The sequence below is a fragment of the Vulpes vulpes genome, chromosome 8 (genome assembly GCF_048418805.1).
Source record: "Vulpes vulpes isolate BD-2025 chromosome 8, VulVul3, whole genome shotgun sequence".
NCBI classification, from domain to species: domain Eukaryota; kingdom Metazoa; phylum Chordata; class Mammalia; order Carnivora; family Canidae; genus Vulpes; species Vulpes vulpes.
In genome coordinates, this window is record NC_132787.1 from 106317590 (window position 1) to 106461768 (window position 144179).

The 144179-nt window shown below is 45.1% G+C and overlaps 1 long non-coding RNA gene across 3 annotated transcripts; it reads left to right on the top strand.

Moving 5' to 3' along the window:
• The first annotated feature begins 19404 nt into the window (after positions 1-19404).
• Positions 19405-70759, top strand: LOC112927791 (uncharacterized). 3 transcript variants are annotated; one of them, XR_012003252.1, is made up of 6 exons: positions 19405-19533; positions 20011-20151; positions 68236-68471; positions 68560-68733; positions 69328-69485; positions 70703-70759. It is a non-coding gene; the product is annotated as an uncharacterized lncRNA (long non-coding RNA). The 3 variants fall into 3 exon arrangements; XR_003236630.2 differs by lacking the exons at positions 19405-19533; positions 20011-20151 and adding an exon at positions 67520-67578; XR_012003253.1 differs by lacking the exons at positions 19405-19533; positions 20011-20151 and adding an exon at positions 67784-68145.
• The last annotated feature ends 73420 nt before the right edge of the window (positions 70760-144179 follow it).

The following is a 144179-nucleotide window of genomic DNA, read 5'->3' on the forward strand; positions in this document are numbered from 1 at the left end:
TAGTACCTGTGCCTTATTTTTAGTGTTGTTACTTATTTGGGCTTCATTAAATAATTCTAGTTCCTGCATTAGAAGAGGCTATTTTTCCAGCTTACTACTGACCGGCTATTTTGCTTTATGTCCTCATTCAATCAATGCCAGCAGATGTCTGTTGCTACGTGTATTACCAAACATCAAGCGAGGAAAGATCAGTGGTTTTCAATCCATTTCATGCCACCCATCAGCTGGATTCACACGTAATTTCATCACCCAGGGTTATATTTTTCCCTTTGAGAATAAGTACAGGTCAGACAAGGAGCCCTTCTGATCAATGTCCTTGGAGCGTGGGGATTACCTCTGCCCTTTTGACTCTGAAATAATTTATCTTAGAAGGTTGACCAAGAAAAATTACTCTCCATTTTGGACCAACATAACTTTCCTATGGGCAGTGTACAGCAGTGTGAAAAAGCCACTCAGATTCCTTCCCTTCTTTTTCAATAAAATGGGCAGGAAGGGCATTTGTCTCCTTACCAGAGAGTGGCTTGTTGGTAACTGGTTGAAATACTTTTTACCCTTGAGGCAAGAGAAGGAAATAGCCGAGTACCTGGCATACAGTAACCCACATTTATGGTACTTTTTTGTGTGGGTGCCAGGCACCTTATAATTATCCTTATATTGTGATGTATTTAATTTAAGGATTTATTATTTAAGGATGGATTAATCCTTACAATGGGCTTTTAAAAAATATTTTGTAAATAAGGAAAGTGGTTTACCCGGGAATCAGAAGCCAGGGTGAACAAATCTAGAACGCTTGCTATTTGCTCTGTTTTAGCACCCTCAGGCTTTCAGTAGATTTTGCTCTCCTCTGACCATTTCGAAAGTTTAGGAGTTTACCCACCACACTGGACTTTCAAAAAGGACTGTGTCTAATGTAAATAAAGATTGCCAGCCTGCCCCATGGCACAATGCTCATCTCTGTGATGTACTACTACATGTTGGGGAACTTGCTTCACACGATGACATAATGGAAATATTCCACTTCCCTTCAACAAATGACCTTTTATTAGTTTGAAAGAGCAGCTTACATACCAGTGATTCAGTATCGAAAAGCAGAATTATTTGTTTTTGAGAAGGCTCACCACCCACCTGCATGTTCCCTTCCGCTAAACCCCCTCCCTCAGACTTCAAGACAGCAAGTTGCAGGGGAATAAAACATAAGGCCCTTGTTAATTGCAAATTAATAGTGCCAGGAATATATGCAGATGGCACCTGAAGTCAATTGCTGACAGCGTCATATTCTGGTTATGTTTTTCTTTCCTGCAACACAACTGTGCACTGAGCAAAGGCAGAGTGGTCTTAAAGTCTTAGATTCTTATTTAGTTTGGAGTTTCTGAAGGATGAAATCCATGTCCTTGGCTTACCACTCACTGTTCTTATCTTACAGATTCAGCGGGTTGTGCTTTCATTTACTTATGAATTTGAACCAGCTCCAGGCTTTGGTGGTTCAGAGGATACAGGTGTGACTCTGGACATTCTGTATATATTAAACTTTACTTGCTTAACTAGTAAATATTTTGCTGTGTTCATTTTTTCCCTTATCCTCAAGCAATCAATTGTGAACCTCTAGTGTTATAACACGTCCATAGGGAACATTTGTGCTTTAGTTGGCACTTAGATTAAATTAATCAAATAATCTTTTCTTTCTTTCAAGGCTGACATTTCAGTAAAAATTTTAAAGGTTGTGTGCCAACTGCCAAAGTCAATTAAGTAAAGGCAAAACCCAAAATTTGTAAGAGAGAATGATTATTGTCCCAAACTGGATGACTTGGGTGATATAAAGCATCCTCTTGACTTCCTGAACATTTTTAAACCCTGACTTTGAACTAATTACATATTTGAATAGTTAGAAAATAAAGCATGATCTAGGGTTTTGATAAAACCGTGAGCTTCATGTTTTAGGACAAGTGGCAGCGCCATGACTAGCCTCCTGGACCCCAGACCATCGTGAGCTTCTTAAATGTCCATCCATCTTCCCAGTCTTTGTGATGAATCCTTCTGGAGAAGAAGAACAGAAAGACTGAGGTCTTTCTGGCTATGAAATTTTAGAAACAATTGAAATATCTGATTATGGTAGCCCCCTCTTTTTGGGAAGCAGAAGTCCCTGCTCGGCCCCCCTAGGCTTGTGTTTCATGAACATGTGCCAGTCTAGGAGTGGTCACATGAGCTGAGGAGAGCTGTGACTCAGATCACAGCCAACCTGGGTGCCTTGGGACCCATGAGCCTACTGGACGGCCTGAGTTATGGCTAGAAGCAACAAAACTAGCTGAAGCAATTGGCAGTGGGCTTGAAATCTGAAGACTGCCAAAGCTTGGCTCCCACTTAGCAGCACTGAGTGAACCAATTCATGCCCACCTCTCAGTATGTTAAAAATGGAACCAGTAATGATCACCCATGGGTGTTCATTGCATGTTGCACTCCTGTAATTAAAAGTGCGACCCAAACTCTGAATAGTAGCAAGAATACAAGTTTCAATTCTGGGCTTTTCTCCAGCCGGGTGCCCCCTGAAATGTCCTTTCCACATGTCACCTCCTCCAAGTCCCCTTTCCAATGTGTCTTTCATTTTGCTGTGTGGGTGTATCCTACCCATCCCTCCAGGCTCTGGAGAGCTTACGCCCACCTCCTCAAGAACTGATGATAGTGGTGGGAATCTCACTCCCAGGCTTGGGTCCCTAGGAGGCATTTGTGGGCAGAGAGCCTTTTGGCCCACTTTGCCTTATACCATCTGGATAACTACCACCTGCACCATGACTGGACACAGAGCTCACCTCTGTGAAAGAGACACTGCTAGGAGGGGGCAGGCAGGGGACCTGGGAGTCAGAGTGGTGGATGTGGGAAAGGGAGTTGAAGCATGGCTGCCCCCACCTGATAAGGAAACCACCTGCTCTGTCTTCCTGTTCAGTGTTCAAAGAGCTTGCTCTTGGTTCCATGTTGCTCTTGAAGGATATTGATGAGGGAGGAGGCCTCCTGGGATTAACACCCATGAAAAGGAGGGAACAAGAGTGATATTGGGCAGAGGAAGAAGTTGAATTGAGACGTGGGGCCCGTGAAGGCTCCAGACGAGCCCTGGAGAGTAATGGACTCAAGCTGGACCTTCAGAGAAGTCTGGAGCTCCCACCACAGGCAGAATGGTGTTGATGAGATGCTGAATGCAGCCTGCCCTGGGAAGGAGGTGTGAATGTGGGTGAGGCATACTGTCAGCCAGCATCGCACAACTACAATGTAGTGTTTAGCCTCCACATCCCACCCCACTACTCAACTGTCTTCCACGAGTCTTACCAGGTAGAATTTGGTCAGCACTAACTAGACATTTACTATGTGGATAATCATGGCAACTGCTGAAGGCCTTTTTTTTTTTTTTTTTTTAATAAGTAGAAATGATAGCTTCTCACATCCCAGACCAGCGTGTGTTCGTGTGTGTGTGTGTGTGTGTGTGTGTGTGTAAAAAGTGATCGGGGAAGGGAGGAATCTTTGCACAAAGACAAGATGGGATATAAATGCTGAGAGGAGATATTTTTTTTCTACTGAAGGAAGGAAAGATCACATGTAGTTGTGGACAATCCGAAAAGGTTCCCAGATGTAATGTGTAGAACGGTTGAACCTTTCTGTTGCACACCTGAGCTAATATAACACTGCGTGTTAATCATCCATTTAAATTACTTATTCCATTTTTTAAAAAAGAAAAAACCTGGGAGCAAGTAGTCTCAGGCATCTGGAATTTCTATGTAGGGAGGGAAGGAATTAGACGAAAGGCCAAGTCAGGGGCATCCCAAAGAGAAGGGATGAGTCCTTGCGAAGGCACAGATATTGGAGCATAAGGAACATGTTTGAGGGGGCATGTGGTAGGCACGGGCATCAGGGTGAAGAGATGGCCAATAGCTTACTTTGGCCACATCATGAGGTAAGAAGGTAAAAGGGCAGGAGTAAGGCAGTTCATCATTTCCTACCCCCACCCAACTCACTCCCCATTGGCCCCCAATTCTAAATTGAATTATACTGAAAGACTGTTTTATGGGGTGCTCAGTACATACCTGATGACTTCACTCAGTCAGGGGTCTTTTAATACCCTTCTCTAAATCACACAAAAAGTCAACATGACTTGAAATAGCTGTTCTCTTGCTTCTTCGCAGCCCACGGAGGCTCTTCTTGACCCCACCCTCTCCAGTGAGTGGATAAGGATCAGAGCATCCTCTGCTGAGTTCTACAGCCGTTTTGTAAAGAGAATCTGAAGTAAAATGGCAGGTTCACACACATGGAGGAAGTGAATGTCTTCGGTTCCTTCCAAGCTCCGCAAGGCACGACTGCGCGTGAACCTGAGACCTCCAGTGCCCAGCTGTGCAATCCTGGACTAGTCCTTCCCCCTCAGGGTCTGGCTCCCTGGGCTGTAGCATTAAGGACAGTATCATCTCCTGCACAGCACTGCTGTGCAATTTAATGGAGAAAATGTGAGCTAATCTACCTACAGGGGGCTGCAGACATGCAAGTGTGAATTTGGAGCAGAAATGCCAGTCATGAAGATGCTTATGGTGATTTTCACGGGCTGTTGATTGTCTGAAACCTGGCAGGGGCTTGTCAGCAGGCCAGGCAGCAGTTGGTGAGATCCAGGTACTCAAGGCAGGGAACTCTGCAACCTCTACAGAGAGGTCCACCCCTGGGCGGTGCTGAGCTGCGATCCCAAACTCACCTCCATTCTCCTACCCTAACTTCTTCACCTTGCACTCTGGGCTTTCAGAGAAAAGAGATGCTAGGCCTTTGGGGCACAGATACAAAGCTAGAATCAGTATCAAGTACCCCCCCACACACACACTCAGACACACACAAACACAAGATTTAAGAAGGATTTAATAAGGGGGTTCCTACGTGCTCCTCCATCACTGTGCCTGGCGCAGAGGCCTCCATAAATATGTAGCCACTGAATGAGAGGGGGGGAAAGACTTTTTAGAGGAGATGGAGACTGTACGGTGCAGAGGGCTGGAGGGAAGTCACATGGGGCAGGACTAACTCCCTGGACTAGGGAGCTGCATGTGGGAGATGGATCAATGGAGAGAGCACATCTTACATTCAGCGGAAGCCAGGCAGGCCTCCATGAAGATGGGGAAGGAGTATTTTCTTGCAGAAGGCTGTTGGTTAGTCGCATGCTTCCTGGCCTAGAGTCAAGACAGCCCAGGAGAATCTGCTGTAGAGCCCTTGTCTGTGGTGTTTTCTGCTGGAGGTGGGGGTGCCCACAACATGGAGTGGGGAGGTAGCCCAGGATTGCCCTGGCATTATGTTCCATTTTCTCCAGTGGACTCTCCAACCCATGGGGGTCAGAGGCACCCAATGGCTGCGCCCTCTCTTTATGCTGTGGTTCTCTAAACAGATTCCATTTGATATTTTCACCTTTAGGGGGAGAGCAACTAGCCAATACCTCCCAGGGCTATTCTCTTCTCTGGAGGGCTTTGTGCCAAGAGGACTACCTGATTAGCCTGCTCCAGGTTTACAAAAGGCCTTTGTTGAGTGCTGGCAGGTCATTTAGCTGCTTTGTCTTCAGTTTCACCATCCACAAAGCCAAGCTGATCATACCTGCCTCCCAGGACTGGTGTGGGGTCAATGCGATCATTGATGTGGAAGTGCTGTCAGCCTGGTAGGGAAGCACAGCTTCATGGGCAACAAAAGGATTCTTTCTTTTGAAGATACTTTCCTGTTTGGCTCTTTTGAACGCTCTTTGAAAGGAATCTGTGCCCTTGAAAGGGCAACTCTAGGTGGCTTAGAGTGAACCTGAGAGTGGGGTCCTTTCAGGTGCTTGTGTGTCACTGAAGGCTTGAAGGTAGTCAAGGTAGGATGGGACCTCGTGAGAGGATCCTGTTGCAGAGATGAGCAGAGTAGGAGGAGGAGGAAGGTAAGATGCAGAGGGGAGGAGGAAGAGGAGAGGTAGGGGGAGGAAGAGGAGAGACAGAGGGAGGAGGAAGAGGAGATGCAGGGGGGAAGAGACCCGAAATAGGAGGCAAGTCTCTCATGGTTTGTTATCTTTCACTGTGGGCAACAGGAGCTCCAGTAAGGGTATCCTATTTCAGAGTAACTTTCTCAGTGATTCAGAAGAGCTCCTAGAACTAGCGTCGTGAATTCAAACAACTGACATATATGTTCATATGCCCAATAGCTATGGTTAAAAACACTTGAGAAGTGCTTTCAAATGTATGAAATTATTTTTATTATTTTCACACGTTGTTTCTCTCAACAGCCCTTTGGGGCTGGTATTTTGGGGTCCTTTTTAACATTCTTTTTTTAAAAAAAATTGAGACACCAGTAGGACGCTCAAGAGGTAGAACCCATCTACCCTGGTTCTTTGCCTTCATGTTGAGATTGCTGGGCCCTGGTCCAGGTCCACCAAGAGCTTATTTAGCAGGAGGGGGTGACTGGTGCAGATGAAAACATGACTGTTGAGCCACATAAATCTGAAGGAGGGACATGGGAGACAGGATCATGCATAATCAGGCACAGTACCAGCCCGACTGCCTGGCAGCCCGTGGAGCGCTTGCAGGGAGCCTTACACCTCCGAGCAACCCTGTACAATGGACACCTTGACTATCCCAATTTTCAGATTTGAAAGTGGAGGATGAAGAAGGGAGAGCATCTGGCTGATTAGAAAATGGCAACCAGATTGGATTTATTGCACAGGGGGTCGGCCTGCAGGCGGCCTACACTGGTTTTTCTCTGTCTATAGCCTTCAGGTCACAGAGTTACAGGTCTACAGGTCCAGTGGGCAGTGGTCCCGGGGTTAGAGAGGAGCCACGAGTGGGGTGGGGGTCCTTTTCCCTCCTTCCTGTTCCTGGGACATACCTGCATTCTGGAGTGTGGCGGTACTGGAAGGACTAGACTCTCCATCGCCCCCTCCCCTCCCCGCCAGCCCTGCCTGGCTTTCTCAGGGCAGGGTTTGGCCTTTGCCTTCCCTTCATGCATCAGGCTGGAGCCACATTCAGCATTGGGGTCTCTCCTCGGCATGCAGGCATGTGTGGCACCCAGACCTGGAAATCTACCGCACCCCTGGACGTAACCAGGGGAGCGAGCTGCCCAGAGCTGTCAGCACGGGGAATGCACAACCTTCAAACCCTCCCTGAATGGCATTCCTCTGCACCCAATGCCAGAAAATCCCTTTTGAGAGGAGAGCCCTGAACATAATACAATTGCACTCCAGAACGTCCTAGAATTTCCCCCAATCCGATACAGAATAATTATGCTGTTAAGGCTGCAATTCAGCTGCTGATAAGGCAGGCCCTTGTGCTGGCCAGGTAGTCTCTTTTTCTCACAAGTTATATAAAATTCAAACAATCCTTAGAGCACTAGCTGCATGGACTGCTTTAAGCCGGGCAAATGGAGTGATAAATCCTTAGTATGCATAAAGTTCAGTTTTGTCCTTTACTGCCTTTCAACAATCAAATTAAACTTGAAAGGGTTTTTTTCCTCACTGTGGAGGGGAAAAAGTGCCATTGAAAAAAAATCATCTCACTGGCAAATTAACAGATAAGGGTCTACCCTGCTGACACCATGCCAAGCGGAGGTAAAATTCAATCTCTCTATCACAGCGAAGTCATTTTTCCTAAATCGGGGAAATTAATGTAGGTCGGAAGAGAGGGACAGTTTCTCCCTCTCGATGTGTTTTTTTGACTTTGAGGTCTAAAACAAATTGAAACCGGCCCTTGTTTTTAACCGACAACCCAATTCTGCTTTAGATTTTACCACATTTATTAAATTTTTATGAGAATTTATAAAGTTGCCCAAGGAATAAAAGCTATGTTCATGATAGCAGAACAGAACTAGGGGGCTCTTTCTAAATAGCAGATTCAGCATTATTCATTGTTGCTTAGATAACAGTCCTATCTCTTCAGGGCCTCTGTTTGGGTTGAACTCCAGAACCAGCAAATTAATATAGTCATTATACAGCCAAAAGCTGTATCACTTACCAGTTCATTATTGTTCAAATCAAAATTCATACTTTCCCAGATCTCCCTGGGGTTACTAGATAGGAAAGGTCATCATTCTGCAAAATAATCTCTCCTGGTTTTTACTCCACTGTGTGAAGAGAAACAAGCCCAGTCACATTACATTAATTTTCATATTAATAGATTCATATTAATAGATCCTGTGCAGAGGCTCCATGTTTCTAGCCAACCCCCCTCTTCCCCAATTGCATGGGACCTGGTTGCTCATCCTTCCCCAAATCTCAATTCAGGGCCAGGTAAGTGACTCAGCTTCATTTTTTTGTCAACACACCAAGCTATGTCCTTATTTTCAGATTACTGCTTTCTCAAGCATGGATGTGATCTTGCAAACTTGGGTGCTGCTGGTAGAAGGACTCTCTGAGTCGGACACAGGTCCCAGCAATGCTGGCTGGGCCTCCACACGGTGCTCACGAGTGAAATGTAGACAGACAGAGATCAGGAACCTCTACTAGATGCGATATTCCAATTTTTTACAGATCGGCCCAATTTCATCCAAGCCCAGCTTCTCGTGCCGTGTAACCGATTTTACTCTTAATATTTAGCTTTAATGATTTTGATGAGCCAATATCTTATCTGAACAAATGATAGTTGCAAACTTGAGGTCAAAATTTGATTTTTTTTTTCTCTAGAATTGTGAACAGGGACAGGAGAGGGACGTCTTGATTTCCAAGTGGATTATCCTCTATCTGAATTGCTGAGCAACAGCCATTTTTTTTTTCCTTCTCGCTAGCATTTGCCACCTCCGTTTGTACCTGATGCCCAGAGGAAGTTTGGAGAAACATGAATGTGGAAGGATACAGAGTAGAATCATAAACAACACATGCTACAGATGGAACATTTTTCCCTAGAATTTTTCAGCAGCCTGAGAAACAATATGATCATTTCACTCCTGCTACCCAGTTAGAGGCAGTCCTGGAAGGTTCCAGAAAAGGTGCTGCTGGCTCCCTACGTAGAAACTGCAGCTGATTTGTGTTTTGGGGACAGAATCTTAACACCTTTCTGAAGCCGCCGTGTGGTTTTCTTAGCTGTGAACACATGATGCTCAGACACTTCATTTAATCAGGACTCGTTGTTCTAGGACACCACCTACATTTCCACATGTGACTTTACGGCATGCCTTATTTCCTTCTGATTGAATTGAATCATCAATGTGCTCCCAGAGACCTCTCAACATTGCCTTGGTTTCAGAACCCATGCAAAGAGCATTTGTTTCTTGTTCAGACAATCCGTGATTTCCTTCATTGCTTTTATAGTAAAACTTTGATCTCAAACACTGTGCATTATATGAGTTCTTTTTCTAGAAAAATAATGGTGTGAAGACCCTTTCCATAGACGTTACTCCAGGGCATGATATATTGTCATAGACCATGACAATGTCATCCCATGGGGACAAGTTACAATGACTTACATCAGTGTAATTTGAATCATTTTCAAATTTATTCAAATGGCAAAAATTCTTTTTAAGATGACACAAAATTCAACTCAACAACCCAAGTTGGTGCCAACGTGCAAGGCTCCACTTGATAGTTTTCTGTAAGTGAAAATATTTATAACTTCTCATAGCTTACTGCCCCAAGTTACAAGAAATGAGATCTTCCTTGGGGTTTCTCATCACTACGGTCTCTGATTTCTCAGATCAGAGAAGCTGCTGGCCTGTGCGGAGGAAAGATTGCGCGGAGGAGTTTATAGTGATGCCTGCTTCTGGTTCCCACATCAACTCTGGGGTGTTGGAGCATGGCCAAACACATTTTCCTGCTATATTTCTCGTTATAAAGAAGTATCCTATTCAGAGATCTGCTCTGATGGGCACTATTATTTTTATTTACATGTGGAATGAGAATCTACTAAAATGAAGGTCCAGCAAGATGCATATGGTATCGGTAAAAATGTAGATCTGGACTACATTCATTTTAAAATTGGACTGGATGTTTTCTTTATGGACTGGCCTGGAATGTGTTGTATTGAATCACTCATTTCTAAAAGTGTTTGTTCTCATTTTAGTGGAGATGGAAGCAGGGGTCCCATGCAGGGTCAGCAAACAGTGTGTGTTGTGGTGTTTCATGCACTTGGAACTGACAAAGAAGGGTTGGCAAGAGTGGACACAGGCCTTTTTTCCTTTGGTGCTGCCACTGTTCCAGCATCAGATCAGACCAACATATATTGTTTTTTCCTTTCCCTCTCTTGTCGAGAAATGGGAAGACGACATAGCGAATGGTTTTACGCAAACAGATTCATTACAGAAACCACTCACTAGTTGCATTAGCCTGGGACTTCGTTTCTTCAACCATCCAATGGGGGATAATATAATAATTAGGCCTCACAGGATTGCTGTAAAGCTAATTGATAGATGTAAAGAGTTTAGACCAGTGCCTGGCACACAGCACTCAATACATGCTAACTGCCATACTGCTACGACTACTAATCATCATTATTAACAATCATACCTAAACTACTTTCTGGAGGCTATAGGTCTTTTCAACAGAAAACTGCATAATTCATGACTCAAATGCATCTTGAGTCAGACCGCTTCTGTTCCTTCCTTACTGGCTCTGTAATTTGGAGCAACGTCCTTAAACTCTGTCAACTTCAGCTTCTTCACCCGTAAGTGAGGATGCTAACAGCTTCTGCCTCGTGGGGTTGTGGGAGCATTCAAGGAGTTAGCGTGTCATGTGCTATGGCAACATTGTCTTTCCCACTCGTTCTGTAGCTCCTGCGGCAATTCAGTCCGGAGGTAACATAGAGCATCTTTGTGGCAAGCACGTGGCCTCCCTCATTTCCTGCCAATTCTGACCATGAGCTGCACCTGTATGTTTACCTGAGATTTTGTAAATTGGACTGAAGCTAAGGTAGGATGAAAACTTGCCCATATTTCTTAGGCATTAATTAACTATATAGATGGTGACTTTTCCTATTAACAGCCATGTTCATCCTTCTGAATCTGAGAGTGAACACTGGCTTCTTTTGGTTTATCATCATGGGTAACTACCCCCCCCCCCATTCAACATAGTGATATGCTTCTTCTACTCTAAAGATGCCTAGGAGTTAAGAGTTGCAACCCACAGGAGCAAAGGAAGAGGTAAGAATAACTGATCCAAGGGTAGCTTGGGGGTGAAATTGATCCACATTGGCCATTTGCTCAATAGAGTGTTGCGTATGAGCAATGCTCCTTGGTGCTTTAGGTTGCCCTGATTAGACACTGCAAATGATGATTATTGGGGTCATTCATATGCCTCCTAATCTCTCTGTAAAGGCAAGAGACTTAGGAGAGACCTGAGATGGGTTGTAATGTGAGCTCTCATTGATATTTGTTGCATAGACATCTCATAATCTAATCAGAGTTTTTTCTTCTGAGGATTCATTTCAGAAGACATAGACCAACTTTTAAGATATATCTCAATCCCCGTTACAATAAGCTTGGTGCTTCTCACTTCTCTCTCCCCATGTCCTTTATTTAAAAATAGGTACATTGAAGCACTGGAATCTCTGACCAAGAAAGCAAATGGACTGGATTCTATTCCTGGCTCTGCCGCCCTTCTCTTACCGCCTGGCAGTTCACTTGACCTTTCTTCCCTTCCCATCCCCTAAGGAAGAAGCCTGCTGTGTACAGACCCCACGGGGGCGTTGGGAGGATTTCAGGAGTGAATACAACTATCTTGGGTTATAATATGATGCTGCCAACTACTTTGAGGCCCTGGGATGAAAGATGCTGTGTGAAAGAGCATTGTTATTGCATTTTGTTAAAAATATGGATCAAAGGCTGGCTGTACAGTAAGTGCTAAATGTTAATTATTGTTATAATATCATAACAAAGCAGATGCCAGAATGCTAGATCCCACGAGAAAACCTATTATAATAAGCCAGTGTGAAATGTACATATTACAAAGATATTTGGCAAGGAGGCAGATTTGGTTTTGAAATCTCAATGAACAATTAAGCAGAATAAAAAAAATAACTTTTAATGCTATGAAAAATATAAGTGTCTTGACAAGTCTTTAACATAAAAATAAAAAGCTGCCTTTTCCTCATAGAAAAGAGGCAGCATTATTGCTTTTTCCCCCTCTGAGCAGAAGATATATTTGTGGCATCCTTGAATGTAGAAAAAAAGCAATATTCTTCTTTACAATGACCCTTAAAATATCTCTTTACAACAGAGATGAATTGGGGGAAAATTCTCTAAGTTTATAATAGGGTAAATCAATTTTTTTTAAAACTTCAAATGAGTTCGTGTTCTACTGCTTGTTTGTCTTTCCTCCTCCAAATGCATTTTCTATTTGATGGCATTAGAGAATGGACTTTTGCAAGCATTCATAAATGCCAGCAGCTTCTCTTAGCTCAAGCTTTTCACATATTTTCAGATCTCGGAAGCAGAGTACATCATGTAATATCAGCTGGGAAAATGAGGAGGGAGGGGAGCAAAGGCACAGAAAGATGGATTTAGAGAGAGAGAGCCCTGTCCTAATAAAAAACCAAGGTCAAGAGAAAATACTTTCTATGCCCTTGTGCTTTTAAAGACTGGAGTATGTGTGAACTCACCTAGCATACTCAATCTTTTTTTTTTTTTTTTGGAACATTGTGAGAAATGAATAACCAACTCTCAGGGGGAAAGTAAAAGCACATACTTGTAAGGAGATTTTTTTTTTTATCTTTGGGGAAGAAAGAGAGCAAGCAGGAAGACCGCACATCCCAGAACAAACTTACAGGAGACTATGTACCCTCATCTTATAGTACTATGGCCAGATCATAATTACCTGGGCTCCAACTTTATTTACCCTGACACCCAACAACCTACCTGATATTAATTCATCCAACACTAACTTCATTTTTTTCCTTTTAACATTTTCCCTTGTGACTGTAACTTAAAGAAAATGCATCTATTATTAGAAATAAATAAGCACCATATTTGTTGGTTAAATATGCCATGTGTTCTGTGTAAAGAAAGGTAGGAAATCAAATCTAAAATGAACTTATTGGGGAGCCCAGGTGGCACAGTGGTTTAGCGCCGCCTTTGGCCCAGGGTGTGATCCCAGAGACCCGGGATCAAGTCCCACATTGGGCTCCCTGCATGCTTTCCTGCTTCTCCCTCTGCCTGTGTCTCTGCCTCTCTCTCTCTCTCTCTCTGTGTGTGTCTCTCATGAATAAATAAATAAAATCTTTAAAAAAAATAAAACAAAATGAACTTATTTGGGACTTGAGTTAAAACAATCTAGACTTTGTTATTGAAAAATAATTTAGGATGACTTGCAATAGAGCCCAAGGAAAGCCACTGTCCTGTGTTCATGTTCTTCAAAGGGAAAAAGCCCCTCTAACACATGCCTGACTTTGGAAGGAGGTGGCCACAGCCTGGGAAATGTGCACTCCAGCTGGGACCGCATGGCGTAGGAAGCATGGATGTCTTGTCTTTCTCAGGACACAGTTGTTGTTTCCCAGCCCCTATGATATCAAGATTTCATGAGCGTGCTTTGGCAGCTAAAAATAAATGGGGACTGGAGTGGCAACTTCTGGACGGTTGGGATTTTGGGGAAGTGAAGCAGGTAGGCAAGCAGAGCACAGTGAGACATGGGAGCAGATGAGAAGGTGGAGGGTAAGGCTGGGAGAGCTTCGTCTTCTAATCAGCCATTTCCCTCCATCCCCACTGAATCTCAGCCTCTTCTGGGCAGGTGATTCCCAAAATAAATGCTGAATAGCAGAGAGTGGAAGCCATTGGAGTACCTTTCTTTATCTCCACCATGGATAGCTCTCTCTCTTTGCCTGCTCATCAGCACTGGTTTAAAAGTTAGGGACTTTTTAAATGACGATTTGGGGCTTTGGTTGACTCTTAAGGTATTTCATTCATTTTACAACCAATAATGTCTGTGAATGAGCATTTACCATGAGCCAGGCAGAAAGGATGAAAAGTTAGATAAGACCAACGTTGCCTTTGACCTGCTGATAGCCTAGTCGAAAGTAGAACCATGCAAAATCTGTAAGTGCAGAAAGATTACAGAGGCCATGAGACAAGAGCATGGGCTGGGTTAATTCTACTAGAAGCCAGACCAACTATCAGACAGGAGTCAGACAGGAATGACCTTTGGTCTAGGTCTTATGAGTAGGTGAGTTCATCAGGTAGACAGGTGGGGGAAGAGTACCCAGGCAGAAGAAATAATGTGGGCAAAGAGGGTGCAGTGAGAAACCAGAAGGGCCCAGTGGGAGAATGGGAGCAGGTGGAGTGGATGGGACAAAGGTCAGGCTCTAATCAGCCCTTATGATGGATGTCATGGGCTGAATTATGTACCCTCCAAATTCACCTATTGAAGTCCTAACACCAATACCTCAAAATACACCTGTATTTGGAGATAGGGTCCTTACAGAAGTAATCAATATAAATGAGGTTATTAGGGTGAGCCCTGATCCAATAAGACTGGTGTCCTCATACAAACAGGAGATTAGAACACAGAAAAATGTGGAGAGAAGACTGTGTACAGAGACGCAGGGAGAGGATGGCCGTTCATAGGCAGGGAGAAGGCCTTGGCACAGAGCCCCCCTCTCTGCCCTAGGAGGAGTCAGCCTAGGTCTTGGACTTCTGGCCTCCTCCTGTGTAAGCCTCTCAGCTGTGGTACTTGGTTGGACAGCCTCAGGAAATGAAAGTGGGGCCCAGCAGATGGGATTTCACACACATTTATGAGTCTCCACCACCCTGTATCTGATTAAAATGTACTCTGGATTCACTAAGTCTGGGCTGGAGCTGAGGCCGTATTACTACCAATTGCTCCACAATGACCGTGCTGCCACAGATATACGGTTATAAAACCAAAATCCACATTAGATTGCCCAGCAAACTTTTAAAGTCTGGATGTAGGCCTTCACCAACACCTTGGAGACAGTCCTCCACCAAGACCAACAAGATGCTGTTAGAGTCCTCCAAGACCCATGAGGTAGGCAACAAGATGCTGGAGAGTCCTCCAAGACCCATGAATGAGACAGGCCTCCATGAAGAGCAAAGAGATGAAGGACTTGGCCAAAAGCCAGGTCCATTAAGAGTCTGTGGGGGGCCAGACTCAACTGTTCTCCTTTCAAGCCCTACAAGGAATTTAGTGCTGGAAGTTGGAAATTAGGTGACTTGGGGACTCAGGCAAAGGTGAACTCTGCAGGAGGGGTGGGCCACTTGGGGCCTGGCTGCAGAGGTGCAGAGGTGCAGGGCAGCAGGATTGTGGTCTCCGCAGCCTTCCCAATCTTCCTTTTTTGCTCTGGAATCAGCACCAACTAAGACACCTCCACAAGGGACCTGGCTTTAAGAACATAGATGCCAGGGAAGGGAGCAAGGGACAGAAAAACAGAATTGCAACCCAGGCCCACTGACACCTCAGAAGAGGACGGGAAGGGACAGCTTTGTGTGTTGTTGGTGAGGATGGTGCCTCACTGTGGGAAAACAGTATGGAAGGTCCTCAAAAACTAAAAAGTAGATACACCTTGTAACCCAGCAATCCCATTTCTGAGTGTGCACTCAAAGGAAAGGGAGACAGGATATCACTTATATGTGAAATCTAAGAGAAGTGGAAGTGGAGCTCACAGAAACGGTACAAGAGTGGTTGCCAGGGAAATAGGGGGAAGTGGGCAAAAGGGTACAATTTCCAACTGCGAGATGCATGGGGTCTAAGGGTCTGAGGTAAGTCTACAGCTGTGACTGTTGATGATACCATAGAAATTTACCGAACTTGAACGTTCTCACGCACAAAAGATGAATGTGTGAAGTCATGGAAGGATTGGGTAGATTGTGGGATTCATGTTACAAGGTGTGCACGTGTCCCATCACCGCAGTGTGCCCCTTAAATATCTTACCATTTTGTCAATTGTGCCTCAGTACAGCTGAACACACAGATGATAGGCGGTGCCCTTCCTCTGCTCCCTACCCCACACCGACAGCATCCAGTACCACAGTGAAGTCACAGACTCTCTCTGAGGGCTAGGGCAGAGGGACACCCCAAAGCCATCAGGGAGACATGAGGAAGGTCACTGAGGAAATCGAAGCCGTTAGTAGCTATGGCTACCACACACGTGAGACGTGGCCCAGCATCTGGCCAGATGGACATGAAGGTGACCCTGTTCTGTGAGACACCCAAGGCCCATGTTCTTCCCACAGCAAAAGTGCCCACAAGATACCACGCCAGGTTGTTTCAACAACCAAGTCCTTTTAAGTGATCCTAACAAAGATAGGATTGATAGAACTTGACCAAACCTCAAGAATTTCATCAACGGTGATACGTCTGCGGTCGGATGCGTGCTCACCTTATTCTGGAGCACTTGGCATCGTGTTTACTTCTCATATGTTGAAGTAATTTTCTTCCTCTCTTTTATTTTTTTAAGGTTTTAAATTTATTCTCTAGAGAAAGAGCATGTGTGTGCACAAGCCCCGGGGGAGGGTCAGAGGGAGAGAATCTCAAGCAGACTCCCCCCTGAGCAGGGAACCCTACACAGGGCTTGATCCTAGGACCCTGGGATCCTGACCTGAGCTGAAGGCAGACGCTTAACCCACTGAGCCACCCAGGTGCCCCCCTGTTATTGTCACTTTCATGAGGTTCGGAAAAGTGACATCATCAGGCGAGAAAGTCGCACGCAGGTGGCGGTTGCCAGAGCTGGACTGGAAACCGGATTTACTGTCAAGCTCGTGTTCTTACCTCCCTCTCTGCTGTTTTCTTTCTTTTTGCAGCAGCTTCGGCTCTCAGAGGTAGGCAGCCCTATTACTTGATAAAAATTACGGAAGCCAAATTGTGATCCACGGTTTCTTTCCAGCTCTGATGCTGAGGCCGAGCCAGCCCACCCCTGACTCACTGATAAGAGGGGTTGAGTCACCGACGGAAGCAGGTTTGGTCTCCCCATCGAGAAAGGAGGGGAGACCCTCATCTTAGAGGCAGGTCTCTCCAGCCCTCGTCGCAGGTTCACATTTTGTGACACTTCGTTGAGAGGAATGGATGGAGCACGTGGGTTTTCCCGGGAGGACTCTCTCTCTGCGTGGAGTTACTGGCCCCTTGTCCCCTGGGTCGGGGTCACCCCAAATCTGTGGGCAGAAGATGGTCGCTATGGCTTTAGTGAGCTTGTAGGATTTTTTTAAAGATGCTGTTGAGTGGAAACAACGTTGGCCGAGCTCTGTTTAACTACTCATCATTCAGGGTGAGCATGTTAGACCATATTTTAACAAAGAGCTCTCCTCAGTGGGGTTTTTTTTTTGTGTGTTTTGTCTTGCTTTTAAAAGATACTGAGATGGGAACTAGAGGATCGAGGTCTTCAGGGTTAGATTCTTTCGGGATAGCCCAGGGACAGTCCAGGGTAGCGTGGGGAGAATCTGGTGACCGTGGCTTTGACATCGATATTTGTGCGTGTAAAAGATACTCCTACATTTACGCAGTTGCTTACTTCCCTGGCTCTCTGTCTTCCCCACTGGACTCTCCGTTTCTTGGGGCCGGGACCACCAGGGTGGGTTGTCAGCCTCTGCGGGTCGTGGCTGTGTGGGCAGGCCAGGGGGCAGGGGGGCCAGCGGCCCATGGAGCCTTATCATCTCGAGTGGCTTTTCCTGGGCACGTCAGTGCATAGCTCTTCTGGGTTTTGAAATTTGAAAACCTTAGTCTCTGGATGAAGCTGTCTCTGGATGCCAGGTTGACTACTTCAGTAGCAAAGGAAGTTCAACTGTAAAGTTCAGTGTCCTAAAGACAGAGGAGTCATAGCTGTTTTCTTTATAATTCCAGCGTGCGGAACCCTACTGCAGAGTCGTTTTCAGGGTGTTTGTTTATAAACTAGAATCGTTTATAAAATAACCATTTCCTCCGGTCATAATAGCTTCACAGGAGGGAAAGCTTCAGGGGACGAGCTTCAGGGTAGACTCAGTAGCGTGTTCTCTTTACATTAAGCCCCGCTTAGTGGGGTAAGGCCTTTCTTTGCATTTCTGGCAAAATCCAGTGAAGTGCTTTCTTTAAAAAAAAAAAAAAAGATTTTATTTATTTATTCATGAGAGACACAGAGAGAGAGGCAGAGACACAGGCAGAGGGAGAAGCAGGCTCCCTGTGGGGAGCCCGATGTGGGACTCGATCCCGGGACCCCGGGGTCACGGCCTGGGCCGAAGGCAGCCGCTCCACCGCCGAGCCCCCCGGGCGCCCCAGGTGAGGTGCTCCCTGCAGGATGCCAGTGGGCAGCAGGGCTCAGGGGCCCAGCCCCGAGGGGGAGCTGCTCTCCTGTGGCCCCAGAGCCCCGTCTGGTCGGGAGGCAGCGCGGCGGGAACCCGAGCCGTCACCCCTGGGCCTGGCCGGGCCGGGCCGCTGCGCTGCAGGCGGGCACTGGGGCTGCCGGGGACGTGCCTCCCAGCACGGGGCTGTCGTCCTCTGGGAGCGGCGCTCGCTCCTCGGGGACACACGGCCCTCGGGAAGCGGCGACCTGACATCACGAGGGCAGCGCGTTGCCAAAAGCCAGCCCGGAGTCCGCACAGGGACACACTCAAGGGCACGCTAATTAGGACAATGAGACCGCGTGTGATTAATGGCCTTTGGCAGGAGTCTGCCCAGCACTGTGCTGCCTGCAACAGCACCAGGCGGGCCACGCAGTTCCAGGGTCACGGTTCCCTCAAAACCACCGGAAAAGGATGCCTGGGGGGCTCAGTGGTCGAGCGTCTGCCTTCGGCCCAGGGCATGACCCCGAGGTCCCTGGATAGAGTCCCACATCGGGCCCCCCGCAGGGAGCCTGCTTCTCCCTCTGCCTGTGTCTCTGCCTTTCTGTGTCTCTTGTGAATAAATAAATAAATTAATTAATTAATCCTAAAAAAAACCCAAAAAACCACAAAACTAAAAGCCACCCGAGCAAAGGTGCTGGTGAGCTTGGGAGCTCTCTGGGAATCGGCTGTGGCTTCAGAAAAGGAAGAAGTTTCAACTTTTCATTTCTAAAATGTTGGCTGATGACTCCTTTTTGCTTAGGGAAAATGTCATTGATAAATCCTGAAGCTAAATGTAGAAACTCTGGAGGGGAGAAAAAAAAAAAAAAAAAACTAACGGTGGGATGAGATGTGGTTTTCAGAGCTAGAGAAAACGTCCTGGAAAATTCTTGGTAACCGAAAACTAACTCGTGAAGCCGGGAACTTCCAAACCAAACACATCTCCTAATTCATTCCTCTGTTGAGTAATTCTTTGTGGACTGACTTGAGGGGAGGCATCCAATAAAATCTAATCGTTGGCGTGCAAATACGCTGGGGCTTTTATGGGTGACAATAAAATGTAGTTTATCTGGGAATCAGGTATTAGCTTCGTGGAAGAGATTTCTGTGTGTGTGTGTGTGTGTGTTTAAGATTTTTTTGGCAGTCCTAGGAAAGCTGCAGCATCCCACAAGGCACTGCCTGAAACGTTGGGATTCGAGCATGAAGTCGCAGCCTCTGCCTTCGTGCTTACGTTCTACGCCGGGATCCGAGACGGGATTCACCAATAAAACCCGGGTTTCCCTTAGGCAGCATTTACCGTGCGCGGCGTGGCCCGCGGCTGAGGGAAGGAGGTGCAGGGCCTGGGACTCGGTGAGTGGGGACAGGCAGAGGAGCAGGGGCAGCTGGCACCCAGGGGGTGGCCTGTCAGGGCTGACGCTCGGCCTGCGTGCTGCCAAGCGCAGTGTTTGAGGACAGGGTGAGGCTGGAGGGGGGGGAGGCTCCTGGGGCTGGGAAGACCTGAGGCCCTCTGTCTTCCAGAAGCCCCGCCACGTTCTCAGGGCACATTCTTGTGGGTGGCGGGTGGCGGGTGGCGTGGCCTGGATGCTGGGGGCCTTTAGGGCTCCTCCGTCCTGACCCCTGCTGGTCCTTGGGCGGGGGGGCGGGTTACGGCTGCAGGGGCAACTAGCTTTCTCCTCCAGCCCCTGGCTGCTCCTCTCTCCCCGGGGAAGAAGAAGAAGCACAGGCCAGTCCTTGGGTGATTTCTCCTACGTCTACATGCCGGGGTCCCCATCTCCCCCGCCGCTGTGCAGTGTGGCCCGCAGCAGACCTCGTCCTCTCACTTTGCAGGGGCTGCAGCCAGGGGCAGCGAGGCTCTACGCCCGGAGCTGGCCTGGCATGGGCACGGCCAGTCGACTGGAAAAGGTGCCAGCCGGCTCCTGGAGCAGGTGTCTTGGAGCAGGTGTGTCCTGGAGCAGGTGTCCTGAGCAGGTGTGTCCTAGAGCAGGTGTCCTGGAGCACAGGCACACGCACGCACACCCTGGTCTTGACTCTTGCCACGTGCTCTAGAGTCTTTCACGCTGACTCTCCTAGTTGAGAGAAGGGTGCTTACCTGCGTTACGAGCCTTGGAGCGGTTGGCAGGGGGGCAGGGTGGGAGCCCCGACGGGCGTGGGCTGGCTGAGAGGGCCTCATCTCGACTCCTGAGCACTCAGAGGTGAAGGGAAGTGATGGACCTGAGTCTAGAGCTGATGGGGGCCAGGGGAGAACCCTCTGAGGTGGGAAGGCTGATCCCCAACAAGGCTTTTCCGGGAGCATAGTTGAGGTAGCTGGGGTTGGTACCTGCGACGCCAGAGGACCTGGGAGATGCTTGGTCTTGGGGCGGGGGGTGGTCTGGGGTAAGAGCTGAGGCGGGGCAGGACAGGAGAGGACGGGGTGCTGGCGTGAGGCGACGAGCCACATCTGGTGTTCTGGTGGCCTGCTGTGTAGACAGTGCAGCCCCGTGTCTCTTAAGGACTGGCATAAGGAGAACATTCTGTTCCGTCTGCGTTCACAGCCCTCGCCGACTCTGGCTCGTGTGCCCCGGCTGCACACGGTCCTGCCCTTTCTCCTTAGGCGGGGGGTGGTAACCTTTCCAACTGCACACCGCAGCTGATCCCAAGAGTGAATGTTTGTGAGGGAAAACCAGCTTGTTATTTCAGCTTCAGTATTTATACCCACCCATAAAACTACACATGGAAACGACAAACAAATTTATTTGCCATTTTTGAAAATTTGGCCCTTAAAGGGCATTAACAAGAACATTGTGCCATTAGCACAGATTGTTTTTAAAACACTTGAAAAGATCCAAATTCTGCTGAATTTGGGGGCCAAGTAGATTGAAAATTGCATCTCGTATCCCAGAATCTCCACGCCGTTTAGCTGCGTGCGTGTTGGAGGAGAGAGTGGCTCCGACACGGCCTGTGTCGCACAGGGGGCTGCTCTCACCCTGTGCCCAGGAGGCTGCTCTGCAGACACCCAGGGGGGCCAGAGTGTCTGGTGGTCTGGGTCCCCCTGCAGGGGCCTGGGCCCGAGGGAGGGAGAGGTGGGCTGGTGCGGGCTTGAACCCTAGGGTGCCTTGCCAGGAGCCCTCACGGATCCGGGGCTCAGGAACAGACCCAGTGTCGCTCCATTCTTAGCATCCTTCAGGCCTAACTCACCACCCGTGGGAGGGGGTCACGCTCCTTCCCGTTCTGGGCTCTGCACAGACCTCAGCCCCAGCAACACCAAGCCTCCTGGGGTGCCCCCTGTCCCGCACGTCCTTGCACAGGAGGACGCTGAGCTCCGGTCTCTTGGGGCCCGTTGCGCCGACTGCCCCCAGCCCGGGTTAGGGACTCAGAATGCCCGTCCTGGGAGCTGCAGGCGTGGCGAGTGCACCCCGGGCTTCTGGAGCCCAGCCGTCGGAGGCCGTCCTGCAGCAGCTGCCGGGCTTCGGCCCTGCCGGGGCCTGTGTTCAGTCTTCCTTCTGCTCTGGGCCTGACCCTTGTCAGGTCCCCCGCTTCTCCTTAAAAATTGTGTGTAGGTTTATCCGAGCTTATTATGCGTGTTGCTAAGGATGTCACATCAAGGTTTGTTTCTAGAACTATCACGTCCATATCGCAGATGAGGGAACAGGCTCGGGAAGTTTGCAGGGCCCCTGTCAGCAGGTGCAGGGTCGTCACATCCGTGCCACGCAGTGCTTGAGCCGGTTGAGGCTTCTTGCAGGCTTCTGCAGCTCGTGAGCAAGAGACCCTTAAAGATCCAGCTGGTCCCTTGCCTCACCCAGGGTGGTGCCAAGACCAGGTTTGTGCCACCTTTGTGGCGTCCGTCTTGGCTGGGGCCAGGCAGCGCTGGGAGGGTCCCTGCTCTGGACTTCCGACAGGGTGTGTGGTTCACAGCTGTCCTGCGTCGCTGGTCCACTGGTCCACCTGTGTCTTCTCTGCGGGTCTGTGGCTTTGTCAGGGATAGAGCCGCAAATTATTTAGGTCCATCACCCAGGGCGAAGTAGGGGTACAGTGAATATTGTCGAATGGATGGGTGACTCCTTAGCTGGGGTGGAAGCAGGGAAGGAAAGAAGGAGAAGAGAGAGAAGCAAGTGAGTGGCGGCAGCAGACCCATGGGCGCCACTTCGGCACACGTGCCGGGGGCCTAGGCCGGGGGACGCCAGTGACTTTGAGAGTTCAGTCCTACTGAGATCGAATAACTTGCTGGAATCATCTCCTATTTTAATTAGGACATTGATATATTATATATGATATGTTATATATTAATATATAAAATATAATAATATTTTAATCTAGGGAATACGTGCTGGTGGGCCCACCGTGTCTCGGTAGATCCGGGGAGTCCAGGGTCAACGGGTGTGGACTCGCCAGCATCAAAGGTGATCTGTCAGGGGCGCCTGGAGGGTAGAGGAGCGCAGAGGAGGGACGGGTTTGTTCTGACCCTGCGCACCCCGAGTCTCCACTGAGAGCAGCCCTCAGGGTCAGCTTCAACAGCGGAGGGGATGTCACTGCTGGAAGGATGTGCGGAAAGCTGTCCGGTTGGGGAAGGAAGGTGGCGGTCAGCGTGTGTGAGGGTCATGGTACTTGGACAGGTACTTGGTACTTCGACTTTGCCCCTGGGGATACCCCAGGTTTTAGCACCCTGGGGTATTTATTCTTGCCGTTTTATGTAGAAGGAAAGAGAGTACTGGTGTGAAGCTCCGCTGCGGCTTGTCCAGTGGTCCTACTGTGGCCCCGGGTCACCGGGACCCCTTTAAGATGCAGTTCCTAAACACCCCAATGGCAATTGCAGTTCACTGGCCCAAGTGGAGACCAGGAATCTGCATTCTTACCAAACACCACAGGTGAGTCTGATGCAGCAGGTTCTTCCAATTCAATTTGTAAACCATTTCTCTGGGTCCCCGCGGGAAGGACACCTTGGCTGTTGGTTTAGGGAAGTGTGTGAAGGCGCCTTTCAGTTTTATCTGACGGGATCGTGGTTGTGGGGAGAGTAGTGCTGGGACGTTGAAACCCAGGGCCAGTATCTGTTTTCTCTAGAAGGAACCCAAGTCCTTCCTTGGGATCTAGGGGGGTGGTTCTGCTATGAAATGAGTAGGAGCTTTAGGGCCAATCCTAGAAATGGGAGCTGCCGCTGGGAACTGTGGGACAAGCACCGAGGAAGGTGCTGGCCCTGCAGCAAGGGGACAGCCTGAGACCCACGCGCTGGTGATGAGCTTTGGCAGCAGTCTGGTTGGATTTTATTTCTGGTTCTGTGCAGCAATTTCCCTCTTTTGTGCCCAGACCTTCAGTGAAAGTCTGTTGTTCACAACAGCCCTAGGGTAGGAGGAATGTTCTGGAAAATTAAAGACCTGGATCCTCAGCCCTTTAGAGCACAGTGGGAAGTCATGGCTGAGGTGGCGTGACGTTGCCTGGGGCTGCTGCAATAAGGCACCCCAAGCTGGGTGGCTTACAAGCATGGATATGTATTCTCTCCTGGTTCTGGGGGGTAAGAGTCTGAAATCAAGGTGTTGCGAGAGCCATGTTGAAGCCTGTAAGGAATCCCTCCTTGCCTCTTGCTGGCTTCTTCTGGTGGCCATCAGTCCTTGGGGCTCCTTGGCTTGCAGCTGTCACTCCAGACTGTCTCTGTGTCCGTGTCCAAATCTCCCTCCTCTTCTAAGGACACCTGTCATATTGGAAGAGGGCCTGTCCTAATGACCTCATTTTAATTTAAGTCATCTGCACAAACCCTGTTTCCCAATGAGGTCACAGTCCTAGGTCCCAGGGGTTAGGATATGAGTCTCTCTTCCCCGGGAGACACAGTTCAGCCCATAACAGATGGTCAGGTATGAGAGTGCATGCCCTTCTATCCCTCACCTTTTGAAGAATCTTTAGACATTTTGGAGGGGGATGGAATTATTGGAAGACTTAGCAGCAGCCTGTAAGCTGGAAGCTTCGGTGTTTTATCAGGATGTTCCAAGACAAGGTGGCCCCAGATGAACTTGGGCCCACTCTAGTTGCACATGTGTCGTGAGTGGTTACAGCTTAGCGCACTGTCTGTCCGAGGAATTACCTAACTTCGCTTGTGCTGCAGCCCAGCTCTGCGTCACCATCACAAGATTCGAGTCCGGCTTGTGTAGGGCCAAGTTCAGTTCTCCATGAAGACAGATACTTAATAAATGCTTCCAATGTTCAGACAATTAAATGGAATATCTGCGGGGCTCTTAGGTTCTCGGACAAACAGATTGCTGTGCAAAGTCAGAGCCTCATTATTTCACCAGGGGTTGGTTGGAAAAATAAGAAGAGACATGGTTACATAGTCCCCTTGGCTGGCAGTCGCAGTGCTTTGGACACGGGTCACATTCTGATGTCTGCTTGATCATAAACACCTGGTCCTGGAAGCATCCGCGGTTTATTTCATTTTTTTTTTTTTTTTAGAGACTCGGATGGCAAATTTAAAATTCAAATTCTTGTGAACAGCAGAGAGAATGTGGCTATAAAAGTGTTTCAGACCACAATGTTTTAAATGAAGGTTAATTTTCTGATAAAGTAGGAAATGAAGGAAAAATTATCTCCCTGCACGCAAGCATGGTTTAGAATACTATAGCTCAATTAGATGTTCTGATTGTGCAAACAATCAGCTTCATGTCTTGTTAAACTTCTCCTTTTCAAATTATGAAGCTTTTCTATACTAAGATTAGCGGGGGTATTAAGGATACAACAGATAAAAGATCCATCTGAGCTCAGAGGAAAATTATAACTTAAGAGGGTTCAAAACTAAATGAGGACTTCCTAAAATCCCACAGCGTAACCAACGTTATTAAAAAATCGTCCAGCATGGAAATTAGCTGTTAGACTCAGAGGAAAGAGAAGTTATTATTCTTTGCTTCTTTTTCCCCCCTCAGATATATCAAATGCTTTTTACCCAAAGGAATTCTGCTTCGTGCATACAGAAATATACATCAAGCTCGTTAAAGTATTATTTGCAAAATAGTTTTTGGGACACAGAATGTTTATTCCTCCTGGGCGGGGCTTGAAGAAAAGGAAGCTAAGACCATTAGGATTTCCTAACTTTTGCTGCAAATGAAATCGATACCCTAAGTTTTAAGAAGTACCTAATTTTTTCTGATTCATCCTCAAGTCTTTTCGTTCAACTCCAATTCGGGTTGTGTCCAGAACAAAGAGATGTGCAGTCACTGCGTACTGAGTCTCTCCTATTTTCAGTACTGATAGTGAAGTCACAGAATGTGTTAGCACACACTTTCTGGCACCTCGTGGGGTTGGTTCACCTAGTGAGCTAGTGATGCTTCATCTTCCTAAGACGTTGGTCACAGTCATGCCTGTCTCCTGTCTCCTTCCCACTTTTAAAAAAAGATTTTATTTATTTATTCATGACAGACACAGAGAGAGAGGCAGAGACACAGGCAGAGGGAGAAGCAGGCTCCCTGTGGGGACCCCGATGTGGGACTTGATCCCAGGACCCCGGGATCACGTCTTGAGCCGAAGAGGGCTCAACCGCTGAGCCACCCAGGGGTCCCCACCTTCCCACTCTTAATGTTGATTCTTCGCTGCCTGTGCTGGAAGCTGTGGCCATGACCCCTAACTGCTTCCCCTTTCCTCCCATCTCTCCCCTCTCCCATCCACCCTTCTCACAAGTGTGGAGCCTGTGTCCTGCCCAGCCTGATCACCAGCTGTGCAACATCACCATGCCTCCCTGTGTGTGGCTTCTCTTGAACTTTCTTTGGGTTATCTTCCCAGGCTTTGTGCCAGCTCGGAGGTCACATCTTCCAAGAAGCTTTCCCCAGCCCCAGGCTCCTGCTAATGGGTTAGGCATCCCCCTCTGAAGTGCTTTCCACAGTCATGTTGTCACCTGCTCCTTGTCTGTCTCCTGAATTTAGCTCTGAGGGCGATATCTGGGTCATATTCACCCTGATGTCTCTGGCACATAGCACGGTACCTGGCACTCACTGCGTACTCAACCAGCACTTACAATGCTCCTCATATAAGTCATCATTGAATACATTTGGGGGTTCCCAGAGGAGACCCAGACTCTTCTTTGAGGATGGCATGCACCCTCATGGGGAACCTAAGAAAATGTGATGCTAAAAGTCTAGGACCGAAGGGGTTGAGTAGAGGCTTGTCATAGTCTGGCTCCCATGTTGAGACAGGGTTGTGCCTGGGTGATTGGAAGAAGAAATCTGAGATGGAGCGGCGGCTTTGTTTGCAGATTGAAATGAATTCTTGCAAGTGACAGTGGATGAGGGATCCCATTTATCTCAGAAACAGGAGGCAAGAAGCACGGTCCTGGGTACCTTAGACATTAGCACATTCTTTGCTGAAATGGATTGAGTTACTTGCATTTTACATTGAATGACTTTGGGACGATGGTCAAGATGAGAACTTTGGAGTCAGACAGCCTGGGCGCAAATCTCACCACACTTATTAGCTGTGGGATCTAGGAAAAAGGCTAATCTCCATGCGTCTTGGTTTTCTCATGTGTGAAACGGGATTTTAAAAGGCACCATGAAGTGGTAGTGATGCTAAAATGAGATAATGGCTGTGAACACTTACCATAGTGTGTAGTGATAATAAAGGCTCGATAAACATCTTAGTTAAAACAGAGAAACTGAGGTTGGAAGGGTTTAAATCCTGATCACTTGGCTAGGGAGCAGTGACTTAGCTAGCTAATCACTTAGCTAGGGAGGATTTTGAGTCCAGATTTGTTTGTCTTACAAAAAATAGGACCATTCCTGCTCTACTGGACGGTTTCCTTAGAAACCCACTGTTATGTGTACCGTTGTTGACACTGGTGTTTGGAGCCTTTTGACCCTCCTGTACTTTGCTGCAATGAATTCAGAGATTTCCCCATCAAGAATGGACTGCCCATATGTTGTACTGTCAATTAACCAACACCGCAGGCATTTTCATGGAAATCCAAACTATATGTTGTTATTCCTAAATTTTTAGTTTTCAAAGGACATTCCTGGACCCGGCTGCAAAATCCCATAAATTAAATTGAAGTCAGTCACATTTATGATGGGGTTGTTAAAAAGCTGTAAGTGTTATGAATTTATGACTCTGTGCTCACATTCAGCTGTTCACTGCTTCTGCTTCTAGGTCTTTCTATCCTGTGTGGGATAAATTTATATTTGTGGGTGAGATCATTATAAATCTTTTATGCACCACGAGTGCAATTTTAAATGTTTGCAAGCGTGGAGAACTAGGCCCATGAGATATCTACTATATTCAATGGATTATGGCTCTTGTATAACTAGCAAGAAAAAAAAAATCTCTCAAACCTGTACCCAACATTGAACTCTGTAACCAGCACCTAAACCTCACTGAAGAAGGAATGCTTTATGGTGGAGCTAAACTTTGACTTTGTGGATAGTGTTTCAAAATTCTTTTTTTTTCTTTCACATTAAAAAACAAGCAAACAACTCCCCTTGATGACCACCCTTCCAGATGTCTCTTCCCGTGGCCATCCAGCTGAGCTTAGTGAGAAAAGAGTAGAAAAGTAAGAGTTTCTCCGCATCAGGATTTCATGACTCCTTTTGGAGTAGGGAGGCCAGCACAGAGCAGCTAGTGGTCCCTTCCTCATTACCGTTTGGAATCTTGATCTTGACCTTGCGTGTCACTGAAGTCAAAGTGTCTAAGAACATGCAGACATTTGGAGGAGGCTTTTTAAAAAAGTATTCTGAAAATGAAAAGATACGTTCTCTTTTTGCCAAGGGACAGCTGTCTCCTGTCTCACCCAGCCCCACTGGGTGACTTCATAAGCTCTGTGATGACAGGGCGAGGCCTCATGGCCATCCTGATGAGAAACTGGGAATTAAGCCCACTTGCATGATGTGACCAAATTAAAAGTGATAAGAGAATGTGATGGAGTATCATTAAAAGCAATTAATGAGATAGGATTTAATATGCACAAACATTTTGTGCTGACTTTGTGCTTTGGAGCATGAGGCTGTCAGTGGTGCTGTGTTTCCGTAGGAAACGATTTCAAAATTAATCCAAGCAACAAAATCGTCTGGAGGAACTTTAATAATAATAAAAAGAATTACACGTTCAGGCCCCTATCTAAGATATGAATCAGAATTCCCAAAGCCACAGCATATGTCTCTGTTTTTCATGAGCTCCGTGGATTGATTTCTGGGAACCAGAACACAGTTTGATGGTCCCCTTTCTCTATATCCTCTTGAAAATGGGTGTGAAGTACTTTGGGCCTCTTCATAGGAGGGAATTCTAAGTAAGTTGTGATTTCAGGGGCTCTCACTTCCCTTCTGTAGATGGAGAATTAAAGCCCAGAATGGTTTGCTGCTTGAGCAACAGCTTGCCCAGCTTATTGCAGACAGAATCAGGACTTGAGCTCATGCTTTTGGCTGCTCAGCCCGGGGATCTTTTACTAGACCTGTCACTCCCACTCTGACCTCTGAAGAACCCCGGGGTGCTACAGTGAACTTACACTGACCCTGCAGGATATGTAAATTTTTGAGTTTTCTAGGGAAATATAGCGGTGCTCTACAGTTGTCGGAGAGTGAGTGACCTACTAGCTGGAGATAGTTCAGTTTCGACACTCTGGGTCATGCTACATTCCTTTCAATAATGTATCTTTGCAAAACTGGGTTTCTGAAGGTTGCTGATATAAGAAGCAACTATTGTAGGAAAATCGATATGAAATAGGAATGTCTGCTCTGAATCCAAGGATTAAGAGGCTTCGATGAGCCCAACGGGTGCACACACCCAGTAGTAAATGACCATGTTAGGATGGAAAAAAAATGTTATTTTTTTTCTTCCATTTTGTGTCTTATTTTTAAAATGGCAACTAACTTCTAGGATACAAATGCTTGTAATCTAATTACTTTATAAGCAGACGTATTAGAGACCGCTGTTGGAGCAGGAATGCTGTGGAAACTAGTATTGAGACAATAAGGACACCATGAGCGAAGACAGTTTGGGAGCTAATCCCTACCGTCTTCTGCTCGTCACACACCACATTTTGACTTGTATAGTTAAAAGCTTTGGGTATCTGGGTTTCAAAAGACAAATTGATGTTTTTTTTTTTTTTTTCTTTTTCGTTTGGTGTCACTGGTCCTACCATTTCTTTTGGACTGCTTGCTTCCAAAAGAATATCGATGACAGTAGTTTTTATTTCAGCAACAAAGCTGCCCATTTCTGTTGAAAGGAGGTTATACTCAGAACTGTCTCATTGGAGGAATCGGGTCCTGAGGAGGAATGGACACAGGGCAGTTCCTCTGTCCAAAATATCAACCTGACTGCATGTTAGCGACTGTTACAACTCTGCCTCTTTGGGTTCTGTAGACTTCTAGAAACAACCACTGAGGTGCAGGTAGTTCTTAGCAGGCTTGTCTTGGAAACCTTGGTTGTGACCGAGGAGTCAGATTAGAGGAAGAGCATGTGGTTTGCCTGAACCTGGAGGTAAAAGGTGTCATTAGGGGAATTGCAGTGGGATCATGGATCCACCTGTTGCTTCTAGATCTGTCTGGTTCTGGGTAAAACAGGGGATGACAATCCCCGAAGGTCTAATGGAGAGCTCTGATTGTTTAGCTAATTGATATTTGCCAAGATAATCCATGTCACCCTTTGGTCATTTTGTCTAATTGGTAAAAACAACCCCTTCCATTTGCCTAGTGTTTTACCTTTCTAGAAGCTTCCTCCACCCCCGATCTCATTTGTTTCTTGCCACAACCCTCAGAGGTAGGGGTTCAGGATTACTGTTCCCATTTTTAACAAATGAGGAACCTGAGACCCAGTGACACCCGATGCCTTGGGCTGCTGAAGGAAAGAGAAAGAACAGGACTCAGGGCTTCTGGCTCTTAGTTCAGTGCTCTTTCCCTTGGCCACACCTTTATAGGTTTACAACCATTTCACAGAGGCCATTATGAACAGTAAAAGCCTGAGGCCATCAGTGTCCTCGCTCAGTGCTGCGGTGGTCATGAGGGGCCTTGGTCCGACCCCTACCCTCATCTTCCCTCTCGGTTTTGCTGTTTCTGCCTCAGGTGTGGCCGCTGCTGATGCCTTCTGCAGATCACCTGGTGTGCTCCTAGGCCCTCTGTGTCTTTATTCCTTGTTCCTCAAATACCATCTTGAAAGGTGCCCATCAGCCCCAAACCCAGCTCTCTGTACCTTTGTATGTCTCCATAATGAATGCACACCCTTCCCACGGGAGCTCCTTCCTTGAGGACTCGGAGGCACCTGCCACATACCGTCAGGCAGTCTGTGTGGGGACCCTGGGCTCCCCGAGTTCCGTGCCAGAGAGATGTGCAACCCAGGGAGGGGCCCACTGGTTCCATCACAGGGACACGAGTGCACAAAGGAAATGTTTTCAGGAGCTCAGCGAGCGAGAACAATGAAGCCAGTCCCGCAGGGAGGAAGCACACGGGGTACCTGCAGGTCTCACATGGAGTAAATCATTTGCAGGGGCTGTGGTTAAGGGTCAGTGTGAACGAGGCCCGCACCGCTGGGACACTCTGTACTTTTGATCTGGCCTTTCAAGCTTGGGTGATGCCAGGAAATTGGTTTTAATAGACTGAAGGCTACAGTATAGAAAATGAGAAGGGATTGTTATAAAAACAATGGAGATCAGGTCCCCACTCTCCCTCCCTCCCTCCCTCCCTCCTCCCCCCACACCTGTTCTTCCTCTGAAGTCCATGAATCTCTGCGCTGCGAGGGGCCCCAACACTGGTTGGCTGGGAAGCCCAGGGACATGCCGCCCATCTGATCTGCTTTTAGTCACAGACCTTTCTAGGACTCCACACACACTGAACATGTCAGAGAGCCATGACATGTGTCACTGAGTCATCTCCACCAGGCCAGTCATTTCAGCATAGGAAGCCGTGCACCTGTACTTTTTTTTTTTTTTTTTTGCGGTAAAAATTACTAATTTGGGGGAAGTGTTTAGCCAGCCTTGTCAGAGCTCGATTGATTAACCTCGTACTCATGGCCACACCCAAACCCTGAGCACTGTGGGGGTATAAGTAACACCAGCAGTGGCGCTGCCAGGCTTAGCTTTGCCTCTTTGTGATAGCACTGGAGAGTTTATGTCAAGAAAAGAGAGAGGGAAAAACCATCCCACGATCACTGCATCCCCCACCTGTCAGGTGGACATAAGAAGAGTTTCCTTCCTTCCTCTCATTCTTCGCCCTGTGGAACTGAGCGGCAGGGTGGCCTTTCCACATGACTTCTAGCGCTGGGACGGTGCCACAGCAGAAAGGCATCAAAAACAGCTGATTTTGCTGGAGAGAGAGAGAGAGAGACATATACTTGCTAGCTTCCTATTTCCATATGACTCTGTCACTGGGGACTGACATGTTTTCCGAACAAAAAGCCCCTCTTGTGATAGAAGTAGTGACGCGAGGTAATTCCACACCACCAGGGTGAGTGTACTGATGAATGCAGACACGGGTGGCTTGTTAACTCTGTAGGGGGCCTTGAGGTACGGCAGCTGTATTTGATCTCAGGTGATCCCGTGGCATAGAGGAAGTGAGTATCAGTGTCATCTCCCATCATGCAGATGGGCCCCACGAGTCTTACAAAGCAGCTCAAGGAGAGGTAGGTGTGGAGCGGCAGGGCAATAAATTAGTTGGCACAGAGGCTAAAGTAAGTGGCCAAGGTCTTCCAAGAGAACATGACACTGGGAGTACAGGTGGAGTTAGAAAGAAGAAAACCACTTACAATACGAGACGTTGATCCTTTGGCCTAGGGTCGTCACGAGGGGAGACATGCACTACAAGTTGGAGTGGGACACATTTTATCTTGGGGAGTTTAGTTTTAGGGAGCTAGTCAAAGTAGCCTGTGTCAGGTACCTCCTACGGTTATTTAAATCTTTAAATGAAGGCATTGCCTCGTTATTCTCTCAGCTTCGTGATTTACCCTTCCTTACAAAACCATTTGGCAGGTAGCTAACCGTAAGGACGTCACCAGTCTACTACCTACCAGTATTCCTTTCACGTGCGGGGCCAGATCTGCTTAGGATAGATGTGCGGGAAGATCTTCGTGGGTTGTCAGGGCTCCGTTACCATACGTGGAAAGCCAAATGGGCCTTCTCACCTCTATCGTGTTCTGGTGGCGAATATCAGACAGACTTGAGAAGCTACATTAAAAAATCGCCATCGTCGGTACTGGAAGTGATCGAAAAACACACGGGCACGGTCTTGGCCCTTGTCATAGAACCAATATGGGCACAACATTGATATGAAAAAAAATATCAGACTGTTGAACTCGTGCATTTTCCCCTTCCTGGGCATCAGTTTCTGCTTTTGCATCTGTGGGGGTAACTCTAGCTGCTGCCAGAGGTCAATCCCCTAGTGGCTTAATATGATAAAAGTGTCCCATTTGCATAGAGACCCACTGGGTATTCTTGTTGCTTGTCAGACTTTCTTATGCTCATTCAGTGATGGAGGGTTTTTCCATATTATAGTCCCGCCCTGTCTTTCTTGTCATTGAGTTGGTCAATGAGGAAGAGTTGAGGATTATGTGGGTTGGCACTTTGTTGAGTTTTTTTTGTTTTGTTTTGTTTTGTTGTTGTTGTTCTTGTTTTTGGATTGTTGGTCTGTTCTTTTTTTAAGATTTTTTTGTCCCTTTTTTTTTTTAACTGGAGTTCAATTTGCCAACATATAGCATAACACCCAGCGCTCATCCCATCAAGTGCCCCCCTCGGTGCCCGTCATCGAGTCACCCCCACCCCCCGCCCACCTCCCTTTCCACCACCTCTTGTTCGTTTCCCGGGGTTAGGAGTCTCTCATGTTCTGTCTCCCTTTCTGATATTTCCCACTCATTTTTTCTCCTTTCCCATTTATTTCCTTTCACTATTTTTTATATTCCACAAATGAATGAAACCATATAATGTTTTTTTTAAGGTTTTATTTAAATTCTAGGTGGTTAACATCCAGTGTAATATTAGTTCCAGGGATGCAGTGTGGTGGGGGAGCACTTTTTAGTAGGCATATATTATATCTGTTCATATTTCATTGGCCAGAACTCAATCACATGGCCATACTTAATTGCACATGAGGCTCATTAATGAAGTCTAGTTTTGTGCCAGGAAGAAGGAAAAAACAGATTTGGTGAACAACTAGCCAGTTCCTACTCCACCTTTAAAAATGAAGAACTGTACTAGGTGACCTCTTAAGTTCCCTTTTTGGTCTAAAATGAACCACTGGAAGAACCCAAGATTCCGGTGCTTAATGGACTAGTGCCCTTTGTGTGAACTGATCCCAAAGGTGAAGTATATTCTTAGTGATATGGAAGATGACCAGTACCTGAAGGGTGAAGTAAACATTTCCATCAGAACAGTTCAGTGAGTCCAAAAACAACAGTGACCAGTAAAATTTGTTTGTTTGTTTTTTTTTTTAAATTAAACCAACAACAACGAAAACAACCACCCAGGGGGTCATGATGGAGTAACTGGGACCATCAACGAGTAAAAAATTGGATCAAATATATGAAACAGTTCTTTGCAGACACTGGAGAATAGGCTGCACATAATGGAAACAAGTAAGGTGGACCAGTAGCTTTGGATTTCCACCTCGAGGCACTTTCTAGACCAAGTGTGGGGAGAACGGTGCTCTCCAAACAGCAGTGGTGTTGACAGAGGCCGGGGCTCAGGGGGTGGAGGTGTTAGAACTCGTGGTCCAGAATACTAGACGGGCAGAAACTCTGCAGAGAAAGAGTGCCAGAGATCTGCACTGTTTTAGTCTGGGTTTTCTTGCTAATTATAAAACTGCACATACAGAATATGAAATTCCATGATTCCTGGCAAGCAGGGCTGAGAAGACATAAGATGAATAAGTCCTAGAGCTGGGGCACCTGGCTGGCTCAGTTGGTAGGGCATGGTGGCTCTTGACTGTGGGGTTTGGCGTTCAAGCCCCATGTTGGGAGTAGGGCTTACAAAATGATAATAATAATAATAATAATAATAATAATAATAATAATAATTCCTAGAAGTTACATGGGACTAGGAGATGTTCTAGTTCCATCCAGCCAAAGTAGACAGTCCTGCTTGAATGCCTGGGACATTCAAGAGAGACACTAAATGAACCTTGCCCTAGTAGTATAGTAATCCTAGCATAGTGCAGTTAAATGCCTATTTTCAGTTGTTCAGTATAATGTTCCATATATGTTAATTAGATTATTTGTTGTTAGTATTGTTCAGATTTTCAGTGTCTCTACCGAGACCCATGACTACTTGCTTTTTCAATTATTGAAGAGATGGATTATACTCTTCAGCTGTGATTGTGATTTATCTTTTTATTTGCCTTTAGTTCTGTGGATTTTTAAAATTTATATATTCTGAGCTTTTATTATTAGGTATATTCAAACTTAGGGTTGTTATATCTTCTTGTTGGATTGATCCTGTTATCCTGACAAAATATGTCCCTTTCTCTTTACTGTTATTAGTGTGATTAGAACAGCTTTCTTTTTGTCAGTGCTTACACAGTGTATTTTCCCCATCTGTTTACATTGAAGCTTTACGCATCCTTATATTTAAGGTACGTCTCTTGTATATGGCATATATACTTATGCATATATATGTGTGTGTGTGTGTGTAGGCTTCCATATAGTTGATTTTTCTTTTTGTAATTTTAGTCTGACAATCTTTGTATTTTCCTTATGATCTATATTTAATAAGATTATCAATTATTTGGATTTAAATCTGTTGCTTGTTAAATGACTTTCTGTGGCATTTAAGCTAATACATATGTTTGGGTCTGTTTGTTAAAGCATTGAATTTAACCTAAGTAATATGTGAAAATAATATTAAAAGAGAAAAAAGTACTCTTTAACAACCTAAGGGGTGACACGCACCATTATTAGACAGCATTTCATCTGTGATGATTGGTGAGTGGTTATATTCTTGAATGCACATCCCTTTGCTTTGAAGCCTGCCAGGTGGTCCCCATCACCCCATGAGGCCTCCGCCAGGCAGGGCAGTCACCTCATCCCATGTCCTCACCCTCTTTCTCTCTAATCGTTGATTCTTACTGCATCTGCTTATTTACATTCTCTGTATCTCAGGAGAATGAGAGCTTCTCAGCAGGAATCAGGTCCTGTTAATGCTTACTGCTCAGTCCCTGACACATAAACAACTCCTAATTTTTGTTGAATAAGTGACGCACGCATGGCAAGTCTTAGATTAACCCCAATGGTGTACGTTTAGATGGTAAGGCCAGGTGTGGCCCTAGAAGGTCCAAGATGATCCTGAATGTTCCGTTCTTTGAAGAGTTTTAAAGAAGCTTGGGTTAAGCCAGGAATGCGGCCACTCTTTTTTTGTTGACCCACGCTCTCACTAGTGGGGCCTAGAATCAAGTCTCTTCTTTTGTGATGAGAGACAATTAGTTTGGGAAAGAAGATTTTCATGAGGCCTTCCCATTATTTATCAATTTGAGGGTCTGTGCATAGCTTTGAATACAAAATTGCATGTGAAAATCATTGTGTCTGCTATTGAATAATTGACTGATCTTCCGTTCAGAGCCACTGAATGAAGGGTCCTGGGTAATTGCACCTGCTAGCAACTGATTGCACCTGCAGTTAGGCAATTGTAGGGGAAGCTCTATGGCTTCCGGTTAATTGCCCAGGCTAAAATGGAGAGCACCCCTCACAAATCTGGCCTATTATCTCATTGTAGGCCTTTGCAAATATAGGATGACCCCAGGAACAGACGGAGAAAATACCTAGTTTTATTTGCTGCACGCCAATTAATGTCAGTAACCTAGCCAACATTCCTACACTTTTCATTCAAGCAAGAAATTTAAGTATATTGGAGTCCATCAGTAGCCCATAATATAACTCACCTCTTCGGCATCTAGTTTTGCTGTGTTATTATGACACGTGTACCCAAAGGGGTTCTGATTTTTAAAAAGTTTCCACGTTCATAGGTACTTGTCAGGGAACTGTCTGAAGGTGATTATTGTAGTTCTTTTGCTTTTTTGCGAGGCACGTAAGACCCCACTGAGAAGATTTGGTCCTTTGAGTGACTAACTTAATGCTGGAGTAAGTTTTCTATATTCCCCCAATTCCAAGTTGTAAAACTCTACTCCATCTATCATGTACCTTGCTTCTTTTAACAAGAGTTCTATGTTAAAATTTGATGGGACTTTTGGGAGACTTTTCCTACATTTACTGCATCTTTGTTTTTGCCTTTTTGGTACATTTGCTATGTGGTGGATACACAGAGGCGCTGCTCAAATGCCTTTTGAAAGTGGACTTGCTTCCTTTTGCGATTACTGTGGCTGGCTGGGAGCCTCCAGCCATTAGTTTGCTCAGGATCTGCCTCTGATCTCCAGCCACAGGCCCGGTGATTTCCACGCGGAGTGGAGGGGGAAGGTCCTGCCCACGTCTACTCAGCGTGGGACTCTCCTAAAGGCAACCTTTGCCCCAGGGCACCCGGGGTGTGGGGGGTACTTGCTGTGTCATTTGTCATCACTGTCTGCCACCTCCTCTGCCCAATCCTGATCCCCACCTCCCTGCTTTTTTTAATAGATGTTATTCCTCAATAAAGCGTTTGTGCTCTCACCTCCATCCCAGCATCTGCTTCCTGGAGAACGCAATTAGCAACCACTGTCAGGTAACAGTAAATTAGGAATAGCTCAGAGGATGTTTATTGTATTGGATCCAAGGCTTTGCTCCAAAAGCAGTTTTCAAGGAAATCTATTTTTCTGCGGGAGTATTATATGAATTGCTTCTTCTCTACTTTATTTATTTATTTATTTATTTATTTATTTATTTATTTATAATAATAATAAATTTATTTTTTATTGGTGTTCAATTTGCCAACATACAGAATAACACCGAGTGCTCATCCTGTCAAGTGCCCACCTCAGTGCCCGCCACCCAGTCACCCCCACCCCCTGCCCTCCTCCCCTCATACCTCCCCTAGTTCTTTTTTTTTTTTTTTAATTTCTTTTTTCTCTCCACCGGTATCGAGGGATAAGGTATGTAAAATGATTTAGGGCAAAAGAATACATTTTCTAGGTTTAGAACCAAATTTCAAATGATTTTGTTTTGCTAAAGCAATAATTCTTATAATGAATTATTAATTATGAATTGATTATTAATAATCTTACGGAGACCAACGCTTCCAGATATTTCTAAGTGAAATAGAACATAGCTCTAAGTAGATGCTACAGATTGGAATAGACTTTCTACTTCTGTGTTATGGTATCATCAAAGCAACATAGCTCTCATTTTATAAACTTGATTGATCTTGAATTCAACTTCTTTGGGATGCTTTTTCATAGTGACTTTTATTATAGTGGTAGATAGTGCTATGTGGCAAAAATTCGAACTTTCTGTCTGCCAAAATCTGCATTGCAAATCATGCCCCCTTTCTTCCTTAACCATTGAGGTTAGTGTTTCCAAATGCCCACCGAACATTAATATTTGGGGTCTGAGAATGAGAAATTGGAATTCTTGGGAACATCAGAGAGATCCTTAAAGTAGAAGTTCGTCTATATTTTTCATATTTTATATATGTGTTTGAAATAATAATGAGTGACCATAATAAGACACAGTGAACTATTTTTTATCATGACAGAATTATACTAAAAGCTTTAGAACATTTCTGTTTAAAAAAAGTTATCATAATAAGTGTATGGTTTACCATTGTTATGTGTATTGTGAAAAGATTACATCCTGTGATAACATCTGTATGGTCTCTTCCTGCTAGAAATACCTGATAAGATTAAGAGAAGAGAACTTTAATATAAAATATACACCAAATAGAGACCATTTGAAGATGGAAGGATATTATCTCGAATACTTGATCTTTAAAACTTGACATACTTAAAAGTCACATCTTAAAACACGCCAAAGCATCAGTCACCCTCTGCGATCGTGTTGATCTTTGTTTTGTAACAAATACTCCAGAGACAGACAGTTGTTTTTTTCACTCTGTTTTGAGTTGGTTTAGTTATTCTGCATCCACAAGCATGGAGAGTTTGGGCCTACGGGATACATCAGTCGTTTTCCTTTTTTGACAACGAATATGTTTTGTCTACTTGCACTAATTTTGGTTTTGCTGTTGAAATCAATATTACTTGCTAGTCACTTTTCTGATTTCACGTAATAGTCTAATAGTCTTAAAGCACTGACAGTTTCTCTTTGTGTGTCTGTGTTTATTGGATATTAGATGAATAATGTAGCATAAACATCTCCCAGCACGGGTGATAACAGCACCATACAGAAGGACACGTCGGTATTGTCAATTAAAGTATTATTTTGCTTCCCAACTTTGCTATTTGTTAGAACAATGCCCATAGAATTTGTGTAAAGTGTGTTCTGTGTATCAGTGTATTCATATTTACTTTATTTGTGACAATAGTGCGCCCTTAGCAGCAGAGGGGCCAGGATACACTCTCCTAACCTGGCAACAGCTTTGAGCAACATCAGCTGGTGCAATGATGAGACTCCTCTGCTCCTTGCTCTTGTCCCAGTTTCCAGAAACTTTGATCTTAATCATGGTCTCCACATATGGTATTTCTTTCTCTTGCTTTTGACTTGAGTCAGTGGCTTCCCCTGAACCAATAATGTCTTACTTGCTAACCCTATTTATTGCAGGAAAATTGTGATATTTATTCCTGCTTTTCCATTTTCACGGTTGACTTTCCTTAGGATTTGAGATCCAGACAAACACATTTCCTGAGAAAAGCAGAGAAGGCACTCCCACATAAAAAAAACACTCATTGTTATCGTTAGCTGCGTAGTGGAATCTGCTGGGAATTCCACTAGAAGAGGATCGAATTTTTCTCCCTCTGTGATCTGCAGTCACAGGAAGGTGTTGCTGGGAATGGTGACCATTTATGGACAAGTGAAGCAGCGTCATTGCGTCTCTTTGGGCCTGGTGGTGACCGCAATCGATGCCAGAGCAGCTAAGTGTGCAAGTGGTCATCTCGACTTAGTAGACAGCAGTCAAGAGGGTTGGTCTGGGAAGGGACAGAGGTCTAGCCAACTGGACTGTACCACCGACAGCAGTTTGACAAGGGAAGCCCTTCGCAGAAAGTCTTGTAGAGAGTGGACGCTCGAAGGGGAGGCCCAAGCTCGGCACCATTCCTTCACAGCCCGTCTTGTTCTCAAACCCGTACAGTGTGGGCCTCCCGGTGCAAGAGGCAGAAGGAAGCAGAATGTGTGCAAGTCGGCCCCGAGGAGCCCTGCCCAGGCCAGGGCGGCCTGGCGGAGACACTCCTCATCCTCGGCCCGACTCCTGCTCGTGCTGCACAAACCAGAGTCTGTAGGCCGAGCCCTTCGTGAAGGGCCGAGCGAGCATCAGGCATTGACATGACAGGCGGGAGTGAATAAGAGGAAAGGGACCTTTCACCAGCCGCAGAGGACCTGATACAGTTCTGGCGTAAACGTCACAGGGAAGTGGTTACCTGCCGCCAGACACCTGATTGCCCACGTGCATGTGTCTGGTTTTTGCTTTTATAGGAAACGGAGCTTTTGAAACTGAGGATATATATATTTTTAAAGATTTTCTTTATTCATTCATGAGAGACAGAGAGAGGCAGAGACACAGGCAGAGGGAGAAGCAGGCTCCACGCAGGGAGCCTGACGTGGGACTTGATCCCGGGTCTCCAGGGTCACGCCCTGGGCTGAAGGCGACGCTAAACCACTGAGCCACCAGGGCTGCCCTGAGGATATTTTTAATGGAAGAAAATTTTGCCTCGGTGAGTTGGACTAACAGAGCTCCGAAATGGATGTTTGTGTGTGTGTACTTCGGGTCCTGATTCTTTTTTTTTTTTTTAATCGACATTCTGAAGCTGATTGTTACGGAAAGTTTATAATAGAGAAATTTAATTTTTCCCATTTAGGCAGCATCCATCTCTCACCAATGTATACAATGAACTTACATACAGGGGGCGATGAGGCCGGTATTCATTTTAAAGTGTCTTGTTGACCGGTTGATATGGAGTTTTTTGAATCAATACACTAGTTATGAGTCACATACATGGGTTGGGAAAATATATGTACTAGACAGCGATTAGATTATCCCAAATATAATAAGCTAATTTGCCGTATATTTTATTATAGTGATGTAGTATTGGAGGTGATGATATGTTTGTGAGCATGTAGAAAGGACATTTTTTGCTTGAAACTGGTAATTTACTGCTCACTCAAATGCCATAAATACTGGTTTGGGCCAACGGGAAATCATGGAATTTATCTCTGATCTAAACTGTGAGTTGAATTTTAGACCAGAAAGCACGTTCAGAGCTTCTCTCTGGGTTCAGTCTAACTGATTCTTTTCACCAATCTGCCCTGGCTCTACCCTCCCTCAGTGAGGACCAACCCTGGTGCAGTGGCGAGGGTCGGGACCAGCGCTAGAGGAGGCCACCCTGGCTCTGGCTGGCTCCAGAGCTACGTGTCTCTGGATGCTGAGCACGCTGCCCCGCCTCCTTGGGCCTGCTTCTGGTGTTTGGATGTGTCAGGGTTCACTCCGGTTCAGAAATCTTGTCAGTCTGCAATCTGAATTATAGTCCTGAGCAAACCTACGATTCCCTGGACAGGAAACTTCAGTGATCCCAAGCCTTAAGCCACACGATGCTTAAAGCGACAGATTTGGCTAAGTCCTGCGCAAGGCTGACTCGGGTCCCTTTTCATTTGAGGCGGGATTGTGTAGATTTTTTTTTTAAGATTTCATTTATGTATTCATGAGAGACACACAGAGAGATTGAGGCAGAGACACAGGCGGCAGAGGGAGATGCAGACTCCCTGTGGGGAGCCTGATGCAGGACTTGATCCCAGGACCCCGGGATCACGCCCTGAGCCGAAGGCAGACGCTCAACCACTGAGCCACCCAGGTGCCCCGTCTGTGTAGATTATTGATCAGACATTTGCAAGTGGGTTTTCTAAACGACTTGTCAATGCAGAGTAGCCCTATGGTTTGCATCTTGTTTTTCCTGGTGCATGGGGATCCTCATAAACATAGAGGCCCCTGGAATGGACACCTGCAGTGGCTTCCTCTCGGCCTCGGCTGTTTCCTGAGGCAGAAGAGCAGTGGCTGACTCTTGGCAGGAGTTCATGCCTCCCTCCCTTTCCTATTCTACCCTCCAGACAGTGGTGTTCTTTGTAATGGGGTGTGAGCCAGGGCAGGGAGGGGCAGTCGGCTGCACTGTAGATGCCGTCAGTCTCTGGGGTCCACAGGAGAAGACTCAAAATAGAACAGCAAAAAAAAAATTTTTTTTCCCCAAAAGTCCATTTGTTTCATGCCAAAAAACAGACAGGGATTTTTTTTTTAAAGATTATCTCTGAAATACAGTAGTTTCTAAGTGATTACATAGAACCACTAATCCATCCATCCGTTCATTCACTCTTTGAGTATTTACTGACCATCTGCTAAGTGCCAGGCCCTCTGTGCAGTGATGACTGAGGTTCACCAGAGAGGCCCAGCCCTGCTGTGGTCGGTAATTTTAAGTGTCGGTGTGGCTGGGCCATCTTATCCTGATATTGGGCAAACACCAGTCTAGATGTTGCTAAGAAGGGTTTTTTTTGGATGAGGTCATGTTCAGCGGTAGACTTTGAGTCACCCAGATTCCACTCCATGTTGTGGGTGGGCCCCATCCAATCAGTAGAAGGCCTTAAAGATAAAAAGATTGACCTTCCCCAAAGAAGAGGGAATCTGCCTCCAGCCTGTGCAATGTGGTCTTCAGCCAAGGACGTCAGCTCCCCACTGAGTCTCCAGGATGGGCACGTCCTCCCGGCCTGCCGAGGCCGTCTTGACGATCACAGCAATAGCGGTCGTCATCGTAAGTGCTGATGTCAACTGAACACTTGCCGCCTGCCACGCAGGCTCTCGGAGCTTGGCACGTGTTGACTCATTTCATCCCACAAGGTGTACGAGTCTTTGTCATTCCCACCAACGGGGCGAGGAAAGGGCCTCGTGAAGCGGCCTCTGCGGCCCCGTAAGTGGCTGAATCGGGATTAAAGCGCAGGCTGCCGAGCTGGCCCCTTCAACTGTGCCCCTGTCCCCCCCCACCCCCCTGCTCCTCTGCTCCCACAGCCACGTCCACCTGGGGCTCATGGCCCTGCCATGTTTGGGTCGTCTCCTGATTCCCACAAGGATCCTGCAAGGTAGGGATGACCGTGGCTGTCATTCCAGCTCACTGGGGAAGACTCGGAGGCCCTTTGCATGGCCACTGCCAGGCCCTGGGGCTGCTGTCACGGCAGATGCCCTGCCGCCTGGCTCTGGGCTACCGCATACCTGGCCCTCCAAGGCTCCTGTGCTCGCTGAGCTTGGGAAAGGAGGGGTGCTCTCAGCCCCCCATACCCCAGGTCCCAGTCCCACGGGAAGGAGGCCGAGGTGCACCCAGTGGCGTCTGAGGCTCTCTGCCTCCGGGTCTCCCATCCGGAGAAGCTCACTTTCTTCTCTCCAGCTGCACAGTTTCCCTTGGTGTGTGGGTTCAGCTTAAATTCATCCCTCTAGAACTTTCCCGGCCGGCTCCTCCCTCTGTTCTCTCCTTCCACGCTTTTCTCAGCCGTGTGCCCTGTTCAGTCATTAACTTTGGGCACAGGACTCATGTGCTTTGAAACTTTCAAAACTTCAGGTATCGTGAGTTCCCTTTCTTTCCAAGAAGCCTCTTGAGGTTTCTTTATGGCTTCCTGCGGTGGAGCCCAAAGCCTGGCACACAGGGGGTGTGGAGTTGGCGTTTGTAGATTGGATGTGATTTAATGTGATTGAAGACGTGGGTCAGTCAAACTGGAAATGACCCGGTCACCTAACAGTGTTTCAGAGGAGGCAGGGGAGGCGGGGGGCGGGGGGCGGTGGTGGCCCACGGAGCCTGGCAAATCCCCGGGCGGGAATCCTTCCAGGCCCCTGCTGCGGCGTCCTGGAATTCTCGTCCGGAGCACACCAGGAGTTTTAGTGGGTGTAATAATGACCCCGTGATTCAGAGGTTCAGCTTGAACACAAGTAATTTCCTCAATTCGGTTCCCCACCAGGGAGCATTTCCTGGTGAGAACTCGGTGTGTTTTCCAACACCTCTCTTAATTCGGGCACTTCTTAATTCAAACCCCATGCAGGCAGCCCGGGCCCGCAGCGCCTCTCCCTGATCCGGCTGATGCGGCGGCCGCGGTGCTTCTTGCACAAAACTGCAGAAAGGGGCAAAGGGGTCATCGCTGCACTGAGTTGGCAGGTGGCCTGGCAGGGAGGGCTGGATGCGCGCGAGGGAGCGACATGCAGGTGACGGCCACTCAGCCTGCTTCTTGGGGCGAAGTTGGGTGGGATTCGAGAAGCAAGCAAATGCAGGAGCCCCCAGCAGCGCATGACCACGTGGAGCTCGGCTGCCCTAGACCTGAGGCCCTCCTCCTAGACCTTGAAGAGTTTGTATCCGTGAGTCCGTACCCTGGAACGGGTCCTAGATGTCATCAGAGTGGGAGCCTTTAGGTGAGATCGGGGCACAGAAGCGCAGAGAATGGACTGGCCTCCTGCGGATGGGGGCAGCCTGGGGAGCTCCCGCCACGGCGCCGTGACAGGCCAGCCCCGGGTCACCGCCCGGCCTCGCAGGAGCCCCCCGCGTGCAGGGCCAGCAGGGCGTCGGGGGGCAGGGTGATCCCGAGACCGGTGGCAGCGACGCACGATCGTCGGGGTGCTGTTAGCGTTTGCAGAGCACCTTGGGGCGCACCCAGTGAGTTTCTGACCTCCTTGAAGCCTCGCACAACTCTCTGACGGCATTATTAGTATTTCGATTTTGTAGCTGGGCCAGGGGGTGGGGGCGCCCAGGCCTCCCAGACTCCCAGGTCACTCACGTGCTCTGCGCACGCCTCCCACGTGCCCCCCACGTGGCTTTGCCACAACACCGCCTTTCCCTTCCCTGCGGCAGCGTCTCCATTTCTCGGTGACATGGGCCACCCGCCCTGTCCTTCCTGGGCACCAGTCCCCGGCTGCGTGCTTCAGCCCAGGAGTTCAGGTCACAGAAATTGCCCAGGCGTTCCTTTTTCTTAGGCATCAAGGACCAAATGGGAAGGGGCCGTGGGAGCCATTGAGGGGAGGCGAGGGGTCCTTTCCTTCAGGGGTTTAACGGTCCACACGGAGAACTGGGAAATTGGTTCCTGTTAATAGACGGAGAAGATTCTAGAAGCAGCAGTGAATGGCTTCATCCTCGAGGGAGAGGCAGCTTTTGGAAAGGGACGGGGGAGGGATGAGGGAGCCGTGTGAGCAGCACACAGGCTGGCGAAGGCACAGCGGCTCCTGACCTGTCTGCCCCCCTCCTGTCTGCTGGCACGATGGCTTGTGCTCTGTCATCGAGCACGACATGCCCAGAGCCAGGGCAACGTCACAGCGCAGGGAGGTCCCTCGAATCACCTGCTACTCGGAGTCTCTTTCTGTCCCCGGGCTCTCCCACTTTCCAGAGGGTTCTCCTCACCTGCTCATCCCATTTCAGCCTTAGTGACAGGGCCCAGGCATTCCGCAAGGTCTGGGGGTCCTGGTACCGGGGCCCCAGCTGCATCGGAAGGCCGCGGCTGTGCAAGGAGCAGTTAGGGTGAGTGAACCAAACCAAAGACCCCTAGGCCTCGGCAGCAGACAGGACCGAGTCCAGACTCCGGTTCTCTTGCTTCTTAAAGAGCCGGCGAGGATCTTGCTGGTGTAGCTTGGTTTCCCACCTCACGAATTCTTGGGTGCAAAGTGCCCGGCCCACAGCCCCATAAATAGATCTATTCTCACATCGACGGGCTGGTGTCTGTTTCTGCTGCATCATGACTTCTTATTTCTGGGTGCTTCCAGACTGTGACCTAAACCAGCATCTGAACCGCGCTTGAAGTTCTGTGGGAAGTCTCAGAGCCGGCTCTGTCTGGTGTGCCGGCTGTTGGCCCGAGTGTGACAGCGTTAAATATAACATCTGATGATTTCGAAAGAGCCTGGTGAAGAGGCAGCGTCTGCCAGCCTTGCAGCCTTTGGCGCCTCGTCTGCCCACTGTCCTGTCCGCCTCGCCGTGGTGGCCGGGCGACCAGTTGGCCTGAGCCTCTGCATCTGGGAAGCCCGAGCGCCGGAGGGGACCTTGGAGGGGCTTCCAGCTCGGGAATGGGGTGACTGTCTTGCATGCTAGCAGGGGGCGGAGAGCCAAGCTGCGGTTGCATTCCTCTCCATATTGTAGACCCAAGTGCCATCGCCTCCTGGATGCGTCGTGGAAGCATGTGCTAGCTCAATGTGGTCGTGTGGACCTGTGGGGAGGGTTCGAGGAGCGGCCCTAGGGGCCCGGGTGGGGAGGGCGGCGGGCAGCAGAATGGACACCAGACCAGGTCCCAGCTGCCCAGGCCCGCACCTGTTGGGGGCACTGTGGCAGCTCCCACACCCTGGGGCCCTTTGTCTAGGAGCCATACACCCAGGGTCCACACTTCCAGGCCTGGGTTCCTCACTGCTGCCAGGCATCCTGTGCTGGGAGGCCCACGGCATGGGCTGATGGGCATCCTATGTCCGAACAAGCTCAGCTGACCGGGATGAGTCCCACGTAGTTGTGTTCAGGGCTGAAATAAATAAAATAATACCAACCACCAGCCTCAGCGAAAATTGGACAAACTATATATTATTGAATCCAAGTGCTTTTTTTTCTGAAAATGATACTTCTGCTGGTTGTCCTTCATGGAGACATTGACTCAGCACTGGAGGGCCCCCTGGACCCCCTGCCTCATCCTCTCCTGTATTCACCGGCTCAGCCTACTGAAGCGTCTTGCAGAGCCAGTTTCCCCAGGGCCCTGGGTTGCATGATGAAGTGCCAAGATGACCCCCACATGCTCCCTTCCAGTTGTGACCACTCCCCATGTCCTCACTGTCCTTGTACCATATCATCACCTGACTTCACCCAACTCCACAGATGAGCATTTACCCAGCACTCACTACCAGTGAGACACTTAATCAGGATTCTTGGCTTTTATCGTGGGCCCCTTTTGTGATGCTTTAGATCCACATCCATGGTACCCAGCCAATGGGGGTTTTATTAAATATTATTTTAGTGTCTTAAAAAATAATAACCAAGCAACAACACCGAACTGGAAAACTAAACCCAGTAGGGAATATGCGAGCAGTGAGACGTTTCACCCAAGAGAAATAAGCTTTATTTCTAGTGGGGAGGATAGCACAGTAGCCATGGCGTGCATTTGCTGCCTCTCACAATCTTACCAGTCCCTCAAGATAGGTATTACTGTCCCATTTTATTATTATTACCCCATTTCAAAGATGAGGAACCCAAGTCTTGGTCAGAGTAACAAACATAGTAGGCTGTGGTGTACTCATGGAATATGAAGAATGGATCAAAAAAAGGGTGTGGTAAGTGCCCAAGAGGAGGCTGAGAGGACAGGTGTGTGGTCTGAAATAGCCCTGGTGAACACTGGTGTCTCTTTATAAAGCTAGTGGTGCAGCCAGGAACTGATGCCACAAGCATTTCTGAGAACTAGATTCTAGCTCCCTCTCTCTTGCTGACAACGTTGACCTCGTGATCCTAGTTTATTTATCTCCAAGACGTGGATGTGATGAGTCGCTCACCCAAGTTGGCCAGGTCGCTTCAGTTTTAATGACCAGAACCAGTTGGTTTTGAGAGAGCTCATCGACACAGTTTATGCTTTGGGAGCAGAGGGGTGTCGATGGTCTAGGTGTGCTCAGGCCGAGCTGGTCTGGGGTGACGGAAAGAGCATCCCATTCGATTTGTAGCTTTTCCTGGGCTCCAACAGAAAGGCAGGAGAACGTTAACAATGAGGGCGCCCCCTTTTAGTAAATGCAATACCCCCCTCTAAGACCTCTACATATCAAAACCTTGGGAGTCGGGAGGTCACACACCTGCACATACTAATGAGATTCATGAACGCCAGGAGACCAGTGAGGTTTGCAAAGGGACGTTATTGTGGCTATTCTCTCCTTTGACAAAGGAGCCTTCATTGTCACTCTGCCTTCCTTCTGTCCCTGTCTATCATTAAAATAGAGTGGGGGCAGCGGCTGGAGAGAGGAACCCTTCCACTAACTGCTTCCTGGAACTCTAAGAGGCTCAGCTGTTCCATGGACAAAAATGAATGCAGCACGTGGCACGTAGCTGGATGAATATAAGCCTCACCACTGGGAAGAAACTGCCAATCCAGGCAGATTTTGAATCCTTCTAGATGCATAGAACACCCAGGGATGGTGGTGGCTATTTTGATAGCACGTCCCTCTTTAGTAGGAAGACTTACGTGGGTCTTTGCAAACAGTGCATGTTTCCTGTAGCTGGCGGAGGGGGTGGCTCTGAAATGCAATCCATCCAGGATGTGCCTGAAACAGTGTGCGCGCTCCCGCAGGAGGATGCAGGTGATGGACGGGGCATGTGACTGGCACAGCATACCTGCAGGCTTAGCGCAAGGATCCAGCACTTCTGACATGTGGCCCAAAGAATGTGAGCCGCCGACAGCAAGCTGGGCGCTTTCTCACGCGAGGAGTAGGTCGTTTCTGTCTGCTGCGAGGCCGGGAAGACGTGCCCCCGTCTCCCTGGCACTGCTGGAGGCTTCTAGCCAAAGCCGCCCACCCTGACTTTGCAGGTCTGATGGAGTTTCCCATGTCAGTAGAGGAACTTTCTTATACCCGTGTATGTGGGGTTCCTGTAATTATAAAATATCCAAGATTTTCCGCTGGGGAATGGAAGTGGCAAGCAGCAGAGAGATGCTGGTCTTCCAAGTTTTCATTTAAAATGCTTTCAGGGAGACATTAGTCTTTTGGTTGCTGTGGTTTTCTTTCCTGTCCATTTTTTTTGTTTGTTTGTTTGTTTGTAGTAAAGTATTTTAAAAATATATGCTCATGGAAGAAAGTGTGGAGAATTCTATAAAGTACAAGGAATCTAAGAAAAAAGAAATCTCCATTTGTCCTACCCAAGGGCAACCATCATGAATGTTTTGATTTTACTCATCTCTAGTCTCTGCTGAGAGAGATTAGGGAGATTGCTGAAAGTGTGTGTGTGTGTGTGTGTAAATCGTGTCTCCTAAAATTGCATTATTTATTTATTTAATTTGAATTCTGTGTTTTGCACTCAGTATTATACAATAAGCCCTCCCCATGTTACTAAAACAGTTTTTTCAGCATGCTTATTTCTGGCTTAATAATATTACTTCTTTTATCACTTTTTTTTTTTTTTGAGTGGGATTAAAAAGCAAACCTACCTGGAGAGGAGTGTTAGCGTGAATATAAACAAGCCCAGTTGTTTTAAAGCATTCCCACCCCTCACCCCTCCACCCCCCAGGGAAACACATTCCATTTGTTTCTGTTTATAAGTTATAAAATATTACATCCTTTTGTGACTTTTTTGGGAGGGGGAGTGCAAGATTGTGAAACTATTCTTTGTACTTGCTGGTCCTTGGTAAAATTATGCCACGTATATTCTTTCCTCAGATCTAATCTCCATGTACATGTCTCAGTGAAAGTCTCATCACCTTATTTGTTATTTTTCACCAAACTTGTTTTTTTCAAGTGATTTTCATAGGACATAAAATCCCTTTATCATGTAAAAAGGCTGAAACCAGGTCAGGCTCCATGAACGGTCCCCAGCGGGAAGGTCCACCTGCTTCCTTATATCTCATGTGATGCTTGCTGGTCTTTCCCCGCTTCTCCCCCTCACACACTTTTGGCTGGAACACAATGTTTCCGTGCAGGTGTGTCCTAACCCAGAAGCCTGGGTTTAAGGATACTTTTGTGAAAACAAGTGAGCAATGAGCATATTCAATGCCATACAATGAGATCTCAAAATAGCAACTCTAGCTTTTTTAAAATAAAAGATACCCTACCTAATGGAAGTGACATGGTTCCAAAAACACCTACGGTATAACATTTCTACATTAGTCAAAAAAAAATGAAGACACAATTAAGGAAGTATTGGCAGAAAGAAACAGAAAGTCGTGCAATTTAGGCAGGAGCTAACTCACATAAGGAAAAAAAAAAAAATAGACCAAAGCGATAAAAACAGTGGAAGTGACCAGAGAAGAATTTTCTCTTCTCTACAAACACCTGCACAACGAATGCCAAGGAATGAGAAAGAAAACAAAATAAGGCACAGAATTAATCAGCTTTTCTCTTCTTATTGTGAAATAATGCATGTATTGAAATAGAGTTTCAGCAACAGGAGGCTCGTCGTCAGCACGTCTACACAGCCTGTTTTGCTCAGGACTGTCTCTGTTCTCATAGCAGCTGCTCGCGTAGTTTTTAAGAATGATGCATTTCACTCACAAAATTGTAGCATTCTGGACATTAAGTTATATGGTCTCTATAACAGCAAAACTCAAATGTTTGTAAAGATACTGGTTTCATTCAAGGTTTTTGGAACATCAAGTTAAAATGACAGAACAAAATCCAGCATATTTACATCCATAGTTTAGATCTGCGGCGCCCTTGGAAAGCTGGCGAATGAGGATTTCAGGAGAGCGTATAGAATGGGGTATGAAAAAATAAAGGTACCATGATTATAATAATGATAATTATGGGGGCACCTGGGTGACTCAGTCGGTTAAGCGTCTGCCTTTGGTTCAGGTCGTGATCCTGGGGTCCTGGGATCGAGCCCTGTGTCGGGCTCCCTGCTGAGCGGGGAGTCTGCTTCTCCCTCTCCCTCTGTGTTCATGTTGTCCCTCTCTCACTCTCTCTCTCAAATAAATTAAAAAAAAAATCTTAAAAAAATAATGACACATTATGTTTGTAGAGCTGTTTGCAGTGTCCAGAGGCCTCCCATATTCCTGGACTCACGGGTTCTCCTGTGACTTTGAGTGGCCTGGAAGGAGGACACTACAATGTAATAATGATGAGGGAGATGCCAACCCTCCCACCTCTGCTCTTGGGCTAGATGACCACGAAGGGGGGCGGGTGCCATCCCCATCCCCTACTGGTTCGGGGGGTGGCGGGGAAGGGAATGAGAACAGATCGGAGCACGTTCAGAGAAGGGTTGGGGCTTCAGAGTCAGGACTTCACTGGGAAAAATCTCAGGAAATGAGATCTGTGTATCAACATTGAGTTATGACTAATGGGTTCCAGCAGCTCTAGCTTTGGAAAATAACTTAGGGGCTTGCGTTTAGCAAAGATGAGTCCTTTACCGTGGTTAATAGCAAGTGGACCAAGTGAGGAAAAGTAGCTCCTTATGAAAGCATTCTGAGGTGCTGGATCATCTGAAAGGAGGTGGCTTCTACCCAGACTCTTTAAATGTGTTACTGGAGGGATACCTGGGTGGCTCAGTGGTTAAGCATCTGCCTTCAGCTCAGGATGTGATCCTGGAGTCCTGGGATGGAGCCCCACATTGGGTTCCCTGCATGGAGCCTGCTTCTCCCTCTGCCTATGTCTCTTTCTCTCTCTCTTTCTCTCTGTGTCTCTCATGAATAAATAAATAAAATATTCAAAAACATTTAAATGTGTTGCTGGAGAATTAAATTGATTCTTTAAAGCTTTTATTTATTTATTTATTTATTTATTTATTTATTTAGCTTTCTTAAAATTTTTTTTTGCTCCCTATTATCCACTGTTAATATTAATAGGATAGTATTATCCATTATTAACCCTTTATCCAATGAAGGATTACTTTTTTTTAATTTTGAGAAGTAACTGAGAAGAAATAAATATTCAAGTTCAAAGGCCCTAACCTTCCCACGTCTGTGTTTTGGGGATGGTATCAAATAGCTGATATCCTGAGTGACTGGAGGTGTCAGGTTCTACCACTGGGGAGGATTTTCCTCCTCACTGGCAGGAAAGATGGGTTCAGTTATGCAAATTTAATTCTTTTGGGAATGAGTGTGGCAGGTGCCCCAGGGATGTTTGCATTCATCTCAAGGAGAGAGCCCATCTCACACAGTTGGCTCCTTGCTTGCAGGAGGAGAAATCAGGACGCACTTAATCTGTGACTCGCAGGGTGAGCCAGGTCCTGTTTTGGAGTCATCTAGGAAATTAAATGGGATATCGGGAAAAGTCTGACCTCAGTTTGATTTCCAGTGTCACCTTAGAAGTGAGTAGGTCTTAGGCCTATTTCTTAATCCGCATGGGCGAGGGTTGAGGGCAGCCCTAGGAAGGTTTGCTGAGAAACTCAAGTGAGCTCTCGTGTTCCAAGTACTTAGAGCCTCGCATAAAGCCTGTTCCTTGCATTTGGTTCTGCTGTGATCTGTGGCCAGTGGTGTTCTGTTCTCACAGGTGAGCCTCTAGGCTCCTCACTGTTTCCTGGGCCTGGGACCGCGGTCGAGAGAGCTCTGCGGAACAGGCCCGGAGGAGCTATAGTCTCCCTGCCAAACAGCCCATGGTGTGTGTGATTTTATTCTTATTAATCCCTCTAAATCAAAATAGGTTTTAATACAGTAGTGAGGTGGTCTTTTATTTAAAGGCTTCAGAAGGAAGCTAAATGAGCTGTAATCAATGACTTAATATGGTTTAATTTTAAATTTCATGTCACTACAAATAAATAAAACTGTTTTTTTTAAGACACGTACTAAAAATTTTTAAGTCTTTTAATGAACAGACGTACCTGCCCATGTCTTAGAATTTAAACTCTCTTCATAATAGTTACTGGGTTGCAGCAAGCTTCTGGCTTTGCAAGGCTGCACCTCCAAGGTGGGAGTTTCACTAAGGATTTTGTGGGGGGACCCAGGAAACGGTTTGCCTTGTGTAGCATAAGGCAAAACCTCAAAAATCTCTCTAAAACACATCTGTCTTTTTTCCAGATGAGGCTCTCTAAACAGCAGGGGGGGTCCACATTCTTTGTTTCCAAATCCCTTCTTGCCCTCCCTTCAGGCAACCTCTGCATTTCCCCAGTTTAAATCTTCTCCTTCTAGATCTTTCCCTGGTGGAGTCTGCTCATACCACTTTTCCCATGTAACAATTAAGCTTCTTTTTTTTCCTTACCCAGTTAATTTGTTCTAGTCCTCATCTTTTTCCTCCCTCCTCAGAATGAAAGCCCTTCCTTAGGACTCATTGTCCTTAGACTCTGAGGTTATTTTTTTTTTTAAGATTTTATTCATTTATTAGACAGAGCACAGGCAGGGTGGAAGGCTGGCGAGGGAGAGGGAGAAGCCGGCTCCCTGCTGAGCAGAGAGCTGGACACAGGACTTGATCCCAGGACCCTGGGATCGTGACCTGAGCTGAAAGCAAATGCTTAACCAACTGAGCCACCCAGGCACCCCTTCTGTGGGTATTTTAAATAATGAAGAATTTTTGAAAATTCCTATGACAATAAAGTCACTCAGTGACATTTGTTGGACCCCAGGACTCATCAGTCAGTTGTATTTAATATCACAAAATACAAATTCTATGGGATAAGAAGACTTTAATTTCCATTGCAGTTTTAAAAACATCTCATTTACCAAAACAGGGTGGGAAAGGATCTATGTAAGGCTCTATTTACTTTCACGGCCTGGACAGTCTCCTTCTAGTTTCTTCTGGTTTACAAAGTTGGTGTTTATATTTATATAAGCTCCGAATTAACAATTGTCTGTTGACTATTAGCTCCTGTCAAAAGAGGATTGGAGAAATAGGAGAGAAAAGGAGACGGAGGGAAGGGCAGGCTTTGAAACACTCATAAAACACTGAACAGCTCCTGCCAAAATATCGTATACTTTATATGGGGATGTAGTTTAGGGACACCCGTAGCTCTGTCTCATGCTATGGGAGGCCACACCATGCAGTGGTTTCTAGGGGTTAGGCGTTGGGAGCTGAGTGTGGATACCTCCTCAGGCACGTAGCAGCTTGTAACTTTCAGTGAATTACCTGATGTCTCTCCTCCTTAGTTTCCTGAAACAAGAATAACAATATTCCTAACTTTATCGCTTCCATAGGAAAAGAGCCAAGCGCTTTGGGGATGGTATCAAATAGCTGATATCCTGAATGACTGGAGGTGTTTTGCCTGGCACACTGTGGGTGCCCAATAAATGTTGACTGTCATTTATATCGTAGGGTATAATTTTAATGATATTTTCAAAAGACACATTCGGTGACACGCTTCCTAAGACTAGACAGTGGTGGTGAGTACCAGGTAGACATTATCTCCAGGGTTCTTGAAGACTTCAGCATCAGAGCCAGGCATAGCTTGTGTGAGCCATGCAGCGTGAATTTAAGGCACACTGCAAGCACGTCAGATTATTCCTAAATTCCAATGTGGCGTACCCTGCTCTCTGAACGTTGCCCCGCGGTCAGCACCCCTGCCTTGACCTATCCCACAGAGATTTGAGTGTTTCATGCCCTCCAGACTGCTTGATGTGGGAGACATATAAGTGATCAAAATGTAGAGTGCCTTGGCTCTGTCACTTGCATTCTGGTAGGAGGGATGGGGAGACAAAAGTAAACAGATAACTATGTAGTCTATGAATCTTTTGTATTTTTAAAAAAAATTATGCTCTTTTATACTAGGCTTTTTATTTTAAGAGAGTTATAGATTCATATATTAGAAATAATGCAGAAAGATTCCATGTACCCTGGACCCATTTTCCTGATTGGTAACATCTTACCCAACTATTGTGTAAGATTGCAATCAGGATATTGACGTTGACTCCGTCAAGATACAGAATGTCTCTATCACCACAAGCATCCCTTATGTGGCCTTTTTCTGTCCACACTGACTTCCCCCTGCCACCTTCCAATCCCCAAAAACCACGAATCTGTTTTACATTTCTCTAACTTTGTCATTTCAAGAATATTATGTAAATGGAATCTTAGAGTATGTAACTTAGAGTGTGTAACTTTTGGGATTTCAAGAATTTTATGTACTGGAGGGTGTAACTTTTGGGATTTCAAGAATATTATGTAAATGGAATCTTAGAGTGTGTAACTTTTGGGATAGGCTTTTGTTCCCACTCAAAGTGACTCTTTAGAGGTTTTTCCAGGTCATGGCATGTATGAATTCAACACATGGCATGTGTTTCTTTTTGTTGTTAGTAGTGGTATTCTGTGGTAAGGATGTGCCACAGTGTGTCTAAACATTTACTCACTGAAGGACATTTGGGATCTTTCCAGATTTTTGCTACCACGAATAAAGCTGCTATGAACACTGATATATAGGTTTTAAATAAACATAAGTTTTCATTTCTCTGGGATAAATGCTCAGGAGTGCAAATGCTAGTTGTATGGTAATTATATGTTTAGATTTTAAGAAACTGACACTGTTTTCAGTGTATACACAATTTTAAGACATTATATGGCTACTATCAAGATTGTGGTATTGGTGAAGAACAGACATATTGGTCAATGAAGCACAACAGAAAACTCAGAAATTGCGAGACACAAATATGCACAATTGTATTGTATTTTAATTTCCGTGTCCATAAGTTCATTGAGAGTTAACAGAAGTGCAATTTAATATTTGTCTAGTATCCTTTGACCTTGATGAACTAACTTATGTTAGGAGTTTTTGGAGATTCCTTGGAGGTTTCTGCATAGTTAATCATGATATCTGCAAATAGGATTAGTTTTATTTCTTCCTCTTTGATCTGTGTGCCTTTTATTTCTTTTTCTTGTCTTATTGCATTGGCTAGATCTTTCAGCACTGTGTTGAAGAAGAGGTGTGAGAACAGGCATTCTTGCCTTGTTCCCAGTCTTAGGGAAACACATTCAATTTTTTACCACTAGGTATAATGTAAGCTGTAGGTTGTTTTTGGTAGATGTTCTTTACCAAGTTGAGGAAGTTTTCCTGCTTGTTCTTATTTTTCCGAGAGATTTTACGTTGAATTGGTGTTGAGTTTTATTAAAAAAAAATTGTCTCCATCAATTGATATGATCTTGCTGCCCATGTATTTCATCCATTCACCAATTTTTTGTCTTTAATTGGTGTATGTAGACCATTTATATTTAATATAATTATTAACATGTTAGGGATGAAGTCAGCCATTTTATTTTTTCTGTTCTGTTTATTTTCTGCTGTTTTTTTGTTTTAGTTTTCCTGTCTCCCTGTGGGTAACTTGGATATGTTTAGACTTACCTTTTAGTTTATTTATAGTGTTTTTGAGTGCATTTCTTTTCATGGCTATGTTAATTATTGCTATAATTTGATTGATCATTCTGCCTGTTTATCTTTCAGTCTATCTATCTATCATCTATCTATCTATCTATCTATCTATCTATCTATCATCAGCTTATCATAAGCTACTGGTGTCAGCATTTTACCTGTTCAAGTCAAGTATGGAAATCTTACCTCCTTTTACCATTCTCCATTAACAATATAGTTGTTTCAACTATTTCTTCTACATATACATAATAGGTGTATCAGACAGTGTTCTAATTTTTCAACTGTCAGTCATAAATTAGGAAACTTAGAGTGAGAAATGCATTGTATTTGATTGTATTTTCATGCTTTATATTGTTCTTTCTTCCTTTCTGATGTCCCAAGATTCTTTCTTTTATCATTATCTTTCTGTTCATAGAAAGATGGGTGGATTTTTTAATATGGGTGGATTTTTTTAAAGATTTTATTTATTTATTCATGAGAGACACACAGAGAGAGAGACAGAGAGACAGAAAGACAGAGACCCAGACACAGGGAGAAGCAGGCTCCATGCAGGGACCCTGATGCAGGACTCGATCCCAGGTCTCCAGAAGCATGCCCTGGGCTTAAGGCAGGCATCAAACCACTGATCCACCCAGGGATCCCCCACAGAAACTTTTTTAACCCCTTTTCAGAGTAGTTGGCTGGTTACAGATGATCTTAATTTCCTTCCTCTGAGAATGCTTGATTTCTTTTTATTTCCTGAAGGAAATTTTTGCGTGATAAAAAATTCTGGGTTGACAATTCCTTTTCTACCCCACCCCCACCCCCACCAATCATTTGAAGAATGTTGTGTCACTTCATTCTGGCCTCTGTGGTTTCTGATCAGAAGTCTATTGCCATTCACACTGTTTTCCCCTGTAGGTGAAGTGCTGTTTCTCTCTCATTGCTTTCAAGATTTTTTTCTTTGTCTTTAGTTTTGAGACCTTGACTATGATGTGTCTTGATGTGGATTTCTTTGGGTTTACTGTGTTTGAGGTTTGCTCAGTGTTTTGAATCTGTATGTTAATGGTTTTTTTTTTTTTTTTACCAAGTTTGGAGATTTTATTATTTCTTCATTATTCTCTCAGTGCCTTGTTAACCTTGCCTTCTCTGTTTATTTTTCCAAGATTCTGATGACATGAATATCAGAACTTTTGTTTCAGGTTCATAGGTCTTTAAGGTTCTGTTCATTTTTTTCCCCCAGTCTATTTTCAACCTGTTGTTCAAATTGGGTAACTAATTTTGTTTTGTCTTCAAATTCACACATTCTTTCCACTTTATCCTCCATTCATTGATGTACTTATTTTAGCTACTGTATTTTTCAGTTCTAAAATTTACGGTATTTTAGGATAATAATTAAGGTACATTTTTTGAAATAGAATGACCATGAAAAGTAAAGAGACATTCTAAAAACCTCCTTGTGAGAAGGCCCCTGGATCAGTAAGATGGGCTGTAGGTTCAGTCAATCAGATTTCTTCCTGGGCACAATCTAGGCACATTAGATTATCCAAATGTGATTTTTGCAATCTACTGTCTATTTTCTGGTATGTTCAGAGAGGATTATATGATTTTTGCATTAATTAGTCTCAAATTGGAAGACATTTAAAAACACCATTGCTAGCCTGTGTATTTCTGGTTACTTATATTGGAACACATAGGTTGGTCATTAGTTTCAGTTTTTCCCTGAGTAAATCAAGATCATCTATCCTTTTGTCTCCAGCTTTAGTCAATTATCTTTGCTGATTCTTAGATGTGGAATGTCTTAGAGATACAACAATTGAATTCACTGGCATCTGGGATGAATTTGGTATACTCAGGACCACCATGTCTACACAGGGAATAGCCAGACAGACCCTACCTGAAGGACTGTCATCTTCACCCAAACCCTCTACTCTTCAGCCTGGGTGGCTCTCCCCTACTCCCTAGTGGCTGAGTTTCAACTTTCCCCCCCATCTCCTGGGCCGCTGGAGGCCACCAAGTACTGAGCTTAGTGTACATTTTCCCCCTCAATAACTTTGACGCAGGGCAAGGGAGGGGGTTTTATTGCATGGCATCAAAATAAACCAGTTGTATACCTTTGTGAACCAGATTTGAAATAGGGACTAAAAAATACACTTCCAAGATAAAAACAGAATGGCAATTGGAAGGAAGGGCTCTAGAGGGGAACTTGGCTTTGAACCAGTTTCTGCATCTTTCTGCTCCTTTATTGTGTGATGATAAAATATATCTCCCATGATTGTATGAGGATTAAAGGAGAGAGTGCAAGGTCTGGTACTTGGTGCTTAATGATGCATCACTGTTGCTTCCTTAAGAACTTCATTGTCCATAACACCTAACACATTTTGTGGGATATACTAATACTTAATAGAGCACATCTGACTGATCCAGGGGCCTTCTCACAAGGGGGCTTTCAGAATGTCTCTTGGCTATTTATGGTCATGATTAAAAAAAAAACTATGAAGCTATCATTATTATCTGAAAACACTTTAAATAAAGTAGGAACAAAGTTTATTCAGTAACTGTGGCCTGTGCATTTGTGGGTCAGATTATATTTTAAGCTACAAATCCATGGGTTGATAAAATGTAAATAACACAAATCTTTAAAGAACAGATTTTTAAAGTTATAAAGAGCCTTAGTCTTTGCACTTCAGCCATCTCTCACTTGAGGCAGAAATGCATCTATGATGTTTCAAGAATGGCTTGAATACATTATTCATTTGTTCATTCATCCATCTGTTAAGTATTTATTGTGCACATACTACTTTTTTCAAGATTTATTTATTTAATTTTAATTTTTTTTTAAAGATTGTCTTTACTTATTTGACAGAGAGAGAAAAAGAGACTGAGAGCACAAGCAGGGGGAGTGGGAGAGGGAGAGGGAGAAGCAGACTCACTGCTAAGCAGGGAGCCTATATGGGGCTTGATCCCAGGAACCTGGAATCATGACTTGAGATGAAGGCAGATGCTTCACTGACTGAGCCCCACCATGTGCCCCTAGGATTTATTTATTTGATAGAGAGAGAGAGAGAGAGAGAGAGAGAGAGAGACTGAGAGCTCGTGTGTGTGAGTTTGAGTACATGAGTTGGAGGAGAGACAGGAGAGGGATAGAGAGAATTTCAAGAAGCAAGATCCCCACCCAGAGTGGAGCTCCATGTGGTGCTTAATCTAGTGACTGAGATTATGACCTGAGCTGAAATCAAGAGTCACTTGCTTAATGGACTGAGCCACCCAAGTGCCACTGTGCATATATTATTTTTGATGTGCATTGTTAGGCACTGGGTAAAATGGTCTTTAAAAAATTTTAAATTGAGTGGAAGAGGCATGTAAAGCAGTAGGTACTTGCATTAAGTGCCGTTATATCCAATTTTTATTGTGTGTCTACTCTATATCAGGAACAGTTCTATGTGCCTTACATGCACAGACTCATTTGATCTAACAACAAATTGTGATGTGGAGCACTTGGAGAACTGTATCCTGATCACTCCTGTTTTACAGTGGAGAAGGATAAGACTCTCTCACTAACAAAAAGCAGAGGGGACTCCAAACCAGGCACTCTGAATCCAGAATCTAGGCTTTTAATGACAAAGCCATGGGAGATGCTAGGACATAGTGATGAATCACCTAATTTAGGGGACAGGGGTGAGTCAAGGCTGTTTCCTAGGAAGTGGTCTCTGGGAACTTGGGCATGGGGCACTCACTGTTTCTAGAGACAGACTGTTAGCTTTGGATAGCTCTTGAATGTATTCCTGAAAAATAAGAAAATACAAAACTAAACACTTCTGAATGTTACAAAAGGAGAGAGGGAGGGAGTGGGAGTGAGTAGCCCAGGGAACGGGAGACTGTGGGGAGGCAAGAGAACACCCAGTGAGAAGCGGGAGCTCTTTTTCTCATTTTTGTGACTATGGCTGAGACGCATGCTCCAGCACTTGTCCCTTTCTTCAGTTTGCCACGATCTGTGCCCCGTGCCCACCAGTCTCACACAGCCTGTCCTTGCCACCTGAGACACTCGTGCTCAGGGTTATTTCCTGGGGGAGGGTGTCCCAACCCCTAGACTGTTTTTGTCCTCCATTCTGCCTTGTTACGTGACCCTTCATAGCTCTTATCGCAGATGTAGTTAGGTGATTATTTGGGTAATTATCTGAGTGCCCCTACTGTAGGCTCTGTGAGGACAAGGGTGATCTTTTTTCTTCACTCTTATCTACCCAGTACCTAGTATAGTGCCAAGGTCAAATGAAGTACCTGTTAAGGGTTGAATTGTGTCCCTCTTCCCTTCCCCCCAGAAAAGATAGGTTGGAATCCCAAACCTTGGTATTTTGAATGTGGCCTTATTTGGAGATGAGGTCTTTACAGAGGGAACCAAGTGAAGATGAGATCATCAGGGTGAGCCCTAGTCCCATATAACTGCACGCTAAGTGGGGTGGGGCTGGAACAGATTATCCCCCATAGAAGGAATCAACTCTGGGGATACTTTGATCTTGGGTTTCCAGCATCTAGACCTGTGAGAGAATGAACGTTCATTGTTTATACCCCAGGCTGTGGTGCTTTGTGACAGCGCGGGAGCAGCTAATATGGTGCCTCATCAATATCTGTTGAAATAATACATGGAATCACAAAGCTCTTCCCCTTACTTGGAATAAGGGCTTCCGTCAACGTTTGTTGCTAATATGATGCTTAACACGTGCCACTTCTCATTTGTTTAATTTTGGGTTTTCTTTTTTTTTTTTTTTTTTGATGTATTTCTTATTGTGAATTTCAAAACCAGAAGAGTTTAGCTCCTTGTAGAGTTCCCAAAATGACATTTGAATCTCCCAAATATTGTCATTGTTCTTCGCCCCCTGAATCTTTGACCTGAGAGAGGGGAGTGGGATAGAGACCATGTGTGACACGAGCTAGAAGCACAAAATCTCCAAAATCACATATTGTGGAACCAGCATTAAATTGTGAGGGGAAAAAAAATGTGAGTCATCCATGCATTTGTGATGATCTTGTCATGCACGGATTGGTACCTGGCAGGCTTCGTTTTCTCTAGGATTTCTGCCACCAACTGTCACTACATACTTTTCAATTTGCACAATCTCATCACTGCCAAGAACGGAGTACCTCCGTGCGACTTGTAATTACAGAACTGCTCCTGTTGCCCCCTCCCCAAATCCCTAGAGGTTAAATTTGCACATTCTGACAAAGTAATTTCTTGATTTTGTTTTCCATACGAATCATTGAAGGTTTCCTGAATGAGCTCCATTGTAAATAGTGAGTTGTCAACTTCGAAAAGCACTTTCGCCTCTGACAGTGTCATTGTTCTCTTGGTTTCCAGGCTTTTTCACCTTTTATGAAATATGACGCTTTTTCTACATCTTGTATAAATGTAGGTATAACAACATTGGACTGGTTTATGTGCTAAGGAGCTAAAGTCGAATTCGAAGGCAAATGTGATTTTTGCAAACACGTGCAAAAGCTTTTTCAAAGACAGCTCAGGTTTCTCAGTTGCCCTGGATGGCTTGAGACTGATGTCCCAGGAAGCAGAATGCAAAGGAAGGGCAGGGATTCTTCGGAATGCCATTCAGGTACCTGGACACTCAGCCTCCATTCTAGATATCATTTCCGTATTGGACCTTTGGCCAACTGCCTCAGTGCCTTGGCTACACTGGGGACTACCCTGTCACTCTGTTAACCTGCTTTATGGTTCATAATGGAGCCCTGGTGCCTGGAATCCGTGTAGGCACTATGTGTTCACCCCCTTGTCCAAGGTGAGCCCCCTACCTGTTCTCTTCACCCCTCCCCCACTCCCCGCCAGGTTCTGGTTCCTCCACTCGCATCCATTCTGTGTCTTTGGGCTCTCCCTGTTGCTTTTCTTTGACGCCTTCCTCTTAGTCCATAAACATATTAAATTATACAGTCCTTAAGCTAAACAACACAGAACAAAATCCTGCTGTTCAAGGTAGGACCCTCCTCTCCCCATCTCCTTTCTTGTAAAAGGAGAGTCTGGAAAGTCTAATCTTCTCATCTTCTTTCCTGACCTTCCGTTCACTTTATCCTGCTCCACTACTGTTTCATGGTACCTGCTCTTATTAGGGAAAGCACTAGTTTCCTAGGTAGGAGACTTCTCGTCCTCATCTCACTTGACCATGGAGGTATTTATCAGTGGAGCCTGAGCAGCCATGTGCTGAACTAAAACCAGAGGGTGAGAAAGAGACAGAGCCAGAGCAGATGGTTGGAGTAGGTCGACCAGCAGGCTCTGCCTCTCTGATAGTAGAAGTCCTTTTGAGTGAACCAACTTCCTCCTTTTCCCTTTAATTTCACCTTAATTTGGGGTTTTCTTACAGTTTGCATATCTTTTTCTTTCTCATGCCTTTCTCTTTTCTTTTTCTTCTATCATCTTACCCTCTCTACTTATTTATTTATTTATTTTTATGGACAATGTCACCACTTTCCTCAGCTTCAAGTACTGGCTCCCTACCTTGACTTCCAACCCTCTCTCTTCACCAAGGGCCTGTTTGCTGAACTCTAAACCTATATTTCCAAAGTGCTCACTGGACCTGACCCCAGCAAAATTTTATAGGCACTTGGCATTAACATGTCACAAGGGGAATTTGATAATATCTCCAAAATTGCTCTTCTCTTTGTATTCCGTATTTTAGCAAATGGCAGGACCTCTGTCCCCAGTGTTTAGCTGGAATCTTGGGCATTTCCTTGATCTCCTCACTATTGCATTTCTCACGTCAAGTGTTATCAAATGTGGTCAGTTCTCCCTTGCGCATAACTCACATTTCTTGTTCCTTTTCTACTTGTACTGCAGTAATTTGAGTTCTTCCTTTAGCATCTCTAATGCCTCTTAACTAAAATGTAGCCCAGCACTTTTCTCTTAAAGTGCAAATCTCCAGGAGATCTTGTTAAAGTGTGGATTTTGAAGGTCTGTGGTGGGACATGGGATTCTGCATTTCTGGTAAGTTCCCAGGTGGAGTGCTGCTGCTGGTCATGGACTACACCTAGATAAGCAGTGGTCCCAAAAAGTGATACCTTCCCTTGGGTCCTTCTCCCTCTGTCTTTTTATTCCCTCTCTCTCCCATTCTCCACCCTGACCATAGCACCTCCCTACATCTACAAGTCATTCTTTGCAGTGTTGACAATTTTCTAATTTCTTAAAGCACAAATATGGTAATATCATTGCCCTGTTTAAAAAGCTTTCATGGGGATTTCATTGTCTTCAGGACAAAGTACAAGCTCTGTCATGAATATGCAGGACGATTTTAATGACCTGAAATCCACCTGCTTTTTATTCTCCCCTGGTCTCTTAAGTCACAGAATATTTATGTACTTTGCTGTTGTTGTTAGAGAAACAGACTAAAGAATCTGTTGGATTCTCAGTGGCCTTTAATCTCAGAAAGGGGAATTACTATTGCCCTTTCTTGATGAGGAAATTTTATAGATGAAGAAACAAGACCCACACAGACTAGATAATTTCCCAGAGCTCATGAGACACAGATAGCTGTGGAGACTAGACTAGACCTTTGACCCTCCGAGTCCCAGTCCAGTGCTGATTGCATGGAGCCCTACCACCTTTTGGTAGTGGGGTGGGGTCAGGGTCAGAATGAGATGTGGCCGTGGGGAAGTGTCGTGGCTTAGAGCCACAACTACAGAGCACAGTGCTTTCACTCCTTGAGATGCTTCCCCCCCCATTGTGTCCTTCTTGGGGCGTGCTTTACTGTGCTATGTGCTCATGAGAAGAACCAGAAAAGAGAGAAGTTCTGACAGCATGGACTGTGTGTGGCTGGAAATGGTGACTAGAGAGTGAAGTGTCAAGACAGTGACCTTGAGCTACAGATGAAGGTGACCTGGCTACCGAGCCCTGGGAGAGAGCTGGAGGGGGTGGGAGGCCTTTCCAAGGAGTCCTGTGATGGCTTTTTCCCACTATCTGCCAAATAACTCTGTTGGTCAAAGTTGGTCAGGGAAGCCGATTCCTGCCTGGTGTTAAAGGACACATTGAATTGTCCAGGGCTAGGCTGGGCTGTGATGTGGGAGGTGTTTGCCCAGCAGTGGGTTCATGATTATTTTGCATGGCTTTTGTGGATATGACTCCTTCATGGCACAGGTGGATGGCTCAGAAGCCTTGTACTAGGTGCTCACCGAGGGGAGGCTTCCGTGGTCGCAGGTGGAGGTAAGTAGATGTGATAGGTGGCACCCATCAACACGAGAGGTATTATTATTATTATTATTATTATTATTATTATTTACAAGAGGTATTTTTAAGTCATGTTGCCTCTCCTAAATCTACTCCACATGGTGATTTATTTTCTTGTAATTTTCTAGGATGTTTTGTGGCTAATCCATTTCATAGACTAAACCGGAGTTTATAAAACATTTTCTATAAAGGGCCAGATAGTAAATTTTCAGCTTTGTGGTCCGTAAGGTGTCTGTCTTGACTACTCAATGCTGCTGTCGGAGCATGAAGGCAGCCCATAGGCAATCTATAAATGAATGGGTGTGGCTGGGTGCCAAAAAAAGTTTATTTACAAAAACAGACAGCAGGCCCAATTTGTCCCAACAGATTAAACAGTCCTATAGAGCAAACCAACTTTGTGTGTAATTTGCTACATTGGTTGAAAAACAGAAAATGGATTTAGCATATGTTGATTGGATTTCTCTGATGTGCATGTGACCGTGTATATCTATTTGGGTGATCTTTTAGAAGATTTCCATGGGAGTGCTAGTTTTAGTTTTGGCTGCTGTATGGAAACATCACCTCTGAGGATCAGTGTCGCTTCTTGTTTCTGCAGAAGATTTCAAAACCCGCCAGCAGAGCAAAGGGAGAAATAGATGTTGACTTTCAAAGCTGCAAATTTACTATCAGGATTGTTCGTCTTTAAAGATACTGTTTTGACTCTCCAAAGACATTTTTTTAACGTCAAAATAAATAGCATTTGACATTTTAAAATATAATTAGTATTGAGCATTCGGTAGAGGGTGGGTAGGAGAAGCAGCTGGGCATGTGGAGGAGGAACGGTTTCTGGTATCCCCTGTTTATTACACTGTTGGAATGATGGCAAAAGGTGACAATGGCTGCCTCTTTGGGTCTGTTTAATCTCCAGCTGTGAACATGTGATTAATCATCTCATGGACAACAAAAGACTCTTCCCAGGACCAGCAGTGATTTCCACGTGCTCACAAGGGCTTACGTACATGTTGTCCCAATGGCGCGTCAGCCCTAATGATGCATTCTCTGTGCTTGGCCACTTACGGGGAGCTCACCAAGAAGCCTCTGGACTTTCTGCTTCTATTGTTGACTTTGCAGCTAGTTTACTCCCTTGGGTGGGTGTGCTCCAGATTTTTTCCTAACAAAAATGAGGGAAATGGTACTGGTGAGTTTGCAGAGCTCTTTGAAATTTCAAATGCAAGTATTATCAACGTGTAAATTATTATAATTCTCTCTCAGTTGCTGCCTTCTATTTACAAACATCTGAGTATCTCCCTCCCAATTCTGGATGAGACGTAGAAAGGGCAATGAAATCAGCCTCAAAGTTCCAAAGGAAATGGGTGTTGCCTGAAATGTGGATAACTGGGAGTGCCACTTTCAGAGCATAAGAAAATGCAGGTTGTATCTGCTACTGAAGTTTCAGGTTATTTGGCTAAAATCTCTCCATATATGTATACGATTGAATTTAACTCTGCTAATAAATATTTTTCTTTTTTTTTTTTTGCTAATAAATATTTTTCAATTGAAGTTGTTTTTCAGAATCTTCATTCTCTATGGTTTGTTGGAATTGAAATTGCTTTAGAAAAAAATCATGTTTTATTTTTAACCAGGTGAAAGCATACCATGGCAAGAACATGAGATTTACCACCGGAATGCCCATTTCCACCATTTTCAAAATGGATAGGGCTAGTTGAGAGCTGACCTAACACTGTGGGGGATTTCTGAGCTGCTTTCCATCATGTGCTTGGTGAAATGTGGCAAAGCATATGGAAGGCTGGTGATTCATCTCTGTGTAATATTTCCTGGGGAAAGCTGAGATGCATTCATTGCAGAGTTCCCCCCACTGTACCCTCGTGAAGCTCTTGCTTTAATGGAACAAGAATTAACTCTACTTCCGATTTTCAGAGCATGATCCTAGAAATGTTTTCTAAATGAATGTCTCCCTCATTGTTTTGTCTTCGTGTGGCCCCAACTCTTTTTTATAGTTTCACTTATTAGGGTCCCACCCTATCCTGGTAGCTCGGGAGGCATATTTTAGCTTATGTAGTTGGTGATATTGTCATGGGTCAGAGGGCACTGCCCCACGTGTCTGTAACAGTGTCAGTGTCCCTGACTGGGGTGGGGGGGGGGAGCATTGTAAAGTCAGGGAGAATATTTCAACAAATAGATGGCAGTATGTAACTTGGTGATGGTGGAAGGTAAATATTTAGGCAATAGAAGCTGTTGATTGCAAGAACTAATTTTGTGGGAGGCCGGGGTCAAGTGTATGTGCTAACAATCTTTGATTTATCAGCGTTATTCAGAAATTGAGCTTAATTTACAAAATGCTAAGTGGTTGTGTTTGTTCTTCCCTTGGAGAGTATATCTTGCACATTTGACTTCAAAGCATCAATGCTATGACTGGAAGAAGCTTGAGATATGGATGCTTTTCATAACAACGTTAAAATGTGGAAAATCAGAAAGTTTTTCTTTAGATAGTCTGCTATATTTAAACATTTATCTGACACCCATATAATGGAAAATGCTGAGCCATTGGGAATTAGTTTATTTAGTTTGTTTAATTTTAAACTATTAAAATGCTTAACCTCAGAAAAAGGACACTATTTTACACAGTTAAATGAAAAATAGTCAGAATATAAATAGTATATATGTTATAGTCCCATTTCTTTAAATCTATCTGAAATATTAGATTGAGCCATATGAAAGTGCTATTTTGTCAAATGATGTCAAAATGGTTTGATACTAGCAATTTCAGATGGTTCAGATAGAAGAGAAAACCCACATTAACACACACCACATATACACACGTACGTACATGCCACACGTGTACGTGGACAATACGCACACATACACATATACGTGGAAGATAATTGCCAAAAGTTCTGGATGGTGATTACAGGCAATTTGAAACTTTTTTCTTTCTTGTTTTTAATTTATACTTTCTTTTTTTAAAATTTTTTTAATTTTTTATTTTTTTTAAATTTATACTTTCAGAATGAATGTGCATTACCTTTTCAATAAGAGATGGAGAAAGAAAAATTTTCTAGATGCTCCAGAGGCAGAACCTTTCATTGTGGCGAGTTGTTGAGGTTCAAGCTTCATCTACATTGTTTGTCAATAGAAGATTTGAGGATTTTTGGTCTCCACTCTCCAGAGTTCTTTAGAAATGATCAGATTTGGTGAAAATACCTACCCTACTAATCTATTCTCTTCCCCAGTAGGTTCCCCCAGCTAATCTGTGAGATCTCTTTTTGTGTAGAAGCATTTGACATTCCATAGGTGCTCAATAAATATTTGTGAATGAATGAGTGAATATATGAAGGGGAGCGTAGTGAAATAATCATTGTTAATACATTCTGCAATTTCGCCGATTTCCTCTCGGTTGTGAACTGACCCGATCTTCCCAAAGAATAAGATGTGCCTAATTGTCAGTCCACACACACACACACACACAATGCTGATAGGAAAGCAGTCAGTTAAAAAAGACAAAAATGAAAACACCGGATCGCCTCTACCCAATTGGTCTAGACATACCTTCGTGATTCTCTTGGATAGAATATAACATATCTGGGTGAGAATCTTAGCACGTTATACATTCCTGGGAGAGGTCGGAATCCCTGGCCCTGTAGCATGCAGGTATTTCTGAAGCAGCTTGACCTGTAGGCCTGTTGTTTTTCCTCTTCTTCCTCCTCTTCAGGATTGACTTCAGTGCCCAGGTTCCCTTGAAGTGGCTACCCACTTGTACTTTGCAGTGAGAGGAGGATGGAAAAACTGGGAGAAAGAAGGAAAGGAGGACAGAAAAGAGGGAGGGAGGGGCAGAAACAGAGGGACAGGGACAGAGGGATTTTCAGTCATGTGGGATCATTCATTCGTCTTCTTAGCAAATGTTTATTAAAAATCTCCCAAGAGGATATTGATCATTTACCAGCTGACACGGTCAGTGGGGCATTATTTCCATCCTGTGATTACCTCTAAGTGATGCATGCCAACTTAGATGGGTTCTGAGCCTCTGAGTAGAGCGTGTCCCGAAATTAACTTGAATAACCTAATTTCTACCTTCCCGCCGATCTGTTCTTACACACTGTGCAAAGGGCAAAACAGGAGTGAAACAAGAGAGATTAACAAGGTCTGTGCCAGCTGTTAGAGGAGAAGTCATTGTTTGTCTGCATTTAAGGAGAAAAGGACACTATTTGGCAGCATGGGGTGCCTCGGAGTCGCTGGAGCTAATGATCATCCTGAGAATTGAGCTGTGAGGCGAGTTGCCCATTGACCGGCCCTGACTGCTCTCGCTGACAGGTGCTAATGGGAGGGGGCAGGACACAGCTGCCTGAACAGGAATCCCATTATCCTTTGCTGGGTATTGATTCACCCTGTGGGATGTTTCCTTTCTGGCTGTGTTAATTTTCAGAGTGCACATTTGCCTCTTTCTCAGCAGAGAGAGAGAGAGAGAGCGAGCGTCAGAGGTGCTCGGGGTAAACGTAATGGGCCCTGCCTTCCAGTCTGCAGAGGTTGTGTCTGTGGGGATGTGGGCTCCTCTAATTACAGTGCCTGCTAGGGGACGAGGTTGCAAGAATAGCTTTGCCACTAATATAATTGCCCTGAGGTGCATAGCAAATTAATCTAATGACACAAGGAGCATTTTGAAAGTTGTCCCCCCCCCCATCTGTAAACAGGAGTTCTCATTTTCGACTTGACGTTTTTTGCACAGAAAATCCAGGAAGTGATCCAGCAGTTGGAATCCGCGCCACCGACAGTCATCTGAACATTTTCACTGTCTCTTTTGTTTACACGCAGGCCTTCTAAAAACCTTCAAGGATAATTTAGAAGTGATCTTCGCCTTTGGCCACGCTCTGTGGTCTGCTGGTTTGTGCTGAAGGGCAATAGGTGGGTGGGGTGGGGTGGTTATAAGGAAAATTGCTGAAAATAATGTTTAAAGATGTCTTATTATTGCAGGTAAATCATGGCAGATTGCACGTTGAAGAACACAGGCGGTGGACACAATGCTGAGAACCCAGGGGGGCGTCTCGGTCACCTCACTGGCCCTGCTGGGCCTCAGCCAGCCCGTAGTGTGTACAGAACGTCTGCCCATTAAAGGAGTCTCCCTGACTTCGAGCAAAACCCTGCATTCCTGCCAATTGTGGGCACGTGTGTGTACGCGTGTGTTATGCCTCATGACAGTAGCATTTTAGGTACATTTACATACTTGGGCAATCAGTTTAGTTCATAGATTACTTCGATTTCTGTTGTCTCCCATGTCCTTGTTTTGTCGTGATGCAGGAGCTGCGTGAGGCCTTACCTTGGAAGGGACTCCTGTCCCATGGCCACTGTGGATTCCCAGCCTCCGCCCGCCCGGTGCTCCGGGAGCCCTGGCCTCAGTGTTGTGTTCCTGTCTCTGAACGGCTCAGGGCCCTAGGCTTCTTCAGTCCCTTTGCTTCTCCTCCCCTGGGACAGGTGAGACAAAGCAAGCAGGAGGTGGGGTGAGGGGGCTCTTTTAGTGCCAGCCATCAGCTCTGTTCCCTAGAAGTAGATTTCTAGCACCATTCGTAGTGCTCTAATGAGAAAATTTTATTTCAGAGGTTTAAGCCAAAGGCAAAATACAAGATAGGGATGAACAGGATTCTCAGAACCACGGTGTGATCCTTCCCCCACAGCAAGTTCAAGACATGTTATATTCCCTACTTCGCGACTTTGTAGAAGAGCTCTGCGGTCACCTGGTGGTAGCAGGATAGCTCAATTGATAAGATAGCACTGAGGGCGTGGAGTTTGTCTGCTCAAGAGCCAGAGAGGAACCTAGGCCTGGATTTGGTAAAAAATATCTAGAACTTGGTTGAGACAAGAGGCTGCATCCTTTTTTTTTTTTTTTTTAATGCATTGTATTTCTCTGGGTATACACGTAATTATGTAGCTTTTGTAGGAAATTTAAAAATATAAAAAATGACAATCATCCATAATTCTGCTATTTAGAAATAATAACTGTCATTACTATTTTGATAATTTCTGCCCATTTCTAATTGTGTGATTTTGTATCCTTTTGATCATTTGCAGTTTTGCCAAAAACACTTCCCCACAGCATTAAAAACTCTTTGAGGATGTAAGTGCCCAAAGATGGGGTAATCTTCAGGGCAAGGAGGGACACCGAGTGAGGGAGTACATCTCCACAAGCCTGGAGCACCGTGGATGGAGGGATGAGTCCTCCAAAACAGGTAGAAAAGCCCAGTGGGTGTCTTGCTGACATTTAGGAGGGCTCTTCCTCCTTCTGATTTTTTTAAAAGGATTAGAATCCACAGATTCAAGGAGTGTAACATGTCCCAGGAAAAACAAATTCAGTAAAAAAGTTATTAAAGTTAACAGAGAAAATTCTCCGGCACATATGGGAAAATCAGCTTATCTCTTGGAGGGAAAGGGGCATGATCTCCCTAAACCTTTCTATAGCACTCAAATGTGAAAGGTAGTGGGACAGTGTGTACTAAGTTCTTAGAGATGAAAATGTGACTTAAAATGTTTATCTGCAAACCAGCAGCTATCAGGTAGAAAGACAACAGACAGGTCTTCTTAGGCATTCAGGAATTCAGGGAATATGGTCCTCAGTAGTCCTTCTGGAAAAAAAACATAGCTGCAAGATAATAAGCTGGAGGATGAAGGGGAAGGAGAAGGTAGGATGGGAAGGAGGAGGAGGAGGAGATTGGGAGAGCAAGGGAGGATGGAGGCGGAGGGAAGAAGGGGGAGTTAGGATGGGGAGGAAGGATGGAGGAGAAGGGAGGAGGGGGAGGTTGGATGGGTGGATGGGAGGGAGAAGAGAGGGAGAAAGGAGGGAGGATGTGAAGGAGGAGGGAGGATGTTGGGAGTGGGAGTGAGGGAAAGAGGAGAGAGGAGGGGGTTTGGGAGGAGACGGAGGGTGGAAAGGAGGCAGGAGGAGGGGGAAGGCAGGAGGAAGGAGGGAGGGAGGAAGACATGGAAAAGACTGGTGGTAGTTTGAATTTACTGAAAATGAGACACGAGGTTGAACAACTGTGGAGAACATGATTGGAAAGTAGAACGTGTTATAAGATATCGTAGTAGTAAACTAACAAAACATTGACTGGGAGTCGGGAGAGAAGATGGGGATATTTAAGGAATATATCCAAACAGAGATAACGTAGAAAGGATAACTTTAATAGAAGAGATGGTGATGTACCAAGGAAATGCAAATAAAAATAAAGCAGAGCTGTTAAATCCGTGTCTAGCCAGATTTCACCAAAAGCAAAAACTCTTAAACAAAAGGAAATGCAATATAATGATGAAGCTTACAATCCACAGTGAAGATCTATCCTGAATGTTCATGCACCAAATGTGAAAAAAAATCATTAAAAAAAGAAGGAAGTAAGAAGGAAGCAAAATGAAAAGACAAGGGAATGAGTAAACGGTCCTTTACCTTTCCTAGATCGTGACCTATCATCAAGTAAGTGAAAACAAGGAAACACATAGAAAATCAAATTATAATCCTAAGAGACAAAACAGCGGGTACGTATTGATTGATCCTGTGATGAGCCCCCCCCCAAAAAAAACAACAAAAAAAACCCCCAAAAAATGAGTTTCTGAAAGTAGCAGGAGTTCAGGCCTTATCGGATGACAAGGCTGTAGAAGCCAGCAGTGAGCCCCGGGGCACACACAGCGGGTGACCTCACCTGGATTCCTTGGTCCTTTGCTTTATCAGTGGGACCCCAGGTGTGTATGGGGGGCAGTGTCCCCACTGCAAACAATCACACAGACTGCATTTGGGCCAGGGCCACCATGTGACACGTCTGGCAGGTCAGGTATAAGCCCAGGGCTCTGGAAAACCCTTGGTTTGCAGATAGAGAGCTACCCCTTGCTTTCCACTTTTATTTTCTTCCTGCTCCCTGCTTGGAAAGCAGATGTGACACCTGGAGGGAAGATGAAAAAACACAAGGAAAAAGGCCTGTATAGTTACTTGTTTATCAAGACCCACAAAATGGACACCCCTCATGGCCCACATCACAGATCTAAGGCTGACTCAGCCTGCTGGTATGGGGCCACCTCACTGTCAGAGACACCGAGCGAACACCAATCCCAACCATCCAGCAGCTTCCTCTGGCTTACTTGGCCCTATGGGGTAGGACCTGCTAGACTTCTCAGGAAAGCCCTGACCTCCTTGCCAGTGATGCCTATTTCTGCTTGTCTCTCTTAATTCTCTATAAGACTCACTTGCCCAAAATCCCTGAGGAGGAGGGTTTCCATCCATGGATTGTTTTCCTTGAATAAAGGACATTCAACTCCTTACTGAATTGTTCTAGTGTTGTCACTTGATGGTGCTAAGGTGAGTGCTGAGTCCCTGCATGCTAGGGCTCACCTCTGCTGAAGAGATGGGAGGGGCTGCCTCTGGAAGGCCCAAACATCCCCCATCTCTGTGTAAGGCACTGGAGTTCTCTATTATTGCAATTAAATGATAACTGATAGAATAATCTGATGTAAAATAAATCCCCCTATAACTCAGGAATGGGAAAAAATAGAAACTGAACTCTGAAATAGAAGAATACTAGGAAATAAGTAACATGAAAATGATTGTTTCAGATTTTTCTGATAAAAATGATGAGCTAGGTACCCAGATTGACCCTCTTTTTCTAAATATTCTAACTAAATATATTAAAGGAAATGTCTTTTTTTAAAAAAAGTTTTATTTATTTATTTATTTATTTATTTATTTATTTGAGAGCGAGAGCAGGGGAAGGAGCAGAGGGAGAGGGAGAAGCAGATTCTCTGCTGCTGAGTTAGGAGCCTCATGTGGAGCTCAGTCTCAGGACCCTGGGATCATGACCTGAGCCAAAACCAAGAGTTGGATGCCTAATTGACTGAGCCACCCAGGTGCTCCTAAAGAAAACATTTTAAATGCAGTAATGAGTTGGTAGAAAAATAAGCTATTTTTTTTTAGGCTAGAAAAATGAGGGAGAAAAGCAAAAAACAAACAAACAAACAAACAAACAAAAAAACTTAAGTCAAATCCTGCAGATGAACTTTCCCCCAGGGTATCTCCAAAGCTGGTGGATTTGAGTTTTCGTTTAACAGCATGGGGCACTAGAAATAGGAGACCTGGGTCCCCCAAGATGTGTCATATAGTAGGAAGGCCTTCTCTCATAAATCTGGGACCTAAAAGGACATGCATTCAAATGTTAAGGGTGAAACAAAAAAATAAACCCTTCCACACATTCACATACCAGTCTTGGATCTGAATAAGAGGAAAAGAGGGCTCATGGGGTAAGCTAGGTAGGATTTAAAAAAAAAAAAAAAAAAGGAACAGGCCTCAGTTGAGTTTGTAGCTGAAATTTCTTCCCTCTGGGTGGTTCCCAAGAACTCAAAACAGACATTCAAACTGGAATGATCCCTGAGTGATACTGTCCTGGGGCAGCTAGTAGAAAGAGTGCAAATTCTCCATGGAGGAATTCAACTTTTTCCCAGCCCTCAAAGGATTCCTACATGTAAAATCCCAAGAAGGGTAGCATTAATAGTGGAAATATCAGAACAAAGAAAGAAGCCACGGGAAGAAGGGAAGTAGAAGAAACAACAGGATGGAACTACAAGGTCAAGATCTGTAGGTTTTTTTTTTTTTTTCCTTTATTGCTAGAGACTCATTAGGAACCCAGAGGTTTCAGGTACTTTATGGAAACAGAAGCACAAGGTACACCTGTAGAGAAGCAGGATGCATTTAAGTGCCTGTGGGGTTAAACCATCTCCACTACCAATACATAGACCAGTGTTTGTGGTCAGGAGCAGTGTGCAGCGGCAGGGAAAGTTCACCTGGGAAGGAACCTGTGCCTCCTACACTGGGCCATGTTCCCTGAATGTTTCCCTGCTCCTTGCAAGAACAAAATACCCAGCTCATCTCGAATCCAAATGTCCTTCCGGGGATTGTGCGTACACGAGAAGCTCCGGTGCTTTGTTCCAAAGCGTGTGTCTTGCTCCTGGATGAAATAACAAGAGGATGGCAGCTTTAACACTGTCCCTTTTTGTATCGCTTCTTTTATGGCTGAAGTTTTCCTGTCTGTAAGACAACGAGGTGGAATGAAGCAGTCCTTTAATTTCTGTCCATCTCCAGCATTCTGAGTTTTTTGCGATTGCTCCGTAATGTCTAGAATAATCTCTCAAACATCACAGACCCTTGAAAAGTGGGGCTGTGTTAATTCTAAGAGAAGTGAGTAGACTGAGCAAGTCTTAGGGGAAGAAGCCATGACTGAGCAGCACAGGATCCCAGGTCAGTTTCCAGCTGTGATATTTAAGAAGTGGGATTTATTTCCAAGATGATATTTCTGAGATGAGCATGGCCCTGGGATATAAGGGGTTACAATGTTTCTTGAAATTTATAGTGATAAAAATGAAAATAACAAGATGGGAGCAAGGGTAGGAGGGAAAAAAAAAACTTCAAAGTAAGTTTGGAAGACAAGAAGAAAACTTGAAAAAAAAAAACCCTACAAGAAAAAAAAATTAAATTATTGAAACACTATGAAAAGAAGATGAATACATTATGGTGCAAAAAATAAACCTGAGAAGCAAGCTATTTTTTTAGCTGGAAGTGCATGGGAGAAAAAACTAAATTCTTAGACAGCAACAGGTCATTTTAGTAAAATTCAGTTTAGTAAAATTCTATCACGGAATCCATGCTGGTCTTGCAAGACCTCTAGTGAAACCAATTCAGGGATAAATCCTTAATCAGTAAGTCAAATGTGGGTTGTCGTTCAGTGTGGTGTAGCAAGGTTGTGGATCGGTAGAGCTCGACGTAGATGTTACACCAAGTAGAAAGAGCTTTTGGCAGGAGCATCCGGGCACCTTCTCAGAAGTTGGAGCACCCAGCCTGTGGAACGCCCCGCTGGGCCTTCACCTCCCCTGCCGTCTCCTACCGTTTCATCGTGACTCAGGCGATGTGCGAGACTAAGGTCTACTACTGGACCTTATACCTGGTACACCTGGTCTATACCTTCTTGTGTAAGACGTGTGTGAGAACCGCTCGTGTGTCATGTCACAGTGTTTTCACAAGGAAGCTGTGGGGGCAGCATCCTTATCTTATCCGTCTTTCGTGGTCCAATACGAGGGTCAGGTAAGTGAACCGCTGAAACTACCCCGGAAGGGGCAAGGCTAGCAATTACAGAGGAGGTCGTTTTGATTTGGAAAAGTCATTTTAAAAATTAAAGATGGGGGTGTTTCCCTGGGACAATGGAAAACGTGAATTTGAGGAAAATCGGGACCATTACAGTAATGTTCTGCAACCAGTTGTTGCCTTTGGGGTCATTCCAGTCTTTGGGGGGGAATGATTTACTTCCATGAAGCAAAGGATTTTGTATCTGCTCTATGGATTTTGTGTTAGCACTCCTTTTCCTCTGCCTTCCACTTATCACCCCCTCTGCATAAGGCCTGAACCCCCAGACCTGGGCCGCAGGTCCCTAAGTGCCTCTCCCTCTCAAGGCTCTCTCATTACACTTTGGGTTGTCATTGGTTTAATGTCCTCCTAACACATTAGGCCTCCTACTTTGTCAATGGCCTCCGCCCTTCATCCCCATTTCTTAGCAGCTCTCTGTTAAGTTACGCTTTTTATCAAGATCCTTCATAAATGCACCACAATCCGTAGTTCCGGGTTAACAGTCCACAGCTCTCCGTCTACTATAATCTAATAATTTACGTCAGTCACTTTTTAAGTGCTTTATAAATTAACCTGTTTAATCCACCTAGTAGCCCTAGGCTATAGATTCTATTTTTATCTCCATTTCATGGATGAGAAGACTGAGACCAAGAATAAGTCACTTGCTGGAGGTCATTTAGCGCTTGTATGTCAAAGTCAAGACATGAAGCCTGGAACCATTATCACCAAGCCCTTATTCCCAGAGATTATTCAACCCGGCTCCATGTGTCCTCACTACACTCCATTCTACAATACAGTTCAATGCTTCTGGCATTGGCACAGCACTTTACCATTCACACAATTATCTTCATGTACATCCCCTCCCCCATTTGATCTCTTATTGGGCCTTTAAGATAAATATTAACTCTATTTCTCCCCCCGCCCCCCAAGGAAGAAACTGAGTTTTTAGGGATGTGTTCCTGGTTTTAGGGCAATGCCATCAGGTCTCAGAGTTCAGAATATTGTACTTCCGTCTAATGAAAACCTCCATCCTATGACCAGTCAGGTTTTAGGGGGAGGTCATTCAGAGCATCGGATCTGGAAGGACTGGCTTGAAGTGGAAGCCCGTGTGAAAAAACAATATGGAAGCACGCGTTCTTGAAATGTGAAAATCGATGCTGAAGTGAAGGCAAGTGGACTTGAAGGCTGAGGGTACTGAACACAAAGTGACAGAGCAAAAATTTCATTGCTTTTTGGTGACAAATATGCTAGACTAGCGAAGCAATGCATTCCGTCTGCCAAATGCAAAAACCAGTTTTGGGGAACCATTGTTAGAAGATAGACTGTGTGTGTGTGTGTGTATGTGTTGGCAGTCAAGGACTCTGTTTGAGGACCACGCCCTCGGCATTTCACTGGGAAGTGAGGACTTCTGAGCAATGCGCTGACCACCCTTGGGTCTACACCCTGGACTTGAGCTGCAGCCTCCAGCTGGCTTCCTCACCTCCAGCTGGGCTGTCCTTGCTCCCTGCAGTCTGGTTGGCCCCCAGCCTAAACCCCGCAGTCTATCTTGAAACCAAGTGACCTCCTTTGAGTCCTGACCAAGTTATTCCTCCAATTCCCACCCAAAGTTTTACATCTGTGTTCCAGTCCCTGCCTCTACATGTGTAAATCATGAATTTACCACTGCCAAGGGTCACCGTTTAATGTTGTCCATCCTTTTTTTTTTTTTTTTTAAGATTGTATTTATTGATTCATGGGAGACACACAGAGAGAGGCAAAGACACAGGCAGAGGGAGAGGCAGGCTCCATGGAGGAATCCTGATGTGGGACTCGATCCCGAGACTCCAGGATCACACCCTGGGCTGAAGGCAGATGCTCAACCACTGAGCCCCCCAGGGGTCCCAATGTTGTCCACCCTTAACATCATTTAATTTAGCTTTATATTTCATAAATCCTACTGTAAGTTTCCATATTTAATGGTGAAATTTAGATCTGCTTAATAAAATATGAAAATTAGATCTCCCCACCCCCCCAAAAAAGGTAGCAAAGGAGATGATCGCCAGGTGTAACTTGACTTTGGCTTTGCATCGAAAGAGTGACAGGGACCCTGTTTACTAGGGACCCCCATGTGCAAGACTTGGGCAACTACCCTGTAGATCTCTGACACAGGCAGGGAACTGCTACTTAGGAGTTCATAATAAAGGTAGAAAGTTGTGAACACAGCTAAGATGTGGCTAATTTTGAGAAAGACTTCGGGAAATTGCATGGAAAGGGGGCCTTCTTTGTGTTTATGTTCATGAGGAACATCGGTGTGTAGTATTTTGTAACGCCTTCATCTGGGGTGGAGTCACAGTGATGCTGGCCTCGTAAAATGAGTCAGGATGTGCCCTTTTTTGTTGTTAGGAAAGAGCTTGTGCACAATGGATATAGTTTTTTCCTTGCACGTTTTTTAGAATTCACCAACAAAGCTGTCTGAAGCTGGGATTTCATTTGTGGGAAAATTTTTCAGCTGTAAATTTAATTTCATCTATAATTTGTAGACTTCAAATGGAGGGCTTTATCAAAATGAATCTTGAGTATTCTTTCTCTTCTCATTTCAGTGTTGATAATTTTTATCTTTCAAGAAATTCTTTCAATGTCATCTATATTGTTGAATTTATTGTGAAGTTATTTACAATATTTCTTTATTTTCTTTTTCTTTTCTTTTTTTAAAGATTTTATTTATTTATTCATGGGAGACAACAGACAGACAGGCAGAGACACAGGCAGGGGGAGAAGCAGGCTCCCTGCAGGGAGCCCGATGCAGGACTCAATCCCAGGACCCCGGGATCATGCCCTGAGCCAAAGGCGGATGCTCAACCACTGAGCAACCTAGATTCCCCCGCTCCCCTATTTTCCAGATGTAGAAAGAAAATCTATAGTGAGGTCTGTATTTTTGTCCCTAGTATTGATATTCCACATGTTCTCTATGTTCTGGTCATTCTGGCTAGAGATTTATCAGTTTTACTGATGTTTTCATGAACCAGTTTTATAGTTCCACTGATTTTTTAATTTCTTCTCTTGTTTTTTCAGTATTACAGATTTCTGCTTTAAAACATCATTTCCTCTTGTCATTTGAGTTAAATTTGTTCTTCTAGTTTCTTGAGGTAGGAAATGAGATGATGGATTTGATTTAGGACTTCTTTTCTAAATAAGCATTTAATGCTACAAAGTTTTCTTTAAACATCGCTTTGGCCGAAAGCGCAATGGTGAATTTCTAACATGTCAGTTTTCAATTTTCATTCAGTTCAAAGTGTTTCCTGATTTCTCTATAATTTCTTTTTTGACTCCTGGGTTATTTGTAAGTATGTAATGCGATTTCCAAGTATTTGGGAATGCTCCAGATATCTTTCTAGGACTGATTTCTGGTCTAATTCCACTTTGTATGATTTTAGTTCTCTTAAAATTCTTAAGACTTATTTTATGGCTCATCATATGATTTATCTTTTGAATGTTCTGTGTGTGGCTCAAGAGCATATTGTTAAGTGGAGTGTCCTACGAATATCCATTAGGTCAATTTGGTTGATGGTTTTGGTCAGGCCTTCTATATCCTTAAGGATTTTTTTTTAATCGCTCTATGAGTTACTGAAACGAGTTGTTGAAATCTCAAACTATGATTGTATGTTTGTCTGTTTCTCCCAATTTTGTAAGTTTGTTTGATGCATATTGAAGCATTTTGATTATGCCCCTATACCTTTAGGATTTTTGTAGTCTATTGTTACTGTGTGTACCTATGCATCTTGGATAATAGTCTTTATTTTGAAGTACTAGTTTGATATTCATATAGCTGCCCCATATTTCCCTTAATTAATGTTGGCATTTGTACTTTTTTTATCCTTTTACTCTTAATCTTTGTTTATATATGTTATTTATATTATTTAGATTATTACAGAATATAATTACATCTTTTTCACCCTTTAATCTAATCTAATAATCTTTACCTTTTATTGGGGAGTTTTGTCTACCTACATTTATTGTAATAATAGACATGTTTCAGATTAAATCCATTCCTTTGCTATTTTACCGTCTTGTTGTTTTCTTGCTTGCTGCCTTTTGTAGACTCATTGAATTTTCTAATGGTTCTATTTTATCTTTACTGTTGGATTAATAATTGTTCCTCTCATTTTGTTTTCTAGTAACTGCTACTGCAGTTAATATTATACAATTTTAATTTATCATAGTCCATATTCAAATAATGTTTTACCATATAGTTTTAGGGATCCCTGGGTGGTGCAGTGGTTTAGCGCCTGCCTATGGCCCAGGGCGCGATCCTGGAAACCCGGGATCGAATCCCATGTTGGGCTCCCGGTGCATGGAGCCTGCTTCTCCCTCTGCCTGTGTTTCTGCCTCTCTCTCTCTCTCTGTGTGATTATCATAAATAAATAAAAATTAAAAAAAAAACTATCCCTACCATATAGTTTTAGTGTAAGAATCCTATTACAGTGTACTTCCAATTACCCTTCTTTTCCTTTGTGGCATTATTTTCATACCTTTTACTTCTATTATATGCCACAAAACACAAAATACATTTTTATTCTAATTTTTATTCTTATTATTACTTTAAAAAGTCACATCTTTTTGTATGTTAAAAAATAATTAGAATGTATTTTTATAGCAATCTACATATTTACCACTCTTAGCACTCTTCATTCTATTCTGTACACTAATTTTTCATGTGATATTATTTTCCTTCTTTTTGAAGAAATACTTTCTTAATTTCATAATTAAGATGTCCCAATCATTTATTTCTTTTATTGCTGAGTAATATTTCATGGCATGGGTGTGCCACAGTTTATTTTACACACTGAAGACTGATACCTCCTACTTCATTCTTTGTTTTCAAAACTATTTTTAGAGTAGTTATAGGTTCACAACAAAATTGAGAAGAAGATACAGAGATTTCTCTATATCCACTGTCCTGACATATATATATATCCTCCCCCATTTTCAAGAACATTCGCATGCTGATGCATCTTTTCCCATGGGTGAACCTACATTGACATGTCATAGTCACTCAAGTCTATAGTTTACCTTAGTGTTCATTCTTAGTGTTGTGCATCCTGTGCTTGGACTAATGACTCATGATGACATCTATAAGTCATTTTAATGTTATACAGAGTATTTTTACTCTCCAAAAAAATCCTCTGAGTTCAGCCTATTCATTTCTCTCAACCCCCACCATCTTACTGTCTCCATAATTTTGCCTTTCCTCAAAATGTCATCTATTTGGAATCAAATAGTATGTAGTCTCTTCAAGTAGGCTTTTTCAATTAGTAACATGCACTTAAAGTTCCTCCATGTCTTTTCATGACTTGGTAGTTCATTGGTTTTTAGCACTGAATAATATTGCATTATTTGGTATGTACCACAGTTTGTTTATTTACCCACTGAGGACATCATGGTTGCTTCCAAGTTTTGGTAATTATAAATTAAGTTGCCATAAATATCTATGTGTAGGTTTTTATGTGGACAGAATTTTCCCATTCCTTTGTGTAAACACTAAGGAGTATGATTGCTGGACCACAAGTAAGACTAGGTTTAGTTTAGTTTTTTTAAAATTTAAATATTTTTTAATTTAAGTTTTAGGTAGTTAATGTATAGTGTAATGTTGGTTTCAGATATAGAACTTAGTGATCCATCACTTATATACAACACCCAGTACTCATCATCACAAGTGCCTTCCTTAATACCCAGCCCCCATCTAGCCCATCCCTCACCCACTTCCCTCCATCAGCCCTATTTGTTTTCTATCATTAAGAGTCTCTTCTGGCTTGTTTTCCTGTCTCTTTTTTTTTTCTTTCTCCCCTTCCCCTATGCTCATCTGTTTTGTTTCTTAAATTCCACATATGAGTGAGATCATATGGTATTTGCCTTTCTCTGACTGACTTTTCTCACTTAGCATAATACACTGTAGCTCCATCCATGTTGTTGAAATGGCAAGATTTCATTCTGTTTGATGGCTTAGTAATATTCCATTATACATCTATGCCACATCTTCTTTACACATTCATCAGTCAAAATACATAACCGTCTTGCAAATTGGCTGTCCTGACCCACCAACAGTGAATGAGAGTTCCTATTGCTCCACATCCTCACCAGCATGTGGTGTTGTCAGCGGTCTAGGCTTAGACCAGTCCCATAGGTGTGTAGTGGTATTTCATCATTGTATAATTTGCATTTCCTTGATGATATGTGATGTGGAACATCTTTTTATAGGCTTAGGTGCCATCTGTGTATCTTCTTTGGCAAAGTGTCTGTTAAGGTCTTTGGTCCGTTTTGTTTATGACAACATGAATGTTAAGGGACCCTGTCCCTTAGGCTTCTGCAGTTATGTCCACTTACTTTCCTAGTCTGTCTTCTCTCTTGTTTAGTTTTGATAGTTTCTATTATTCCCACTTTGAGTTCACTGATTTCATTTCCTCTTTCCCCTCTGTTCTGTGATTGAGCCCATCCATTGAATTTTTTATTTTGGTTATTGTATTTTTTTAGCTAAAATATTTCCACTTGTTCCTTTTTATATCTTCTGTTTCTTTGCTGAGGCTTTCTATTTTTAAGTTCATTTCAAGCATGTTCATAACTGCTTTTTGAAGCATTTTCGTGACGGTTGCTTTAAAATCTTTGTTAGATAATTCTAATTTCTCTGTCATCTTGGTGTTAGAGTCTTTTGACTTTTTCCCCCTCACTCAGAGATCTTCCTGTTTCTTAGTGTGATGAATCATTTTTGATAGAAACCTAGACATTTTAAATATTATATTTTGAGATCTTGGATCTTTCTAAACCTTCTGTTTTATCTGGCTTCTTCTAACACTGTTCCTCCAGGGGAAGGGGATGACACCACCTCATTCCTGTGAGGAGGGGGAGGATAGAAATCCAGGTTCCTCATTCAGCCTCTTATGACATATGGGTGGGGGAGGGGCTTCTCATTCCTGCTGAGTGTGGGTGGGGTTTCTAGCTCTTTACTGTTAGCATCCAGGAAGAGGGTGTTAGGAATGCCTCATTGCTGCTCCTCTTATGGCCTCATTGGACACCATTGGCAGGTGGCTTCTTTACCACTGTGCACTGGTAAAACTGCTGTCAATATTCTGCGTCCCCTTTGGTGCTGCCCCTATGGTGATGGGAGGGGCATCTAGTTACTCTTGGGTAGGATGGAGTCTAGGCTCACCACCTGGTGTGTTGAACGTCCTGGCTCCCTAGTCTCCTTGCCAACACTACTCTGGTGAGGGTTTGTGGGTACCTGATTACAGCTTGCAAGGATGGACATCTGGTGCCCCCAACTTGGCCTTTGTTGGACAGCATTTTTTTCCGTGGTCTTTAGCTGGAATAGAGTAGCTTGTGTCTCAAAGTGTTCGATCTTTCCAGGCTGCCTCTTGCCTGGACCTCTGCCTAGAGACAACAGACTTTTTGGAGGCCCTTGTCCATACATATTAGCATTTATGTACTGCCAACTTCTTCAGCTCTGAGTCTGGGATGTGTGAGGCAACAGGAGAACCCAGGGATCTCCCTCTGGTGTTGGTTTTTTGGTCCCAAAGTCCTTAACTGGTCTACATTCTTCTCTCCACTCTTCAGAGTCCTCTTATGCTTGTTTCATGTATAATAATCAGGGTTTTGGTGTTGCACAGTGGGAGAAATAGGGAAGAGCATGTCTCCTCCATCTTCCAGAAGACAAAAGTACTTGAGGCTTGTTTTAGAGCTTTTTGAAGGTGAATACAAGCAGACTTTAGTCTGGGGTTAGTGTGGTCCCACTACTAAGCTCTTATCTTCCTCAACTTCCTACTAAATGCCCCATGTATGACAAGATCTGTCCACTGTGGCTGATGAGGATATGCACTCTTCCCAAAACATACTTGGACTTTGACAGTAATATTAGCTAAGATGATCTTTGCTTTAATTTGATTTTTTGGAAATGTCTGGGTGGCTCAGTGGTTGAGCATCTACCTTTCACTCAGGTCATGATCCCGAGGTCCTGGGCTCGAGTCCCACATTGGGCTCCCTGAAGGGAACTTGCTTCTCCCTCTGTCTATGTCTCTGCCTCTCTCTCATGAATGAATAAATAAATAAATAAATAAATAAATAAAATCTTTCACTTGATTTTTTGTTGTTATTGATGTGGTTCATATGAAAATTGGGTATCTGCCCTTCTATGTTTATAACTTTTCCAATTTACTACGAGTCATCGTGTCCTTTAAGATTTACATGGGTTTGGCCTTTATATCCCTTTTTCTGATTCCCCACAGTGTCTATGGGAATCTTGAGTTTGGGCTGGAAGGCTTACATTTCCCATGGTCACTTCTTGCTCTGGGCTCCTGCTTCCCCTCAATTCTCACCACCCACGTTTCCTTCACCTTCTGTGTGCACTGGTCTTTTTCTGCACTTCCCAAGTAGGCGGAGAACACTCTCAGCATTTGGGCTCTTGGAGCACCACTGACTCAGTGACGGGCTGCAGCCAACTCTCCCCAGCTTGGGAAGAATAAAGTGGGGGTTTATACTAGAGCAATAGCAACTCAAACTAGAGCCCAGCAAGCAATTTAAAACCATACCTTAGATGTCCTTCTTCTCAACAGCCATCTGGTAGTTTCAACACTGGGGGATTTTCCCTGGTTAACTCTTCTATTTGAGTTCAAGCATTCTGACATGTTGCTGAGCCCTTTTTCCTCAAGGTCTTCATCTCTCTTGGCTTCAGCCTCCTCCTCTAGATTCCTGTGCATTTCTCATGTACAGCTCATTGGCTCTATCACTGCACTATGGCCCATTCATGCTTTGTCCAGAGATTAGCCTCCTCTTTCTTGCCAAACATATTCCAAAGATACTGCTTTCTGGAGAGAAATTATTTTTCATTGTTTTTAGACTTATATATTGCAAAACTCCAGGGGGCAACTTTCCTACCTTCACAGAACATATACTGTGAGTGGGTCCTGGGGTTGTCTGACTGGGAAGCCTAGGTCTCTGTGTAGTGCAGATGGTGGCTCTTCAATTGTTAACATATGCCTTGAAAACAGTTTTTCTAGTTTGCCATTCGTCTTAAAGTGTTTGTTGTTTTATCCTGCTGTACAAAAATATTTATATACATAAAACCTGTATTTGAAGTTGAATATGTAATTTTTCCTTTATGTGTATTTATTATTCAGGCTTATTTAGAAAATCCTTCTCTACCTAAAGGTTATAAAATATCACATTTTCTTCTAGTGCATTTCTTTTGTTGTCTTATTTTTATGTTTTTAAATCTGTGAGCCTATTGCAAACATTTTGAAGTAAGAGACGAGCTAAAGACCGCTTTCCTCTCTCACTTTCCAAGTAACTGTTCTGACATCATTTACTGGTTAAGGAATTCTTCTTTTTTGATGTAAAGTGTCACTTTTTTCACATACTAAATCTTATTTATACTTGAGTCTTTATCTTGATTCAAGTTTAATATTAAATTCTTATCTGAATACAATCCCTCTCCTAGTTTTGTGTCTTTGAATGTGGCCAGTCGCACCCTTCATCAGCAGTGTTAACATCCTTCATGACATGTGATTGTTGATACATGAAATTATTTACACCCCACCCACCCTCATCATGACTTCATTTTGTATCTGTTCTAAATGCATTATCTTGAGGGTTCAGGGTCATAGGCTGTCAGGATTACACGGGTTCTGAGAGTCATCTGAGTCCAGCCTCATCATGCCACAGATGAGAAATTTAAGGACATAAAAATTAGGCAACTTGGCTGTTGGTATAGAGTCAAGAGCAAGGCCAAGAACTGTATCAAGTGTATACTTCCTTAAAATGAATTTTGCCTCTGCCCTTCATCTTCATTTCTACAGCATCACCCGGACCCATGTCTTTGTAATTTCCCTTTACTAGTTATGCTGGTCCTCTTTCATGCTACACAGAGTTTCTAGAATGGTCTTTGTAAGGCAGAAACTGTACAAGGGAGAAGAGAGGACAGCATGTTGCCTATGTGAAAAGTTATGTGGTGTGACTGCCTGATGGCCTTTTCTGGGCTATGCAGTAAGAAGACTGTGTAGTCAGGGCCACCTCAGGGACCAAGCAGCTCTGTTCTGGAGGCACATTGAAAAAGTGTGGCTTGGGGTGAGAGGGACTTTCTCCCAAACCTGGTGCGGGACCCCTGGGGTGCCAGCTGCCTCAGAGCCTGTTGCAAAGTCAGTGGGGGAGACCCAGACCCAGGAGGCATCGCTCAGAGCTGAGGGTGGGAGACATGGTGGAACAGAGATAACAGACCCGCAGGGGTGGTTCCTGGAAGACAAGGCACACTGGCTGCTCTGTGAGTCATGAGGCAAGAAGGACAAGGGATAAGGGTGGGTGAGTAATGATGCATGTGTACATTTTGTGATGTGCTTCAGAGATAAGAGATGGGAGCAGTGTGGCAAGAAGGGGATATCTGTGAATGCTGGAAGGCCTTGGGAAATGGCATGTGGGGTGGAAGATGCTGGAAGGGAAACACAGACCCTTTCTTGGCTAATGGGAGGAAGTTGCCTGTTTCTTCACTGGGGAAAATGCTGGGTCCTGATGCTGAAACTGAGTCCTTGTACGTCCTGTGGCACCTGATGCCTGGGGCCTTGGCTTGTGATAGACTCGGTGACTCTGGGGCCTAACATGTTTTCTAGGCGGATCTCATTAGCTTTACGTGAAGGCTGCTTGGTGCTGGGCAGGGGGACAATGGTTGGTAAGGTAAATGGCAACAAGACTCGTTTAAAGGCTCATAGAGGCCCCCTGAGGTCTTCCGGAAATAACAGAGAGGACTTTTCAGCCTGATATGTAATTTCTGTTTTTTGGAGTAGGGGCACTGTATAATTTTACTGATAATGTCACTCCATTTTTCTTTTTGGACCCTATCTTAATAACAAGTGAGGTGGCTTGGGAATCCTGTATGTTCCCATGGTGCCTCAAACACACCATGTGTGTTTCTCAGGCTGCATCTGTGTTGAGATTGGCACTATTCAGAAGATGTTATCCCTGCCCCCAGGCATGTGGCCTGCACTTCTTCAAGGCCGAGTCCTGTCAGGAAAGGACGTGGGAGAAAGTTGCGGGAAAGTTTGACAGTCGTAGGAAAAGAGGAGAGCATCCCTCTAAAACATGCCCTGGAAGCAGATTCCCACGGAAATACAGACAAGGAGCAGATATCTAGGATGCTCAAATGAATTCTAAAATGCTTAAAATGAACTCTGGAATGTGAAATCTCAGTAGTTCTGTTTTAAAAGAGTAGATTACTGTGTAAATATTAACAGCCAGAGATATTGAGTACAGAATAGTTCTTCTCGTGGTTAAGTGGCTCCCCTGTAGAAGCCTTAGAACTCCTCCCTTGGAATGGAAGATATGGAAATTCACCCCAGCCTAGATGCTTAGAGGGACAAGATGCCCAGCTGCCTGTGGCTGGTTTCCCATTTTCGTGTGTGGACTTCCGCCATTTCAGTCATTTGATTAAAGGTGTTGGCAGGAAGTCATCCATTAGAGTGGGTTCATGCCGTGTCTTGAGAGATACTAGACGTCTTCTCTACATCGGGAGACCCACAGAAGTGGGTTGTTATGACCCAAATGTCTGCGCCCCCCCACTTACAATTCACAGGTTGGAGCCCTGACCCTCAATGTGATGGTGTTAGGAGGTGAGCCTTTGGGGAAAAATCAGGTTTAAATGTAGTCATGAGGGCAGAGCACCCAGGATGGGGATTAGTATCCTCATAGGAAGAAGAGGAGACATGGGAGTTTTCTCTGTCCACCATATGAGGACATAGCAGGAAGGCCACAGTCTGCATGCTGGGAAGGGGGCTCTAAGTATCAAGTCTGCCAGCACCTTGATCCTCATCTTCCCAGCTTCCAGAACTGAAAGAAAAAATATCTGTTGTTCAAACCTCCCATCTATGGTATTTTGTTATGGTGGCCTGAGCAGATAAAACCAGAATAGGCAGGTCCAGAGTTAGAGGGAGCGGGGCTCCCATCGTGGCTTCCCCACCGATCTAACTGGATGACCTTGGACCACTCTGAACTCCAGTTATCTCAGCTCTAAGACAGAGATAATAATACTTTCACTGCAGGCCCATCGTTCCATTTAGAACAAACACACTCACCCCCTCTCTCTCATTTCCCCTCTGCGCACACACACAGTGCATCCATCCCTGTACAATGAGCACATAGTTGAACCTCAATACATAAGTCTTACTGTCTATTGACTTATAAAAATAGGAGCTCCTTTGTGAGCTGCTATTTATGTACTGAATGTGATATTTTAAGGGAGGCATTTAAGAATTAGGCTTCAATTTGAGGATACTAGAATTTAGAAATTTGAAAGTCCTCAAATTTGACTTATTTTTAGGGTATTTGAATATGGAAGCTAAAAAGGTAGCATTTATTCTACTCTGGAGGTAAGCACCAATAACAGACTACCATGACTAGTAAAAAAAAATGACTTCATACACCATTTTTTGATTAATAGGATCTGATACCACTGTAATGGTGTTTAGCAAATTATAATGCTCCCATTAAATTATGGTCCTGTAGCAAATAGTCGTGAATTCAATTATACAGCTTAGCTTCTAGCTATCTTGCATATTTCATCAAAAGCTGATTTGCCAGTGATGGCAATCGCTTTGCATTTCTACAGGGAAGAAGACATATTAGGTAAAACCTGGGTTGAAAGTCAACCAGTTAATGAGATGCTCGTCAAAGTCTTACATTAGCCCGGACTTGCAGTCATCTCCCACTGACATGGGGCTGCCTTGAGGTTTTGTCTCCCATGGAGATTGTTTCCTGTGCTGTTGGCTCTGTACAGGCCCACTGTCCAGATGACCAGAGAGAAGAGGAACTGGGTGATTCCCCCTCAACCTCCCAGCAAAACATGCTGCCAAGGGTAGATCCCACCTGGGGACAGGGAGGCTTTGGTCCCTTGAGCTCACACTAAGCCCACTAGGACATCTCAAGGGCAAATGAGCACTCAGAGAACACAGAATGCCCCGGAGTAACAGGAAATCTGAGTGTCAGCTTTCAGGGACTCTACTTTCTGTAGGGGAGAGGGTCTGAATTAGATGGCTTCCCAGAGGAGAGCTGAAACCCCAAAGTAGACAAAGGTCTTCAAAGCAAAGTCAAGGCAGTAGGAAGTATTTGCATGGCCCATGGAAGCAATTGCCTGGGGATTACAGGCTCCCTATAAAAATGCAGGAGAGTGAAATTTAGTGAAATGTGTGTTTGTGTGAGAAGATACCAATTGTTCCTACTGGCAAAAGGGAATGTGGTCTGCAGGTCTTATGATGGTAAAGCCAAGAACAGCTTGACAGATGGGAAACACCCGTGGCTGTGGAGTTGTGTTCAGCACCAGGTTCAGGTCCCCACTTTGGGCCTCACAAATCATGGTCTTGGGCAAGAGCTGCACCAGTCAGTGGCAATCATGACCCTTCTGAGAGTTCTCAATGACTGACCTGAAGCATAACAACGCAATGCAAGGGAGCCACGGAGGAGGCTTAGATCTGGAGCTACAGTGCTGTGGTGTGGGTTTCGTCTCCACTACCTGTGGTGTAGTTTGGGGTAGGGTCTTCTACTTTCTCATACTTTAGTTTCCTCATACGAAATGGGGCAAACAGTAGGACTTACCTCAAGGTGCCAATGGGAAGATCAAATGAGTCACGTCTACTGTACACTCAGAACAGGGCCTGCCATGGAATAATGGTCCGACATGAGTGTTTGCTAATGTGATGAGGCGTATTGTTATTACCACTCCTTGAGGAGCTCTGCGGTCCAGAGAGAAGAGCGTGTAAGCGAATCGCAGAGGAGGAAAGGATGCTTCCAAGGGAATCGATAACTATCTTCATTTTATAGTGTGAGATGACCTTGATTCTGTTTCTATCTGACAGAGGGGCACGCTCTCCAACATAATTCATCCACTGTGATGCAGAACTGGGATTTAAATTCCATTCTGATAGGCCTCCTCCTAAGACATCCATTGCTATGCAACTCAGATAAAACCCAACTGATTAACTGGCTCCTGGTCTTCAGGATTTGATTTATTAATCAAGGTCGATACAATATCACAAAGCTTAGACTATCATTGGGAGGATTTTGAGTGACCATGTAGCTGAGAACATGCCAGAGCAGGGGAGCTGACTTCTTTACTGACGGGGGAAAAGGAAATCCCAGTATCTATAGACAGGGAGAGGCAATGTTTCCTGACATGGTTCTACAAGATGAGTGTGCAAGGCATGAAAAGTTCTCACCGATATCTAGTTCTCCCGACAATTAGGCGGAGGCTTCAAGTTCAATTGTGGCCGTTCAGGGTGAGGTGGTGTGTGTCTGTTCTGGGTTGTCACACGTACTTGAGGGGGGACAGCATGGAGTCCAATCCTCCTTGCTACTCAGGGCAGAAGCACATGTTGGCATGGAAGTGCCACCAGAGTGAAATATTCTCGAATTATGAGGTAACCCGAGGAGGACTGCCATCCTGAAGAGGAACTAAAATGGCCTTTGCTGAGCCAGTGTTCTGTTGGTCTTGACCTTTTTTTATTTGTTGTTTTAACTGAAGCTGTAAAGCAGTCTATCTTGACTGATGTTATATGGCTTATAAATGAATATGTATGAATAAAAAGTGATCCTTAGGAATTCATATACATTTCTTCTATGCATTATGAATAAGTCTTTCTTTGCGATAGCGCTGTTAGGTTAGCAAACTGCACATGTGATTTTCACGTTACTACGTAGCTTTGAGTAAACTTTTGGCGAAAATATTAAATTCTCATGTATAAGAAGGAAAAGTTTGAGTGTGGTGTTAAAATAGGTGGATTTTAAACACATTGATTAATGTACTAAAATAAATCTGAGCAAAATCCCTGGTGAAGTAACATGGGGTCCATTCTTGGCTCTGTACCTTCTAGCATGTTGACCAGCGACATCACGAAAGCATTAAACATCATGATTATTAAGGGGACGCCTGGGTGGCTCAGTGGTTGAGCGTCTGCCTTCGGCTCAGGTCATGATCCTGGGGTCCTGGGATCGAGTCATGCATTGGGCTTCCTGCATTGGGCTCCCTGCAGGGATCCTGCTTCTCCCTCTGCCTGTGTCTCTCATGAATAAATAAATGAAATATTTTTAAGAAGTCATGCTTATTAAGATTTTGGATAATAATAAATAGAATGTGTAGATTCAGCATTTACAATTATCTTGCTAAATGCCTAAAATCAACTAGATTAAGTTCCAATTAAATTGCGTCTGGTTATATGTTGGGCTTTTAATTTAATAGTATAACAAAATTTCTATTACAGTTACCAGTGTTACTTATCTTCTCCAAAGATTGGGCCTAAGTGTTCAGGAATAGGGGAAGAGTTAGATAAAATGTCATTTATATCCTCAGAGAGCACTGAATGTCATGACGCTTGCTGAAGGTGTAATGTTAAGTTGAAAGAAACTAAATCCCAAATTCTATGCAGAATAGTCCAGTGGGGTTTTTAAAAGGAAAGGGCCAAAGTACCAAGAGTGATTTTTCTTCTTTTTCTTTTTGCCATTTTTCAATCATTTTTCCACACGAGCGTGTATTATTCTTATGATGAATGTAACACACTTTTAAATAAAAAGAGAGAAAACTTCACATAATGGTTTTAAGGTTAGGAAGAAATCTCTTTTTGCCCACATGCAGTTGGGATCTGCAAAGACCTTAATACCTCAAATGAATTCATTATGCCTAAGATGATGTAAGGAATTTGGGATTTTTGAAATGTTACTGGAGCTGCCGGAGGAGTTATTCTAGCTCTGATTTATGTGTTCGTGTTTTAATGTGGTTTAAGGCATTTTCTAGAAAACTGTAGTATGAAGTATGAGTGCCAGGCTGTGTTAGTGCGGCAGTGGTTGCAAAAGACTTGGCATTCGAGAATGTTTTCTATCTAAAGAAGGCCGGTGTTTTCTTGACTTGGGGTGTCCCTCAATATGCATGTTTTTTAAGGAAGTATGCTCAGATACTCACCTTGTTTTAGATAAAATTAACAAGCACCCGAATTTCACATATATCTAAAAAGTACCTTTCCATCTGTCTGGAAGAGCTTTTCCACGCGTTTTGTTATTTTTATTCTGTTTGATTCTGGTGCTGCATCTAGTTTCTCTTGTCCTACCTTTAAATCATTTGATAGGAGGAGTTAATATTCAAATGCTTTAAATGATCCTGGAAAACGTAATCAGAGTTTGAGTAGAGATCACCTGCTTTTACACAGCTTGCTTTAGCTCTCGCTATTTAATTTTCCCTACTTTAAGAAGGAAGAATTTTTTTTTTTTTTTTTAAGAAGGAAGAATTTTAAAGTGCAAGGAATTCCTGACTTTATATTTTTCATAAACTAGAATAACTCCCATTAAATGCTGTGTTCACCGGGCTGTGTTGCACTGGAAACAAAATATGTAAAAGGTGGGTGGTTTAGGGGTATACTTTTTTTCCCCCAGAACATGCTTGCATTTAAATTTGAAATCTTCCAACACGATTATAAATGCTTTATTCCATTTTCTTGGATTGAATGCATTTGGGGAAAGGTAATTTGGCTTTTAAAGGGGTTCCCCTGGGACACCTGGGTGACTCAGTGGTTGAGCGACTACCTTCAGCTCAGGTCGTGATCCCGGGATCCTGGGATCCATTCCCACATCGGGCTTCCTGCATGGGGCCTGCTTCTCCCTCTGCTTGTGTCTCTGCCTCTCTCTCTGTGTCTCTCATGAATAAAGACAAAGAATCTTAAAAAAAAAAAAAAAAAGCATCTCCTGATAAAAGACCCTATTGCTATCTTGTTTCCAGTGATCCATTGAAGATTTTTTTTTATGGCTCATGATTTGAAATAAAAGATAGTTGATTTAAAAAAACCTCATAAAATAGCTCAAACAGGTATTACAAAGAGCTTTGTTGAAAAATTATATCAGAAAAAAATCCCCTGGATTCTCGCAGATACTATCTGCTTTCATTCATTCACACATTCGTTCATTCTTTTGTTTGTTCATTCAGCACATAATTGTTGAGTGCCTATAGGGTGTTCAAGGCCCCACATGCCCTAAATCATTTGTTAGCTCTTGAAATACAGACCTTGTTCTCTGGTGTACTTGAGTGTTTGGAGGCGCTGAATTACACTGTTGAACTGTTTGTCACAATATTACTGTTGCTGTATTGTAAAAATTACAGTGTGTGCATTGTTCCCTCTCCTTGTACTAATTTCCTTCCTTCCAGCTGACGTTGAGTTAAAACAGATGCAGAGATAAGAGGGCAGGACTGCCACCTTAGCTGTCACAGACAGGGACCACAGGGGTGTTGGGTCAGACCCTGTTGGGACATAATTGTGATATTTTCTATCACACACTTTGCACTGAGTATAACATTTCTCAAGAATGAAAAAGAAAACATACACAGGTCAAGGTTTTGAGGTCTGTCTGACTTGGGTTGTTACCTGTGAACCAGAGAGAGCAGGCGAGAGGAATTTTGCTTGTTGCGTCAAGATATGCACCTTTTTGCAACTACTTAATTTGTTCTCGTCCTTAGGGAACAATATCCACCCTCTATAGGAAATACTAATGATTTTTACAAATTCATAGGCATAAATGGTGCTATGCTAGCAAACTGGCCCTGAGCCCATCTGGTGGGCTCCTGCTTGTGCATCTTTGTACTTTGACTTTGCCAGGTGGAGGGGCATCCACAATTTGTTGTATGTTGAATTGACTGAATCTTTCACTTTTTAACTAATTGTTGTGGCAACAAGACAGGATAGCATCACCTCGTTTATACGGACTGTTTATAATATACTGTGGTAGGACTTGGAAAAGGAACAGCTTCACAGCGATGGAAGCTTTTGCCCTGCATTACATTTTGTATCATAATTTTAAAAGTCATAGGTCCCAGAAAAAAAAAAAAAAAAGGTTTCCTAATCCTCCTGGGAAATTTCTCTTCCTTCCATGACAAGTGGATTGTTGTTAGGAATAAATGAAAGGCTAAAATAGCTTCAGAATTAGAGAACTAGGAAGTTTTGCTCTGTTTATTGCTAATGCAACTGCAGAAATAAATACATTTTATGTGAAATGTGATTTTCAAGAAGTTTTGTTTGTTGTTTTGCTCAGAAAAGTAAGATGTCTGGCTATAGCAAAAGTTTTCTAGCTGTGTCTCCAGAGGCAAGGGAAACAAATGCAAAATAAAGAGCTTCTGCACAGGAAGGGAAATAATCAACAAAACCAAAAAGGCAGCGTAGCGAATGGGAGAAGATGTTTGCAAATGACATATATGACAAAGGGTTAGTCTCTAAAATACGTAAAGAACTTTTACAGCTCAATACCATAAAACCAAGTAACACAATGAACAGTGGGCCGAAGACATGAATAGACATTTATTTCAAAGAAGACATGTAGATGGCCAACAGACACATAAGAAGATGCTCAACATTACTGATCATCAGGGAAATGCAAACCAAAATCACAATAATACCTCACACCTGTCAGAATGGCTAAAATAAAAAACACAAGAAACAACAGGTGTTGGCAAGGATGTGGAGAAATGGGAAGCTTTGTGCACTTCTGGTGAGAATGTGAACGGGTGCAGCCTCCGTGGAGAACAGTATGGAGGTTCCTCAAAAAATTAAAAATGGACCATCCTATGATCCAGTAATTGTGCTGCTGGGTATTCTCCCAAAGAATATGGAAAGGCTAATTTGAAAAGACATGTGCACCCCTATGTTTATTGCAGCATTATTTACAATAATGAAGTTATGGAAACAGCCCAAGTGTCCATCAGCAGATGAATGGATAAAGAATATTTGGTTTATGTGCACGATGGACTATTACTCAGCCATAAGAAAGAATGAAATCTTGCCATTTACAACATGGATAGATCTAGAGAGTATGATGCTAAGTGAGCTAAGTCGGTCAGGGAAAGACAAATACCATATGATCTCACTCATATGTGGAATTCAAGAAACAAAACAAACGGGCAAAGGGAAAAGAGACAAACCAAAAAGTGGACTCAGAACTGTAGAGAACAAACTGATGGTTACCAGAGGGCAAGGAGTGAGGGGGTGTGAACGAGGTGAATGGGATAAAGGAGGGCACCTACCTGATGAGCACAGAGTAACGTACACAGGTGCTGAATCACTGTATTGTACACCTGAAACTGTTGTTAGCAATACTGAATTAGATTTTTTTAAGAATTACAAAAATAAGATTACCTTCATAAAAATTCAGAAACTAGGGCAGCCGGGTGGCTCAGCAGGTTTAGCATCACCTTCAGCCCAGGGCCTGATCCTGGAGACCCAGGATCGAGTCCCATGTCAGGCTCCCTGCGTGGAGCCTGCTTCTCCCTCTGCTTGTGTCTCTGCCTCTCTCTCCTCTGCCTCTCTCTCTCTCTCATGAATAAATAAATAAAATCTTTAAAAAAAATTCGGAAACTCTAAGAATATATTTATATGTGTAAATTTACTTTTGAACATATTTAAAAGTACAAGTCACCCTGATATTCTCACCAGACATAATCACTGTTTATAGATGTAGGGAGATATACACATTCACATATAGTTTCATATTATTTATATTATATAAAATTGTATATAAAATATCAACTGTGTATATTTATGGAATATGATGTATTTTTTTCTACTGTTATAAGGATTTTTCCCTCATTTAAACAAGAATGTATATACCTCCTTCCATAAACCTCATTTTATTGGCTGTATAATATTCCATTGTGTATTCACGATGGTGACTTTTTTCATTTAAAAATTACCTTTTGGTATGAAATCATAGGCTACACTGTTTCTACCTGCAGAAGCATCGTGCAACTATAAGAAGATATTTGTTAGATCAATTGCTAAAAAAAAAAAAAAAAAAAAATCCACAGAATCTGGCCCAAAATAAAAACCATGTTCACCCACTCTCATCCAAAACTAGAAAGAGTTAACATATGTGCTGTTGCCATAAGCACAAGTGTGGGAGGGAAAGCCGTTCTCCTCCTTAACTGTTTTTAAATCACGCCCATAATGCGGCTGGAAGTGAATGTCAGGCCAAGATAGAAGCATGCCTGTATTGTAATGAATACAGCAATAGGATTACAGGCTTGGAACACGAGTCCCAAAGGGCAGGAAGGGATTTAGTTAGACCACCGTCTCTCTGTGTAGACCATTCAACAACAACAGTGTTGTCATTTGCTAATTAAAGGCAAAGAGTCTCTTCTCACTTTGTAAAACATATTCCATTCATATGCATTACATAAAACCCTATAACTTAAAAGGAGAAATTATATGAATGCTTCTGGGTTGGATTGTGAACTCTGATTTTGCAGAATGACTAAGCCGTTTTGAATTCATAAATGTCTCTCTCTTACTTAGTTGTGTCCACAATAGACGGATGCACCCTCACACCATTTGTTGGCTTTACTGATCTGACTTCCAGAATTAGGAGGGCTGCTGTCTAGACCTCCTGACGTGTGCGAGGCCCGGGCTGTGATCTTGCTGGCCTGCAGGACTGCTCCCTTCAAGGAGCACCATCATCCTCATTCAGGCTCGGGAGACACATTTAATCCTGGTGCTGTTTGCAGACAGGCTTTAAAAAGCTGTCCCGAGAATACATCTCTGCCAGTAGTTTAGTATGTCAAACCGAGGACAAGAATTTTGCTCTATTCTTAAAATGCAACTATTTGCGCATTGGGAATATTGGCCAACGAGAAAGAAAGCTGAAGGTCAGAAAAACAAAGGAGCTGCTCGTGTTGGAGCTGAGCTCATGCTCTTCATGGGATCCTGGAGTGGCCCGAGTAGGTAGGAAAAAGTATAGGGTAAGCTCACCCCTTGCCCTCTCGGGTACCCGGTCGGGTGGCTGTTTTGTGGCTTCATGAGATACGCAGTCCCCCACCAGCCCTCCTCGCCGCATGCTCAGGGGTATAGATAAGGAATTGAGAAATGTGTGAGCTAGAAGAATTCCTTGTTTATTTGAAAATTGTTTACATTATTTTTTTTTTCCTGGGAAAGTAATAAGATCCTTAACAGGAGTGTGTGTGTCGGGGGATGGTTACTTGTGGAGAAGAATAAGCATGAGGAATATTGGTAAATGGAGAGGCTGGACCTGGTAAGGATGGAGTGTTCCACTGGATTTGGCATCCTGAAAACTTGAAGTATACTTTTATTATTATTTTTTTAAAGGCACCAGTCGCCTCGCATTGTCCGTGACGCAGGCTGAGAAGGTCACAGAGGGTGAGTGCACAGTGACCTGCTTGTCAGACTACCAGAGGCTTGACTCAGAACTCCACAGTGTGAGTAAAGAAAACCGAGGAAAGATAATTTATGGCCTGTGCTTTGAGATTCCCTTAAATAGAAGAGACCAGCAGCTCAACTTTTCCCAGCGCGTTCACTATTTTCCGTGTGTCTCACTGAATGCACGGAGAACAGGGACCTACAAGAGTGTCTGCGAGAGATCTGGGTGTGAGCAAGCCTATCACAAGGTCCTGACTGGCTTGTGACACCCACACCGCAGAGTGATCGCGAGGCCAAGTGAGGGAAGGGCTAGGAAGCCACCTTGCCCCCACCTGACGTTCCTCACCGGCCTCCTGTCAAGGTCCATTTCCTTCCCCAACGTGGCAAATTTGACCAGAGCAGTAGCTTATGAAGTAATAACCCCCAGGTGATAATTGACTTTAGAATGCATTGTAAATTGTGACTTATACATCATCTTCATTGTAAACTGAACATTGCATTAAATTTTAACTTTGGATAAAATCAAAGTTAATTAAATTCCTTAGTCTCCATTGAGTAGATTTTGAAAGCACCAGAGTGAGGATCTGGAAATTAAATGTTTACCGTGGGTACCCTCCCAGGGGATGATGGAGAAGTGGCTATGACGAGCTGTGCCCACTAAATTATCTGCACCAGCCCATTGGTTCAGAAGTCACACGGGGCTGTTATCATCCTGGGGTTGGACCGACGATGAGGTGCCACACTGTGTGTCTGAAGGTAGCACATATAGAAACAACTTTAAAAACAAAATCTAAGACTAACTGGGCTTTGATAAAATCTGGCCTGATGAGTCAACACTATTTGCTGAAGTTATTGAAATCGTAAGAGCACCACGTCTATTTTCCTGGAGATGACAACCATCTTGAGGGCTACGTTGGACCACCCACTTTCAGCTTCCAGAAGATGGACTTAAAAGGACGTGTGTGCCTGGATGGAGAGGGTGGGGCGTGGGCCGGTGGGGGTGTGTGTGCCGTAACATGATGTGGTGACACTTTGGAAAGAAAGGGGGGATCTAGAAGAGGATCAGACTCTCTGTGGAACACAGTGCCAGAGAGAGCACGGAAAGAAGGGCTGCCCCAGCCAGACAGGGGGGCTTGAGTACGCTGGGTGTGGAAATGAGGGGCCAGTGCACTGCAGATGGGCTTGTGCACCATCCTGGGACCCCTCCTAAAGGTCAGGAGGAGCTGACTGCATCATTGACCCTACTCCAAGCACCCCCCCACCCCGCTGTATATGGTGTGTCCACTGCTTGAAGGCCTGATGTGGCGCGGCCACGTCCTGTGCTGCTCCAGGACTGTGAGGCGGAGGCCTGGCTGGGGCTGCCATTGGGCAGGAGAAGAAGTCAGGAATGTCACTAAAGCCACATCTCAGCCTCATCTAGGGGGGCTCGTGCCCCAGGCCACGCTACCCAGCACATATGCAGAAAAGGCTGCGAGAGGACTTTTCACTGTAAAATCTTCAGGTCTTTGCTAGACCTAAACTCCTATGAAAATTGATGTCAGAATCTTAACACATTTAAATATCTACTTGGGCTGGAAAACTATTATTATTTAAAATACTTGGGAAGTCATCATGTTAGGGTTCGTGTTTCTTAAGGAGCAGAAAGAAGGAAAGTAATCAGCATTTTTGTGGCCATCATTCTTTTTTGGATCTTGCGCTCAGCAATTTTGAAGAAGTGACTGTTCATGTCAGAGGGATGGGTAGCGGGGCTGGGGGTGATGTTAGGGACCCGGTGTGTTCTTACGTCGATTCCCAGCTTCCTACTGAAGAGTCAGCGTGGATACTTGACAGCCTCAAGGGCTGGGGTGAGCAGGTGTGGTGCATGAGGAATCCCCAGGAGGGATGGTAAATCTAAGCCTCTATCTTAGGATAGAGAGAGAGGGCCACCAGCAGAGAACAGCAGGTCCAAAGGGCCGGGGGCACAGTAGAGGTGATGATTAGTTGGTGAGGGAGGGAGAAGGGGCATCAGTTGAGTTGATGGCAGAAGGGGTGTCAGTTGAGTTGGACCTTGTGACAAGAATCAAGCATGTTGGGCAAAGAGCATGGAGGTCAGGGTGAAGGCAGGGTCAGGGCATGGGGTGTTGGGGAGTGAGATGGAACCCACTGGGGCAGAGCTCAGGCTTGGGACTGGGCCCAGCTTGGAAGAGTCCCATGTCCTCCTGTAACTTGACTCTTCAGTGTCGCAACGGATGCAGCTGGCTGGAAGGGTCTAGAGAATCCGTAACCGGTTTCCCAACCCTTGCTCAGAAAGTGCTCTGGGGAAGAATCCACAAACTGCCCTGGGCTCTTCGTAATTGCCCCGACAGAACTCAGAGTCCCAGGAAGTAATGGAGAGGAGCAACTTTACTTCATGGTGGGAGGCAGTTTTTAGCGCCGAGTGTTTTGTGTCCATTGTCTTCGGGACACAGAAGAATCTGCTCAAAGCCCTGGCTGGGCCCGCAGCGACCGTGTGGTAGCAGGAGAGCAGACGCAGCCTGCCAAGGAGAAGCCTCCAAGTGGATTTGATTGACTCAGCCAGGCCCAGGAAGCCGGGGGTTGGGGGGGGGGGCTCATGGAGGGAACTGGCGCTTCCACTGGCATTGCAGGGCCACTGGGTTGGGATGGGTGGAGGGAGAGGCAGAAGCATCCCACGGGAGGGAGGCTCCAGAGCCGGGCCTTTAGGGATGAGGTCTTGCAATGGGAGCAGTAGCTTCGGAGGTCAGCCTTGCTGGAAGGCGCTAAGTCAGGTGAAGCTCTGCTGGGGGGAGGACACCGGTGTTTAGATGATGGCTCAGCCGGGGAAAGGAGGGCGGGGTGACAAGCACAAGTGAAGTCAAAGGAGTGTAGCCCTTGTTCAGTGCGACAGGACAAGTAGCAGGAGGGCCACCGGCATCCCGCGAACCTGCGGCGGATCACAGTGCAGGGCAGGCCAGAGACATCAGACTCCCCACCTGCAATGCGGTGCTGGGAAAACGCAGCTCGTGGTGGTTGGGGTCACTGGACTTCCAGTCCGTCAACTCGATTTTTTGTTGTTGTTGTTAAAAGGGAGGAGCTAGTTTAATATTGTCAGTGTTGTCAAGAAATGAAGGAAAAGGGGTTTTGGAAGCCAGCCTGATCCTAGGTCAGGAGGGGGAGCAGAAGCACTTAGGGAGGCGGTGATTTCTGCTCTCCACGCCTGGACACACGGACAGTGTCTGGTGGCCGGCCAGGAAGAGGGTACGTGAGCGACTCCGGGGGGGGGGGGGGGGAGAAAGGCCAGGGCTAGACTAAGGCAGGAAGGGCAGAGAGGATGCCGAGAGCCGGCGTGCTGCACACGCAGAGAAGGGCGGGCTTTCATCCAGCGCAGCTGCCTCCCCAGCACTCGGAGCTGCGGGCCCAGGGAGCAGTGGACAGGCGGCGATGCTCACACTCGGGGCCTTACAGGCTCCCATTTCCCAAGCCCCAAGTTACAGACCCCCGAACAGTTTTACAAACACGTGCTGGCATGCAAAAAAGATCAAAACAAAACCGAAAGAATCCACCTTTCCTTTTTTCTTTTGTTTTTGCATTTGTATTAAATTATTGCTATTTACACCTTTTCTTACTGTTTCCGGTCGTTTTCTTTGTTCCTGTTCATACCACTGCTGTTGTGCACGTAGGTCCGCAGTCTGATATTGGTACCTCTCCAGGAACTGTGGTGACGAGAGAGAGAGAGAAAGAGGAACACAAGTCCAACGGAGTCCAACGGTTGCTCCAGCCCAAACACAAAACATTGTTGTGATTATTAAAAAATAGAAACCTGACGGAGAAACACGAGGATTTTTACAAATCCATACACTTTTTATTAAATCATCAAAGAAAAACTCCCCCAGGCTCACAAAAGACTTCTGAAACGCTGGGAATGGGGGCGGGGTATAAATAGATGTGAGGGAGACATGAATTCAAAGATGGTTCTAGGCATGCTGACAGTATGGTAAACAAATGAGCAGTTGCCTTCATGACACAAACACTGGGACTCGGCTAGTTTTGATTTCTAGCTCTGATTCTGTGTGACTGTGCCACCAAAATTAAGATTTCTCACTTTACATCTCACCATTCTTGATGGGGCCAGAGCTGGTACAACATTACATTCCGTCTAGAACGATTTCCCCCTCGAAGCAAAACTGCAACATCTCATATGGCAACAGAGTGTTGTATTCATGAGCGCCTTTTCTTTCGTCCTTTCTTTTCTTTTCTTTTCTTTCTTTCTTTCCTTCTTCTTCTTCTTCTTCTTCTTTTTTCTTTTTTTTTTGTAAGCAGAAAAATAATGTGGTTTGATGCAATGGCCCAACACAATAGGAGCTAATGAATAGAGCGTGTTGCACTCGAGAGACTGCGGTTCAATTACTGGTGGTGCCAATCAAGTCAGAAATATTAACCATGGTAACCGCAGATTTCCAGCTCTATAGATGCATCAGGGAGGCAGTTGCTCTTTGGCAATCATCGGGGTCCTGGGAAGGAGAAGGGCTCGGAGTGACAAAGCACCACTGAGCTGGTGAATGCCGCCTTCACAAAGATGGGCATTGATGGGCTACGGCTCCGAGGAGTCCTGCTGCGGAGGCCCACGGCTTTATTCCTGGAGAGCTTGCAGGAGTCCAGGAGGGAAGGTACAATGGCAAAGAGATATGTATTTAGGGGGAGCTGAATAGGACAAGAAGAAAGAAAGTTGTGTGTTGTGGGTCATTCATTACTACAATGACCTGGATTCATTAGGATTCAGGGCCTGTGAGTTACATGCAGGGTAAGGTAGGTGTGAATTGTGTGTCTTCAAAATTCATATATGGGGGCCCTAAACCCCAATACCTCTGACTGTGACCTCATTTGGAAATAGGGTCATGGTAGGCATACTTAGTTGAGATGAGGTCATACCGGATGGATCCACCCTACTCCTATATGGCTGGTGTCCTTATCAAAGGGGGAAATTTAGACACAGACGTGCACACGGGGTGAATGCCATGTGAACATCAAGACCAAGAGTGGGTTGGCACATGTGCAAGCCTGGGAACCGCAGAGATGGCCAGAAGACCACCAGCTGCTTGGAGAATGGAATGGAAGAGAGTCTCCCTCCCGGCCCCCAGAAGTCACCCCCCAACCCAGCCCAAACCTCGCTTTTGGACTTCCAGCCTCAGAACCATGGGACGATACATCTCTGCTGTTGAGGCCGCTCCGTTTGTGGTGCTTTGTTACGGCGTCCTAGCAAACCAGGACAGCCCAGATCTATTGAAACGGGAGCTCTGGGGATAAAGCCCAGGAATCCACTTTTGAACAACCTCTCAGGAGATTCTTCTGCGCGTTCCAGTTTGAGAAGTACCCTTCTAAATCCACGTCTCCATTACAACAATCTAGGGATGTTTTCTATAAAAACAGACTTTTGGACTCCCTTCCTCACAGTCCTCATACTCTCCCCGCCCTGCACACACACACACACCCAGATTGGTTGAATTAGAATCTCACAGACATTTCTTGGAGTAGGTTCCAAATCCTAGCACCCAGGTTTTCTTTTGGTGCACCTAGTGCTTTTCCATTGTAAAGGGAATTACGTTTCCAGTAGGAATCCTTACTTTTGTGTCGTGTTTCCCTATTTGTAACACACTTTCAGGTGAACTGTCTTGTTCACTTACAGGAGGTCCTGTCTCACTGGTGGGGAAGAGTGAAAAAGAGAAGCTTTCATTTGCTCAGGAATCCCTGGGTGAGTCATGTGTGGGACACAGGACTGGGCAAGGCTCCAGCCTCCAGTTCCCCTGTGAGGGCCCAAGGATGTCCTGGACTCTGGAAGAGTCACGCAAGTTTGGTTTGCAGCTAGAGAACCTTGTGATACTTGCTCATCTAATGCTGGCTCATTTGTTGGGTTGGCTTTTTGGGGAAGAGAATTCTAAAATGTAGCTTTGCCCATGTCCCCACTCCCAACCCTACATGGGCTATGTCTCTCTATTAGCATTAGGACAGCGCCCGATCTCCAGACTGGGCCCTTTGCAGTGTGCCCCAGCTCACCTCCAAGGCCCTGTCCCCTCTCCCCCTCACTCATGTTCTGTGTCATGCGCTGTAATGATGGTAAAGACATCGGCCAGCATAGCCCTTAATGATGCATGACTCTAAGTTCTCAAATGTCAGCGTGCAGACAAGTTCCCTCGGATCAGGTTCCAGGTCACTGTTTGATGTGGACCCAAAATGCTGTATTCTTTACTGAGCTTCCAGGGGCCGCTGATGGTGCCTGGATCCCACTTTAAGGAGCAGACACTTAGCATCCATTCACTTACTTAATCCTTATAACAACCTTTGGGGTTGGTGCTATGGTTGTCCCTACTGTCCAGACAGGGAAACTGAGGCATAGGATGCTGAAGCAGCTTGTCTTAGGTCACACAGTAAGTGAGTTACAGGGCTGGGAGTTGGGCTCAGCAGGTCTGGCTCTCAGGTCCATCTTCTTGTCCACTTGCCTGTGCTGCTTTGCAAATAGGTTTGGAAGAGTCCGTGGCTTTCAGCTGGCCTCCCCAGCTGCTTTCTCCCCTCCAGGCCTCCGATGCGGTTAGTCATCCTCTCCCTCCCTCAGCGTTCTCATCTGTGAAGTGGGGCTGTGACAAAAACCACCTTGTAGGGTTGTTATGGGGATCAAATAGGACAGGCTGTGAGCCTTCCTTCGGTGTCCCCTCCTCCTCCTTATTATTTCTATTAAGTGATTGCTAATGGGGACTGAAATTCCACTGACTGTGCTCGAGCTGCCCCTGTAAGGCTCGTGCATGACCTGGGGTGCTGCTGGAAGTCTCTGCACGTCTTCCTCCTCTGCAAAGGGCATAATAATAATTGCTTCCCCTCAGCGTGATCTTGTGAAGGATGAACTAGATAAGGCACACACGAGCTCTTTGTGTAAGGCCGGCGTGCAGGAAGGTGTTAAAAATGTCATTGTTTTCAATTCAGTGAACATACCTCTTTCATCCACATCCACACATTCTTATTCAATTAATACTCTAAGCGCTTTCACATGCATCGTCTTATTTCATCCCAATAAGAGTCTTGTGAAACACTGATATATTTCTGCCGTACAGATGAGAGAATGGAGTCGGTGGGACATGCGCGGGGCCATGTGGTCCGTTGTTAGTGGAATAGAATCGAAAGCCCCAACCGTGTTCATTATTGCTCTTTCCACAGTGGTTCTGGTGTGGTGAGTGACCACCAGATGCACAAGAAGAGCACTCACACGTGTGAACTTTATCGAGTTTCTCCGCAACTCTACTTACCTGCTCCCTTAGTTCTGAGCGTGTTTGTTGTTTCCTTAAATCCCCTTCTTAATGTGTTTATGTTGTTATTTATTACGTCTTTACGTCTCTCTTCATGAAGCTTTGTCCCTCTTGCCCTCTGAATTTTCACGATAATCCTTGGTTGCAGTGGCATGGGTGGAGAAGCCATGTCCAGCTCTTGTCGCCAATCTCTTTGTGGCCCTTTAGGTGGTCCCTAAGAACCAAGTCCCCAGAGACAAGATGTTGGGGTCAGAGGGGGTATGGAGCAGTCCTTACCCCCAGTAGAACTAACTTCCCCCTTCATCATCTATGAAACAGGGGTAGGAGTGATTGATACACATTGTAAAATTGAGTCCAGATTGATTACAGGGCAGCGTACACCCATGTTCCATACAGTGCTCTGGGATGAACCAGCATCTAGGGTGGAGGTCAGTTAGACACTCTCTGAAGTTGATGTCTAACGGATAGATAGTCATTCATTTTGGAGTTGGGACATGTGGTTCTCCCCAAAATGTTACACAGCCAGCACAAGAGTTATTATCATAAGCTTGTGATGTGCTTATAAATAGGACAGACCTTTTGGGGATTAAAAAGACCAGAACACACACACATACAGGCATACACACACACACATGCACATCTCTTATAACGAACTCAAGGAGATTTGCTTCTAGCTTGGAGACCTTACAAAGGAAATAATTAGGAAATATTTGTGATATTTTCCAATTAAGAACTCAGTGGCAAGTATGGTCAAATGCTGGATGATTTGTTGTCAGCCAGAAGGACTGTTCTCTGTGCATAATTTGGATCACTTTGTCCCTCTATTTGAAGGGAGATGGAATTTTCACATTACTGGGGTGGAAAAGGGGCAGAGATGTGGAGATCTGATTTTCTAGAATGGAAGTGACCATATTGTGGAAAGAATATTGGACTTGCAGGCCAAAGACTCGCATCCCAATTTTTGGATTCATATTCGTTCACAGTAGGGTCTTAAGCAAGTTAATTAACCTCTCTGAACCCAATTTTCTCATCTGTAAGATGGAGTTAATAATAATCTATTTTAAGGATTGCTGAGTAGAAGAAATACAATAGACGTGAGTGTGTTCTGTAAACACTGGAGTGCTGTATTCATTAGCGGGTTATTATTACAGTGTTCACAACACAACTAACCTGAACGCCCAAATGTGGGACACGATACGGAGTGCAGAGGTGAACGACCCCGTCCATTGTCCCCATGACTGTTGCTAATGAGTGGTCAGGTCTCAACTGGGGAGGTAGAGTCCCTGCGGCTGATGGGTAGATGGCGCAGCCTTGGGGAATGGAGGAGTCAGCGCACAAGAAGTGTAGACCAGAGGCATGCAGGGTGTTCGCAGTGCTGTACAGCCATCACTGTCACCTCCTTCCACAATCTTTCATCACCTCAAGTGGACAACACATCCCTGTGTCACTCTCTGAAAAAAAAAAAAAAAAGAAAAAAAAAAAGGAGTCACTCCCTGTTCCTCCCTTGGCCGCTGACAACTACAAACCTGCTTTCTATATCTGTGCATATTTGCCCATTTTGGATATTTCATATAAATGGAATCCTACAAGGGCACCTGGGGGGCTCAGTCAGTGAAGCGTCTGCCTTTGCCTCAGGTCATGATCCCTGGGTCCTGGGATCGAGTCCCTCATTGGGCTCCCTGCTCACCTGGGAGTCTGCTTCTCCCTCTGCCTCTGCCCCTCTTCCCCTACTCATGTTCTCATGCTCTGCTCTCTCTCTCTCTAAAATAAATAAATATATGTAATCATAAAAAATAAACAAATAAATGGAATCCTGCAGTATGTGGCCTTTTGTGTCTGACTTCTTTCACCAAGCATGCTTCCAAGGTTCTCCAGTGTTGTGGCCTGTGTCAGTACTTCATTCCTTTTTACGGCTGAGGAATCCACTGTATGCATCTGTCACATGTCACTTCTCCATCCTGCAGCAGATGGACGTTTGGGCTCTTCCCGCCTTTTGGCTCTTTGGATAGCGCTGCTGCGAACTTTGCCAGGTGAGTTTTTGTTGGAATCTTACCTGCTTCTGGCTCCCCTACTTTGTTCTCCAAGTGGCCAGAATCATCTTTCAGAAGAGAAATCTGATCTTCTCACCTCTTTCTTCAAGCCGCGGTGACCCTCCAATGCGTGGTAGGATATGATTGAAGCTCAGGAGCATGGTTGCGGGCCCTGTGTGTTCTGGTTTCTCTCTCTCTCTCTCTCTGTCTCGGTTTTGCTCACTAGGGCCACTCAGCCCATCTCAGTCACAGAAGCGAGCTCAGTCCCGAAGCTTCTCTAGCCCAGCCTGGAGAGCTCTCTGGACTCCTCTTTACCAAGCTTACTCTCAGGTAAACGGCAGATTTCAGCCGAAGTCTCACTTACCCAGGGATGTCTTTAGTGACCTCCAGACTGAGTGCAGCCCCTAGTTCTGCATTCTGCACACCCCGTCTTTGTCCTTTGTAGCAGGTCTCACATTTGCAACTGTGGTGCTTACTTGTGGATCCCCCCCCAAAAAATGTAAGGCCCATGAGGGATGGTACTGGGTTCTCCCGCACACACTGTAAATCCAGCTCTGAGCACTTTTCTCAACATGTCCTAGGTGCTCTGTATCCGTTTGTCCAATGTTGAAGGTGTCCAATCCCCAGGAATATGGACACATGGACACACTTCCTGCATTTGCACAGCGTGGGGGGCAGAAACAGGGAGGCCCCTTTGTCCTGTGAAGAATTTGGGGAATGTGCATCATTTCCTGTGAGGTCCATGTAGATGGCAGTGGTCCCCATGCTCCTGATAGCTGCAAGGTGAGACGTGTGGTCTTTTTCTGAGAGACTGGAAAATAAAATGCAGGTGCCATGTGGGAAAATTGCTTTCATCTGGTCCATGACTGTTTCCTGTTAAACGGAGGAACTGCAACCCAAGCAAAAGCTGAGAATGGATGATGGCTGAAATGTATTAAACCCCGGGCCAACGTTCATACATTTGAAATGATGTCAGAGCCATGAAGACAAAGTCACTTAATCTCCTACAGAGACTGAGTGGAGTCAGTGCCCTGTGAGGGAGCCCTTGCAATATTTTCCTTCTACAACAAACGTGGGGCAAGCGGGGTGCGGTTGTTTCTGCTGGGATGACCACGCTCTGCAGGCTCCCTCCTCACCACTGCGGGCGTGAGGCCACGGGGCTGCACTTCTGTACTGCACGGATGGACATGGCAGGTGACAGACGGTGGGACAGGCTGCACCTCGGCTAGTGGCTTGGGGTGAGGTCGGCAGTGGGAAGAGCAGGGGAGGCCCCTCTAGACACGTTCCTGGCTGCAGTGACCTTTGGATCATTCTGACTCTTTTGCAGCCCACTAGGCATGTGGAAAGTCTTAATGAGGAGATTGCTTTGTTAGGCACTTTGTTTTTCCCCCTATTAATAGACTTTTAGTGAGGAAATTAGATGATAAAGCATTAATCATCCTACAAAATAATAGCCAACTCCCACTGAGCATGCCCCAGTGCCCCGCACTGGGCCGTGGTCCTTATGTGCGTCATTGTTTCTACGTCCTTTCAGTGGCCTCCCAGGTGGGCACCCTGATTAACCCATTGTATAGATTCAACCAGAACTTGGAGAGACTAAGAAACTTGTCTGAGGGTATTTAGCTAATAAGTGACAGAGGCGGGATTCTTGCCCAGGTTTTTAAAATCCTGGGACCCTTGCTTTTAACCATTACTGTGAATTGACACTATTTTGGAGATTCCGGACAAGTGCTGGAGCCTTTTAGGATCCAGTCCTATGCAGCAGAATGTGGTACTAGATGATGATATAGATAAATCCGTCATCACTGTCCCCGGGGAACCCAGAGTGGATTTCTTCAGAGTCTTGCATAGACACGTGCACATGCGCGTGCACACATAAGCACACACATACCCACTCTCCCCAAAAACAAAGGCAAATGCAAACAAGGCAGATGAGCCAGGAGCCTCTCCAGGGCTAGTACCTTATCTGCCTGGCAGTTCGGGTTGTCTGGGTTGGAATCATGTGACCCAACTGAGCACGCAGTCGTCCTCTTGGATCAGTGCTACGTTTGACTTAGGGCGTTATCCCTTTGATGGTATCAGCAAGGGGTGGTCCATTTCCATGTGTTCCTGTATGTAGCCTCGTGGCAAAATACTGAAGACCACGCTGTGATTCACAGGAAAGTGACATGGTTCAGGGCTTAAGATGATAAGCTCTTGGGACAACTGTCTGGTTCAAATCCCAGTTGTGCTGCATGGCTCCATGCGGCTTGGGACTAGTTACTAAAACAATTGGTGCTTCCCTTTTCTCTTCCAGACAGTGTGGGTAAGATGGTACCTTCCTGTGCAGGTTAATTTTATGTGTAACGTGGCGAGGCCCTGGTGCCCAGATACTGGAGGTCTTTTCTAGATGAGGTTCATTCACATTTCAATCCATTAACTTTGCATGAAGCAGATGACTTTCTGATGTGAGGGGGGCCTCATTCAGTAGTCGAGGGCCTCGATAGAAAGCCTGATCTCCCCTGAGAAAGAAGGAACTCTGCCAACAGACGGCCTTCAGACTCAACCTGCAACATCAGCTGCTCCCCGAGTCTCCAGCTGTTGGCCTGCCCCACAGATTTTGGACTTGTCAGCCCCTATAAAATTACATGAGCCAATTCCTTTAAATACCTCTCTCTGATACATTGTGGACCATTAGGCATACACGTATACTGTTGGTTCTGTTTCTCTGGAGAAGCCTGAATACTATACTATTACACTTCCTCATTAGGTTGTTGCTTGGAGGATTAGATGCCTTATTACACATGAAGCTCACAGAGGGTGGTGCCTGGCACAGGGGAAGAGGTCAACATGTTGGCAATTACCTACAATCCAGTACTGACTAATGCGATCTGCATGCACACATGCAGGCATTGGGTGGGACATGGGCTCGGGGAAGGCAAGGGCGCTGTTCTCGGCAACAGGACAGTCCAGTGGGAGAGCGGGCGTGCATTCTGGCAATTGGAATGCACAGAGGAGAAAAGGATATGCCTGGCAATCAGGACACCTCCTAATTGTGTGCCGACTCTCAGACATCTTGACCTGCTGCTCAAAGTTAGTGCCTTTATTTATTTATTTAGGTCCTTCTAGTGTCCTAAGATGGGGTGAGTGTAAGATCATGGCAGGTCAGCCTCCCAAATGTGAGGCTGGCTTTTGGACTGGGAAGTTGATTCTTATTCAGTGCTAGGGTTACAGAAGGCAAAGCTACAGACGAATCTGTAACACTTGGCCCTACAAATGAATCTGTAGCACTAGGTATATGCACCCATCATGAATACAGTTTAATTAGAAAGGCAGCTCCTGTCCTTGGGAAACCCAGAGCTGGGGAGGGATATTCCTACCTGACCAGTAATTCCAGTGCCAGCCTCGCTGGTGGGGGTCAGGGCCAGGGCAATGGGAGCACAGAAGAGGGAACAGCTGAGCTGACTGGAGGCAAGGAGGGCATTGGAGGTACGGTGGAGGTTCTGTGGGTGAATGGTGGCTTGGGGAGAAGTAGGGGGAGAAAGTCTCCCAGAAAGAGGCAGAGCCTGCGCCAGGCTTTGCTGGGCATGGAGGACTCGCTGGGATGTTTGGTGGGCTGCCAAAGATCTGTGCCCCAGGATCAGGTGGAGAGGACTAGGGATGTGAGACCTAATCAATCTCTGCAAACCCCCTCTGGAGCAAACCCTTGGGCAGTGGCTTGTGAGTCGTGCTGGTTCTGAGAAAGTCGTGGCTCAGTTGCTGGAGATCTGCTTTTGCTCTAGCCCACAGCCTTGACTGAATTTTAAAATAATTGATGCCACCATCCGGAGTAGGAATCTCAGTTCTTTACAGACAAAAGCATTGCCACACTCTCTTACAGCTCCCCTAAACACCCAGCATGGTGCTCTGCATGCACTTCATTTTTATGGAACTGAATTAAACTGCAAACTTTTCAGCTCATCTAATCCAATCAATCAATGTGTAGTAATTGTTGACAGGAGTACAATCAGAGAATTTCAAACCTAAGAAAGCCCTTGGATATCCACTATTCACCCATCACGTTATAGAGATAAAGACGCTGAGGCCTTGAGATGTTACATAAATTGCCCCAAATTACCAAGTGGCATGGCTTACCAGGTAGAGGCCTCCCAAATCTTTATAGTCTAAGAAACAGAATGATTCCGGAAGATTCGCACATGTCTTCAGATATGGTCTAGTAGTCACTTGTTTGTGGCTGGTCTTCTCTGGTATTTGAGGAGTGGTGCTGGTAAGGTAAGGATTGTTGGTCTAGTTCCGTTATGGGCTCGTAGTTTGGCGTCTGCCCCTGGGTGATGGACTGCACTGCGCCCCTTCATTACCTGGAAGACCGGCGGAGGGAGTGCAGCTGGAGCAGGACCGAATCACCTCTCAGGATTTAGTGGGCATTTTCCAGAACTGTGCTAGTTGCTGGGGTTTAACGGGTGCTAAATGGATGAATCACACGTGGTTCTTGCAATCTTGAAACTCCAGGTCAGTTGGCAAAATAGCATAAGCACAAGAAACAGGACAGGGAAAGAGTGAAATGTCTGTAAGAGGCAATTTCAGAATGGCCCAAATTCTGGTTCTTGCCCTTGTGATGGCAGGGCATTGTCTGCGAAATCTCAGCCAGGCTTTTCCACTTAAATCAGAAACATTTGGTACCATTGCAATAATTTACCATGAAAAAGAGAATGAATTGAGGTTTCTGTCCTGAAGATCAAGGAGGAGGAAATATCAGGAAAGATCCAGGAAGCACTGTTTGCCAGCCAGTGAGGTTGGAAATTTTGACCAAGAGAGTGTTGTTAGGGCATGCTCCAGAATTCCTCAAGGTGGACTGCATTTTCTATAGAGAGAAAAGGGAACGCAGGAAAATGCTAGTTTGTAATACTATTTCACAGGCCAAGAGAGTCTGTGGGCTATGCATTACCTCCTCAGTGGAATAAACGTTGGGGCCAAATTGATTTTGGATGGAAAAATCCCTTGGGAAATTGATAGGTGAATTTGCCTGTCCGCTGAATTTCTTAGAAGCAGAAAACCTCCCTTCTTGGTGATCTGAATTGGGTGAATGTTACCAAGGACATCCAAAGAGAGCCAGCCCTCTCGTAACAGGACCCATGGCAGTTCTGCATAGGGGAGAAAAGATGTTCAAACTCTTGCCTCACTAGAGTGAGCCTTTCAAGACCACATGGCTTGTTATGATCAAGTTCCCATAAGAAACTTAGCAGAATGAGACACAGAACCAACCCAAATCACAAAAAGATAGTCCTAAAGCACATCCTCTAAGATGAAGCCATTTCAAGACTATCCACTCAAAGGAATCTTTCTGTCAAAATTTCTGTCTTGCAATCCTTTGCCCGGGCTCTAACACATAGTAGGTGCATACTGAATGCTTGAGGAATGAATGGGGAAAAAATGTGATGATGGTAAAAAAGGAGACATAGAAACACATCAGGTTAGTGTCTTTGACTCTGTATGAACATTCATAAGTAAGAGAATAGCTAGAATTAAAGATTTAGGAAATAACGACTCAGGATGATATTTCTTCATGGATGTGTTGGGATTACAATGTATAGACTGGAATGTCACCCAGTGTGGCGCTCACAACAGAGTAGACACTTCTGCCCCCATGGTATAGAGACTGGTGCTTACATACACGAGTCACTGCCATGGATGATTGATTGAAATAAAGGTGCAGGTTTGGTGGGGATGTTGACGGAGGGGGCAGGCTGTGCGTGTTTAGGGGCAGAGGGTGTCTGGGAAATCTCTGTGCCTTCCTTTCGGTCTTGCTGTGGATGTACAACTGATCTACAAAATAAGATGTTTATCAAAAAAAAAATGTAGCGAGGGAATAAATGAGCGACCTGCACAAGGTAACTCAGGTGGCATGTGATGGAGCAGACGAAACTTGGTTCTCCTGATTTCTGATTAGTGCCCGGATTTAAGATCACTCCTGATTGAAGGTGAAACGGGAAGGCGCTTCTGACCTACAGCCTGCCTCTCTGGGTTCTGGTTCTGGAATCCCTAGTTGCAGGCTACCGCATTCTGTAGGCTGTTTCTCCATAGATGCATAGTGCTGCGGCCCACGCTAGTGTGCGGGTTTCTGGAAGGCAAGGCTAAGGCTACCCACTCCTTCCTCTGCTCTTCCTTCTCGCTCTGTATCTGCCTCTCCTGTCACACTGGATCACGGGCAGGCCCTCGTCTCTGTCTCTCTCATTATATCGTGATCTTCCCACAGACTGAGGCTGTGTTGTATACCCAACTTCCTCTGCCCTCTTCCAGCATGACGCTCGGTGTATAATAAGTGGTCGAAAATTGTTTACTGTAGAACAACTATGACCATTCAACTGCCTTTGTCTGTCACATATAAAATAGATTCCAGTTAAATTCTTTTTGATGATGGTAATAACAATAAGTTACGATACCCCAAATCCTTGGCTTATCGCCATGCCCTCAAACAAAAGATCACTTAATTGTATGAAGGAAGCTTTTCCTTTGAGAAACTGCGAAGAAGTGCTTCACTTGTGTCATAAAATACTCTGGATGCTGGTGTGACTCAGTCACTCAGTGTGGGATGATGGTAGCAGTCCATGGATGCAAGAAGCGAAATTAATAATTTACATCCCAACTGGCTAGTGTTTGTAACTTGAGTCAGGGAACATTTTTTTTTGCTCACCATTTTGAACAGCATACCCCCCAGAAGGCTAAATCCCACTTTTTTTGTGTGTTGGTGTTTATTGTGTCATATCTGGTAAGCAAAATATCATGAACATGTCTGAAGTCATTGCCTAATGTAAGAGAAGGGGGACAGTGAGAGTAAAATAAGGTCTGGCTCCTATCGAGTAGAAAGGTTAGGTTGGAGTCTAAGAATTGGAGGTTTTCTCAAGGTAGAGGCCCACCAAAATAAAGAGCATGAATCCGAATTAGAAGTCAAGTCAACACAAAGTCCAATGCGTTTCCCAGTGGTGTTAACAAGCCAAGGCAGAAAAGGGGGGAAACCAGGCAAATGTTATAAGTAAGATTTCAGAGGGCAGAAGCAGTGTTAGACACATCAGGTGGGATATTTGCTTCAAAAATAGAGATTAGTTTATTTGATAAATCAAAAGATTAGGGATTAGGAAGGATGTCATTACATGAGAGAATTAAATAATGTTCATTTTAAAAAAATATGTTTAATTTCAGAGAGTCCAAGTTTTGGAAATAACTTTAGGACTGGATTAAAAGGTGACTTCAATAACTGCCTGGCCAGCTCTTTATTCTCTTAAAAAAAAAATCCAAGTTTCCTCTTAATCGAGTTGGAACAATCCTAGTGGAATTTGTCCGAGACTCTGTAAATCGCTAACATTCCATCTTGCCATGTCTTATAAACACATAAAAGGCTATTGTTGCACGGAGTTAGGTTTTTAAATAATTTTTCAACTCCTTTACCTCTGGAGTCCACTTAAAGCCATCCTCTATTGGGAAGCCATGCGAGAGTATTGGAGCTTTTTACGAGAACAAAGAGGTAGTCTTTCTTGCAGAGAACAATTCTACACTGGCAGAGAGCTGTGCTAGATGACCTAATAGGTCTTTTCTATCTCTAATTTCTGTGATTCTATGAAAATCATCACCCACTATAAGAACCAGATGTTGGCTGGTAGACAATGGCTGTGAGGATCCATCTTCCCTCGTCAGCCTCTTTCCGACGTGGAGGTTGCCACCTCCCCCCCCAGCCCCCCACATCCCTGCTCTGTGGCAGCTGATGAGATATTTATATCCTCCTTCCTCAGCCTGCCAATTATAATTATCAATATCTGCACTGATAAAAAAAGAGGCATCATCAGAGTTGTGCACAATATGTGATAAGCCAAGTTTGAGTTGAACACGAGAATAGTTTCTTCCAATTATGAACAAAAGAGAGGTGCATTTGGTGGCAGGGCTGCCATCTCGGCTGCGCTCACGTGGCCACGAGAGACCTTTCGCCTCCCTCGGAGCACCCCCGTGGGCCGACCTGGAGGTGGAGATGCCTCCACGGGCGCCTATTGCTTGAGACAATGCCGTCTGTACTGTATGGAGTTAGAGCGTTGCTTTAAATATAATAAACAAAAGTGAAATCTTACACGAGGCAGCACAGCTTAGTAATTGCTGTTTGGAGCTCACGTCTCTGTAGTGATTTGCTCAGCATTTCATCTCCAGCTGCAGCACAATTTTTGCCAAATATAGATAAATGAAGTTAAAGTTATTGGCAACCACTAGTTCTGTGTCCCTGTTTTGAGTTTATAGATTTCATAGGAATGGCATTACTTTATTTCTGCAGCAGACAATTGTTCTTCTGAAGCGAGAACTTTTTCCATGGTCTGGTCTGTAGGGCATTTTGACGGAGGCAGGAAATTTTATCAGAGAGATATAGGAGCAGCTGGAGTGAGATTTCTGTTCGGGCTATGGATCATTTGAAAATTTCAGGTGGGGGGAAGACAGGCTCTCGACCCAACCAACATATTTTAAAGGTTTCTGATCCCTAATGGAATTCGAATAAAGCATCTGCAGATGCCCCTTCCATCGATGGATGACTCCATCCCCATCGACGGCTTCCCAAGACTCCCCCTTCAGAAAGAAGCAGCTGCCGTCATCTGAAAACATCGTTTGGTTCTAGTCTTTTACTTCTGGTGCAACTTGAGGCTGTCGAAGATCCTGTTGGTTGAGGAGGCATCACAGTGTTGAGAGGCAAAGGTGGTCTTAGGGCTGGGTTCAACTTTCCACGGGGTACGACTCCCTCCTACGGGGGTGGTGGGGCCTCCTGGGAGGCTCTCCACTCTCACGATCTGTTCTCACTGTTGGGGTGAAATATTTATTTGGCATTTTTTGGTAGAGGTTAGCGGTCAGCCACAGGCCTCCCGTACGTGTTCTCTTTTGCATCCAAAACACATCAGTTTCCTCAGTTATCTTGCTGTAGCTTCGTTTGAGGCTCCTTATTACTCTGGTAATTTTGCTGCTTTGGAGAAAATAGTTTCTAGAACCTTATATAGCTGAAAAATCGGCTGAGAAGACATATTTCGGAAGGATACCACCATGTGAGTCCTAGCCAATTCCATTTACACCCCCCCCCCCCCCACACACACAGAGTCTCAATGTCATGGCCATTAAGTGGCCTGAAGCTACTTGGATTCTTACAGTTAGTTTCCTATCGCTGCACCTGTCACTTGTGCTCAGAGCAGGGCCCCTCGCATGCCTCTGTGTGCCCGGTGCCCTGTGCCTGAGATGTGGGAAGAGCCACCCTTCGTCTCCCTCTCTCTTCCTCTGCCCTCTTTCACTTCCTCCTTTATTTTCTTTTCCAGGGGTGATTTAAGCCCATTTAAAAAGATTCATAAACATTCAGCAATAAGAAAACATTTAAAGTCATCTGAAACTAGTCCTTTTCAATTCATATAATCTCATGGGTCACCTTTCCTGTTTATTGTCTTTCTACCAAATCTCAGGACAGTGCGACCAAATGTGTCCCCATCCCCTTGCCCCGACGGAGTCCTCTGTGGCCTGCAGAAGCTCCGTCGTCACACTCATCACACTTTATTACAAGTGCACTTTTTGACGCAGCCCTTCCCCTCCAGACTGGGTAACAAGCCCCTGGAGAGCAGCACTGTGGGGGCGCCAGGGCTGAGCGGTGAGGGTGGGGTTCTGGGAAGTCAGCTGACAAGGCACCTGCTGTTTGAAGGTGCTACTAGGGGCTCCGGGAAGTGCACTCAAGAGCTTTCGCAGTTGCCTGTTGGCAACGTGCCTCGCTGCAGAGACCTGGGAGCAGGCTTGTCACCTGCACCTGTGCCAGGATCTGCTGCCGCCGCCTCCTTCTCCCTCTGAAGAAAAGGTGTGGGAGTTGGCTGGACGCGGGGGCGGCCTCTGCTGCTTCCCGGAGCCTCGGTGGGTGACAGCTTTTCTGTCTTCAAACAGCACAAAGGGCTCCAAGTGATTTGGTTTGAATATGAAGATCTGGTTCCCTAGAGGAAAGGACCTTTAGGAACTCTGTTCTTCCACTTCTGAAGGACGTTAAGGGAACAACTATTTGTCCTGGCTCCTAGGAAGGCGGAGAGGCCAGATCTGCGAGGGTCTTTTCTCTAGCCTGGATTTTGTGCTTCGGAGGGGACCCGAGCGAGTTGCAGCAAAGAAACATTGAACTGGCCTGGCGACGCTCCCTGCCGGGCGTAGCTGGCCAGGGCCCCGAGGAACAGCAGACAGAGGCCAGGCCGCTGGCTCTGACCTTTAGGCCTGTTTCGGGTCATCCTGAGTGTAGGACTTGCTCTCAGAACCTAACAGAAACTTAGCTGTTGACCATTTTCAAGTGGCATTTCGTACATTCACAATGTTGCCAGACCAGTGCCTCGATCCAGCTCCAAGACCTTCTTGACACCCCAAAGGGACACCCCGTCCCCACTGACCAATCCTGGTGCCCTTCCCCAGCCCCCGGCAGCCTTGTCATGCTGCTGTTAGCTTCTGCATCTGTTTTTTTTTTTTTTTTTTAAGATTTTATTTATTTACTCATGAGAGAGAGAGAGAGAGAGGCAGAGACGCAGGTAGAGGGAGAAGCAGGCTCCACGCAGGGAGCCTGACGTGGGACTCGATCCCGGGTCTCCAGGATCACGCCCTGGGCTGAAGGTGGCGCTAAACCACTGAGCCACCGGGCCTGTCCTTAGCTTCTGCCTCTTAACCTGATGCAGGGAGTGCTGGGTAGGGCTCCTTTCGGTCCTCATTTTATTTGCAAAAACGTATTAAACACTTTTTCTGCCAGGCCCCGTGCTAAGCATTTAATATACATTAAGTCGTTTAATCCTCAGAGCGAGGCTCTAAAACAGTCACTATTGATTCCCACTTTTCACCCAAAGACACCGAGGCCGAGAGTAGTCGAGTCACTTTCTCACGGTCACACAGCCGACAAGTGGCAGAGTGAGGACGCACATGCACGCCCCGCACGCCCCACGCTCCCTGCTGCCGCGGCCTGAGGCGCCCCCACGGTCTGCCCTCTGTACTCTTGCACCATGTGAGCCTTTTTATTTTTCACTTTCTTGTTCTGGTTTTGTTCTGTTGCTTCGTGGGCATCGGGCGCCAGAGGAGAGATCCGGCGTGAACATCTGTGCTGTGCTTTTCCATGACTGTCTCGGAATGACCGAAGACACGACTGCTGTGTGCTGATCAGAAGTCTTTTTAGGCTTCAGGCTGACCTCTTTGGACAAACATGGTTTGAGTAAGAGTCCAAACGCTTCACAACATTCTTTTGGAAATTGAGCAAAGCTGGAAATGTTGTCAGTGAGAAACAACCACAATTCAGGGCCAAAAAGCAATGTGTTTGCTGAACCTTGGGGAAAATAAGTTAGGTTACAAACGTTGATGTAATCGTAACCCTTCCCCCAACGCACAGGGCACTAGAAGATATGAAAGACCTGGAGCCACAGAGGTGAAGCGCTCTGCATGCGTGTGCTCAAACACGCGTATTTTTAATATATTTTAATTTTACTGTGAATGTGTACACAGGCTTCTTACGAATACAGAGACTTAGTTCTTTTTGAATTTCAGAGGCATAGGAGTTGTTTTGATCTGGTTGTCCAACATTGTTTTTTTGAACTGAGGAATTATTTTATTATTTATTATTTAATTTTTTTAGCTTTTAATTAATTAATTAATTAATTAATTTTTATGAATTTATTTTTTATTGGTGTTCAATTTGTGGTTGTCCAACATTAATAATTTTTGTTCTCATAGAGCAAAAGTAGCTATTCAAAGGATGTATAGAATCAGTGGAAAATCACTGTGGTTACGGATGGGGTTTGGATTTTGCCTCGTGTTTGCTCCTCGGGCAAGTATTTGAGCAGTGACCCTGGTGTGCGAGCAGCGACCCCCAGTGACCCCAGCCCCAGTCCCCGGGTCGCAGTGGCTCCTGGCCCTGCTTCCCGTTTGAAGACCCTGAGATGCTAAAGATAACCGTCCTCCTGTGATTTCACGCGTCCTGAACAACCCCTGCCCCTGCGTGTCAGGCCCTGTCCTGGGTGCCCTACTTGTTTCATCTCCCTAATCCTCACCACCAACCCAATAAGGCGGTGCTGTCATCATCCGCATTTCTCAGAGGAGAAAACCGAGGCACGGTGTGCGAGGTCGGGAGCTATTTGCGTGGGGTCTGCTCCACTGGGAACACAGAGGTCACTCTCCCTTGCCACCATGCAACCTCCTTCGGGTTAGAAGAGCCAGATTCAGGGAAGTGGACACAGAATGTCCTGCTGGGTTATCTGTGTCATCGTCCGGGACAGAGCTGTCCAGCCACGCTGGCCTCCGTGCTTCTGGAGGATGGTGCACGGGGTTGGGGCTTCAGACAGACCCAGGGCCTTACCTGACCCTGGAAACCCATCCACTTCCTTATGCTGCTGGTTTTTACCTTTGCGGGAAAAGGAAATATCAAGTCCGATTTTATGACTTTGGGCTTTTCTTTTCACGTGGTGATGAAAAGAGTGGAAAAAGAAGTCTGCGCCATCTCAAAGAAATGCAGCCTTATGATTTTAGTGCGAGCACACATTATTCTGGTAAAATATTATAGGTGGCCTGGCAGCAGTTGCTCCATAATGTAAATAACCTGGTGCAAGTGCCCGGCTTGGTGTCCTCAGCGGTGAGGACTAACAGTGACCGTGCAAATTGCTGTCATCACTCGTGCCTGTCATCTTTGCTTCTGCGGGAAGGTTTTATGCCCAGGCTTACGCGTGGAGATAAACTTGAAGAAATGCAGAGGAGAAAGCACAGTAAGTGGAATTTAAGAAACAAAACAGAGGAGCCTCGGGGAAGGGAGGGGAAAACTGAAACAAGACAGAATCAGGGACAGAGACAGAGACAAGCCATAAGAGATTTCATCATAGGAAACAAACTGAGGGTGGATGGGGGACGGGGTCACCAGGCGATGGGCATGAAGGAGGGCACGTGGTGGGGTGGGTACTGGGTGTCCTATGCAGCTGATGAATCACTGAGCTCTACCTCTGAAGCTGATGATACACTCTATGCTAATTAATGGAATTTATTTATTTATTTTTTATTTTTTTATTTTTTTTAATTAATGGAATTTAAAATAAAAAGAATAAAAATGTATAGTGAGAGAGAGAGAGAGAGAGAGAGAGAGAGAGAGCCCAGGAGTCCAGCCCCCTTACCGATTACCAGTAGGAGAGACATGTAGCCCCGTCACATGTAAAACTGCTGACCTAGAATGAGGGGTGCCGAAGGGGTTCAGCATGGAGTCACCGGCAGAGACTCGAGGCTGGTCCAGCCGAGGCTGGGGTGACAGGGATTTAGCCCCATCTGACGAGTCTCATCGCCCGGAGGGGAACCCTGGTGGAGAGGATTCTGAGGCCTCAGCCTCAGTGTGGAGGGACGGCCTAGGACGTCGGCCTTGCGTAATCCGGGGTTCAGAGGCCGAGCGCCACACGACACGCACGAGTGACCAGGAGACACAGAGGAGTGAAAACGGCTGTGACTTAGGCAGTGCTACCAAAAGCACACAGTGGACCCTTCCCAATGGCCCTGTTGGGGGCACAACGCTTCCTCATCAGCAGAGGCTCATCTCGATCAGGATGTAGAGAAAATCCCCAGGAGATGGATTGGGCGCGATCGGTAGATGGACGCGCTGTCTTTCCTCTACCAATATTTGCCTCTGGAAGTGACAGACCGAGGACAACGTTTGGCCGATGGAGACCCGGAGAACACCTTACTTTTACCCAAATACCAGCGGCCCATTTTTGTTTGTTTGTTTGGTGTGTTTGTTTCAATAAATCCTAAATTACCAGGGTGGCGGCCTCGTGAGTCACGACTCTGCTGTTCATGTTTCCACTGGTCCAGCGGAGAAAGAAGAGTTACAGGGTCCCTCTGTCCCAGCTCCTTCCTCCCATTCCCCATTGGTGGAAAAATAAAAGAGAAAGGCCGGCTTCAGTCCTGCCTGGTGACTGTCCAGCTCTGCGCTGCACTTGGCTGACGGGGGCCCCAGCTTTCTTCATGAATAATCAACAGTCACATCTGGATTCACATATTTACCTAAACGTAGACAAACCCAAATTATCTTGGATCTGCCTGATGTATTTCTATCCGATGCTGTATTTTTTTCCCTAAATATCTCGCCCCACCATCTCACGCCTCCACATTTCTCTTTCCTCCAAAGACTTAACAACAAAAATATGTGTTTCTTTCCCCCAACGTTCTCCACCCAAGCAATGAGGGGGTAAGGGCTTAGGAAACACGGTCTCTCTCTGGTTTTCTTTTTTTTTTTTTTCCCCCTTTAAAGTGATTTAATGCAAATCCGTGAATACGTGTGACCTGGAAGATATCAGAACATCTTAAAACAGCGATACCTTCGACACTGCATGTGTTAACGTCTCCTCTTAAATGAAGCCTGGAAAAGATCGTCTCCGCACCAAATAAGGAGCAGCCTTCAGGCACGCACTCTGCACACCCAGTCCTCCTTTCTGCTCCACCCCGCCCTCTCAGGGCTTTTTTTTTTTTTTTCTTTTTTTTTTTTAATTTAAAAAAATTTATTAGAAAACACTTGAAACTTATCATGTGCAGCAGATGGGAGTAGAAAATGCAACTTGAAGACAGTTATATAAATATATCCTTGATGTCTGTTTTGCTTTTCAATTTGCAACAAAAAAAAGTACAAAGGTAGAGCGGCGCGCCAGCAAGGGCCGCCTGTGTCTCTTGATATCCACTCCAGATGTTGGCTAGACTTCGTGGAGCCGGGCTTATGGCACTGGGGCTCGAGTCCCGGGTCTCCTCCTCCAGGTGTGATGCCTCATGCTGATTCCCCCACATGCTTGCTGGCCTTGTCCAAACACTCCAAACCCCGAGACCAGCCTCCGCCGCCCCTCCTGACCCTAATTTACCTTCCCTGGTTCCTGGCTCTCGGTGGTGGGCTGGGGGAGGGAGGGAGGCTGGGCCAGGGACGGGGGTCATGGGTCCTTGCTTATCGCCCTGCCTCTTTGAAAATGAGGACCTGAAAAAGGAAAAGGAAAACACACACACACACACACACACACACGCACACACAAAGGAAAAAAAAACACCCAGGAAGGGAAAGAAAAAATAAAAAATAAAAAATAAATAAAATTAAGCCCAGGGCTACTTGCTAGCGCTGTGTGCCAGCCTGCAAGGGGCTTCGCATGCACGCGGCTGGCCGCATGTCGTGAGTCGCTGAGGCTGTTTGACCCCCGGGCCTGGCGGGGCCCTAATGGTGCCTCTGTGTTTGTACATGCTTGTAAAGGATTTTACACCGTAATATGTTAACTTCCTGATTAAACAGTGCTAAGCACAGAAGTGTATCATAAATCTTGCAGGCGCCAACTTCATTTATCTGAACGTTGGTTACTGTCTGGCGCGGGTAAACAAATGACAGGGGCATTTATTACGATGCAGGGCACCAGAGAATGGTGCTGTTAATAACCCGTGCCCTATGTCCCCTCATCCCACACGTACCCTTGGCTCTGGGAGCGAGCCAGCGGCCTTTACTCCCTCAGTTCGGGCTACAGCAGGGCTCCGAAGAGCGTGCACAGAGAATCTCAGGTGACAGGTTGTTGGGCAAAACCATGAATTGGTTATTGGCCCCTGCCCACTCCCCCACAGGGCAGTCTGCGGGGTAGCCGGTGCCTGCTGCCTAGAGGTGTCACAGATCTCTCTCTCTCTCTCTCTTTTTTTTTTATAGACTTTATTTATTGATTCATGAGAGACACAGAGAGAGAAAGGCAGAGACACAGGCAGAGGGAGAAGCAGGCTCCCTGCGGGGAACGCGATGTGGGACTCGATCCTACAACCCCAGGATCATGCCCTGGGCTGGAGGCAGATGCTCAACCACTGAGCTACCCAGGCTCCCCGAGGTGTCACAGCTCTGTACGGGGTTCCGTAATTGGAAAATATTTAAGGACGCAGCAGTTCCAGGGAGAGTATTAGGAATGATAGATGCGTCAAAGGTTGGGGAGAGAATAGGGAGCACCAGGCCTCAGGGGAGCCCATTTTCTCCCTGGTGCTTTCAGAAGCAGGAAATGAGCTGCATTAGGCATTATTAGCAGGATGGATCTATTCCTCTGTGTCGGTGACAGAAAACAAACCCTGCTGTACTATCTTGCCTTTCCTTCTGCTTCCTCATAACACAAGGAACCCATCTTAATTGGGCATATCTTCACTATTTTGAATCCTCTGTGTGTATGCATGTGTGTGTACACGTGTGTGTACATGTGTGCATGTGAGGTGGGGGTCAGAGACAGACCAGCCTGTGGGTGGGGAAAGAGGGGGGAAAAGTCTGAATTCACACTTGCTTTGTTGCTTTGGAATTCATATTCTCAATTATATGTGTTAATTAGAGTAAAGTAAATGTTGGTCCAATGAAAAGTTGCAAGGATATCACTCATTCTTCCCTGAGGCAGCTGGCTGTCATTAGGCATATCAACCAATCTAAAGTTGATTTTTTTTCAACTCTAAAACGAAGAATGAAGGTGTCTTTGAGCTTTAAATAATATATATTTTAATATTATATATAATATATATTATAATATATTATTATATATTATAACACATATTATTATATATTATTATAAATAATATAATATTATATATTATATTAATTATATATTATTATAATATTATAACATATATATAATGAAGGAGCCTAGCTAGTGAAGTGTTAGACAGCAAATGTTAACATATTTCCGAAATGCAGAATTCAGCAGAAGAGGAAAATCCAAAGTACTCTGCTTTAAGAGTCTTACCTGTAATTTGATTGATCGATTTATAGAGAGGAAGGGGGCGGTGGCATGGGGAGGGGCAGAGGGAGAGGGAGAGAGAGCCCAGCGCGGCACCTACCACAGGGCTCAATCTCACAGCCCTGAGATCATGACCCGAGCCGAAATCCAGACTGGACACTTAACCAACTGAGCCATCCGGGCACTCCAATTAGATTTATTTCCAATAAACAAGTTTGCAGCTCAGCATGCAAAGCTGGGGTACAAGGCAGGTGTCCTAGACATGTGGGACACGGAGGTGAGAAAGTCATGACCTGTCCTCAGGGGGACAGACCTTGGACACAGTTGGCGGGCCCTTTGGGCAGGATGGGCTTCACTGGGTCCACCGGGCGGACAAGGCGGAAGCCCGGGGCTAGTGGAAGAGGAGGGAATAGAGAAGGATGAGTGGGTCTTAGCAGCATCCTAGGCCGGGCAGCAGCCATGTCTCTTAGGAAGAAACATGGGGAGATGTCTTGGGTTTCTGCTTCAGATTCTCCCACTGGAGCCTGATGGGAAGGTGCTTCCACTCTCACGTCCCGTGTCCTGCCAGCAAGTGCCGGCTTCTCTGAGCCTGCTCTGTCTTTGCTCCCACTGCCCTCTCCTGCCCGAGATTGATTTGCCTCCACTCTCCAGCTGGTCAGATCTGATTTTCTCCCTTAGGATTCTAGCTCAAAGGTCTCTGTGAAGTCTTGCCCAGCTCCTGGGCTAGAATTAATCATCCCCGCCCTGTGCTCCCTGGCCCTGCATATGCATTGTTTTACGTGTCATCTGTAAATGCAGCTGTCTCGGGGGATGCGGCAGGCCAGAGGCCTTCTCTCACTCTGCTCCACATCCTTGGCAGCAAAGAGGTGTTTCAGAGACGGCTGTTGAGGAGGGGGACGAGCAGTTGTTCTCCTGCTCTTTCCTTGTCCAGGTGGTACACACCTTTCCTGCCTGGCCTCCCTGGCCCCTCCCGACAATACAGCAAGGGAGGTGGCGGCACCACATTTTGGGTCAAGAAACTGAGGTTTAAAGAGATTTATGAACATGTTCAGATCACACAAACTGTGTTATGATGGAAACAAGATTTGAACCCAGGTGTTTCTGATTCCAGAGCCCTTGATTGGACATGGTTCTGTGGGAAAAACCCGTAGCCAGGCCTGGCTAGAGCAGCTGGTCAGCGGCCAGGGTGGTGCTCTGAGCAGGTGGTCCCGGCGTGTGGCTCACTGCTCTGTGCACTAGGGCTCCTGTGAAATTGGGTGGAATTGGCCATGGTCTGTGGCTACTTAGCCTTCTGGTCATGAGACAGGGCTGTGCAGGGGCACAGAGCTTGGGGCAAGACAGTGGGATGAGTGCCACAGTGGCCAGCCTGTGCCCTACAGGGTTGTGATGACCCACGTAGGCGCATATGACAGCACCGGACATACAGGGATCAAAACACTATCTGGGGTCTTCTAAAAATGCTAATTATTTCCCTTTTCCCCGGGGATTGCCCCAGAAATACTTTGATGAGAACTAACAATTTCCAACGATTTCCAAAAAGAAAGAAGTAAAGATTATCAAGTGTAATTCAAACTCGGTGCTCTGAGAAGCCATTGGACTCCAGTTCACCTGACAGCCCAATGGTCAGGGAAAAATATTCCAGAGCAAGGTAGGCAAAATGCTGCCTGTGGCCACATCCAGCCCTTGGCCTGTTATCGCACAAGCCATGCGCTAAGGTGGCTTTAACATTTTTAAGGTGTCGTAAAGAAATGTCCTCAAAAGGGTCAAGCAATACAAGAGCCAATGACACAGTGCCCTACGTGGTTGGCAAAGCCTGAGAGAGTCATCTCTGCGAGAGCGTGCTGACCTCTTTCCTGGAGCCTTGTTTTGCCAAGTGCTTTCTACGGCTAACCGCTCTGCATCCAGCAAGGCTAGGAAATGCCAGACTAAGCAAAGGTAAGCACACAGCTGTGCTGCCTGGCCCTGAAGAGCCTGCAAGCCTTCAGATTTATGTGACCGAGGAGCTCCTCCTTCTCAGGATCACCTTGAGGACACGCGTCCCAAGACTGTAGTTGGAGAAGCGCTGATGTATGAATGTTAATACAAGGGCCTCTCCACCGGTTAAAGTCTAAAAGAGAAAAGTACAGGCAGAAATCACAACTGATAGTCAAATTTTAAAGATGCCAGTCTGGTAGTCTTGACACAGTGGGGACAGAGGCAGCCCGACTGGCCTCAGCTGATTTTCACCCTTTGTGGGGCACTTAGTGTTTTAACTGCACAGCGGTGGCAAGACAAATAGGGAAAAATGGTATTATCCCAGGTGAGAGCCTTGAAAGTGTTTCAGGAGGCCAGCCCATCGGTCTTTTGCTCTCACCATCCGTCCCTAAAGTTCACCCCTTGGCCACTAGTCCCACTAGTTCACCCCTGAGTTCACTAGGCTCCTTCATATATATAATTTAAAGCTCAAAGTAACCCTCATTCCTCATTTTAGAATTGAAAAAAAAATCAGGTTTAGATCAAGTTTAGATTGGTTGATATGCCTAATGACAGCAGCTGGTTCAGGGAAGAATGAGTGATACCCTGGGCCACGTGATATTTGCGCAGAAGGGAATTCTTAACGCACTAGAGCAGAAGTCAGGCCAAGCTGACCGGTTTTCTGAGCTCCCAGGCCAGCAGCAAGCCCTGAATCACTATGTAAGGAGGAGTCCGTAACAGGCCCGATCTGGCCAAGGTAGACAAAGTCCAGCTCGTGCCAAGCCAGGATTATAACAGGGCTCAACCTCCCTTCCTTCCTGCGGTTACTTCAGACATTTGCAGGAACCTATAATGGGATAAGCCCTGTGCTGAGCGCTGGTGGGCACACACATAATCGAGAAATTTTTTACCCTCTAGAAACTCATAGTTAATTCACCAAGTTGATATTTATTAGCCACTGACTAGATGTCCCGAAAGAAACCACAGTAGGTCTGACGCTGGCCCTTACGGGTCTCACGATTAGCAGAGAAGACAATGTGGCGCGAGTCACTAAACTACGGAGAAGCCAAGTCCTGGGACTGGAGTGTTGAACCAAAGAGACAGGCCTTATCCCCTTGGAGGTCACGGCCCCGTGAAGGAGATAGACATGTCACGGGGCAGGTGGCTCTTTCAGGAAAGGTACTAAGGTTGCCAGGAGGCACGATGTTGACTGGAGGTGCGTGGGTGAGGAGCTGTTTAGCTGGAGAAGATCCTTTCGAAGGGGAGGACGTTCCAGACAGAAGGAATACTGTCCGTGAAAGCAGAGGGATGTGGGAAAGCATGGCATGGGAGGGGCAGGGGGTCCGGGACATGAGGTGTGGGGACTGGGACTGGGAGGGGTCTGCAGGCCAAGCACGAGGCCCAGGCCTACCCTCTATTGTTGGGGCGTCTCAAAGACTTAGAGTCTGTGGGCAGTAAGCGGTGCTCCCGAAGTTGCATCGATTCTGGGCGCTTCCTGCTGATTTGTCAGATTGGTCGACATCTCCACACCGGCTGCTTTGTGCTGGGGGAGTTTCTCCAGAAGGCGCCGGGAGAGTTTTCCTCACACGAGAGTGTCCGGCCTTGTGCAATTTCAAGTCATGCCGTTTGAGAAGAGAGACAAGGCCTCGTCCCTCATCACAACCACAGGCCTCGTGTGCGTGAATTTCAAAATTCAGTTGTTTTCAATCTTACCAGCCTTGCGATTATGACGTCAGCTGCTCTTTCAAAAATTAGGAATGCGCTTTTGTGACACGACACCGTTTAGAACTCGCTGATACAGTTGTAATTTGGTTCTTGCAAAACGTGTTGGGTCACCCATGGTCCTCGGCCGAAAGCTTCGATCTGTAGGTCAAGAAACACTTGGTGGGTTTTGGTTGCTGCCGTTGTGCAGCCCTCCTTGCAAAGTACCATGTTACACAAATTCATCTTTTCTAGGAGGGAAAATTTGCCTGGGTCTTGCTTAAGTGTTCGTCAAGAGCCCTTTGGTTGAGGGGAGCACACGTGGGTTTTGAGGAAGGAGCATGGCTTTAGCCGCCAGCCAGAATTCTGGGTCTCGATTGGGCCGTTCACCAGCCATCTCTCTCAGGGAGTGTCTCAGATTTTCACTGATTATAATTATTTTAAAAAATCAAAGGAAACTTGGACTCAATTCAGTCTTGACCTTTAATTTATGAATGAGGCCCTCGAGGCCCATCGGGTAGAGAGGCTAAGGCAAGATCAACACCACAAGAGGTGGGAACGGCCCCAGGCCTGGACAGGGTCCCCTGGCCTAGCTCCGGGTGCCTCCTGTCCTCCTTTCCTGCTCGGTTTGTCTCTCTTTCCTCATCTGTGAAGAGAGAACACTACACCCGCCCACCCTTCTCGTCGGTTTATGGTGAAGATAAATAAGACGAACGTGGAGAAGCGTGTCAGGACCTGGAATTTGCCATCTCTACGCATGTAATGGATGGAGCGGGAGCCACACACAGGAAAGGGGAGGCTGTTGTTCACGTCGTCTTGTCCAATCTGTACCTCTTCATCCTTCACTTATAATGGTAACTTGTACATTAAGATGGAAAGAATATACTAGCAGTTGAGAAGGTTTATATGATTTACCTACTTCTTAAGCCCCTACTACTAGGTGGCGGCTACTTTGTTAGGTACTTACTACTCGGAGAAGGGGTTGGGGATTCATATTTATTGAGTTTGTGTGTGTATGGATCTTACTCGTCCGTCATGTGACTTGTCTCACATAATCCCTAAAACCGCTGGAGATCAGGCATTTTTATCGCTAATTCACTGCTGAGTCAGCTGAGAAGCTGCAGGTGGAGTTACCTGACTCAACTTTCGAGGAAAGAAGTGGTGAGTCAGTGTTTGCGACCATCTTATTCTGACTCCAGGCTGCTGACTCCTGCCTACGAGCAGTTTTGTTCCGAAGGTCCAGAGTCAGAAGGATGTTCCCAGGAGCAGCGAGTGTTTTCGGAGCGCTTACGTCTGTGAGGCGCTGATCGAAGCCCTGGACACATGTGCAAGTGTCGCCTCATTCCGTCCTCGCCAACAGCCCTGGGACGAGGTCCCACTGTGAAACCGTTCACGGATGAGGAGCCACAGGTGTCGGGGTAGGTGGCCTGCCCGGCCTCACCTAGGGATGCAAAGGCCTGGACAGTTTGCAGAGCCCTGTTCTTCCTCCCACCCATGGCCATCTGCAGCTGCCTTCTGCCAAGAGAGAGGAGGGCCTGTGAGTGTTTTAAAGACGGTATTTGGCAAACCTGTACGGCTCGTCACATAGCAAGAATGTATTTTTAATTTCCCATTCAAACCCAGTGTGTGGGGGGGCGCCTGGGTGGCTCAGTCGGTGAAGCATCTGCCTTCGGCTCAGGTTATGATCTCAGGGTCCTGGGATCGAGCCCCACATCAGGCTCCCTGTGCAGCCAGGAGTTTGTTATCTCTCTCTCTGTCTCTTTTTAAAAGATTTTATTTATTTATTCATTAGAGACACAGAGAAAGAGGCAGACACAGGCAGAGGGAGAAGCAGGCTCCCTGCAGGGAGCCCAGTGTGGGACTCGATCCCAGGACCCCAGGATCATGCCCTGAGGGGAAGGTCGATGCTCACCACTGAGCCACCCAGGGGCCCTTGTTCCCTCCGTCTCTGTGCTCATGTGTGCTTTCTCTCTCACATTCTCAAATAAATGAATAAAATCTTTTTTTAAAAAAACCAGTATGTGTGCAATCGCACATGCATAAATACATGCACATGCACTCTCACAGGTGCACACACATGTATGCACATATGCACTCACACACGTACACATGTGCATGCACACACATATGCACGTATGCACACACATGCAGACACACAAGACCCTAGGCTGTCCTGTCCACTGAGGGGTGTCTGGCGCCATCCCTGGCCTCTACTCCACACTTAGGACAACCAACATCTCCAGACATTGCCAGTGCTCCCTCGGGGGGAGAAAAGACCCCTGGTTGAGAATTAATGCCATGGATGGCACACTCCTATCTCTTTCATACTATTCTATGTTATATTCTGTTTATTAAAAGAGAAAATCTGGTTACAAACTACTAAATCTTCCTCCTGTTGACTAATAGGTCTTGGTTTACCGCTTGGAAATCAGTACCCTAGGACTGTGGGATTCGGGGGCATTTTGTAAAGAAGAAGAGATAAAAGTGTTTTGCAGGAATTTTATAATTAATGAGGAAAGCAGTAGTGTCTGGAAGGTCTTGTTTAGAGGGGACTGAGCCTTTCAAAATATGAAGATGGTAGACTGTCTGGGAGATGTAGTAAATTGCTCAGAGCCGACGTCTCCTCCTGAGCATGTGGGGAGGGATAATGCAGCTGTTAAGGACATACCGAGTCCTCTCCCGGCCTCCCTGAAGAGTTAGAACACAGGTGCCTTCGGGATCTGAGAATGTAAAATGATAAAAGGATTTTTTCAGTGAAGGATTTATTTGCAAATTCTACCCATAAAAAAGACAGATGACTATATTAAAAAAAAAAGTAAAACAAGTAAATATAACCAGAAAAACCTACAAACAGGAGGTTTTTCTGCTCCTATAGGGAGGGTGGAACTGTACACAATTTTCTTAACAGCTTCGAGTCCAAAAGCACGCTCGGTATCAACAGTGCATTAGTGGGGCCTTCGTGAATGTTCTCATGCCTTGGATATCAGTGCAGGTGAGCCCCATCCCGAGCATCCAAGGGGCTGGGGAGGCTAGAACAGGGGTCTAGAGGAATATAGGCCTGAGTGTGAGCCCAGCTTCTAACGACGCACTACAGGGCTTTGGCCAAAATGCTTAGTTTCTTCAATCCTCACTGACCTTCTCTTGAACACGGAGCTGCTAATATCGGTCTCAAAGCTGTCGCAAGGCTTCTAACTGCTGTGGGCATTAGAAGACACGAGCCCTCCGCTGCCTGGCACAGGCTATGTACTCAGTAAATGCCATAAAAATAAAAACCACCATTATTATCCATGGGTCCAGCCATATCAAATGCAGCCCCAGGACCGCGGGCCCTCTAGGCTTGCTCTGGGTAGACGGTGGGCTGCGGGGAGCCGTGTTTCACACCCGTCACCCCGTGAGCTTTGCCCAGAAACAGTAGTTGCTGAGCAGAACCCCCCCCCCCCCACCTGCTTGGTGAGAAGTTTCAGGCTGTCAGGAAGGAGCCTCAGAGAAAGAGCCTCGTGAATCGCCACCTCCTCATGTTTGGGGCGCATCTTGGGGAGGAAGCGCTTTTGCAAATGGGCTGTGGGCGCTTGACCACTTAGCGACTGATGCCCTGAAAAGGAAATCGGGGAGTTTGTTGGGTCAGTAATACAGCACGAGAGCCGTGTGTGTGAGGAGGCATTCTGAATTTGCATCTTTTTTGGTGGCGCCTTTGAGAAAGTCTGGTGTAAAAATTGGTGTCACTCAAGACTAGCATCAAATTAAATGCATGTCCGAGAAAAGGAACGTGCTGGTGAAAGTCACAGTGGCGGCTGACCGCTCTTGCACATGTGCTCGCCCAGCAGTGTTGCTTAGAAACACCATGTTATCAAAGAGAACCTCAGGTCAGTTTGGAGCAGCTCCCAGACAGCCGGTTAGTAAAGATAATTTGCAACGGGGGAAAAAAGTCTAATATCTGTTCCAGTACTTTTTTCTTTCCTCTTGATTTAATTTTTTCATACTGAAGGAGATGATTGCGGAGAAGGGGTGGTAGATGCGGAGGAGGTGGGTACTTCCCTTGATAAGATGGAGGCTGAATGAGGGAAAACCTGTAAATACGGTCCATACGCCGTGCAGTAATTGTCTAAATGGACCATTTGTCAGAATTACTAACAAGATACTAGCAAGTCAGGGGGGCCAATGGTGCAATTTGTTTATTAAAAAAAATGATGCATCCTAGAAATTTCCAGCGAGTGCAGCTAGGAAAGGACACCCTAAAATGTGACAAATGTATCCTCCCCCTGAATGCTGACGTAGGTCAGAAGGTTCCAAAATGTCTTAGTGCCACAGCAGTAGCTGTTCTGGATGACGGCTCTCTACCCCAGTTTGGATTTTGCCTTTCAAGGGATATTAAATGCTTCTATTTATTTTTTATTTTTTTAAATTATTTATTTATTTATTCATGATAGACGTAGAGACACAGAGAGAGAGGCAGAGACACAGGCAGAGGGAGAAGCAGGCTCCATGCAGGGAGCCTGATGTGGGAGGACTTGATCTCAGGACTCCAGGATTGCGCCCTGGGCCAAAGTCAGGTGCTAGACCGCTGAGCCACCCAGGTGTCCCCTATTAAGATGCTTTTAAAAATCTCATCTTTTGCGACTAATGGAGTTAGAAGCCCTCCCCGCCTTTTTTTATTTTTCAAAGATGCTTTAAGAAGGCCCAAAGAGCATCTGCAGGAGACACTAATATAAAACCAGTAAGAGTGATCTAAGTTTGAGCGCTTATAAAATCACCCAGCCCGGTCGATGCCAACCTCCCCCCAGTTCATTAAACTGTGAAACTCTTTTTTTCCCCTTAACGTATGCCACTGGCAAACGTGTTATGTAAAATAAGAGTACAGCGGGCCCAGGGATGGGGGGGCAGTGGGTTCCCATGCACCTTCACTCCCCAGGGGGCCTTTCAGGCACCAACCTGACTCCCTGCCTTGAGCCAGCGCCCCTGCCGGGTAGGCCTGGTGTGTGTGCACCATGAGGGCTGGGGCTCCAGGGGCTGGGGGTCCCCCTGGGTGGGTCAATCACCTGAGTGGTGTCAGCCGGGAGCGTCCCAATGTCTGAGCAGAAATGTTTTGTAGGGCTGTTTCAGTGGAATATGTGATCCGCAAATATCCTCCTCGAATTTCCAATACATGTTTTCAGAACTTTTTCTTCTTTTCTTTTCTTTTCTTTTCTTTTCTTTTCTTTTCTTTTCTTTTCTTTTCTTTTCTTTTCTTCTTTTCTTTTCTTTTCTTTTCTTTTTTTCTTTTCTTTTTTCTTTTCTTTCTTTCTTTCTTTTTTTTTCTTTTCTTTCTTTTCTTTTCTTTTTTCTTTTTTCTTTTCTTTCTTTTCTTTCCTCTTTTATTTTCCTTTCCTTTTTTCTTTTCTTCTTTCTTCTTCTTCTTCTTCTTCTTCTTCTTCTTCTTCTTCTTCTTCTTCTTCTTCTTTCAAATCCAGCCCCTGCCCCTATGTGAAGATATCCAAATAATTACGAAATGCTCCAGTTGAATTCTAGTCAGCAGGAACTGAAACTCACCCCTCACCTGCCAATTTACCTTGCTCTTCTTTCCTGGTACATGAAGGTTACAGACCGACCGGGGTCACTCTCCCGGGTGCTGCACCTTTACGTGAACATGTTCACAAGAAATAGAAAAAGTGCTGTTATTGAAAAAAAAAATTATCCGTGGGGCACCTGGGTAGTTCCATCGATTGGGTGTCCGACTCTTGATTTTGGCTCAGGTCTTGATCTCAGAGTTGTAGGATGGAGCTCCGTGTTGGGCTCCGTGCTCAGTGGAGAGTCAACTTGAGATTCTCTCCCTCCGTCTCTTCCCCCCTCTTGTCTCTCTCTTAAAAAAAGGTTATTCATGAGTTTAAGGGTACTGTGTGTGCATGTGTGCATATGTGTGTGTATACACATATACGCACGTGTTCTCTCTCTCTTACCACTGGCTGCAATTTTTTTAAAATCTTTTTTTTTAATTTTTATTTATTTATGATAGTCACAGAGAGAGAGAGAGAGAGGCACAGACATAGGCAGAGGGAGAAACAGGCTCCATGCACCGGGAGCACGACGTGGGATTTGATCCCGGGTCTCCAGGATCGCGCCCTGGGCCAAAGGCAGGCGCTAAACCGCTGTGCCATCCAGGGATCCCAAAAATTTTTTTAAATCTTTTTTTTTTAATTTTTATTTTGGCTGCAGACAATTAACAGTCTGGGGTCCTAGCTGTTTTCAGAAACTAATAATACTCTTTGTTGCAAATTTGAAAGGTTGTGCAATATTTGGGAGTCCTATGTCTATTGGGATGAAGCAACTCTTAGAGAGGCAGAGGTTCCGTGTTCTCATTCAGCTTCTGGAATAAAGTGGGATTTTGCCTGGATCGGCGAAGGAGAGTTTGACTCTCCAAAGGGCAAAGTGATTTCCACCGGCTCTCTGCTCCTGCCTTCCTGTGATCAACTTCTAAAGAGAGGAGAGAGCTAGAGAACACACACAGGTACTTCCTCCGCAACCTGCGCACCTTGTAAAGTGATAAACTGTAATCATTGAAAACCTGGCTCCCATCGTTCCCTCCGTAAGAAGTCGAAGTCTGCCAATTTGAACTTTCATGGTCTCAGCTGTTTTGGAGTGGTGTAATCACATTGTTAGATTCATTTTGCAGCTGGACTGGTGAATTATATTCATTCAAAAGCCAGCCTTGCCTGGTTTTCCGACATCTGCACCCACGTGGGCATAGATGTACCTCTGGCCTTGCCTCAGCCAAGGAAATCTTTAATCCTGGAGGAGACTGTTATTGCTGTTACCCTGGTGCTCTGTGACGGCCGTACCTTCCCTCCGAGAGGTCCCCCAGCCAGATGGAGAGGGGGCTCGAACACATGGAGAAAGTCTTGTCTATGCAGCATCTGCACTTCCTACCTCTGGGAATTTTATTGGCGGAGGGTGGGGGGGATCCTGATAAAATCGATGAGAACTGAAAACAGCTGGTCACAGTCCTGGATCTGTCTTTGAGTTCCCGGTCAGAGCAGCTTCCCGGAAATCACGTCCGAGGGTGGCCATCAGGTCTGCGCGAAACACAATTTTCAGCCACATAAATGTGTTTCTGTCGGGGGCTCAGCAAAACTACTGTGACATTTCCTTTGTTCAAACAAAGTTCTTCCCAGCCTCAAATGCGGGCTGATTTGTGGAGCTGCCTTAGTTTCCCATCTCCGATAGATGATGCCACTGGTGTTGAAATCTTCACAGCTGATCTGTGCAAAATGTTTTTAACTGGTCCAAACAGGGCAAAATATTATCATTCTTATTATCGATAGATTCCTGAACTTCCTTGAATCAGGGGTGGGCTCAGCTTTCTTTCATCCTGGTCGGGACAGACAAGTGAGCTCACCTAGAGTTTGAGGAGCAGGGATTCAGGAACGAGGGACCAGGCCTCCCATTGCGGAGAGGTGTGGGGAAAACTGATGTAGGGGAGCACCTCTCAGCAGAAGGGAAGCCGGTTTTGTCTGCTGGAAAGGACCCTTGCATGTGGCCCCCGGTTTGCTCATTGTCCCAGGTCACCTGCAGGAATGGCACAGTGGAGGGCGTGCCCAGTAAATGCTTCCTGAGAGTTCTGCTCCTGTTGAGGCACAGCACGAACTCAGAGCCCCTACCCCCCAGCAGCTCGTAGGCAGGTGCAGAGATGGCCTTCCCCCCACAGCCAGCACCTGGGAGGGCTCGAGGTCCTTGCTAGACATTTGCCGGTAGATGGAGGGTAGGACAGGAGGAGATCGAGGAGTCTGAAGAGATGGACAGTGGTTTGCAGGGGAGGGGAACACATCCCACCCTCCGAACCTTGGAGGACAAAGGCCCAGAGACATGGCACAGCTGGGCCCAGGTGACTCAGGCGGCCCTGCTACCCCATGAACTACACGGTTCCTCTATACGTTTGGCTCATCTACTTAACCTTCTTTTTTTTAAAGATTTTATTTATTTATTCATGAGAGACAGAGAGACAGAGAGAGAGGCAGAGACATGGGCAGAAGGGAAGCAGGCTCCCTGCAGGGAGCCTGACGCGGGACTCAATCCCGGGACTCCAGGATCACACCCTGGGCTGAAGGCAGGAGCTAAAGTGCTGAGCCACCCAGGGATCCCCTCTACTTAGCCTCCTGAGCTTTGGTTTCCTCATCTGTAAATGGGAGATAACACTCATCTCTGGAAAAAGTAGGTGAATCGGGCACGAGGCTTGCAAACATCCCCCGTTTTGCCCAAATCTTGGAAAATCTATCTGGAGCAAAGGCCTCCTGAGGGAATTTGCTGGTTCCGAGTCTCAACTCTGCACCTCGCTGCATTCTGTTCCAGGTTGGAAAGGAAATTGTGGAAAGCTGCTCTTTCCCTGTGGGGCAGAGTGAGCTTGATGTGGTTTCCCTCTGTACAGACCCCTCCTTTCAACATTTTGAAAACAAACAGAAGAACCAGAGTCAGAAAATAGGGGCTGCGGACTTCCCACAGGCCCGTAGAGAGGACACTATGAAACCTTGGGCATTTACAACCCAAATTTTGTCTTTTTGTTCACATGCATCTGGCCCCGTGCCCTGGACCTAACTAGCAGCCCACAGCTGCTGCAAACGGATGATTTATCCTCTGATGATCGTTGGAGCTGCTGCCTGTAACGTCAGAGAGATACTGCTTTTCAGGCTGTTTCTGAAAGACACAATGAAATTTTCTTAGATCCTTTCTGTTCCTTGTGCCACCTGGCAGTTTTGGGGACTGAGTATGATTGGCAACTGTTGATGTTTCAAGTAGGTATTATTTTATTTTGAGATGTATGTGTTTGGAGGAGTACCCGGGGTGACAGGTCACAGGATTGCCGTAAAACACCCCAAGACACCTGCCACGCTGGACTCCTCAGCTCATTGCCTTCTTTTGAAAAGGCCCTTATGAATTTCTTTCTGTTATTACTATTCCTTGCTCCGTGAGGACACAGTGAGCCAGAGGTGCCTGGGTGGCTTAGTCGGTTGGGTGTCCGACTCTTGATTTCAGCTCAAGTCATGATCTCAGGGTTGTGGGATGGAGCCTCATGTCGGGCTCTGCACTCAGCAGGAAGTCTGCTTGTCCCTCTCCCTCTGCTCTTTCCCCTGCTTGCATGTGCTCGCTCTCTCAAATAAAATGATAAAATCTTTAAAAGCAAAAAAAGACTTGTTGAACCAGAAGTGAGGAGAAATCTGGCCTGATCTAACTGATCTTATTCCCTGCCCAGTTCAGAAACTGGTCGGCAGGCCTCAGAACGGAGCCAAGACTTGGAAGTGCCTCAAGCCAGGGGGTCACTGTGGGAGGTCACCATGTGCTGCTCAGCCCAGTGCACAGCCTTCCAGGGAAAAGCCCAAACGGGGCGTGAGGAAGAGGACAGTGCAGCCCAGTGGGAATAGTGCAGGGCCTCGAGTCCGACAGACCTGACTTGAGTTCCTTTTCTGTCACCTTCTAGCTCATGAATGAGCCATTTCATGCTTTTGAATCATGGGTACTTTGTTTACACAATGACCACAGTACAAGTCACCTTGTAAGAGTCTGGTGGGAATGAAGTTAGATGGGGTAATGTCGGCACGACCTCCCTGACAGCAGCACATAGTCGCTGCTCATGTGGCATCTAGTGATTATGTGGTATCTGGGAGGGAATGGGGTAACTGGAGTGGCCAGGGCCTGTCTGGGCAGGGACATTGCTTTTCTAAGAATCCTCTCCTTCCTCTTTGTCCCCTGCCCCTTAGGAGGGTGTTTTCCATGGACCTGCCAGCTTTGTCTGTAGTTCCGAGTTCGAGACTCCATTCTCAGGAGCTTCTAGAGCCTTCTGATAAGGCTCATCCGGTCTAACTTACTCTGAGAATGTTTACCTGCTCGCTGTGGCTAAATTGCTCATGAGATCAATTTTTAAAATCACCACAAAAGAGAGGTTGCATCAATAAAGAAGAGGATAGAGAGGGATTGTCTGCCAGGGGTGAGATTCATGTAAACTTGAAAGCCACCCTTCCCCCGGCCTTGGGCATTGAGTTCCGCCTAAGACCCAGTGCCCTGTGGCCCAGGAGTCACTGCAGCTGTCCTGGGTATCGCATGGAGTTACCCCCACCTTTCAGCCTGGGGTTAGAAAGTAGCGCTGGAAATACAGTCACCCATGTTGTGCATTGCCAACAGCACATTTCCAATTAAGAGTGTAAGTTTGTGGGTATGAATCATGCGCTTTGTATAAATTCTGCTATGTGATGATTTATTTTCTTGACACCAAATAAATTACACACAGTGAACTTGGCCTACATTTGTACTACCTCGGCTATGGATCCCGGGTTAACATAAAGGGAATTGATTAGCATGACAACTAATTTAGTGGGTGATGGAGACCCTATAATTTGGACCCTGTAGGCAAATTATTTTAAAGAAGTGAAGAGTCAAAATAGCTTTTATGAACTGAAGGGTTTTATAATTCCCAGTGGTTTCCCCAGATTTAGAAACTCACCTACCATGTGCAGTGCAAAGCTTAACCTCCCCGATGGAAACAAGGCCCCAAGCCAGCCCACGTTGGAAATCCTAAAAGAAGCGCTGATTAAACACAGCCCTCGGTGACCTACTTGCCAGGCCCGCCTTCCCCTCTGTCTGCACTGAGGGAGTACAAAGAAGGAAGATTTTTAAAGCCGAGCTTGATTTTGAAATTGACTTTGTTGTAATAACCTCAGGTACCACTGGCCCATTTTTAAAACTACTTTTAATACAAATGCTTTTTTAAAAAGAAGTCATGTTGCAGCCTAACTTGTACGGTGTTCCTGGGCCTGATGCTAGTTGCTGGCAGTTGACTCGCTTTCCTTCTCTTCCTAGAACAACTGCGACTAGGTTAGGGGTCTTGTGGTCACAGACCTGCAAGCAACCATGGAGCACCCCCACCCCCCAAACATACACACCTGCTCTCCAATCCTTAAACATGAAGATGGATGAACTAAGCCCAGAGAGAGTTAGCATTTTTTTCCGTGACACACAGGACAACTACATATGGTTATAGCCACATGGAGCACACAGTGTCCCTGAAGACATTACAGCTGGTTCTCCTCCCTTGCCCCCCACCCACCATGTCTTTGATGTGCAAAGCAGCTAGTCTGTGGACCAGCATCTTGACACCATCCAGGAGCTTATCTGTAAATTCAAAATCTCAGGCTTCAGCCCAATTGGCCACTTCCATGAAACTGGAAAAGAAAAAAACAAAACAGCAAAACCAACTCCTAATTCATATCCTCTTAAATTCTGTAAGCGGTTGGCCTTGATTATCTTTCTTGATCTCCACACAATGAACGGAACCTACCCTCATCCATCACACATGTATGTTTCTGCTTCCACTTTGGCAGACTTTTTTTTTTTAAAGATTTATTTATTTATTTTTAAAGAGGTGGGGAGGGGCAGAAGGAGAGGGAGAGAGAGAGAATCCAAACAGACTCTCAGCTGAGTGCAGAGCCCAATGCTGGGCTCGATCCCACAACCCTGAGATCATGACTCGAGCTAAAACCAAGGGTCGGATGCTCAACTGACTGTGTTACCCAGGCACCCCACACCTTGCCAAACTTTTAATTTGCCACTAAATGCTTTAGGTGATTTTTCTCTAAATATCTCTGTGATATCGCCCTCCAACTCCTCCAGTCTCCATCTCGTGCTCTCTGCCACCAGGCTTCCCCACTTTGATGTCCTTCCCCACTAACATCAGAGCGACTTATGAAACCTAGCCTCCTCATCATGTCCCTTTCCCAACTTAAGTTCTCCATAGATTCTGCAGTGGACTGAACTGTGCCCTGTGTTGAGGCCCTGACCCCCAATGCGATGGAATTTGGAGGTAGGGCCTTTGGGAGGTGATAAGGTTTAGCTAGGGTTATAAGAGTGGAGCCCTATCCTAGGATAGGATTAGTGCTTTTATGAGATGAGAGGTCTTGCTCTCTCTCTCTCTCTCTCTCTCTCTCCATCTTCTGAGGACACAATAAGAAGCTGGCTATCTCCAAGCTAGGAAGACGTATCTTACCAGAAGTTGACCATGCTAACATCTTGATCTTGGACTTCCAATTTTTAGAACTGTGAGAAATAAATGTCTGTTGTTTAAGCCACCCATTCTGTAATATTCTGTTATGGCAGCCTGAGCAGACTAGGTTCCCTTTTGTCGAAAAAGGAAAGTGCCAACTCCTTAATATGACAGAAGGATCAAATGCTATTTGGGGGCCTTGGTGCTCAGTAGGTGGTTTCTGACTTTGAGAATGAATTGAACAGTGCCATTTGTCTAGAAATTCTTCCAAAGGTAGAAATGGCAATGGAGGAGGGGAGCCTGTCTTGAGAGCCAAACCAGGGGTATTGGATTCCCTCTGCTTCTTGTCTGTGCTGGGTAACTGGGCCTCAAGGTTATTCTGGGTATGCTTGTGAGGGTGTTTCTGGATGAGATTAACGTTTGAATCTGTAGCCTAAATAAGGCAGATTGCTCTCCCAGGGTAGAGTAATCTTCTAATCACTGAAGACTGGGAGTAGAAGCAAAAGGCCAACTGGGAACTCCTGCCTGACTTCAGGAACTGAGACCTTGGTCTTCTCTGACTTTTACACTTGAAGTGGAGCATTGGATCTTCTCGGCTTTTCAGTCTGGCAGCCTTCAGACTGAAATTACACCATGGGCTCCCTTGGTTCTCAGGCCTTCAGCTTGGGAATGGAGCTACACCATCATTCTCCTGGGTCTTCAGCTTGCCAACTGCAGGTCTAGAGACTTCTCGGCTTCCATTATCGGGTAAGCCAATTCCTTACAATAGATCTCTCTTCTCTTTCTATGTATGTTTGTGTACAAGTGTATATGCGTACACACACATTAGGAGAACCCTGATGAATGGTGTCTATAGACAGCAGAGCCAGGGCAGTGGACTGCAGTCGTGGGGACAGCCCTTTCTTCTTTTTGTCTTAGCCTAGCTGAAGAGAGTGCTTCAGCATCTCTGATCCCAGGAGAAGAAAATCAAGTAACCAGGATGGGAGTTGAATGTGGCCTCCCCCCAGGGACTAGCTGGTGCTGTGCAGGAGGGCATCTTTGTTCCTGCTCAGATGTTAAGAGAGCTCAGGGCATGTGTGTTGATGTTATCAAGTAGACCCTCAGGCCTGCTAGCCACTGCTCTCCCCTCCCTCAGACCCTCCAAGCTTTAATGAGGGATGGTGGGTAGCAGTGTAGCTCAGCATGCTTCCGCTACGGAGGGGCAGCTGCAGAATATTCCTGGGATTTTATTCCCTTATCTCCTCTTACTCAATCCATGTTAGAGGTGATAGCAATACCAACTAGGAAAATGAGTTGCTGCAAAATCTGGACAGAAGTTAGTAGTTCCTTGAATGATTTTACATTTAGCTGCATTAGTTTCTTTTCTACTTAGATTGTAGCAAAATCTTATTAAGTAGAATAATAGAAACCAGGGGAAAGTCTGGCTTTTGTGGCCTGAAGCATGTGGCACAGGTTTTCAGGTTCTCTTTAAGAAAAATGATAGGAATTACAGACAAATAAAAATGAAAGTGAACATTGGTCTAGAATGAGAAAACAAATTTTCAGAAGCTGAAAGATACCACAGATAACCACAAAATCTAGATGAATAGCATGATAATTTTCACTAATTAATTGCTTGATACTTCTCCATAATACTTTATTCCTATATTTTTGGTTGCATATCCTTTGCATGACTTTTCATTGGACAATGATTTATAATATTTTTTTGTAGAGAGAGAAGAAGAGTAACTCAGTCTTCTTTCAGTATATTTGTTTAAAATTTATTTTAATTATTGATAGCTGGATGCATAGAATATACAACTCTACACATAGATGTTATTGCTGTTTATACTAATGCCACAGAATTGCACCTCACATACGTGGTATTCAGAAAGTGTATATTTTGTTGGATTTTCATAAACAAATTCCTGGTGCATTTATAATAGCATGGGCTGCATTATCGATTGAATTCTTATGGGAGACAATTTCCATTTCCACTGGACATTGATGGAAACTGTGTCCTCTGCAAGTTCACATGAATAATGGATAGAACAATTTTTCACACATTGGTTTCTGGTTCTCTACAAATCTTCTGACTCAACAACTCACATATTTCTAGTGCCACGTGCTGTAAGCTACATTTACATTGCCATATGATCTCTGCCCCTGGACTTTCAGGTCCCTACCCCTTAGGAGTTGACACATCGGCAGCAGGGGTACTCCTGCAAACCGTTCCTACACCGAGACAGCAATAACTTAACTACATATAAAAGAGACAGAATCATGAAAATATTCCAGGAAATTCAAACTAAGTGTATCCTCACTCTACTTCTAATCCAAAACACAAAAATGGACAAGCCATGCCAATAGAATTTAAGAGAAATGTGATGGGAGGAACTGGGAGTAGAAAGAGCAAGCCATCTTAACTGATTGCAGTTAAAATGTCTTTGGCAAGTTTTTCAAAACTGTCAGTTTTTAAACCATATGATACATCTTAAGGTCCCCCCTCAAGAAACCTATGGAAGACAAGGGTCCTACAACTTTAGCTTCTTGGTAAATCTGTCTCTTATAGATGCTTCAAAAACTACTATACAGAAAAGTTAGATTGAAGTTATGTTTGCTCAGAAGTTTTCCTTATGACAAAGTTAATATGGCAGAGAAATATGTAAAGTGCCTGGGCAAAATAGACTTTTAAAGGTCTTTTAGAATAAATAAATAAATAAATAAATGTCTTTTAGAAGTCTGGCTTGCATAACAATTGATATTCTAATTGCAACTTACTCTCAACCATTCTTTGGAGCAAGCCCCCCAAAGATGTCTTTATTTTCCTAAAAATGAATGTGAACACATACCTGAAATGAAGGTTTATTTAAGCAGAAACATAAAATGTTGATATTGGGATGTTCTCTTTCACAATTTTTTAGCATTACACCGTAAGACCTTGTAATTCAATAAAACAAGGTAAGTAAAGCAAAGGTATACAGATTGTCCTTGTTCACAGATGACATGCTTGTCTATGTGGAAAGTCTGAAGGGATCTACCAAGAAACTCCTGGAACTACTAAGCAATTATATATCAAGGTTGCAAGATAGAAGGTTAATATATAAAAGCCAGTCACTTTCCTATATTCCAACAATGAACATGAAATTTAAATTAAAAACACAATTTCATTTACATACTCTCAAAAATGAACTACTTATGTACAACTCTAACAAAATATGTACAAGTTTTGTATGGGGGAAACTAAAAACTCTGATGAATGAAATCAAAGAAAAATGAAATAAATGGAGAGACAATCCATGTTCATGAATAGGAAGACTTAATATTGTGAAGATGTCAGTTCTTCTCAACTTGATCTATAGATTCAATGTAATCCTAATAAAAATCTCAGCAAGTTATTTTATGGATGTTGTAAACTGAATCTAAAGTTTATAGAGAGAGTCAAAAACACCGAATGGCCAACACATTATTGAAGAAGAAAGTCAGAGTACCGATGCTATTCAAACATCAAGACTTACTCTAAAGCTATAGTAATCGGGATAGGATGGTATTGGCAAAAGAATAGACAAATAGATCAATGAAACAGGATAGAGAACCCAGAAATAGACACATAAATAAGTATAGTCAAGTGTTCTCTGACAGTAGAGCAAAGAGAATAAAATTAGAGAAGATAATCTCTTTGATAAATGGTGCTCCAACAACTGGACATCTGTGTGGAAAAACAAAACAAAACAAAACAAAACAAAACAAAACAAAACAAAACAAAAAAACCTCAACAAAACCTTATACCCTTCACAAAAATTAACTCAAAATAGATCATAGACCTAAGTATTACATACAAATTATAAAAATACTAGGAAATAACATAGGTGAGAATCTATGATATGATATGTTTGGTGCTGCTTTTTTAGATAGAACACCAAAGTCACAATCCATGAGAGAAATGATTGATAAGCTAGATTTCATTAAAATTTAAAAGTTCTGCTCTGCAAAAGACAATATCAAGAGAATTAGGAGATAAGCCACAGACTGGTTTGTGAAGAAAAAATATTTGCAAAATACCTATCTGGTAAAGGACTGTTGTTCAAAATATACAAAGAGCACTTAAAACTCAACAATAAGAAAACAAACCCCGTGTTTTGTAAATGGGCCAGAGACCTGAACAGTCACCTCACTGATGGAGACATATGGATGGCAGATAAACACATGGAAAGATGTTCTTATGTCACTAGGTGAATGCAAATTACAACAACAATGAGATAGTACTGTGCAACTGTTAGAATGGCCGAAATCTGCATCACTGACAACACTAAATGCTGATGAGGAAGTGGAGCAATGGGAACTCTCACTCATAGCTGGTGGGAATGCAGAATGGCACAGCCAGTTGGGAAGACAGTTTGTCGGTTTCTTACAAAACTAAACATCCCCTTATCATATGATCCATCAGTCATATTGCTTGGTACTTACTTAGCTGATGGAGTTGAAAATTTAGTCTATACAAACACCTTTATTTGGATGTCTATAGGATGATTGCCTCTGGAGAGCGCATGTTTCATATCGGGATATACTTAATATTTAGGAAAGTGTGAATGATACTTAAACACAGAAGCATAACAACTTTTTAATTTGGACGAATCTCTAAAAGTTTTGGGCATAGGAAGTAAGAGGCTATGGTGGTATGGTGGAGGTAAGACACTATGGTGTCTCCCATAGCTTTCTCTGTGTTATATGATATAGAACTCACTGATCTGTGTTCCTGTGTTGATAGCACAAGCAAGTTGAAATGCAATTCTGTGAAGTCACTGTACAGAGCAAAATCAGAGGAAAATCACATGGTTATTTAAAAATGTAAACTGTGCAAGCAGTAAATTATTTCTGACCTGGTTCTATTAAGGAGCTCAAACTTGATTAATTCTCGGTCTAGATAAGCATTTACCTTTAGCAATTACATGCCACTATTACAGTGATTATTTTATAAAAGCTAATAAATACTATCTGGAGTTAATATTTGCTCCTGGGGTAAGTATGCCAAGAGCTTAGAATATATTTACAGGAGATTTTGCTCACTAGGTTTGCATACAAAGTTTGAAACACCAAAATCCTTTTAGCATCATTAATCAGAAAAATAAAATCAGTGCACAAACAGTTGTATTCAGTAAAGCTGAAATCTGATAGAAAAATATGCAAAACCTTAGAAATTTTATACAATCAGCCAAATACTGTCCATCCTTAATGAATTCTAGCTCTGCCTTTTAGTTAGTCTCTGAAATGACCCCTCTTTAAATCTATACTATGTGCCTGTGTATATGTCAGAGAGTCATATGTAAGGTCTGAACTCTTGCTAATTTAAAGATTAGATAAACATTATGCTAAACAGACTGTGGTCTGTTGGTTTAACCTACCCACGCCAGGGTTAACAATGGGATGTAGGCTAATATTCTCAACAGAGAATAAACAGAAACCCACTCATGACTTTTGTATCTGGTTAAATGTCATGATTAATAATTTCTTTTAATAGAGTTTTCTTTGACTTGAAATCCTGATAGGCTTATGTGACTATGTTGGAATTTTAGAAAATGTGTTAGATACTCACACATCCTCTTAATTAGGCCAGGGATCCAGGAAAAATTACTATTTTATGATACTGGTATCATAATAAAGATACAGTATGCTTCTTAAATTCATGTATGATTAACCTTTATGTCAAAAGAATAAACATGACCGTGTTCCGTGATCCTGGGTTTGCTACCATAATTTTTTCTATAGATTGTAGGCTGAGTCAATGAGGAACAAGTGGTGAGTGAGGGTGGAGAAGCCAAATCGGCTACCACCTGGGTCTTTCAATCCATTGACTCCCTGGAGCTTTACTGTCTCCCGACTCTCTTGACCTCCTTGTTTGTTGAGAACCTTAGATAAGATTTCTTGTGGGCAATTAGATCTAAATTTCTTCTCCAGTTCTGCAATTTGATATGTGCCTAAAACATTTTTTTTATGGTGAAAGACAATAAAAAGATATCTTATGTGCTAGGCTATATGTATGTATTTATTCTGAGAAATTATAGAGGGGATGCTTTGTACAGTACTGAAGTATGTGTGTATTTCTTCCCTGGAGTTTAAGAACTCCTCTTAAGAGGCTAGGTTTAATTTATTTGCTTCTAAAAGAAGGATAGATATTTTAGTGCTTATATAGATAGCCCTGTTGAGGGGAGAGTTTAGGACAGCAGATAAGACTGTATGCTCCCTCTGAGTCAAGACACTTAATTTTACTCTACTTTGGTTTTCTCATTGTCAAAATGGGTCATTGGGAGGATTAAATGAGTAAATGCATGAAAGTGCTTAGAGCTACACCAAGTGGTCACCACCAATGGTAGATGCTACATTGAGTGGCTGGAGGAGATGGTACTGACAGTCTTGCATTTCTAGCTCAGGGTAAGGGGATGGATAAGGAAGGACATAGGTGCTGAGAACCACAGTAAATTATAGACATCAATGGTGATTGACACTTTAAATGAATCATTTGTCTGCTTTAACAATATAAATTAGAGGAAAGTATTTTTATGATGACACTGCTACCTCAAGGAATAGTAACAAAACTGGAAAAATCCAGGATTAGAATGTGGGGAAATTTCTATCTGCCTAGAGCTTTGAAACTAAGAACCATGCATACTCTATACTATAGGAGTTGCCACCAAAATATTGTTAATGAGCAATCATTTTCCTTTCAACTAAGAAAGCATTTCTCTTAATGTCTCAAAGTACAACTTTGGGGAAATAGATGAGCAACTTTGATGTATGCATATGTATATGTTTGAGTTGTATATGTTGTATATGTTTGAGTACATCAACTTTGCCATTTGCAAGTGAGCTGTGCCTTTGGTAAACTCATAGATGAGATTTACATATATTTATAGCAAAACTTAATTTAGCAATTAAA